This window comes from Lepidochelys kempii, chromosome 10 (genome assembly GCF_965140285.1).
Source record: "Lepidochelys kempii isolate rLepKem1 chromosome 10, rLepKem1.hap1, whole genome shotgun sequence".
NCBI classification, from domain to species: domain Eukaryota; kingdom Metazoa; phylum Chordata; order Testudines; family Cheloniidae; genus Lepidochelys; species Lepidochelys kempii.
Window position 1 is genome coordinate 22,998,653 of NC_136389.1, and position 144,179 is coordinate 23,142,831.

At 42.5% G+C, this 144,179-nt stretch overlaps 1 protein-coding gene and 2 long non-coding RNA genes across 3 annotated transcripts; 1 reads left to right on the forward strand and 2 right to left on the reverse strand.

The window, feature by feature from the left end:
- Positions 1 to 26,073: 26,073 nt before the first annotated feature.
- LOC140917879 (uncharacterized) lies at positions 26,074 to 31,574 on the reverse strand. The gene is made up of 4 exons (XR_012161029.2): positions 31,416 to 31,574; positions 30,075 to 30,178; positions 28,383 to 28,492; positions 26,074 to 28,237 (listed from the first exon to the last, which is right to left on the reverse strand). It is a non-coding gene; the product is annotated as an uncharacterized LOC140917879 (long non-coding RNA).
- A 10,010-nt stretch (positions 31,575 to 41,584) lies between these two features.
- LOC140917880 (uncharacterized) lies at positions 41,585 to 83,821 on the forward strand. The gene is made up of 4 exons (XR_012161031.1): positions 41,585 to 41,644; positions 44,554 to 44,600; positions 45,096 to 45,177; positions 83,775 to 83,821. It is a non-coding gene; the product is annotated as an uncharacterized LOC140917880 (long non-coding RNA).
- Positions 83,822 to 101,337: 17,516 nt separating this feature from the next.
- LOC140918332 (uncharacterized) lies at positions 101,338 to 104,441 on the reverse strand. Its single transcript, XM_073362432.2, has 2 exons — positions 102,536 to 104,441; positions 101,338 to 101,947 (listed from the first exon to the last, which is right to left on the reverse strand). The coding sequence occupies exons 1-2, from the start codon at positions 103,143 to 103,145 to the stop codon at positions 101,865 to 101,867; spliced, it is 693 nt and encodes a 230-aa protein (XP_073218533.1). The 5' UTR covers positions 103,146 to 104,441; the 3' UTR covers positions 101,338 to 101,864.
- Between the last annotated feature and the right edge of the window lie 39,738 nt (positions 104,442 to 144,179).

A 144,179-nucleotide genomic window follows, 5' to 3' on the forward strand; every position in this document is an offset into this window, starting at 1 on the left:
AATGTGATATGAAGATATCTATGTTTTGCACCCTCTGATATGGGTGACGAAAGGGACGAGGTACATGCGTATCCTTCAAGATGCAGTATTATGCGGGGCACAGAGTTTTTATTACAAAGGATATTGTCAGCAGTGAGGTGGCATATGAGAGGATTCTAATGCTTTAATGATGGTTAAATGAAAGTGTGGGTTGAGATGGTGTCCTGTGAGTAATGGTACAACTACATTTGAGCTGAGATTCCTAGCTTGATGTATCTACTCTGTGACGTTGCACTCCATATGTTTATGGAAATATGCTTATGAGTGTAAATATAATGTAACTGGAATATGCTTTATGCAAAAGGTCTCTTGTAAGGTATCATTACAAAGCTTATAATCTACTGAATGTGTTCATCCTATTTGTGTGAATGTATCATTCTTGTATCTAAAACTAGAAATATGAAGTATAACTCTGAGGTCCTATTGTAATTATGCAAAATGTGGGCCATTAATGGTGGCTTAAGATCTTGATGGCTCCCATTAACTAGAACAATTGGTTGTAAATGTCTCTGTTTACTTGTAAGCCTTCCTGTGTTCGTATGAGTCAGGTCAGAAAGAATGGTATCCCGAGAACCATCACTTCATTCCCAGAGGCCAAAAACTTAGGTGCCTAGGGAATTTTTACTCTGAAAAACTTGGGTGCTGAGTGAATTTAGGTACCTACAGGAGCAGGACTTTTGTGGATTGCAGTAGAGGATTTAGGTAGGTGCCTAAATCCTCTACTGCAATCCACAAAAGTCCTGCTCCTGTAGGCACTCAGCACTCAAGTTTTTAAGGGCCTATGTAGCTTTATGGATTCCACCCCTTTAACATTTCAGCAACTGTGGGGTTGGCAGAGTAAAGATCTGTGTGTTAATGGGTGTACTGGGACATGGTTGGCAGAGGTAAGATTGCATGGGCAACCTTAACTGTGCATTTCCTGGTTTTCAGAAGTGTGAGTGTTGCTCAGCTTAGCATCTGCAAAGGGATGACATACCACCAAACAACCATAACTCTGTGTTAATGTAGGGTTCCCCACCCCATTGAAATTCTAGGTTTTTGAACAGGAAAATACGTTCTCTGTAGCCATTTAGGCAGTTGTACACATCATGTCCTACAATTAGCATACTGAACCAGTCACCCTCATCCCCACCATCAGCTGTGCTCCATCCACCCTGCTTTGGCCAACCTCCCCAGCCATGCCCTGACCCAATAAAAGCGTTCCCCTGCTCCAACCTGGCCACTCCCCACTACTGTATCCAGGCCTCCCGATTGCTATCAGGGAACACAACTCCCTAGTCTTCACTCCCTCATATACCAATGTTTCTATTGCCATTACTTTCTTCTTCCTATAATCCAACTCACAGGGAGTGTCTGGAATGGACAACTGTATTAGAGTGGAAGTGTGTTCCTGGTTGTGTTTCACAGTGATTGGAGGATGGAGATTGTGCCAGCCAGCAAGAGAGATTACAGACCAGGTTTCTGTTTCAAAATACTGGCAGTTTTGTGTCTGAGAGAAAGATCCTCTGACCCCTGTCCAATAGGCATAACCCATCTCTGGGAAACACCAAAGTGAAAGTACACATTTTCTGGTCAGCCAATTTCATGTTCTTCCAACATATATTAATAGCTTTCATGCAGTGATAGGTGCACTGGCAGAGTTGTGGGGTGCAGGCAGGTTGGAGTGGAGAGTGGTTGTGGTGTACGGTCAGAGCTGGCGGATGTACAGGGTTTTGGGTGTCCTGGCAGAACTGTGGGGTGCAGAGAGTTGGGGTCACTGGCAGAGATAAAGGGAGCTATGGCTCCCTCACTTGAGCCCCCAACTAGGGTTACCATACATCTGGGTTTTCCCAGACAGTTCCTCTTTTTTGAGCCTCCTTTCATTGTCTGTGTAGATTTTTCAAATAACCAGAAATGCCTGGTTGCAGAGCAGACAAGCTGCAGTTCAGAAAGAGCCCTGATTGGTTCACTTCCTGATTTGGTCCCTCCCCTACAAGCCACAGCTGCCAGATACCTGGGCTGGGTGGTCTCGCAGGGAGGCGCTGATTGATGGCTGCCACTGCATCCTAGGATTCTGCCAGTCGCCCTGTCACCATGACAGGGAGGGACATTGCTCCCTATCTCTAGTGAGTATCCACACCACAGGTACCCCATCCTAGATTCCTCCTCCAGCTCCCTCCCTTCCCTCCAGCTATGTCCTCTTTTTGGAAACCTGCAATATGGTAACCCTAGCCCCAAACTCTCTTGCCTCCTCTACCATCCATTCCCATTTGTCCACCTCCCCATAACATGCCTCCCCTCACTGGAAGCACCTCTCTGGAAGCATTCACACATCCAATTCTCCTTGTGATGGGTTCCCCGCAGGGTGCCACATGGAACTTGGGTACCACTGAGCCCTCTGACCCACCAGCCTAGGCTCCCTCTCACACTGTGCAGCTGTGACAAGTTTCAAAGCCCTCCAAACTTGCACTTTCACCAGCATTCATACAGGTAGAGACATACCCAGCTGAAGTTACATGCAGGCTCTCTAACCACCAGCATCTCAGCCTAGGACCCCAGAGCAGTACTGTCCTGCCCTTGTCAAATCTGGCCAGTATATGGGTTTAACACCCGGTCCGCCTCTCCCTTAATGTGGAGAGGGCCATGGCCACTTGTGGTAACCAAGCAGAGATTTTCCCCAGACACCTTAGTCAAATGTACACTAGTTTGGATTAAAACATAAAATAAGTTTATTAACAACAAAAGGATAGATTTTAAGTGATAGTGAACAGATCAAAGCAGATTACCTAGCAAATAAAACATGCAAACTAAGCTTAATATACTAAAGAGATTGGAAACGAATAGCAAATTCTCACCCTAAATAATGATACCAGCAGGCTGTGGATTCTTAGTGGGCCAGCTGCACTTGCTTACAGCTTGGAATCCCCAGGTGTTTCATTCACAGTCTAAAAATCCCTTTAGCTTGGGTCCAGCACTTCCCCCAGTTCAGTCTTTGTTCCTTAGGTGTTTTCAGCAGTCTCTTTGGGTGGGGAGTCAGTGAGGAACCACAGTGATGTTACTCCCCGGCCTTATATAGCTTTTGCATATGGTGGGAACGCTTTGTTTCAAACCTTGGTTCCCACGTCAGTCAGTGGAAAAACACTGGTATCCCAAGATGGAGTCCAGCACCAGGTGACCTGATCGCATCCCTGTAGTATCACAGTGACCATAACTCAGAGGCTATCTGTAGTGTCTTCAGGAAGGCTTGTCAGTGGGAGATAAGCTTCTTCTAAGGCCTATTGTTTTCTCCTAATGGCTCATTAACCTGAATGGGCCCTTCCCAGCCAGCCAGCTAGGCTGAGAGTCTTTTGCCCAGTGTGTGTTCCCCAGGTGTAAACACATTTGTAATACAGATATATAATCAATATTCCTAATTTCAGATACAAAAATGATACATGCATACAAGTAGGATAATCCTATTCAGGAAAATCATAACCTTTCCAATGACAGCTCACGTGACTTATCTTGCATAAAATACATTATGATTACATCATAATCATATCAGAATAATATCTCTATGAAGAATATGCAGTTACACTCTCCTATCCCAAATACATGGATTACCTTCTCCCCAAAGTACAATTGCCACCCATGTATGACTCACAAATTATATCAACTTCCAGCACTCAGTCCAAACCTCCTTTTGTCTTAAGTGGGGGCTTGTGATTAATTTATCTTTATTGATGTTAATTAAAGGATAAGTTCTTAACTATCAATAGGTCTGTGATTCATCCAGTCATTAGTACCTTTCAGTTTAACAGTAAGACTGCAGAAGGAAACAGTTTTTTGCGGGAGGCTGTGACTTAGGAATCCCTTAGCCAAATGACTCCAAATTTGGATCACTAATACTACCCTATGCTGCACACCAAATTTCAAAGCAATCTGACTAACTATATGAATTTTAGAGCACTTATGAGAGTCGAGCTGAAATATATAAAATGGCAGGAATGGAAACCCTCTAGATGTTTTTGTATTGGAGTGTGCTTGGTGTAAAAATGTACATTTTCTTAAATACCCTTCTCAAACAAATACTGTTACCCAGAGATTTAGCAGGTGTCATACACTACCTTGCATAAAACCCAGCAGACCATTTTGACCTACATCACATCAATAGTTTGATCTCTAGGCAAAAGAACCAAAAAACCTCCTTAAAACCTTTTTTTTAAATGGTTATTTTTTTCAGGGCTCAAATGACCCAAAATTTGATTGGTCAGCTCTATCCTGCATCCTCCTGACGCACACCAAATGTCAAAGAAATCGGACTAAGTATGTCGATTTTAGGGTACTTAGAAGGTCCACCTTTAAACCAATGTCAGGATGCCACCTTGGTTGTAACGGCACTAACACATTATTAGAATATGGGAGGCACTAGGTTCCTGATAGGGACTCCGTGAAAGGGGTCACACATTTGTCTAGATAGAACTATACAAATAAATACCTGTTCCTGTTACAGTAATAGACCCCAATCCTGCAACTGACTGTGTGGGTGCAGCTGCAGTCAATTGGTAGATAAGGCCTTTAGGCTAATAGCAGGAGTGCTCCCTAAATTGTACCCTGGATTAACATACATCAGCTCTGGAGACTAGTTTGGCTCCAGCCTCTTGTGGTGTCAGCCAATAAACCCTTTCACTTTTCCATGCTAGATTTTTCCTTACAATTTTTGTATTTTTGGGGTTTTTTTTCAACCACAATAAATTGCTTGCCACAAAACACCTACTTAAACAGACAACAAACAAGAATGAGAACAAAGCAACTAATTTAAAACCACAACTACTTGGCAGTTTCCTACTACACAGTAGGAAGCAGTTGTACTGCATTCCTATCTATTGGTAGTTCTCTGTGGGGGTATAAATAACAGATTTCATGTGAACCCAAATTGTGTCTTACAGTTGCCATGCAAACTGTAAGAGGCTAATTAAATAAGATGAGCTATTACCAGCAGGAGAAAAAAAAAACTTTTGTAGTGATTATCAAGATGGCCCATTTAGACAGTTGACAAGAAGGTGTGAGGTTACTTAACATAGGGAAATAGATTAAATATGTGTAATGACCCAGCCGCTCCCAGTGTCTATTCAAACCCAAGTTAATGGTATCTAGTTTGCATATTAATTCAAGCTCAGCAGTTTCTCCTTGGAGTCTGTTTTTGAAGATTTCTGTTGCAAAACTGGCCACTCAGTGAAAGATTTAAGGGTGGCAGTTTTGCAACTGACAAGTTTCAAAAACAGACTCCAAGGAGAAACTGCTGAGCTTGAATTAATATGCAAACTAGATACCATTAACTTGGGTTTGAATAGACACTGGGAGCGGCTGGGTCATTACACATTTTGAATCTATTTCCCTATGTTAAGTATCCTCACACCTTGTTGTCAACTGTCTAAATGGGCCATCTTGATTATCACTACAAAAGTTTTTTTTCTCCTGCTGATAAAAGCTCATCTTATTTAATTAGCCTCTTACAGTTTGTATGGCAACTTCCAAATTCTCTGTGTGTGTATATATATATATGTCATACAAACGTATCTTCTTACTATATGTTCCATTCTATGCATCCGATGAAATGGGCTGTAGCCCATGAAAGCTTATGCTCTAATAAATTTGTTAGTCTCTAAGATGCCACAAGTACTCCTTTCAGAGTAACAGCCGTGTTAGTCTGTATTCGCAAAAAGAAAAGGAGTACTTGTGGCACCTTCATAAAGTGAGCGGTAGCTCACGAAAGCTTATGCTCAAATAAATTGGTTAGTCTCTAAGGTGCCACAAGTACTCCTTTTCTTTTCACAAGTACTCCTGTTCTTTTTGCGGATACAGATTAACATGGCTGCTACTCTGAAACCTATTCCAGCTGTATGTGTTCTGTAATTTGTGTTGCTAACCAACACAACCAGCTGTGACCTATTGTATCTATCTAGATACAGTTGGTGTGCTAGTTTTTCCCCTGCTAAAGATGACTCATGCAGTTTGTCAAGTGTAACAAATTTACTGGGACATTTAACCCTGTAATAAATCTACCATCTGATACAGCACAACTAATAGTCTCAGCTCTATAAGGCAAAAATTAGAAAGGTTCAGGAATGAGGTTGGTAAAGACACAGCCTGTACTTTGTGTGGATCTTTACAGTGCGCTCATTTTGTCATTAACAAATACTAGAATTGAATCAAAACTTAAATATCTTCCTACAGAGTGTTGCCAGCTATTTGCCTTGATAATAATCTACCAAACATCTATCCTATAACAGAAAAACTTCAAACAATTAGACCTGTATTGGCAGAATTTGTTGTTTATGCAAAACTTATAAACTGTATAACATACCCTATGTTTGATGCCACGATGATCTGGGGTCCACAAGTCTAAGGTGAGAGAGCTTTATAAAGGCAATATGCAAATATAATAGTGTTTGTGTGTATTTTATTATGTACGAGATCCTGATGTTGCTGTGAAAAATCTGACCGAAAAATTACCCGTATAAGGCATTTTAAAAATGACTTTGGGCCCTTCACATCTATCTTCCTGCTCTTTTCAAATAAGCATTTTTGAAATTAATACAGTTTGAGTCAGCAAGTTCAAAGCAGTGATGTGGTAGAACTACTAGAAAAACGTGTTTACAAGGCAGAGTGTCAAATTACAAATGCTGGTGAGATATGCTTTAAAATGTTTTTTTCAAGGGCATAAACTGAAGGAAATGTTGAAGTTTTTGTCTGAACAAACATGCTATAGAATAGAGGTTCTCAAACTGGGGGTCCACACCCCCTGCCTGGGGGGCCCATAATGCATTCTGGGGCACCATGAGACACTCTAGGAACCCCTGCCCGCCCTCAAAAGAAAACAAACAAACCAAAACCACCACCCACAAAACTTACTGTGCACATTTTACCCCAGCAACAAGTAAGTAGCGATGCTGATTCCTCCGTACATATCAGGTCTTCAGATGGCGCTGTGCATTTTGATGGATTTCTGTTAAGCTTGCCTAGCATTAAACAAAGTCACTGCCATCTGTATGTTAATCGGTTTGCTATGATGTGGAATGCACATTTAATTGTAAGCATTGACCACAAGTTTTGACATTGGCTCATTCGTGCAATTTGTATTGCTCTGCTCCAAAAAAACATCTATTACACAAGTAGTAACAACAGTGTGATGCCAGTAAGCAGTATCTCCCTTAAAATTTACATTACTATATATTTAAATGACTCTGTTTGAATCAATGCCTTGCTGTTTTTAATATTTAGTGAGAGTTGCATGTTGATTTGTTTTAATCGGCATAGGTACTTGTAAAAAGAAAAGGAGTACTTGTGGCACCTTAGAGACTAACCAATTTATTTGAGCATAAGCTTTCGTGAGCTACAGCTCACTTCATCGGATGCATACCGTGGAAAGTTTAGAAGATCTTATTATATACACACAAAGCATGAAAAAATACCTCCTCCCACCCCACTCTCCTGCTGGTAATAGCTTATCTAAAGTGATCACTCTCCTTACAATGTGTATGGTAATCAAGTTGGACCATTTGTTGGTACTTGTGTGGCAGAAGGGGTGCGCATAAACTACTACAGACACAACTAAGGGGGGCACGATCAAATAAGTTTGAGAAACGCTTGTGTAGAACACTGATTAGAGCAGTTACAAGGAATCTTTTGTAAACAACATAGGTATACTCTCTGACATGACCATTCACTCTAGCAGATGTACTTACCTAACATTAAAATTTCCTCTTTGCAGAATCTCTGCAAAGATACTTCACTATTGTAGACAATAGGTAAAAGAATGCAGTAGTTAAAATTGTTTTTTTGTACAAGTTCACAAAAAGAAAAGGAGTACTTGTGGCACCTTAGAGACTAACCAATTTATTTGAGCATGAGCTTTCGTGAGCTACAGCTCACTTCATCAGATGTTTACCGTGGAAACTGCAGCAGACTTTATATACATATGTATATAAATATGTATATAAAGTCTGCTGCAGTTTCCACGGTAAACATCTGATGAAGTGAGCTGTAGCTCACGAAAGCTCATGCTCAAATAAATTGGTTAGTCTCTAAGGTGCCACAAGTACTCCTTTTCTTTTTGCGAATACAGACTAACACGGCTGTTCCTCTGAAACCTGTACAAGTTCAGTACACCTAGCCTTTTTTCACAGCTGAAGTATTTTAATCTGTCCCTTTAACAGTCTCCATTGTTTTATGACCATATTTTAGACTAGTGATAATTTAATCTTCAGTTTCTTCCTTTTTTGAGTCAGTTTTCAATTTTAGTGAATAGGAAATGCATTCGTTTAGCTGATTTCTTTGATAGCAAATGGAAGTAGTGTCTGTCTCCTATAGTGAACATTGAGTAAATGTTTGCCTTTTGTTCAATTACCCATAACTTTCCCAAATCCTTTCAGTCTTAATCTTCCAAGTTTGGTATTTACATGAAGGTGAACTATTTTTGGAAAGCTTGAGCAAAGACAGTTCAGCTGTTCATTGCAAATGATAGTAGGAAAAAAACCACTTCACCCATTGTAGTCTTGTAACTGTTCAATGAGCAGTTCTCTATCTTAAATGGCTGGCACTGGGAAGCTGAAAATTGATGGGGGAAATACCTCCCACTAAGCACCTTTGAGTAGGTGTGGGGAAAATATTCAAGTATGCCTAAGTGACTTAGGCATTTAGCACTTTATAAAACGTTACCTCAGAGGAAAATTGTCTTTGATTTGACCAAGTCAATCTCAGTTATGGAAAGCCAAGCCACACACTTGTGTAGAGCTAATTTAGCTGTGCATTGAAAATTTAACCAAAGGCCTTAGTCAGTAAAATGTAGACAGGCAGCCAGTGGAGCATTTGCAAATGAAATGAAAAGAATGGCAAGATTCCTCTTTCACTTACATTTACTCTGACCTTTTACCAGGAAGCTAGACTTCTTTAGTGAACATAATTGATATGCTTAGTTCAGAGATGTGGTAGTAACAGTGGGGAAAACACTACCAAGGAGTTTCCATGAATGTTCTTCTGAATTTTGTGAGTATACTTATTTTAACCTTGTTGGTGTTTTGTTTCTACCATGGTAGTGCATAAGAGCCCCAGCCATGGTCCAGGACTAGGTTCTGTACAAACAGGGAAAAAAATGACAATCTCTGCCCGAACAATATATCATCTAAGTAATGCCATACTTGTGTTCCCTTTCCACAGACATCTAGCGAGCCATTTCATTGGCACAAGAGTTTGCAGAAACAACTAACTTAGAAAACGTTATAGAATCATACCTGGAACCAGGGGTGCTGGAACAATATGTGTGTGTGTGGGGGGGTGTGTGCTGAGAGCCACTGAACCAAACTGTAAACCTGTATATGATGGAAACCACTTCAAGCCAGCACCTATGGCTGGAACTGAATTTTGAAGCGGTAAATGTGATTCACAGCAGAAACCTGAGTCTGTTATTTTCATCCATTCAAGAAACAGACACATACTATCTAACGTATGTGTCCAGACAAAACAGCTTGAATTTTGAAAATTGAATGCTCACACTCATCTGTTCATGAACAACTTACAGACTAAGAATTATTCATATATTTGGCAAATAATTTTGATGTATGAATAAGATAGAGAAAATGACAGACAGCTTGCTAACATGATTTTAAGTTGGTTTGCCTGACCAGTATAAACCAAGCATAGCTGTTTCAAAGCATGAATACAATGCAGTCTAGAACAAGGTCTTTGCCTTTATTACAGAATACTATAGTATTTTTATTAATAGCCACAAACACTCTGCTTACAATAGTTAATGCCTATTTGTATTTATAAAGGTAAACATGATTTATAAAGAGTTATTCCTGGCCTAAACTGGCCAGTGAATATTTAAGCCATATCATCACTATATAAGTTGTTTAAAAATTGTAGTGCTAACACACTTTACCAATGTAGATGGGAGTTTAGCAGGTTTTTAACCAGAGATGAAAGTTTGGGCAAGGAGCTAATTGCTTCTGAACTTCAAAAGAGTAGGACGAGCCAATTAGATTATTCACTTATTTTCAGGTTTCAGAGTAGCAGCCCTGTTAGTCTGTATCCGCAAAAAGAAAAGGAGTATTTGTGGCACCTTAGAGACTAACAAATTTATTTGAGCATAAGATTTCATGAGCTACAGCTCACTTCAGTGGATGCATTCAGTGGAAAATACAGTGGGGAGATTTATATACACAGAGAACATGAAACAATGGGTGTTACCATACACACTGTAACAAGAATGATCAGGTGAGCTATGACCAGCAGGAGAACGGGGCGGGGCGGGGGGGGGAACCTTTTGTAGTGATAATCAAGGTGGGCTATTTCCAGCAGTTGACAAGAACGTGTGAGGAACAGTGCGGGAGGCGGGGGGAAATAAACATGGAGAAATTGTTTTACTTTGTGTAATGACACATCCACTCCCAGTCTTTATTCAAGCCTAAGTTAATTGTATCCAGTTTGCAAATTAATTCAAATTCAGCAGTAAGTGATGGTCACATAAACACCACCCTATACCGGAAACCTACTGACCGCTATGCTTACCTACATGCCTCCAGCTTTCATCCAGACCACACCACACGATCCATTGTCTACAGCTAAGCTCTACGATACAACCGCATTTGCTCCAACCCCTCAGACAGAGACAAACACCTACAAGATCTCTATCGAGCATTCTTACAACTACAATACCCACCTGCTGAAGTGAAGAAACAGATTGACAGAGCCAGAAGAGTATCCAGAAGTTACCTACTGCAGGACAAGGCCAACAAAGAGAATAACAGAACGCCACTAGCCATCACCTTCAGCCCCCAACTAAAACCTCTCCAACGCATCATCAAGGATCTACAACCTATCCTAAAGAAAAGGAGTACTTGTGGCACCTTAGAGACTAACCAATTTATTTGAGCATGAGCTTTCGTGAGCTACAGCTCACTTCATCGGATTGTTTCATGGTCTCTGTGTGTATATAATGTCTACTGCAGTTTCCACGGTATGCATCCGATGAAGTGAGCTGTAGCTCACGAAAGCTTATGCTCAAATAAATTGGTTAGTCTCTAAGGTGCCACAAGTACTCCTTTTCTTTTTGCAAAGACAGACTAACACGGCTGTTACTCTGAAACCTATCCTAAAGGACGACCCATCACTCTCACAGATCTTGGGAGACGGGCCAGTCCTTGCTTACAGACAGCCCCCCAACCTGAAGCAAATACTCACCAGCAACCACACAACAAAACCACTAACCCAGGAACCTATCCTTGCAACAAAGCCCGTTGCCAACTGTGTCCACATATCTATTCAAGGGACACCATCATAGGGCCTAATCACATCAGCCACACCATCAGAGGCTTGTTCACCTGCACATCTACCAATGTGATATATGCCATCATGTGCCAGCAATGCCCCTCTGCCATGTAAATTGGCCAAACTGGACAGTCTCTACGTAGAAGAATAAATGGACACAAATCAGACGTCAAGAATTATAACATTCAAAAACCAGTCGGAGAACACTTCAATCTCTTTGGTCACTTGATTACAGATCTAAAAGTGGCAATTCTTCAACAAAAAACTTCAAAAACAGACTCCAGCAAGAGACTGCTGAATTGGAATTAATTTGCAAACTGGATACAATTAACTTAGGCTTGAATAAAGACTGGGAGTGGATGTGTCATTGCACAAAGTAAAACTATTTTTAAAACCATGTTTATTTCCCTCCGCTTCCCCCACTGTTCCTCACATGTTCTTGTCAACTGCTGGAAATGGCCCACCTTGATTATCACTACAGAAGGTTCCCCCCACCCCCGGCTCTCCTGCTGGTAATAATTCACCTTACCTGATCACTCTTGTTTCGGTGTGTATGGTAACACCCATTGTTTCATGTTCTCTGTGTATATAAATCTCCCCACTGTATTTTCCACTACATGCATCCGCTGAAATGAGTGAAAGCTTATGCTCAAATAAATTTGTCAGTCTCTAAGGTGCCACAAGTACTCCTTTTCTTTTTTTCACTTATTTTCAGTGTCTGTCTTTAGATGAGCCTTGACAAAAGAACATTGGCCTCATACTGTTTGGCCTCCTTAGTCATGGATTCAAAAAGATTGTTTCATTTCAGTTTAAATGTATAATTAACACACTCAATATGTAGCTTTCATCAGACAATGAAAAGTAATGGCCAAATGTTCTCAGAGCCCTACTTGGTATACTTTCTGGAATTCCTTAGAGTGTTATTTGTAAGAGGAAACATAACTATCAAGGATGTCCAGTGAAATAAAAATAACCACTGTGTGCACAATTCACTTACACTGATAAAATTATACTTGGGGGTCTTGAGGTTTGGCAAACAAATTGCTGTTGAATAGGTGTCAGGCTTTCTAGAGGCAGTTTTCCAACTGGGGCTATGCTCGAGGATAACACTATGTCCCAGGGACCTCTTCCTGCTAACTGGAAGAGAGCCCAGCAGGTGAGTTTTACAAGGATCCGCAGGCCCAGATATATGCATAATAATTCACTAACGGGTGTCACGTGAGGTCTATACCAAGAGCCAGTAGCCCACCTGAAAGAATAGTGAGAGTTCCTCCCACTGGTGTAGGACGTATCTACAGTGCTACAGTGGCGCACGTGTGCCACTGTAGCGTTTTAAGTGTCAACAAGCCCATAGTCAAGTTCCTGCTACAAAACTAATGCTCAAAGTCATAGTAAGGGTTACATTCAAAATGGAGGTTAAAATACAACATGGTGTCCACAAAACAGAAATGGAATTCAGTCAGAGGCTACACAAACATATTCCCCAAACTGTTAGACCCCCTTTCCCAAGCCTTTAAGACATGAAAGACATGAGCTGGCTCCAGTGTCCCTCACTGACACCTCTTCAACTTGGTTTGGTTCTGCAATACTCTTTCAGTCTCTCATTCATGTTCAATTAGTAATATCTGAGATAAGAAAGAAGTGCTGATCTGCAGTATGGGTGAAGGTAGGGCATCAGGCACATGCCTCTTGGGATTCTGTTTAGTTTACAGGTGGGCTTCTTTTAAGGGCTTAGGCCAGGGATCGGCACTCTTTGGCACATGGCCCATCCAGGAGATCCATTGAAGGGCTGGGACAGTTTGTTTACCTGCAGCATCCGCAGGTTCGGCCGATCGATGGAACAGCGAACTGCGACCAGTGGGAGCTGCCATTGGCCAAATCTGCAGACACTGCATGTAAACAAACCATCCTGGCCCGCCAGCGGATTACCCTGATGGGCCGCAAGCCAAAGGCTGCTGACCCCTGGCTTAGGCTATTGTTTGAGGACCAAAATAATTCAAATTGCTTAGACTTACAAAGATTCTGGTAAGTATGTGTGTTCTTTTCAGAGAGTGGTGTGATGCAGGGAGATGTTCTGCTGTGCAGTGATAAGCAGTCATTGTGACTTACTGTCACAGTGTAATATCTGCTACAGAAACAAAATGACAGGTTTAAAAAGAGCTCTGTGTCGAGAGCTTGGTCTGAAAAGAGTGGATCTGTTTCAGATGAAGAAAGCAGCAGAGCAATAGGATAATTTATAAATGTCAGCTGTAGTTTGCACTCTTCTTCAAAAATCAACTCAGATTTCTCATCTCTACTGCAGATTGACCATACAATGAGGTAACTCTAAGTGCACTACTTAGTCCCTGGGTAGTAGAGGGTTAATTGCAGCTTGGCCTAACTGTGGTAAGGTGTCAGTGGGGGAAAAAAGGGTTGCTTAGAAGGCAGAAAGTGGAGGATACCCTTTGGTAGGCTAGGGCTGTACATCTAGGGGGTTCAGTAGGTTTTATGGTTGCTTTCTGATTATTTTACTTCCTTGTAACAAACACTAACCTTTGAGGAAAAGATCTTGCTGACTGCACCTGTCATTCCATCCATCATGTCACAGTAACATAGCCTGCTTGTCAGTTGTCTCTAAGGAAGGAGGAACTATCTATTGCATAAAGCACTTCTATGTGGCCAGAAATAAAGCCAGGTAGTAGACTAGTTGTGAGGCTGAAGTCTAAAATGGCTAGTTATTAATTGCCCTTCAAACAGGTTTATGCAATATAGATTGTTTCTCAGGAGCCACAGGTGGTTTGCAGATTCCCCAGTTGGAGAAGGCCCTGTATTCAGGGCCATGTGCAAGGGGGCGGGGGCAAAGAGGGGCATGGCCCCCACAAGGGCCCCCACATGGCCCCCAGCAAGCTCCTCCAGCTCTGGGTCAGGGCAAGCAAACTCCACCTGCCCCAGGGCCAAGGGGGGAGGGATAGCCAGCTCCTCTGGCGGGCAGTGGCAGTGGGGAGCCAGCTCCTCTGGCTGCAGGGGGCACGAAAAGTGCCTTCCCAAAAGTAGCTAAATTTTTATTCCTGTGCATGAGAATGGCTGGGAGCTGAGAGGGTACACGAGACTCAGTTAAACTCTGCAAGCATTAGAAGCTCAGAACCTCAACATATTTCACTAGAATAAAAAGGATTCTTTCACTGTGTTATACGCAATATAAAACATTTACCCTTTTACCTGTGCAGATAATACTTGCCTACCGCACAGGGTTATTGTGAGGATTGTTTAGTCAACACAGATAAAGCACTCTGGAGAGGGAAAGCACTATACAAACTTCAACATGTTGTTCTCTTTTTTTTCTTACTGTCTATTCATTTTCCATCCCAGTCTCCTATTACACACTTCACTTTCTTTCCTACCCTTTCTCTGTTCCTTGTATCTGAGGGCTGCAGGCAGGCACCCTCAGATACTCTGAGGAGAACTTTCTGATGGGAAACCTTGGCATTTGTAAAAAGAAAAGGAGGACTTGTGGCACCTTAGAGACTAACCAATTTATTAGAGCATAAGCTTTCGTGAGCTACAGCTCACTTCCTCAGATGCATATCGTGGAAACTGCAGCAGGCTTTATATATACACAGAGAATATGAAACATTTGTATAGTTTATAATAGAATGCTGAATGATGCTACAGCATCATGCTGCCAGATTGCCAAGGATGTGACTTCTCTGTTCCTCCTCCTTATTCAATGAAATGGTGACTGCCAGAGTATGTGAAATATTTTGTAAAACAGTCTTGCTATTGGAAGATGGAAAATGTTTGAAGGAAAATATTTTAAAAATAGAAACTGATTCTGAGTGTTACCCTTTATTTCAAATATTAATTAAATAGAGGGACATACACCTTGTTTCTGTTGGCCAAGTGCATTACATATACCAAGGGCCCCTTACATTCCTCTTTTTTCCCCTTTACCACTCCCGCCAACCCTGGCTTCAGATATAACCCCTTTCACCCCCTCTACTTCAGTGACTCCTTGCAACTCCCCCATCCTCTCTCTCATACCAGGGGTCTGTGTGTCCCCTATTGTCAACTTCTACCTGCTTTATTCCCGTATCAGATGAAGAGAGAGGAAAGATTGTTTGGAAATGTGACTGTTAACAGGAGTATTTTTATACCAATATTCTGGGGTGAAAAGGAGGTGAAATGGCCAAATCCATATGTTGCCTTACTCCCACAAACTTCTGACTTCAAATACATTTCAACAAACTCACTCTGCTTTTGTTCATAGTTCTCTCTGTTTATGACTTTAGCGGAACTGCTTCAGAGACTTAATCTTGTATTTCATCACAGGCTAAATGCATATTCTGATCTGTAGTTGGCCCAATGCTTGCAACATTCCTTTGTGGTAACAATGTGGTAAGCAACTTAGTTATCCTCTTCATTTTAAATAGCAATCTAGATGTAAGTGGTTTCACCTGGGGCCTCTGCAATACGAAGGTCTCATGAGTTACTGCAGATTGTTACTTTGGTACCCAGTTTATAGCAAAAATGCTTGTTGATTGTCCCTAAGTGCATGACCTTGCACTTTGCACTATTGAATTTCATCCCATTTCTATTGCTCCAGTTTTCAAGGTCATCCAAATCTTCTGGTATGATGTTCCAGTCCTCCTTTGTATTGAAAATATCTCTCAACTTTGTGTCATCCACAAATTTTATTAGCACTCTCATACTTTTATACTGTGGTCATTAATGAAAATATTGAATAAGATTGGTCTCTAGACCAGTGGTTCCCAAACTTGTTCTTCCGCTTGTGCAGAAGGTCCCTTGCCCTGCGCCGCTTCCAGCTGCTCCCATTGGCCTGAAGCAGAGAACCGCGGCCACTGGGAGCAGCAACCGGCTGAACTTGCAGATGTGGCAGGTAAACAAACCGGCCAGGCCCGCCAGGAGCTTTCCCTGCACAAGCAGTGGAACAAGTTTGGGAACCACTGCTCTAGCCCAATCCTTGAGGAACTCCATTAGTAACCTCCCTCCAGTCTGACAATTGACCTTTCATTATGACCTGTTGTAGTCTCCCATTTAACCAGTTTCTTACCCACCTTTCAATTCTCATATTAATCCCCATCTTCTCCAGTTTAACAATTCTAGTCTAGGCCCAAAGCTACATTCTAGTTCTTGGCACTTCTGAGCCTGCCAGCAATGATACACTCATATTAAAAGTATCATTTTTACTCATGTATTTGTACAATAAAACTCTCATCCTTGCTGTGAGTGTTGGAGTTACCAAAGACTGAATGATGAAGAGTGAACTAGAGATGGTTTGTTAAGGGAAGGTTACACTGCCACTTGAAATACTGTGCTTGTTCTCTGGCTAAACAGAGGCACTTAGTCTCTGGGGCTCTCAGCCTTGTGACACTTTTCATGAGCAATAAAATCACCCACATTGGCATGGGGAGGGCGTCCCCCAAAGTGTAATTGAATTACAGTATGTATATTGTGATAAGGTAGGAAAGAATCCTCTTAAATGACCCACCAGCATGGTGCTATACAGGCTCAAGATTAGGGTGACCAGATGTCCTGATATTTAGTTTTTTGTTCCGCATCTCGACTGATGTACGGTCGAGACGCCGTTTGTCCCGATATTTTGCTTCGGCGGCACTCCAGCTCCCCCCCCCCAACCCCTTGGGGTGGCAAAAAACCTAGAGCCGGCCCTGGGGGGGGGGGGAAGGGGATGAGCCTGTGGTGGCCCCCCCCACATGTCCAGATATTTTGTTTTGTCATCTGGTCACCCTATTCACATTTTTAAAATCATCATATGAGAACAAATTTCTGTTGCAGCAAGAATAGTTTGCCTTACAGAACATAAAATGCTCTCAAAGGTGAAGGTAACTCTGGCACTGCTTGTTTGGGATGAGAAGAGATTCTGCTTTGTAGAAGAAAGAAATGACTAATGTGGCAATGCAAAATGCAATGGTTTGCAGTCTAGCCAACTGCAGTTTCTTCTGTTTCAAGAGGAATTTTGCTCTGTGTTTTGCTGACACTTGGTTTTTCTTCCTGAGGTGGATGTGCAGCTCAGGATGGGCTGGAATTGTTAATTTACACAAGCGTGTAGGTATTAGATATGGTGTTCTACGTGACTAGCCTAGCATGATTTTAACTTTGTTTTATGAAAATGATCGAGGTCGGTTATTACTACAGTATCCTGAATACAAAGGGTGGAACCACTAATAGTTTAATACACAGCTAACTGTAACATTATGGCCCCCAGTGAGATTTATAAAGTATTCAAATAATTAATTTTTGATGATGGGGCTGTTCATCCTAAGAGTTAAATACACTTAATGCAAATAAGTCAAAACTTTAGGATCTATTCCTGCAAACACCATCAAGGATAGTGTATACTAATTATGAGTTATTTTATTACAATATTGCTCAAAGGTCTTAATCAGGATCAGAGCCCTGTTGTTCTGTGCACTCTATCAACACAGAGGAAGACATGGCCTCTTGTTACCAAAGTTTTGTCCAACTACACAGCATAACCATTCTCACTCCCTATAAATGTACGGAAAAGCACCTTTGAAATGACACGTCCGGATTTGTGTGTGCATGTATAAAACCAAGATAGGCTATGTGATGGAGTGATGTGGCTATAAACTTTTGACATGGTTGCATTATTCACAAGTGGAGAAGACATGGTTGATTTCTTCAGGTGATCTGAAGTGCGTCAATAAATCTTCATCTCTCATGGTCATGTATTCTGTATATGCAACATTTAATTAAAAATATTTCTAAAATTGATTTTTCAAGTGGCTTTTTAATATTTTACTTTCCAATTGTCTGCCTTCTCTTTCCTGGGTCTCCTATTTTGTGATTGCATTTTCATGGGCACAAGTATTTATGGATGCATCCTGTGCCATTTTTATGTCTCTGTACCTGATGATGCTCCCACAGATCAAGAAATGAGAACTTATTTGCCATGATGGACGCAAAACTGGGTTTAAAATTTGCCTCCAAAAATGGCAGGAGTAAAAACACCAGTCACTGTTTCAGAAATCTGGCAATTGATACTGCTTGTGTTTGTATCTTTACTTCTGAAATTCCAGGCTGCTTAGTACGGAATCCAAGTGTACAGGCAGTACCGGGTTTACAATGGTGCCAGTGGCTCCATGAAGTCGAGCCCATGCTCAGAAGGAACCCCGGCCTGCTCCACTTGCACTGCGCCCTGAAACCCTGCTGGCTCCCTATGCCCACTGCTTGCTCCTCTCAGCCTGCCTGCTGGCTGGCTGAGGGCTCCTCTCTGCCCCCTGGCCCCACCCCCTGCTCATCTCTGCCCCTTGGCCAGACCCCAGTGCACCTCCAGCTCTGGGCAATCTCTGCTTTCCACCACCTGTGGGGTCCTGCCTGTCTCCCTGGAGCTGAGCCGCCTGGGATTGGTGCAGAAGCCTGGCCAGTCTCAGCCAGCTGGGGAGGAGAGATGAGGGGGAGCAGTGTGGGAGGCTTGGCTGGGCCCCTCCAGGCAAGTGCCTTTTGAGGGAGCCCGGCCAGGGCAGGCCCTGGCCTGGCTGATCACGCCACTGCCGAGGGGCTGGAGCAATTCCCCACCCCGGGACCAGCCCTGGCTGTGCTGCCGTCTCAGCCCGGCAGACACAGTCACCTCCCAGCAGGGCTGGTGAATGTGGCCGGGAGGCAGGGTGCAGGGGAGTAGGTCTCTGCAGGACCTGGGGGGGTGCTGGGCTGTGAGGGGGCAGGGAAGATATGTGTGTTGAGGCACTAGGGAGTGGGGATTCTGTGGGGGGTGATGGGCATAGGAGTGCTGGGCAGGGGTGGTGTTGTGCAGGGCGCTGTGCAGTTGTGCAGGGAGGTTGGGGGAGGCTCTGGGCATAGTGGATCCGGGGGGCCTGTGTGGCATGGCATGGGCCTGCCCATGAGGGGAAGGGACGTGCTGGCAGCACAGGGCCAGGCAGGCCACTGTATGTCTGGTAACAACTGGTTTGTAAATAGTGCCCTCGCACTGGGCTGGGCAGAGCGGGGCCACCCCTACCATGCCATGTCCCATTGCCCTTGGATGGCCCCTGACTCTGGGGACTGACCTCTTCATGCCATGCTCCATTGACCCAAGAGGGCCCACAAATATGTTTGGTGCTGGGCCCACAAAAGGTTAATCCAGCCCTGTGTAGAGGCCTCACAGGAGCAGAGATTATAACTAAAGTTTAGCAACCTGTGAAGTATAGTAGGTTTCCATACATAATGGTGTAATGTCTGATACACTGGGGTTTTCTAGGGCTAAAATCAAGTGGTGTGTTCTGTTGGAAAACTGGAAATATCCCCTTTCCAGTGGGAAGGCTGCCATTGCTAGCGCTCATTGGTCACAAAAGATCAACTGCTAGTCCAGGACAGAATGAGGGAGATACCTTTGTACTGTGAGTGAGCTAAGATCCAGTGATGCTTTGACTTGCTCACAGGAATAGTTACACCGAAGTCGATGAGAATATGCATCTGAGTCCAGAGAATGGGATTTGACAGTCTTCTCGTTGTTTTTAATGAACCTGGTTATATTATCAAAAGATTGGAGATACTGTTCATGAAGGCTTCTTGTACAGGGAAATAAAGGAAATCATGTTGGAAATTTCACTTACTTGTAAGTGAATGGTTTAAAGCATTCTTAAGACAATTCTGGGCTCTGTTTCTGAATTTCACTTTCATTTTTTTTGTGACAGAATTTGCTCTGGGACTAGCAAACCTGATGGAGGCTGAGTTGCATTCTATTCTAATTATCTATCTGACAAGCCCATTTGTTGTTTATCCTGTTAGCAGCAATAAGCTCTTAATATAGTGCTCTTTGTGATTTTTTTTTTAAAAGCAATTACTAGTGCAATGTGGCTGCCTTCACAGGTTCTGCCTGGTTCATACAGAAGGACTTGATGTTTTTTAGGTTAAGGAATCTTTTTTGGATAGAAATGTATGAAATATTCAAAATGTTATTGGAACCACTCTGATATGGTCTGAAAAGTAAAGCTTCCACAGATTTTTCACTAAAAAAACCCAAACCAACAAATAAAATACCCAAAACTTTTGTACAGATTCATTTGTAGTTTGTGGTATTAGAAGTCTTATAAAGACCTTAGAGTTAATTCACTTAATTATCAGTAGCTCAGTAGTATTTTGCATGAATTGATCCTTGTCTAATATTCCAGTCACTTTCATTCGGCAGTGAAGCATCCAGGGTTAGTTTATGCTGTTGCTTCTCTCATCTATTATGCACCTTGTTAAAGATTTATTTCATTCTTTTCTCACTGATGAGCAGGATCGCCCAGGGTAGGGCAAGACAAAGTGGCAGTTTGCCCTAAGCCCCTGATTCCTGTGGGAAGGGCAATGACCCCACAGCCCTAGGTCGTCTCTGACCCCCCATCAGTTTCCCAGCCCCCTCATCCTTGGAAGAAGGGCAGTGCCTCCACAGGCCTGAGTCCTCTCTGACTCCACCCTCACCATACTCTCCCATTTTAAACTGTTTTGTCTCCACGGTTATTTTATTTTTGAAGGTGGAGAGCCTCAGTTTCAAACTTAGTCAAGGCCCCCCTGAAAACCTCTCTGCAGCCCTACTCCTGCAAGAAAAAATAATGCCTCTCTGTTTCTCTAGAAATAATGACATCCATTAATAATGACTCATCACTACTAAACCCCGGGGCAGCTAGCATTCTTTCTTAATAGAGGGATCTGCAGGATGATGAACAAGTACAATTTTGTTTTTTTGTACAAAAAGTTACCTTTCCTTTAGCTTGCCTATCCATCTCACTATTCCTAATAAGAAATCCAAAGGCCATTAAAATCTTACTGTCAGTGTTGTGTTCACTAGCCCATGACTGAAACACAATGCAAAAATTTTAAGTCTTGCTTCATGTTTGTGCACATAGGTGTTCCCTGCATTATGTGTATACGAGCAATTGGACACACTCCCATAATCTGTTCTAACTTGTCTCTAGGTTTTGCTTGCTGGATTTTACTTGTTCACATTAAATCTGTCAGATATTAACAGCAAAGAAGTCTATTATTTGTAACAGATGCATTGTTACACACAGATCTACTCTATATATGACAGAGAACCAGTTAGAACTAGGTTGATTCTTTTGCTCTCCTTTAGTTTTGTTCAGATGAGTATTATCGGAAAATGAATTAAAACAGTGGTCCCAATGCATTTCTGGTGTCATTCCATTGAGTCCGTGGGATTGCACCACAGATGAACGTGGCTCTGTTTGAGAGTCAGATCTTCAAAACATAAGTTTAACCATCTCCATCTCCCACAATGATTATAGAAAGCACTTTAGGGTGCACTACTGATTAAATATCTCCTATAAGTGGTTGAGATGATCTGGCCCACAAAGGAGCTTAATCTGTTGAAAGTGTAGTTGCGGTTCTGTGCTGTGTCTAATACTTTCAGGGCATCTCATGTCCCTATGAATAAATAAAATCAATCTTCTCCTAGAAAACAGGTGCCTAGTATCTAAAACTTATCGCAGCTTCTAGACAGTGTCCTGGGTACACTTTTCTTTCAGTGAGTGTTCAGGTGTGAGTTCTCCTTTATTCTGAAAATGAATAATTGCTCTCTAGCTGCTTGAAGAAAGGCTTCTGCTTTAAGAAAAATTAAATCCTTATTTGGCAGCTTCATTCTGTTCTGTTTCTTGCTGCAAGCAAACTTTTATGTTGTCTGTTCAATTGCAGCATGACACACAGGGTGCTGATTTCAGCAAATGACTCTGACTCATTCTTCCTCATCTGCATTGACCAAACTAAGAGCAAGATAAACAGGGAGGGGTGTGTGCATGCATATATGTGTGTGGCGGCAACAACAACAGAAAAATCGAATGGGGGTTTACAAATTCTGTATCTCCTTTGCCACTGATCTTGCATGGCTTTGATCTTAATGGGAGAATGTGATCTGGATTCTTGGCACCTTCTTTTATCCTGTTATTTCAAAGGCAGCCTCTCTTTTCTTATCTCACTGCCTCAGTATCATTACATCCCTATTGAAATCAGCTTTCCCCCCCTTGTCCGTCTCCCTAAAATACAGCCTTTGTACTGCTTGTTCAGTTAGTCTGTGGTGGGTTTTTTTTATGCTTGGCACTCGGCTGTATTAATTTCTCTGGCTGTGTCATTCTTCGATTAGTTGAATTAGCATCACTTTTAATTCAGACACATGTCCTGAATCTTGCTGAGTATGCCAAAAATGAAGTGGAGCTTTACAGCAAGTGCAGCTTCTTTTAACAGAATGCCTAATAAAAAATTAAAATGAGGCTTGAAAACAGAAAAGTTTGTACAGATGTGTATGAATAGATGTTAGAAGTGATCATTAATGGACTTCCTCTGCAACAGAATATATAAAAATACTTTGACAACTGAGGACCTAATCATGGTACAGTGCCTTCTTTCTCTTCAATCACTGGCTAATTTGATTCATACTTTTGGAACCAAATAATTAGTATGTGTCCACAGTTCATTAAGGAGGTGCAAAGCCTCAGGGTTCTACCAGATCCATCAATAATCTTGGTAGCAGCAGTAGTGAGAAACAAATTCTTCTCCCTCTGGCTTGCTGGGAAATTATGCCTCTTCCTTCTGGCCATAGTGATCTGGTCTTTCATCAGTTCCATAGTGGACTAGTGCAACTCACAGTATCTGAAATTGAAAGTAGAGGCAACACCTACTTTGGGTTGTGCAGAATGAGGCAGACCTACCCCTTAGCAGGACTGGCCACAGAGAATCTGGCACACAGGTGCTCCATGTCGGGGTCTATTTAAGATTCTGACAGGTGTGTGCTCAGATATGTCAGAGACCAGTTATGACCTGATGAGGCAGCTGCCAGCTGCAAATCTATGGGACCATTCAAGCAAGTGTCTAGGATGAAGGTCTTGAGAGCCAGACATAAAGGTGACTCGCATTCACTCTGAATCCGTTAACAGTGCTCTTGATTGTGGAAGCGGCTTTCCTGTCCTCTCAGACAGAAAGTCCTGAGGCCACAGCTGAGACAGTATGTACATTAAAGGAAACTGCAGTTGTCTGTGTACATCTGGACTGGCTTTTGGCGTTAAAGGTAGTAAAGGAAGAGTCCACAGCCCAGTACTGACAGTTTGGTGGAACAATAAATAAATGAATAAAACCACCTGTCCTAGCAATCTCCATGCAGATAGGTGTGGCCACTATTCCCAGTTTTACTAACATGGGTAAATAGGTCACTTAAGCAGCATCTCAAAATCAGATGACATCCTGTTGTGAAGCTTTAATAAAAGTGTCCTGTGCTTTGGAGGTAAAGGTTCTAAGTTGCTTTGCCTGTGCTTGATAATGAATGTGCATGGTTACTACTTTTATATACTCTTGTCAGCTCTAGTTTATTATACATTGGGGTGGAAGATGGGAAGTGGCGTGAGGCAATATAAAGAGTCTAATATTTGCCAATAAAATACATACACAACTCAGCTAATGTTTAGCCAAGATTCCAATTTTGACCTCTGTTCCATGAAAGGGAAGAAAACTGATTCTCATTTTCTCTCTCCCTCCCCCACTGAGGTCATTGGTGCATTATTAACTTGGGTATCTTTTTATGTCAGCAATTAAAGGGTTAGACTAGAATAAAACAAAGAAGCATCTGTCAAGATAACAATTGCAGTAACTGTTGTTTGAAATGAATGACTAGCTTTTTGAAGCTTAATGAGGCCATAATTGCGCACTGTACTGCATACTCATGACATCTTATAAAAAGATTTGACAAAATTAAACATGCAGCTTCTGGAGACAGGCAGCTGCTTTGGGAGAATGTAGCATACAGTAAGGTGTATAACAGAGGAGATGCTGAATTAAAATACTTACTATAACAGGGAGTAGTAGAACAAAACAAAGAAATTTTCTTAGCAACTTGAGAAAATATTATTTTTGTTGGTTTTAATTTCAGTAGCACATTTTCCAAGCAGAAAGCATGATCCCTGCCTTGCGGAGCTCATAATCTTGGTGTAATCTCCTTTTACTGACAATGTATAAAAACAAGAACCTTAATAGTTTTCCTCAATAGTCTGATTCCACTTCTTAGGAGTGGATGTTGAATACAGTATGTGAAACAAACAGAATTCAAAATACTGATGTATTTGCAAATCTCATTCATTACAGTCCATGCCATCTTTACAAACCATCCATCTTTGCTACCATCATACTGTATCAAGACGAACTAGCAAGCCTTTATCATGTTCTGTTAGCTATAGGGTTAAGAAGCTACATGAATCTTGTGGCACATAAATGTCCTAAAGAGACTAGAAAGAGTTCAGGGAAATCTGAATTTTCTTTTAATGACATATTATGGAAATAAAAAATCCAAGCAATTGCAAGACTTATGTTTTCTTCCTATTACTAGAGGAAAGAAAAAAAGTTGCTCAAGTTATACAACCCATATCAGAACACAAGTAGGTATTTTGGCCCTCAAGAGAGATGTGAAAAAAGAACTAAGAGAAAGGTTGAAACTGCATACAAATAAAACAATGGAGAGAAGAGAGGGAAAAAGTCCCATTAGGCTTCATTAAGCTATAAACAGGGATACTTATGGATTAGGGGGTCAGATCCTTCCCCCTGCATTAGGGCAGTTTCTTGTCACTCCACTGGTACAAAGCTATCTTAAATGTGGGTTAGCTAACCTGTGGAGGACCTCTCCCATGCAGGGGGCTTTCTGAGTGAGTGGTGTAGTGCTTCTTTGACACTTTTCCATCTGGCGCAGAGTATATGGTTGGGGGGAAGGGGTATGACGGGCATTCTGGTGATCCAGTGATCAATCTATTTGTGATAAATCTTTTACAGCCATCTCTTATGTAAACACAAATTCAATTATTTCTCTGTGCTGATTACTTTCAGATCTACCTGCCTACTCTGGACCTGTCTGTACAAATTAAAATCTTGGCCTGTCTTTCTGACAGATTTCTGAATACCCAGCCATCAGTTTAAGATCAACATGGGCAATATCACCATCCTCCCTGTCAGTTAGGCCTATAATCTGGACATCCCTGTCAATTTTTGACTTTTCTCTAGATCCTCACTCATACTGTGTCTGTGGGTAAGTCTACACCGCAGATGAAGGTGTAGCTTTAATCTCACTGGTGCTGAAAATGGTGCTAGTGAGATCATGATTTTATGAGCATTGGTGTTGTCTAGCCACCCCAGCACTGCACATCAAGGACTCTGGGTAGTAATTGGGTTGTTTGTTCCTCCACCATTCACAGTACATTTCAAAGAGAGGTGAATACTGAGATATCCCATGTTTACAATTCATTTACATGATAGAATGTTCTTTTGACCTCTGAATCATCAGAATACAGCATAGACAGGGACTGTTGACTACATTGTCCACCCTACTCATACATATGTAAGTACACAAAAACACAAACATTATCTCCCCACATGTCTTCTGTGGGTTATTCATTTTGCTGGATGTTTAACCCTTTCTAGCCATGTGTCACACAAGGAAACACTTGAAGGACACAGATATAACCTTCCAGTAAAGTGATTGACACAGGCAATATGCTTTCCAAAACAAAGTATCTTTTTATTGATGTAACTAATAATCCCTACTACATTGTAATCTAAAAATAGAAATCAGACACAAATCCCTTATTACAAGTTACAACAGCATACAAGTTAAATGATTCTAAGTGATGTGCTCTATTGCAGATGGCCAGTGTGCAATAGATCACTGACAGCAGTTTTTAAATTATACTTTAAGTTTTACACAGGTAAAATACAATTAACACACACACACGCACATGCACATACTAATACTACACTATACTTATGCTAAACTAGAATTAAAATTAGCAAGCTTACACTATGATAGCGCTCTGTTGTTTACTGTTGTTGCTGGTTGCTGCTGCTACTGTTGCAGCTCACTCTCGGTCAGCTCCCTTCTTAATTATTACTGTTGCCGCTTGGACTCATGGTTTCTCCCGCTTTGCTACTGTTGCAGCTTTGTGTCTGTTCTCTCTTCTTCAGCAGCTGCTCTTCTAACTTCTTTCCAGCAGCTGTTCTTTCTCCTAATTGTCTAACTTCCTGCTGACTGTCTGCCTTTTATACTGTTCTAGCTGTCAGGTTTTTGTCTGCTGCTACCAGAAAAAGCAGCTCCAAATCAGCCAGGATGGAGCTGTTTAACTGTTCCCTACTTGGCTTTCTGCCAACACCCTTTCACCTAATTTTGTACTGCATGTGCTCATTGTTGAGCATTATCTTATTTTACTTATGCTCACTGGTGTTTGTTTACTTCAGAGCCATGATTACCTCATCCAACCTTACTGCCCAAGCTCCAGATTTAATTTACTTTGTGACCATTCTTCATTTTACTTTCTATTCTACTGGGCATGCTTAATCCAGGAATCGCTCAGCTCTGGTCATGTGACCTACATTGTCCAATGATAAGTGACTTGCAGCTTACAGTTGGTGAAGTGACTCTTGTTTATTGAGGAGGGAAGCCAGAGACACAAAATGGAGGTTGGGAATACAACATGGAGTCCAGGGAATTTCTTCGCTATCATCTTGTTGCATTGTCCATGTCACCTCTCTCATTGTGTCCCTCCACTGGCTCCCCCTTCTTCATTGCATCAAACACAAACTCTTTTTCTTCACTTTCAAGGCCCTTTTCAGTCTAATCCTACCTGACATCTCTCATGCTATCACTGTGTCGACTCCCACATCTGACCTGCCAATGCTACCAGCCTTCTCTGATCTTTTGTTATACTTTCAAACAAGCACCACTGTGCTTTCTCCAATACTACTCTTCACATGTGGGAAGAGCTCACCTCATTATTCTCCTTCAAATTCGTCTTTAAAACTCTTAGTTGTGATGCCTACAAAAAACCTTGACAAGGTAGGTGAGGTAGTATCTTTTATTGGACCAACTTCTGTTGGTTAAAGAGACAAGTTTTCAAGTTACACAGAGCTCTTTTGATAACTGATAGGCAGCTGAGGTGCTGAGACCACTACCTGCCATGCTAACCAATATTATCTCATTGTTTACTTGTGCTCCTCCCATTGATTGTATCCCCCTATTGCCTCTTGTGTATTTTAGAGTGTAAGGTCTTGGGGAGGTGGACTGTCTTTTTGTTGTTGTACAGTGCTTAGCACAACTGGGCCTTGATCTGACTGGGGCTCTGAAGTTCCTACAGAATATAAATACATTGTTCACATTACAGCACCATGAAGGGACCAAACCAGGCCGGACCAATCCAGGATTGATAGGGGATAAGGTGATCCATGGGCCATTTTTTCCCTCAAATTACTTTAGATTTTTTTCCCTGATGTTAGGCAAGAATAGAATTTGGCCAGTGCTTAATTTATAATGAAAGAGGTTCCAGGACTCAATCAATTTTTTTACTTTCATAACTGACTCAGCAAGCCCACGGGGTGCCAGGGCTATGAACTGCCAAGATGCTGGGGGCTCAGCCCCAGCAAGCCCTGGCACAAATTAAGCACTGAATTTGGCCTCTTGTTGAAAAAGCTGCCTGCTAGTTTTTCCTATAGTGTTTTTATTTCCTATAGTGTTTATCCACGACCAGGCAGGCCGTTTTATATAATCTTGTGTGTGGTAAAATAGGTTCAGTAAAACACCTAACCTAAGTAGCAAATGCTAGCTTTTATTTTGTAAGAATCCTCCTTGATGTCTGGGTGACTCATCAATTTTCCCATATTTTTTTAATCCAATGATTTGCATGCTGTAAGGCTGTTAGTTATTTCCATTTCAGATTTTAAATCCATCTTATACTTTTCAGATGGTTTTAGTGAAGTCATGGAGCATGGTTCTGATGTTTGAGTATAACATCTGAGACAAAACACTTGTTGCTTGCTGCCAGAGCCCGCTTGATTGCATGACAAGATCATAATGCATGGATTTTGTCTTATTCAAACACTCAACAATGCCAGCAAGGGGCTTCAAGGGACAATCCTGTTTGAAGACAGTCTGATTAGGATCCAAAGAAAACTGATTTATTTAAATAGCAGAAATTGAAGGTTTGATTTTTCCAGCAGAGACTGACGATAAGACTCTTGATAAGACAAAGGTTAGCTTGGCAATACTGTTATAATCTCACCTTTCTGTGCATGGCCTTACAAGAGACGGTAGTGCAGAATCTTAATGTTTATCTTTCATATTTGTTAGCAGCCAACTAAGCCATGTCACGTACAGAGCTTGGTGCGACACCTGAGAATAAAAAGTGCACAGACACTGTTAATGGCATTTGGGGGTCCTTGGTTACATTTCACTGAATAACTATACATTTTCCCTTTAAGGATATTGAATAAGAAAATTAGCTACTCTAAAACGAGATAGGGTGTAGATATTTATTGCCACAGGTATCTGAAATTAGCATCCATTCCTTCTGTCATCACTAAAATTCTTAAATATGGGTTACATCAATAAATTAGAAATGGCCACAGTGATTTTTTCCAGGGATTATGATAAATATTTTACAGTTACCTGATATGGGAAAAACTGGAGAGATTGATGTTATATTTGGTCAGAAGGTAGAAAAGCTAATCAAGAACATACAGATTACAGTGAGATTAGATACATAATCTCTATAGTTTATGAATTAAAGTAGGATTAAAATCCTGGCCGCCTTGTTATACATAGTCTTTCTTCTCTGATTTTTCTCTTAAAGCATGGTTGCTTGTAGGCAAAAAATTTGCAACGTAAAGCTAACATTGTTTCAGAAAGACACTTGCATTCTGATGGATTGCAAGGGCATATACACAAAAGAGAGAGATGCCTTTGTAAGAGTTAGATAATAACTATGCACTGAATAATTGTGGGGGCAGTCTAGCTAAAATGAGCCTTGTACATCCAAGTTCAAGTGCGTTATAGATTAAAAAAAATGGTGTGGTTTCTCTGGAAGTGTAGAGGAGACGTATAAACCAGCTTAATTGACTGGGTTTGTGTGCACACTATTGTAAGACACATCTTTTTGCAGAGTAAATCCTGCAGCATCACACACTTCAGGTGAAATCCAGACTTCACTGTGGCCTAGTTTTCATCCCTGCTATTTCTGCGAATAGCAATGAATTGCTAGACTGTTTTAGAAAGATTCTATAAGTTTAGATGCTTTGCAAAATTAGACAGAGGTTCTACCTGTTGTCTATTTAACTATGACTGGGGCTGGAACTTAATGACATGCATGTGCCAGGAACATAAAATGTATGTCTAGAGAGCTCTCTGATCATAACTATGTGGAATATATTTAGCGCAATGTTTCTTTTAAAGAAGATAAAATGCAGCCATTCAAAGTGAGTGATAAAGCTTAGGAAGTACCTTGGTTTGCAGTGTGCTACTTCATGCCTCATGATGTGGCTTAAAGTTATGTGATACACATTTACTATTGTCTAGAGATGGAGGCAACGTACATGCAGCGTACATTCTATTAACAGCAGCACATCTCTATAAATAACCTCTCAATAAGTATGTTTGACTTGAGGTAATTATGGGTATTTATTAATCATGAGTGCTAATAGCACTACATAACTTCTCATAGTCTAAAGCTGTTTATATGTCACAGCAGTTTCTTACAGATGCCTTAGTGTCCTTTGTCAAACATGAACTAAATTTCAACTTCGAGTCTTGGTGCCTTATAGAAAATCTATTTACCTTGTAGGAATTCCCTGTTTAAAAAGGACCTTAGGAACTGGCATAGCTGTGACAGAAGACAAAGTTAATTCTCCTTAGTTCTTTTGAGTTCTGAGAGTTTGAAGGGTTTTTCTCCTGTATATGCTTCACTTATGAGACATACCTTATCCCTGTGGATATGGGCTCTGAGTCTCTTTGGATCCAGGTCTGTGAAATTTCAGTCCTGTTGCAGAGCTCACCACTCTTGCCATTTACAAATAGTCTTTCCTGTAATGAAATGTCCTTTGTTTAATGAAATGTCCATTGCGTGACATAGAAGCACTGCCAAATCTCTTTCTGGAGTGCAGTGTAAGCAGTTTTACTGACATTAATAACAAATTATTGCTTTTTGTGGGAACTTGATTTCTGAGCTTTACCTTTCTTCTTTCTTATACACTAGAAAAGGCTGAACTACATTAAATTTCCATGTTAAGTTTCACAAATGAGTGCCTCTAGCCAATGCTGTTTTACTCAGGTATGAAGCACACCTGGAAGTAACTGCACTTACAGGAAAAAAATATTTTCTAATAAAAAAACCCTACTTTTCTGATAGCAGACCAGGGACCCTTTATACTTTCTTGATCCTTCACTACATGTTGTATCCTTTTTAGTTAGCTCCAGTTGGGTTAACCTGATGGCAGAAAGATTTTTAGGATTTCAGTACTATGACCAACTGCAGTGTAACATTTTAAACTCAGGTGAAGCAAATCTCACCTTGTAGTTCACCTGGAGAAGGCAGAGGGTCAAATACAGTGCTCAGGGCTGGATTAACCTTTTGTGGGCCTGGCGCCAAAGATACTTGTGGGCCCTCATGGGGGCAATGGAGCATGGCACAGGGAGGTCAGTCCCCGGAGTGAGGAGCAGGCCAGGGGCAATGGGGCATGGTATGGCAGGGGCGGCCCCGCCGCACCCAGCCCAGTGCAAGGGCACTGTTTACAAACTGGCAGTCGCCAGACACACAGTGGCCTATCCAACCCTGTGCTGCCAGTGTGCCCCTTCCCCTTGGGGGTGGAACTGTGACACACCACACAGCCCCCCTACCCAACATCCCCCTGATTCCCTATGCCCAGTGCTCCCCAGACCTGCCATACCCAGCACCCCCCACAGATCCTCCCCACAAATACAGCGCTCTGCACACCATCACACCTGCCCAGTGTCCCATGAAGATGCCCTGGTAGCGCCCCAACACACACAGATCTCCCCCACTACCCAGTGCTCTTCCCCACAGCCCCACCACCACAACTACAGAGAGCCCCACACAGACCCCCACTGCTCAGCACCCTAACACACACAGATGTCCCCCACAACTCTGCACCCCCTCAACAGACCCCCATACTGCCTAGCACCCCAAAACAAACCTCCCCTACTAACCAATGTCCCCCGCCCCTTCACAGCCCAGCATCCCCCCACCCACATAGACCCCAAAGATCCACTCCTCCACACCCTGCCCCCCAGCCACACTCACTGGACCTGCTGAGCCAGCACAGAGCAAGGATTCCCACTCCCAGCACTGTGCAAAAGGGACAGGACAGCTGAAGCTCAGGAGCACAGAGTGGCCACGGCTCCATCCCCCAGGACCCCACCCAGCCCTGCCCGCCTGGTGCTGGTGGTGCCTGTGGCAGAGAGGAGGCGTTTCCTTGCTGGGGTGGGGAGGAGCTGCTGACTTCCCTTGCCCGTCACTTCTGCACAGTGGCCCCCTGCCCCCGGGGAGCCTGAAGCAGACAGTCACTGGCCCAGAGGCTTGGAGCCGCAGTGGCTGAAGCCTCCTCTCCACCCTGCGACTGCCTGCCAGTGACAGGGGTGGAGAGGAGCTAGGGTTGCCAACTTTTTAATTGCACAAAACCGAACACCCTAGCCCCGCCCCTTCCCTGAGGCCCCGCCCCTGCTCACTACATTCCCCCTCTCTTGATGGCTTGCTCTCCCCCACTCTCACTCACTCTCACTGGGCTGGTGCGGAAGGGAGTGAGGGCTCTGGGGTGGGGCTGGGGCCGAGGGATTTGGGGTGCAGGAGGGGGCTCCAGGCTTGGGGGTGGGGCCGAGGGATTTGGGGTGCAGGAGGGGGCTCCAGGCTTGGGGGTGGGGCCGAGGGATTTGGAATGTGGGAGGGAGCTGTGTGTTGAGGCAGGAGGTTGGGGTGTGGGAAGAGGTGAGGTCTCTGGGCTGGGGACGCAGGCTCTGGGGTGGGGCTGGGGATGAGGGGTTCATAGAATCATAGAATCATAGAATCATAGAATATCAGGGTTGGAAGGGACCCCAGAAGGTCATCTAGTCCAACCCCCTGCTCAAAGCAGGACCAATTCCCAGTTAAATCATCCCAGCCAGGGCTTTGTCAAGCCTGACCTTAAAAACCTCTAAGGAAGGAGATTCTACCACCTCCCTAGGTAACGCATTCCAGTGTTTCACCACCCTCTTAGTGAAAAAGTTTTTCCTAATATCCAATCTAAACCTCCCCCACTGCAACTTGAGACCATTACTCCTCGTTCTGTCATCTGCTACCATTGAGAACAGTCTAGAGCCATCCTCTTTGGAACCCCCTTTCAGGTAGTTGAAAGCAGCTATCAAATCCCCCCTCATTCTTCTCTTCTGCAGGCTAAACAATCCCAGCTCCCTCAGCCTCTCCTCATAACTCATGTGTTCCAGTCCCCTAATCATTTTTGTTGCCCTTCGCTGGACTCTCTCCAATTTATCCACATCCTTCTTGAAGTGTGGGGCCCAAAACTGGACACAGTACTCCAGATGAGGCCTCACCAGTGTCGAATAGAGGGGAACGATCACGTCCCTCGATCTGCTCGCTATGCCCCTACTTATACATCCCAAAATGCCATTGGCCTTCTTGGCAACAAGGGCACACTGCTGACTCATATCCAGCTTCTCGTCCACTGTCACCCCTAGGTCCTTTTCCGCAGAACTGCTGCCTAGCCATTCGGTCCCTAGTCTGTAGCTGTGCATTGGGTTCTTCCGTCCTAAGTGCAGGACCCTGCACTTATCCTTATTGAACCTCATCAGATTCCTTTTGGCCCAATCTTCCAATTGGTCTAGGTCCTTCTGTATCCTATCCCTCCCCTCCAGCGTATCTACCACTCCTCCCAGTTTAGTATCATCTGCAAATTTGCTGAGAGTGCAATCCACACCATCCTCCAGATCATTTATGAAGATATTGAATAAAACCGGCCCCAGGACCGACCCTTGGGGCACTCCACTTGATACCGGCTGCCAACTAGACATGGAGCCATTGATCACTACCCGTTGAGCCCGACAATCTAGCCAGCTTTCTACCCACCTTATAGTGCATTCATCCAGCCCATACTTCCTTAACTTGGTGACAAGAATACTATGGGAGACCGTGTCAAAAGCTTTGCTAAAGTCAAGAAACAATACATCCACTGCTTTCCCTTCATCCACAGAACCAGTAATCTCATCATAAAAGGTGATTAGATTAGTCAGGCATGACCTTCCCTTGGTGAATCCATGCTGGCTGTTCCTGATCACTTTCCTCTCATGCAAGTGCTTCAGGATTGATTCTTTGAGGACCTGCTCCATGATTTTTCCAGGAACTGAGGTGAGGCTGACTGGCCTGTAGTTCCCAGGATCTTCCTTCTTCCCTTTTTTAAAGATTGGCACTACATTAGCCTTTTTCCAGTCATCCGGGACTTCCCCGGTTCGCCACGAGTTTTCAAAGATAATGGCCAGTGGCTCTGCAATCACAGCCGCCAATTCCTTCAGCACTCTCGGATGCAACTCGTCCGGCCCCATGGACTTGTGCATGTCCAGCTTTTCTAAATAGTCCCTAACCGCCTCTATCTCCACAGAGGGCTGGCCATCTCTTCCGCATTTTGTGATGCCCAGCGCAGCAGTCTGAGAGCTGACCTTGTTAGTGAAAACAGAGGCAAAAAAAGCATTGAGTACATTAGCTTTTTCCACATCCTCTGTCACTAGGTTGCCTCCCTCATTCAGTAAGGGGCCCACACATTCCTTGGCTTTCTTCTTGTTGCCAACATACCTGAAGAAACCCTTCTTGTTACTCTTGACATCTCTGGCTAGCTGCAGCTCCAGGTGCGATTTGGCCCTCCTGATAACATTCCTACATGCCCGAGCAATATTTTTATACTCTTCCCTGGTCATATGTCCAACCTTCCACTTCTTGTAAGCTTCTTTTTTATGTTTAAGATCCGCTAGGATTTCACCATTAAGCCAAGTTGGTCGCCTGCCATATTTACTATTCTTTCGACTCATCGGGATGGTTTGTCCCTGTAACCTCAACAGGGATTCCTTGAAATACAGCCAGCTCTCCTGGACTCCTTCAGGATGTGGGAAGGGGCTCTGGGCTGGGGTAGGGGGTTGGGATGCAGGGGGGTGAGGGCTCTGGGATGGGGGTGCAGGTTCTGGAATGGGGCTGGGGATGAAGGGTCTGGGGAGCAGGAGGGGACTCTGGGTTTGGGGGGGGTCAGGGCTGGGGCGGGGGATTGGGGCACAGGGTTGGGGCATGGGTTTACCTCTGGCGGCTCCCGTTCAGTAGCGCAGCGCGGGTGCCAAGGCAAGCTTCCTGCCTCTCCTGGCACCGCAGACGGTGCTGTGCCCTGGAAGGCCAGCAGGAGGTCCAGCTCCTAGGCAGTTGGGTTCAATAGATAAAGTGTTGAACTGGATTTGGAAGATAAATTCTGTTGTAAGAACAAATCCATCACCTAAGAGAACAATTTTAATGGACACCACTAAAAGAAACTTTCCTCTAGCCCAATTACTTTCAAAGGGAGTTATCTACTAGTCTATCAGCAAGGTGTAGTAATAATTTACCAGGATGTAATTAACCAAGCTTCAGATGTCATAGTCAGTGAAACTTCACCAGCTTTATGCGGGATCTTAACACCTGCTAACTGAACTGGATGGGTCAGTCAATAAAATTCTGCCACCTTCTATCATGATTATTAACTCTGCCAGTAGAATGCTGTGGTTATAGTGTATTATTTGAAAACATTTTTCTATCTTTTTGCATGCACAGCATACAAAATAACGTGACTTTGTCTTAATGTTCATGAAGGTTAAATAATGTATAGCTGTGGCTACCGCCAGACAGAGCAGATGGGGACATTGCAAACACTATCGGATGGCTTTGCATATGCACCTGCATTATTCTTCCTGTCCAGGCCTGGGCATGTCCTGGCCAAATTGGCAAATTTAGCTATAACATATTGTGTGATGTGAACAAATAACTAGGAAATGGGTGAGACCAGGAAACCAGTGGCGGTTACACTAGCCTTTTATTCTGGGAGAAAGAATATTAAATTTGGTATAGACATTTGTGTCTAAGCCAAACTTAAAATTCTTTCTCCCAGAATAAAAGGCTAGTGTAACCCCAACTGCAACATCTTTCCTTTCCCATCCATATCTGGGGATAACCAATTACTGTTTAGTAGAGCATATGTTTTCTCATGGATCATAGGGTTAAGAGAAACTTTCATAAGATCAGTTAGTAATTATATTTACTGTAAACTTTTGTGCTTAGGATTTGAATGTTAAGCATGTATGTTGATTGTGCTGAGGAATACAATGGAGCCTTTGCCTATTCAGCAATGTCATTAATTGGAGTGGGAGGTAATGGCAATTTGCCAGTTTTATGAAGAATGAAGCATAAATAATTTAAATATTAGACTGACCATTAATCAGTTCAAAAATGAATGCTCCTGAAATACAAAGGCACCAAAAATTCAGAAACTGCTCTGCAAAATTGGACTTTTAAGTAGTGCACAGAACTTAAAGACAAATCTGTATGGGTTTTTAATCTTTAATAAACTTTAAGTAACCACTCTTGCTCCAGGTTTTTCAAAAGTGACTAATGATTTTTGGGTGCTAAACCTGAGCTGCCTTAAAGGGGCAGACTTTCAGAAAGTGCCTCCTTCTGCAAATGAGACCATTTAAACTAATCTCAGGTTGGGCATCCAAAGTCACAGGGCACTTCAGAAAACCTTGGCCGTATTTTCTATCTTCTCTGCCATTGGCATGTACAAATCTATAATCTTTGGAAACTCCGTCTAGCTTCCTTAATTCTTACTGGGTAACTGTTACTTATTTTTAGCTTTTCATTTTATTTGACTGCAAGGGCAGAAAGATACAGAGCAAAAATATGATAGGAGTACATTAGTCCCTCAATACCTAGGGAATAAGTTTACTCTTGTGGGTCTTGGCTGCTATCCATCTGGTAGAGCTCTCCTTAAGAGGTTCCCTCCTGAGTTTTGATGTAGTCCTAAAATACTGTCCAATGATCCAATGTCCTTTTCCTTTCCCTGGGAGTTGGCAGTAGGTTTCTCCAAACTTCAGCGTCTGAGTTAGTGAATCTATTGGGATTGGCCCAATTCATCCTAGTGCAACTCCATTTGATTTTTGAAATTGCAGTCAATGGAGTTGCAGTGGGCATGAATTTGGGCCATTATCTCAGAACAGAGCAGTTCTGTCTCTGTCAGCGTTGTAAGTGGTGAATTCTCTTTTTATATTTAAATGAACTCTCTGTTCTGTGCATTAGCACAGCAGTAAAACCTTTGTTTTACCTTCAGTTATCACTGTACTGATCTTTACAACGTGGTCCCCAAATCTGGAATTGCAATGGCAGTGTAACTGCATACCTATGTGCTCTCCTGCGCACACAGCCAGCACTCTGCTGGTTAGTCTGTCTTCCTGGAAGCCCTCTGCTCCAGCACAAGGGATTAGCAGCTCCCTCCTCCTATGTGCAGAATAAAAACCTGAGCATGCTTAGGACAGTTTCTCTTCATCCCTGCAGGCACCTCTCAGCTAGGGTTCATTGCTGGTGGTTGACATAACCAGCCCATTACGCCTGGATATTTGGGATGGACAGTGGTTACTGTCAGTTCAAGAAACTTACAGTTGTAAGCCTGATGTAAAGAAAATGTGCGCATGCTTCAGTTTTAATGAGTTGTCAGGGAAAAAGTGTCTGAATTAATCTCAGACCTACAGGTCCGTGCACTCCTTGGCACAGGATATTTAAAAAAAAAAAAAAAAAATCCATTCCCGGAAATCCAGGTGGGGCAACACTGCCACCAAATACTTATTCTTCTGGAAGAAGAATAACTTGAATTACTATACGTTTCAGTGCTTGTCAGCTATAATATCAGGGTACATCCCTGTGAGTAGGTCAGCAGAACTTTATATAATAACAAAGTTATATAGTAAAAGCTAGACAATGTCGGCAGATGTTTTGATTTGTAAGGGAGGAAGAAAATCAATTTGAGAAAATCAAATTGAGAGGGTCCCTTGTTCACTGTTGTATGACATGAGATTGGTGAGTTCTATTTATGAAGACATTTTCTTGGCTATATCCTTCATACCCTTTACATTGATAGACTGTCAAACCTGCTGACAGATGTCTCTTTTTAGTAATTCTTTTTATAGGCACAAACTTGTCAGTTGCTTATCCATTAAAATACTGATGCTAGACTATTTTAAGTCAGTTATGAAAAATGTCTAATCTGTCTTCACCTCCACAAAGCTAAACTACTTACAGGCTATTTTTTACAATGTTCTAGTCTTTTGTAAAAAAGAGCAATGCACTTTTCCCATCATTGTGGCAGATGTCAGCCCTGATATTCTGCTCCTGCTCTCTGCATAGATCTCCCACAATGTATAGGATGAGGACAGTGGGTTACAGTCAGCCCTGCAGTAAAACAGAGCACTTCTACTGACTTTACTGAAGTTACACTATCTTACAACAGGGCTCAGTTTTCCCTGTTTCTTTATCTTAAAAGACCAGACTTGAAAAATGTCTATTTCTGACCACTTGGGAAAACATTAAAACTCACTGTTTTAAATCACCCATCTTATGCTGCTAAAAATTAATTTCCTGTTTAAAAAAAAAAGTTAATTGCAAGACAGGTTAGGATAAAACCTAGTGAGGAAGTTTCTGAAGTCTCCTCTCAGATTGCCCTCTTAACAGGAAAGGTTTATTCTTTTTTCCTTCAGAATATTTTTAGTGGTCAGCGTAGCAGATATTTCTCTGCTAAGAGAGACATAGAGCTCTTCCTGCAGGAGACCAGGTGGTATAACTAAGGTGATATGTTTCTGAGGAGTTCACTGCATTGCACAATACTGACCAAGTGATGGATTGGCACTACTAAGGGGAATGTGCATAATGTCAGCATCTAGAAAGGATGATTAGGGAAAGGCAATGTGCTACTAGTGTGTTCCTCTCCCTCCACTGAATAATGGAGTTCAGAATGCACTCTGATGCTTGGAAAGGGAGCCTTATTAGTAAAACGAGAATTAAAAGCCTTCCAGTGTCCACACGCTCGAATATATGGGAGCATAGGTATTGACAAAGCCCAGTGCTTGGGTGTAACTGTGGAGTGTAACTGGAGTATCCATTTTCTAGACACTGGAACATATGTCCCATGGTTGGTTTGGGTGCAATCCTCAATTACGCTCATATTCCCCAACTTGACAAAAGTTTTCAGAGTACTGTTTTGAATATAATTGTTGCTATTTTATTCCACAGCACTCTGCCTTTTCTCAACATCATTTATTCCAAAGTAGGTTTTAAATTAGAGCATCATTCACCTCTCTCTGCCTTTTGGATGGGAACACAAGTTCCTGCAGCATTAGACAGACTTCCATTTGGAGACTGGGTCAGTTCTGGGGTCTTCTAGACCAATAGGCTGCCTGAGAAATTTACCAGTCTTTACTAGACAGTTTTGTCATAGTCTTTGTCCTAAGGAACTCATGTAAATTCACTTAAGACTAAGGGACTAACTTCTCATCTCACACGTGTGAATCAGGAATAACTCCAGTGAATTCATGTCTGTAGAAGTGAGGAAAAATCAGACCCAAAGTATTAAAAAACAAACAAACCCAACATCCTTCATGACCGTAGATCTAAATGTAATCCATAGTTCAGAATAAAAGCTTGAGAAAGGAGAGGAATGTAACTCTAGATTCATTTTAAGCCATGTCTACACTAGCACTTATGTTGGCAAAACTTTTGTCACTCAGGGGTGTGAAAAAAAAACCACACACGCCAAGCGACATAAGTTTTGCTGGCATAAGTGCTCATGTGCACAATGCTATGTTGGCAGGAGACCTTCTCCCACCGACATAGCAACCGCCGCTCGTTGCCCTGGTGTTATTATGTCAACGGGAGAGCTCTCTCCTACCAGCATAACGCAGCTACATGAGCACTCTTACAGCAGCACAGCTGTATCGCTGTAAGCTTGTAAGCGTAGAGAAATTGTTAGTGCACAGATCTTTCTAAATGCAGCTCAGATAGAAATCCCACAGAGTCTGTTCTTTAGTGTGGACCTGCATTAGCTGTTAGTTTGTAAATAGGGCCTTGAGCATATTACATGAAAGTAAAATGTATTGAATGAAAAAGAGCCTATATTTCTTTTGTCTTTTCTCTCTGCCTGCACTACCATTAATCAACCAACTTTACAGAGATATGGACACAACATGTTGTAAATGTTAGTACATGCAGCTTGGAGCTCCTGGAGACCAAATCTGTCTGGCATTTTGTGTGGATTGGACATACCATACCAGGAGGTAACCCCAAAGGAAATAGCACATTAAGAGGAATGAATATTTATTTTTAAAGCAGCATGGTGTCCTACAAAGCTTAAAGGTATTAGGCCTCTGCCCCAGAGGAACACTGAGTACAAGTATAGAACATCACAACAGCAACATTACAGGGAACTGTTCCTGTGATGGTGGTGGTGGTTCAGACTTAAAACTGATATAGTGCCTTTCATCTCTTCAGTTCAGGTTCTTATACAGTCCTCATCACCGTGGTATCTGAGTATCATCCAGAAGTGCTTTGAGCATTAGCAGCATTGGAATAAATTGCCTATGGAGTTTGTGGAATCTCCATCATTGGAGGTTTTTAAGAGCAGGTTAGACAAATACCTGTCAGGGATGGTCTAGTTAATACTTAGTCCTGCCTTGAGTGCAGGGGGCTGGTTTAGAAGACCTCCTGAGGTCGCTTCCAGTCCTAAGATTCTATGATTCTATGTGGTTCATTCTTTCTTCCCTCTCCTTTCCATTGGGAAATTGTAGGGGATTTTATTCAGCACATGTGCATACGGTGTTGTGTTATGTTAGCAAAGGCAGGGTTGAAGTGTGCCTTGCACTTGAAAGAGCTGAGATGCTCAAAGTGATTCATAACTACCAATGCGGGTGGGTGGTATTCCTCTTTTATAGATTGGAACAGGGAGGCCCAGAAATTTGACTTACCCAAGGTCACAGTGATTCAGTGTCAAGGAGGAAATGACATTTAGATCTCCTGACAGCAGTGCTGGTCTATCCACTAATCAGTGTTGCCTAATGAATTTCCGCAAAGAAGTTGCTGTAAGAGCTCTCCATTGTTGCTAAGGAAAAGCAGTTTGGACCAATGAATAGGTTTTTCAGCAGTTAGTGCCCACGCTTCAAAATTTCTGTACAGTTGAGCATACTTAGCAGTAAAACCTGGGCCCAGGAGACTCTTATTGGCAATCGCACAAAAGGGTGTTTCAGAGCAGAGCTCAACTCCACGGGCAGAGCTGTGCGAGAGTAATGGATTACAGGCTGTTAGTTTCTCACTTTTGACAATAAAATATGGTGGGGTGTCTTCTGTGTGTAAATTGAGTAGGTCTACAAATGATTTTGAGGAATTAAGGGGGATGCTTAAGAGCAAGACCTTGATGGTACTGCACCCAAATACTGCAGGTAAAATATTTAAGGTTAGGAGAAGATGGTGAGCAAGAAGACAGGAAACATGGCTGAGTTGGTGTGGGGGAAGTGTTTAGTAGAAAGGAGTTCTTAAACAATTGAGCGTTTATTTGTAACATATGGGACAGGATACATTTGAACAGAGTTTAAATTACTCTAGTGTGTGGGGGGGAGGAGGGGATGCAAACAGAGATCTGATATAAGCTCCATGTAATTAAGTTGCATTTGCTTATACCAAGTTTTAAATTTGGCCCAGGATGTGGGAAGAGTTTAATGACAGGCATCCGGGTTGTGGAAAGGACAAGCATATTGGAGTGCCTGTAGAGAGGCCTTTGGAGAGAGAAGAAAAAGCAGGTAAAATGAAGTGTATTTCAAGCAAGGCCAGGAAAATTTCATTGTGGAATGATTCCATAAACTCTAGGGGGAAGAAATAGATTTAAGGAAAAAATTAGGAAATAATCCAGGAAAGATCCAGCAAGTAATTAGACCACCACATAGGGGAAGCTTCAAATGTGCCTGTATGCAAGAGGCATGACCAAAAAAACCCAGCCAAAAACCAGGGAGAAATGGAAACATATGCACAGAGGGGATTTCAGTGTGAAGGGTTTAACTGGAAGACTTAAATAAAGAGTCAAATAATCTGAAAACAAATCTAGAATAGAGGAGTTTTAGAAACCACAATAGCAATGAAATAATTACTACAAGCAATTTTAAAAATGAAATCGCTTGCACAGAACAAAATCTATGTGTGCAACTCAATCCAGAGAAAACAACTTAGAACTGGAGGGTGGTCGAAACTCTACAAATTTCCCTAAATCTCATTGATCAATTTTAGTCATTAGTCTGACAGAAAACATTATACGTCTTGTTACAGAAATTAAAGGCTGGACTGGAACTTGGTCTACATTGCTCATGTGAAGAACTAAGGGGGATGAAGGGGACTCCACTTGCATTTCTGCTTGGACTACTTACATGTCAGGCCCATGGCATGTAGGTGTAAGTATGCTGCAAGCTGTGTGTTGGCTTACTTTCCAGCCACCTAGAAATGGTTGGGTGGGGAACAGGCTGAGCCTTGACTCAATCCTTTTTACTCACAGCTGATCCACCATAGTGAGGGGTAGCTGTGACAGACTTCCCTGAGGTGCAACCTGGAACTGGGGTACTACGTAGCCCTCTGGGCCCCCTCTCAAGCTGTGTGACTATGACAAGCTACAGTCCTCTCTAGGACTTGCACGGGTACAGCCATACACAAACAGGGACACTCCCAGCTGCAGTTACATGAATGCTTTCATTAGCCAATCACTCATAAACCAACAATAAAGAGGCTTCAGCCAGCCCCCCACCCCAGCTCCCCACCTAGGACCCCAGACCTGTATCATCTTGCCCTGGTCAAAAGCCTGACCAGGGTAAATTTATTTTCCAGTCCACCCTTCCCTCAATGTGGAGAGAACAATGCACCAGCCCCCGTTCCTGAGCAGATTTCCCTTTGCACTTCAAACAGCACACTGTTTTAAGTAAAAAAATATAAAACAAATTTACTAACTACAGAAAGATTTTAAGTGATTATAAGTAATAGCGTACAGATCAAAGTTGATTACCTAAGAAATAAACCAAGTTGCAATTTAAGTTCTATACTACTCCTGGGGAAATTCTGTGCCCCTGCGGGGGTGAAGAATTCATACCTTCCACAGATTTCTTGGCTTCCCTGCAGAAAAATGGGGGAGCAAAGAAATCTGTGGGGAATACACTCCTTTTCCCCATCACCTTGGGCGTGTCTTCTGGGAGCAGCCAGCAGCAGAGAGCAGATCGCTGGGGGGAGGAGGGAGGCTGGGTGTGTGTGCATGGAGAGACGTTAAGGGGGTGAGGCTGGGCACCTGCCTGTATGGGAACAAGTGAGAGAGAATCACGATGTCCCGCTCAGTTGCTGTTGTTGCATCCCGGGCTTGGAGGCATAGGGCTGTGTGAAGCAGGCTCTGTCCCTAAGGCAGAGCAGAAACGTAACAACTAAGGAGGCAGGCTGCTAATGTTCCCATTGTTAGTTAATTGTTCCCATTCTTAGTCAATTTAAGGCTCCTTTACCTTGCCAGAGTGGTGTAAAGGGGCCTTATTGTAAATGACAGTAACGGAGTCCTCAGCTAGGAAGGTCTACATGCTTTCTCCCATTTTTCCCTGTGCCAGACAGGCACAATGGTGTTAGATTACAGCTCAGGATCTCTTTTACTTATCCATTTAAAAAAATGCAGGACAATGACTAGCAAAACTGTATCACTTTCATGTGTGAAAGTCTGAGCAATTTAAAGCGACATTCTACTTTACAGAACACCAAACACCAAAATAAAAGTAATGTAATTTAAATGAAAATCCAGGATTATTACTGGAATGCAGTGTATTGGTTACCCAGTATTTGTAACTTAACTTTCATGTGTTTCGGACATGCTGAACATTTATTGTGAATTTTTTTCTATATGGTAGTTTAAATAAATTACCAAAATAAGTGAAACTGGTGTGATTTATATTGCATTATTTTGACAAATAAAATATGCAGATTTTTTTTAGAATTTTGGCTCTTTTGGTGCAGAATTTTGGATTTTTTGGCATAGAATTCCAGCAGGAGTACTATAAACTAGACATAATTTGAAATAAACAGTGTCTTACCATGATGGTACAAACAGTCCACCAATTTTCCATACACAGGCTCGGATTCTGTCTTTCCCTGCTGGGAGCCCCTTCCCCAGTTCAGTCTTTGTTCCTAAGGTGTTTCCAGGTGTTGAGTTGTATGGGGAGTGAAGCCAAGTGGTGAAGTCACTTCTCCCTTTTATAGCTTCTTCCATGAGGAGGGAACGTCATTGTTCCAAGCAAAGTCCCCAGCACAGTTTGTGAAAAAATACAGGCACAAGTTGGAATCCAGTATCACATGCCCTTGCCTGCTTCAGTGAGTCATGGGAGGGGCCATTACCCATATTTTGGCTAGAACATTCACAGGAAAGATCATTAGGTGAGAATAAGCTGTTCCCATGGACCATTGTTTTAGCTGATGGGCCATTACCTTGAATAGTCCATTCACAATGTGCTGGCTAGACTGGATGTAAATTAACTTGTGGGAGTTACCCAGGAGCACATTTGAAATGCAGATACATAGTTAATATTCATAACTCCAGATACAAAAATGATACATGCATACAAATAGGATAATCATATTCAGCAAACCAAACTTTTCCATTGACACCTCACATGACATATGTTGTACAAGATGCATCATAATCCTAGCATAATCATATCTCTATGGTGAATGAGGTGCAAAGTGTCACAGTAGCGTGTGTGTGTGTGTGTGTGTGGTAACTCGCCGCTGATAATGGACCAGGAACAAATAACTACTCCACTCCTCTCTGAGCAAGGAAATACTGGGGAAAGAATTTCGACAGAGGTGTGTATCATGTTGCCTAGCCACTGCTCCTAGAGTGGAGCACAGAGGATCTATCTAAAGTCACAATCTAGCCTTAAAGTGCTGTGGTGCACACCATGGACTGGAGAGGGAAGAAGAAACCTATCAGGTTTATAAACAATAGTGCAGGCCAATTGATTTTACAAGTATCAAAATAAGCTACTTCTAACAAAAACAAGCACTATCCTGATAGAAAATTCTTTCAAGCTAAAATTTTTTCCTGTGGATTTTATATTCCTGGATGCCTTATTTTGTGCTGAGCCTACTGGATTTTATTTATCATGATCAAAGTTTCTGGTGAAAAGGAGAATGGAAAATTAATAATAATAATAATAATAAAAAAATATGCTCCTTTCCACAAAACTATTCTATCCTTCTCTTTTTAAAAAAAGTACCCTCAAATAGTCCTTATCACATATAATTGTTGTCTTCACATCTGAATTTTTTTATTTCTCCTTTGTAGATTTCACTACTCTGAGGGATTTTGCTCCCGCTGAAGCTCAAGCAAAGGTAAAAATTAGAATTAAAAAAAAAAATCGGAGTTCAGGTACAGCTACTTTGCCTAAGGAAAAGCAAGAAGTTTTGCAACTCACAGGTGGCTGTCAGCAGAGTTCGTGTGAGAAATTATACAAGGTGCAGAATCTTGGAGGGGGAAGGATGGTGTTGGGACTCGAGCATTGGGCTCTATTCCTGGTTTCCCCATTGATTCCTGTGACCTTTGTCAAGTCAATATTGCTTTGTGCCACAGTTTTCCTATCTCAAAAAGTGGTGGTGTGAGGTGTTACTCTATTGTGTAAGGCATTCTGAGGCTGGCATTTGCTTTAGGAATAGAAAGTATTCTTAAGATTGGGGCTAGATGAGCTAGTTTTAGAAAAAAAAATTTAACCTACCCCAGACCTTTGCCCAGAACTGAGTTGAAAGTTGTATGGAGGTTCAAAAGTATGGTTAACACTTCAGCTAACTTTCTCCTGTTTTCATGGTGGCATCTACGTGCCTGCTGAGAAGAAATGGAAGGGACAAACTACCAAAAGAAGCAATGATCTCTGTATTTCTGCACTCACCAGAAGGAGGAAATACTTGAAATCTAGTAAGTGTCTGTTCTTATCCAAATCAAACAGAAGCTTTGAATTTTGTGTGGTTCAGTAATTGCTTTGTGTGAACCAACAGGAGTATCCAACACTTCACATCTATCCTCTTTTTAAAAGGTTACTTGTGAATTCAGTTAAATGAGAAAAAAAATTAATCCCTGGTGTAGCTTCACTAATTCATCAACTTCACACTATGGATGGATTTGTCCTCATTTAAGAGGGCTTCTTAGAATACTCTGTCCATAGCAGCTAAGGCTGGGTGTTTTGAATCAGGTTTAGGGCCATTAATTCCCTTAAACTCCTTAGAAAATCCCAGTCTAAACCTTTACATATGTAGAAACCTTAATTGTAGTAATAATTAATGGAAGGGCTAAAAATGTATGGGTTGACATTTCCAGGAATGTAACGGAATGGACAACTGTTGTGTATCTTAGTGTGGTTGAGTTGTAATACATTTTCAAAAGTTGGAGGTGAACATCAATACTTATATTGCAATAAAACTAGAGGTCCCAAGAGAGATAGGGCTCACATTGTGCTAGTCACTGTTTAAACTCGCAGGAACTGTCCCCTGTCCCAAAGAGCTTTGGTCAAGATTTTTTAAGGTATTGAGGCATTGCTTTGCTTGACATTGCAATGTCTAGTTGACTTAGGCACCTAAGTGTCTAAATCACTTTTGAAAATGAGACTTGGTCTCCTAAGTCAGTTAGTGCTGAAGAGAGCCATTTTGGAAAACCTGGGGCTTTGTCTACATAAACAACATTAAGGGTCAGATGTAGGAAGTACGTTTGACAGATGGGGAACTGAGGCACAACAGACACTGTGATGCGCCCAGGGTTGTGCGAGGAAGTCTGTGGTGGAGCAAGGAACTAAATGCAGATCTAAGTCCCAGACTAGTGCCACAACCCCAATACCATTTTTCCTTTCGGTGTATGCACATGGTGATAGTGATATGGCTAAATGTCACTGTAAGTTAGACTGAAAATGTTTTGGGTCTGGCAGATTCCCTCCACCACCCTCTTAGTTTTATACTCTAGAGTTCGGTTTTGGATCTGTGAGTCATGACCTTTTGAGACTGTATAATGCTTGAATTCAGCTGAACAGGCACGGCAATATTAATGGAGATGAAGTACAGCTGCCCTTAGCATTCCGTTGCTAGAGCATTACAAATCCTATCTTAGGGCCTAAAATAAATTCTAAACTAGGTCACTTCTCTTCATTTGAGTGGTGTGTTTTAAAAGTACTTTTATTGCACACTAGCCAATCAAATGACCTTTTTTTTTATTTCCAGGAAAATGTGACCTAATTTAGGATCGTTCACAAATAACGGTCAAAAATGGCTCTTGATATGTCAATGAAGTTTTGAATGTGTTCCTTTACAGTGTATAACTTCAAACAAATAAACAGCTACATTACATACATCACAGTGTGCACCAAAGGCTGGCAGGACTCCTGGATCCTATGCCTGACTTGCTATGTGACCCTAGGCAAGTCACTTAACCCTGTTTCCCGACCTGAGCCCACCCGCTATGGGGGTGTTTTGAGATTTCATTAACTAACGTATTTATCTCTACAGTGTAAAAATGTGCATGGTGCTTTCCAGGCATATACAATACGGTGTCTGAGATCACACTAAAATAATTTTGAAATTCTCAGATGAAAGGTGCTGTTTAAGTGCAAAGTATTATTCTGGTGCTGTTGACTTGTCAATCAAATTGCATAGCTACTATAAAGCAAATACAAACTGGCTTTCCTAAAGACACTTCTAAATAATGTTTTGTCTGCTGCCTGATGTGGATAGCACATATTAGCTCTATCTATCTATCTATCTTTAAAATGAAATGCTGGCTTTATAGTAGTTATAAAAGAGCATGTTGTTATAGGATAAATCGAGTTACGTGACTTGCCTAAGGTCACTTAGCAAGTCATGTGAGTCAGGAATAGGCTTCAGGAGTCCTGATTTAGTGCTCTGCTTTAGCCTTTGGAGCATACTCTTTTGGATGTAAAATTGCTGTTTTTCTTGCTGTTTGCTCTAAGTTATTTATTGTAAGGGAGAAAATTCAAAACCTCACTGACATCAACAATAATTTTTGACTGTTATTTGTGAGCAATCCTAAAGTAGGTCAAATCTCTGGAAATAAAAACATAAAAGCATTATATTGATCTTTTCATTATTACAGGCCTGCTTGCACTGGTGGTAACTGTCATATGTATGTGAAGGTTATAGGTGTGAATCTCAATGGAGTGGATTTAGGATTTAAAAATGTTTATTCCCCTGTATACATCATTAAATTTGTTTTTAAACCATTATATTAAAAGGATTTAACAGGGGAAGGGAAAAAATCATGTCACTTCCTGTTTTGCTTGACTACTCATGAGTAAGGGTTGCTGGACTGGCTTTGATGTGAAATATGAATGTTACTGGTTCGATGATCTGTTTGGTTGCACACCATCTGTTTAACATTTATATATATAAATACACACACACACACACACACAAAGAGAGACTTTATAAGAGAACATATATATAGACAGAATGTTAAATAGATGGTGTGCAACCAAACAGACCATCAAACCAGTAACATTCATATTTATTATATTTTATATAATATATATATACACACACCCACACATTTTCTCTCTCTCTCTCTCTCTCTCTCACACACACACAGACTGTAAGTGAAAACATCTTGTTTTGTAGCAGTACACTGCACACACTTAAATCAATGGAGAGAGATTTTTAATTAACCCACTCTTACAGTGATTCATAGGCCTTTGGAAACTTATACATTATTGGAGATTAACCAATAATAACTAGTGTGGATTCAAGCACAGCTTTGAAATTCCATTAACAGTTTTATAGGAGAAGAAAACTTATAATCCCATTTTCCAGCTAAAACTGTGCAGTTCCTGAATTACTGACTTGTGAATTAAATCTTGTGAATTAATTGGCTTTCATCCTCCCCCAGTATTTTCATGTTCAAGTTTTAATTCAGAGTGCAAAGTAGTTGTATAAAAATTTTAGGCAGATAGTCTAATTCTGCAGCTGCTAGAGAGGAGTTACTTAACATAACCTCTGTAGATCCTGTAGTCCTTCAGTTATAAAGGTTCATTCTATCTGGATCAGGTCCTAGCAGGATGGAGCCTGATCCTCCAACACATACACCTCTAAGTAATCCTTACCTGTGCAAATAGTCCCAATAGATTTTGGTGTTTTCCCACCACATAATATTTTATTTGCTTGTGTAGGGAGCAGCTACACCTAAGAACAATCTGTAGTCTGACACATTTGGGCAGGGAACAGTCCTTACTTGTGATAAGCCCAGCATCTAAAATACTGTACCACAGCTGACAAGCACTTCCCCAAGATTTAAACTCCTACACATTCTGATCAGCAGAACTAGCAATAGTACTTGCCTAAACTGGTGGGAGAGGTGGGGGGTAGATGTGAGGTATTGCCAATGGGTCTATGAGTAGGCAGACTGACCACTTTCGCCATCTTGATGACGTCCGTGTACAGTGTGTCACAGTATCTTTGCAGTATCTTTGGAAAAACCTTATGGTAGTAGTTTATGTGTTATTGTGGGCTGGGGTGGTATGTAACCTCTCGGGGATGTGTGTGTAATTTGAGGCCTGGGAGTTTGAAGGACTATATTGAAAATGTGCCAGACCAGAATGGATTTTTGAGACAATAAGTGTTAAATGGATTTCCTAGTGGGAGGTGCAAATTTCCCCTCCTCTGGTTATGCAAAAACCAGCTTTTGAAAGCTATATCCTGAGGAGTGGGTCATTATCCTCGATTACCTGTGCCCAAAGATGAGAACAAAGGACTGAGATGTATCAAAAAACAGCGGAACTGCCCAATTTGGGTTCTAGTTCTGAATCTGAGACAGTAATGAATTTGTAAGCATGGGGAAAACCCTGTTGTGGGTTTTGAAGGTCTGACACCTACCAGAGCCCAAGGCTAGAGTTGGTGTGACCTCTGGCAAGTTCGTTAGCATGCGTGTTGGTTCTTTTATTGTTTTTAATATTTTATTGGTAATGCTTTCCCCTTTTGAATAAATGTGCTTGCTTAGAAAAAGCTGTTTGGTAACTTGTAACAATTACATTGGAAATAGGCTCTGGAGAGGAAGCAAAGTGTAGATGCTGGCCTGTTTAGGCAGTCTGTCTTGTTGGAAATATCACAGTGTAGGCAGGGAATTGTGCAGCCTGGAAAAATTCAGGTCAGGAGAAAGAGAGATGCAGATCTCTGCCCAAGAGAGGTGATGACTGGGAACTGGAAAAGCTTTAAGTGGGTGTGCTTGGTGGACCACAGAGCAGGAATACAGGTACAGTTGCCCTCCACTGTAACACAGAGCATAGAATCCACTGCATATATGTTGCCCCTCTGTGGCAGGAAAGAGAGACCTGCCTTTTCTTCCCTTCTCATGAACCCCATGGAACTCCCCAGCCCAAATCCCAACTGGCCTCTATGAGTCTAAAGGATATATGGCTTTGCTATGAACTGCACAATTTTCCAGACTAATGTACATCTTAAAATACTGTGGGGAAAGAAAAAAGCAGCAGGTGCTCTCCTTAGAAACACTTACCTAAATTATAGGTGCCAAGAAGCAAAAGTTTTAGTTTTCTCAATTTCAGATACAGAACGTTTTCAGGGCTGTTGTGTGTCACTTTAGCCTTTCAAGGACCACGATAAAAAACCTATTTTCACTCTCCTCTTCCTCCTCCTCACCCACTGCTTAAAATATCCTAGTTAATAGAATGGGCTTACATTTTATATTAAGTGGATCTTGATAAATAAGGGCCCAATGCTGTGAGGGTGCACAGCACCTTAACTCCCACTGACATTAAATACAATTAAGAAAGCTCAGCACCTCACAGGTTAAGATCCTAGAATCTATATATATTATCTACCATCCATTTTTGTTCTGTTATGTAGGAGCCTATAAGCCTTTAAACTAAAATACTGGAATACATTTCTGGTGTTTATCACAGTTTTGTTTTCCTGCTATAAAAATAATTTCAACTTTGAGTTCTATTTATTATCAAATCAGTTCAGGACCTTAAGGGATGATGCCTTGATTTGTTAGTTGAAATATATGATGTGACTGAGGAAAAGTAACTCTGATAAGCAACTTTCTAATTTTGTAACTAAGCCTGGTCTATACCTAAAAATTAGATTGACCTAGCTACATTGCTCAGGGCTGTGAAAAATTTTGCGCTCTGTATTACATAATTAAGTCAGCCAAAACTCCATTGTAGACACACTAGGTTGATGAAAGAATTCTTCCATCAACCTAGCTACTGTCTCTGAGAGAGGTGGATTACCTACCCCTTCCGTTGATGTAGGAAGTGTCAGCTGCAAAGCCATAGCTGTGCTGCTGTGGCCACTGTAGTGTACACATACCCTAAAGGTCACAAAGGTTCTGCTAAGCCTATTGAAGGTTCATTTATGAGGTCTATTTTTTCCAGATGTTGAAGGAAAATTGAAACTATTATATGCTTAGCGCAGCGACTCTCAAACTGTGGGTCGGGACCCCAAAGTGGGTCGCGACCCTGTTCTAATGGGGTTGCCAGGGTGCGCATTAGACTTGCTGGGACCTGGGGCTGAAGCAAATGCCCGAGCCCAACAGCCAAGGGCTGAAGCTGAAGCCCAAGAGTTCAGCCCTAGGGAGTGGGGGTCAGGTTACAGGCCCCCTGTCTGGGGCTGAAGCCCTTGGGCTTGGGCAGGCTCAGGCTTTGGTCCCTCCCCCGGGGTTGTGTAGTAATTTTTGTTGTCAGAGGAGGTTGTAGAGCAATGAGGTTTGAGAACCCCTGGCTTAGTTCTATGTAACTTCTGTCTAGACGTTCCAAATAACCAAAGACATGGATCACTTAGAAAACTATTTGCATTTCATTCTCATTCTGTCAACATAACTTAAAATTTCATTTTAAATTAAATTAAGTCTGGATTTTTTAAAAGGTGTACATAGGCCCTTAAGTATGATTCACTCTCTAACCAGTTACGTTTACAGAACATAAGACCCCCTGAAGGACTTCTAGCATAACAAGGGTGTTCATTGCAAGATGCTTCCAAGATTGCACTTTGAATTGCAAACCATGAGCCTGAGATATTTAGAGTACCCTGAAGATGGTCAGTGGGCATATGCTTTGTATAGCTGTCTGAAACATTATGCAAAACTTACAGATAGGTGCTTTTTTATTATAGAGGCCCTCCTAGACTTAGCTCTAGTCAGACTGCAACCAATATTACAATATATTGCTTTACATATGGGTAAGATTCTGCTTTACTAGAGCACTGCATCCAGAACTGCCCCAGTGTACATCTGTTCTGAGCAGCAGTCACAGTCTGGGAAAATTACGCGATCTGTGATCTCAGATCTAACCATCCCAAATCAGTGTGCAAAGCCATGTTTAATAGTTTTAGATTTCAAACAATATTTGTTGGGTAGGTATTAAATCTTTTTGGTGTGCATTGCTGTCATGACCTGACTGATATTAGCAAGGATTTTGACTAGAGCTGTGATAGTTAGGTTTTCATTCATAAAGCGCAAATACTGCAATATTTACTCATCTTAGTGGGCAATTTTGTCAGAGCTGTAGATTCCCATGCTTACCTGTTAATTATGAATTGCTGTATATGAAACACTTTGCTAAGTATTTTGATGCCAATTTTTGTCTATAAGCAGAACTAGCCTTGCACTTTTGGGGCCAGACCCCCTGTGTAGTTCCACTGAAGTTGCACATTCAACATAGTTGTGAAAGATGGCTAATTTTCTAACAAAAACAAGATCTGATCTTGTCTTGCATTCAAATAAGGGATTGTTAACACAAGCAAAGCATTGTTGACAGGCTGGTAATTGTGGGTGGGATAATGAATATTGGGTTTTGTGTTGCTTCAAGATGGGAATAGCATTACATCATCCTCTGGGAGAGGACAGATTCTACTATGTGAATCATCTTAAAGCAGGTAAATTTAAACCATCAGCAAGATCCTCACCTGGCATAAACCAGCATAACTCCCTTTGGCTTTATCTTAATGAAACTAATGTTGTCTTATTTTGATCCTTGAGAAGCATTTAACTTTAATGTGTTGGGAAACAGATACAGTGTTTTCTCACAGAGAATGATGGAAGTGCTTGTTCCATCTTGAGCAGAACAACATTTGCTCTCCAGCCTAGAATTACCAGCTTTTCAGTATCGCATTGCTAGCATGGATAATCCCTTGTTGGAATGCAGCAGCAGATCAGATCATCTTGGCAGATTCTCTCTCCAACATTTTTCACAGCTATCTTGAATATATTTTAACTAATAAGTACTCTCCTGTTGAGCATATGTATCCCCTATAATTGAATGGGTCCATGTGTATACACACTGATGGGATAACAAATCCGATATTGTAAATATCATATTGTGCAATGGATGTTTCCTATTCTTTTCCCCCCAAATAACACCTAAATATTCTAAATTCTCACTATAGCCATAGTAAAGCAGCAGCTGTGTTTAACCAGTGACAGTTCAGCCATCTTGTACTGATGGCAAAGACACTTAGTTATTCACTGCTTTTGACTGTTTTGCAGATAAACATGCTGAGCTGTGTTCAGTGTTTGCCTTTGAAAGAAATATGTATGCTCGGCATTAGCTGCATTTAGAAAACATGATTTCAAATTGGGGGAAACAATTGCTTTCAATGTTATTGCCTAAAATAGTTTTCTCTTAATATCTTGGCCTGACTACAGCATTTTTCTTTTGAATTGTAACTATTTTTCTCCCATTCTTTTCTAATGTCCCTGTACTGAATTGCATAGAGCCACTTAGCATATATTTAAAAAGCTTAAGAGAGCTACGGTAAAAATCTGACTTTCCAACAAAATGCTTTTCTGTGCACTACTTGTAGTTGAATAACTAGTTCAGTACAATCCACCATAACTTGTCCAAACCCTGTATTAACCTTAAAGCACATGTTCTCCTCCTGTTTGCACTTCACCCTCTATGCAACTTAGTGTTACCTGCCTAGTTACCAGTTTGATCCTTTGCTCTTCTCTCGTGCTTTAAGCATTTATTTGAGAGACAAGGTGGGTGAGGTAATATCTTTTATTGGACCAACTTCTGTTGGTGAGAGAGACAAGCTTTCGAGCCACAAAGAGCTCTTCTTGAAAAGATAAAGGATATTACCTCACCCACCTTGTTCCTTTAATATCCTGGGACCAACACCACAACAACTACAGAGCATTCATTTGTCATCTAGTTCTTTTTTTCACTTCTCTGTACAACAGCACAAGCCATGTTACACTACAAAATGCAGGAAATAAAAACGTCTAAATATGCTGGGGCTCCAGACACCAAGTTGTTGGCTCTCTGAAAGCTTTTTGCCCTCCATGCATGTGCGACATTCTCCCCTCGTTCCCCCCCGACTTCCACAAATACTGAAGGAGATATTTCAGAGTTGTAGGAAACAGCAATAGCTGCCTCCTCAGCACAGGACAGATCATACAGCCAGAAAGCCCATGAACTAGGGAATTGTTTGCCAATCTTCACAGCAGTTCCTTAACGTATCAAGCATAGAAACAGAGGAATGGCTAAACTTCCAAGAATAATATCCTTGTTTGGCAGAAATTAAATGGGTATGTTGCAGAAGGATGATCTTCCATGTGAATTATACAAAACTCTACCAATGTGTAACATGCTTAGTCCAAACAGAGCTAAAGCTTTTTTTTCCTTTGGGGTGATAACTATAGTACTGAACAGATCTGCAGTAGTCATTTGCATTAAGGGATATATACCTTGAACTGTGCAAATTGCAATTTGTTACTGAAGTTGATTTCTATAATGTGTACAGTTAATGGTGTGATGCACTGGGGAACCTTGCAAAATGAAAAGCACGAAGCATGTAATCTGTTAACAGCCCAGCCTCAATGCCCAGCAACCTGATAAATGGGATGGTCAAATCAACTTAACAGTCATTAAAATGCTTATTCCTCCCTCATTCAATACATTTTATTTAGACACTTATTTCATGGATTAAAATATAAGTAATTCAATTCAAGATGAGCAAACACATACTGATCAAATGGTTAAGCACCCAAAAATTTAGTGCTAAGAGGCCAGGTTGGGAGTGGATAGTTTCTGATTTCCTGAGTCCTCTGCCACGTTTGACCAAATAATATCAAACCTATTTGTGTGGTTACTTCAGCTGTATAATAGAGATAATGCTCAACATAACTCCCAAAGGGGTGGTGAGGGTTAATCTCCATAACATATATAGCCAAACTTGAACGTACATTGCCAAACACTTTGCAGCTGTTGATTTCAATGGAGTTATGCCAGCAGAAAAATCTGGCCCATGAAATGTAGTGTAAGTGCTTACTACTTTTAAAACAAGTGAAATGTTTGTAATAATGCTGCACCCCCAAATAGCTTTCCATATACTGTACAAGTGTTCTCTTCTTAAGCTTGTTTAACAAAGTCATTATTCAGAAAAACTGATAATATCCCACTTATATACCTTTAATACAACTACATGGAATGAGTATCCTGTGATCAGTTTTACATTTCTATTTAAAATACCCAGGATAAACAGACCATTTGGAAACAGTTCAGTGCTTCCCCATATCAACTTCAGTTAGCTGCTAGGCAGGGTTAGTGGCTCTAGTGCTGAACTGGATAAGAACCAAGAACCTTCTGAGGAGAAAGATATCCCTTAATGTAATCAAGATGGATTTGGTGGCTGGTGTGCTTCCCTAATAAACCTGAGAAATCGGGCACAGACATCAAAGGTACTTTATAATTTTAACTGCCTGCTTGTCCACAAAATTCTTGGAATAGTCATGGATGCTGATGCTGTTGTAGTGGAGGTTGTTGATGCAGATGATGGTGAGCCTGTAATGGAGCTCTCATAATCTGTAGGAAAAAGTATGAGTGATAGCAGGTTTGACACAGAAAAAACCTCCACTTGCTGTGAGAACATAGGTGTGACTCATGGATTAGGCTGACTTTGAAAACTCAGTTCAAGGAGGCTGAGCAATGTTTACCAGGCCTTTAAGTTTGACTGCATTCAGAACTTGTCATACTTGCCTATCTGGATTTGTATCTCTCTCTTGGGTTTGTGAGCTAGTATATCCTGTTCATGCAAAACAATTATTGGGTTTCAGAGTAGCAGCTGTGTTAGTCTGTATTCACAATTATTGGGTTGGATCACAAAGCATAGGACTTTGACCTGTTTGGGAAACATTTTTATACTGACCACTGTGAAAATGACTTGAAAAGGATATCTAATCCCTTTGCACTGGAATAGGATGAAAAGATTAAGTTTACCAGGGATTCCTTGTTGATCTTCTGGAACAGAGTTTATAGCAAGTTTCCCAATATCCTCTATGTTTTTTCAGGCATCAGCCAATTATAGGGAGTCAACATGGAAAAAAAAATTGAGGAGGAGGAAGAGACAATTGAGTCTTGTGTTCTGGGGAAAGAAAACCTTTGAAATATCAGGTGGAATTTAGTACATTTTAGCAGATTCTAAATGGTTCAGCAGATCACTCTTAATATCTATGTTCCAATCTGTGGAAAATCTAGCTCAACACAGGTTTTTAAAAACTGCCTTTTTTGAAGCTGAGTAAACTCAAACAAAAAACTCCCCACCCCACTCCCGAAAAATCTCCTTCTGGGAGAACACATGGCAGCATGTTGATGCTGCTCTGAAGTCAGACCATATCTCACAGCAGGAGTTAAACACCGCAAACTTTGTGGTCTGTCTCAGAGACTGTCATGTTCTAACTCCATTAATACCAAGAATTTGATTAATGTTCTAGTTCAAGCTTTCTTTTTCAGATGCAGAATGAAATGAAAGCCTCAGTCCAGTTGCTTAGGTTAATAATAGCTGATGTCTTTACTTTCTGACTGTTAAAATTAAACCAATCTGAAATCCTAATGGCCTGCCTTAGTACAGCTTTCAGTGGTAAACCATTCAAATATAAAATCATAACATGTAATATGGAACAGTTTAACACGACTGAAATTTTTACCCCATGAGAGAGAGCTTTGATTGCAGTGCCTCTTATCCTAGGTGATGCAAAGTTCTGGCTAACCTGATGCCCTGAGGAAGATGTTGGAAAAACAAACAAACTTTTTGTGCAGTTACAAAAAGACCTGGTAGCATTCTTTCATAACTCCTATTATTGCATTAATGACAACTTTTCTTATATCAAAAGAAGAAAGAAACTTTGTAATTCTTGGAATAAACATCCATATTCTGCATTCCTTCAACAAAGATGCACAAAAGTAAATGACATATTCATCCCAATAGATTGTGAACAGTTGATAAGTCTATGGTAAAATGTTATGTAGTTGTTAAATTTAGCTGAACTGTGGCTTGTACCCTGAATTTTGATTCCTAAGTGAGGACCAGTCACTGACTGGAACTGAAATATAAGATAAATGTATAACTTTGACTAGAGGGGAGATGGGTCATTTGATTAATTTAATACATGCAAGATTAATATTTTATCCCCATGTTTGTTTTAATCCATGTTTTGTGAAAGGAAAAAGGTATACCTATCACTTAACTAGTTCAGGCTTCAGGACTAGTTCAGGAATTATGCTCCATGTTTGTTCATTTCTTAACCAGAATATCACACCAATTTCACTTTATTTTTTTGCCCCTTTTGGCTGATTATGCAGGTGATAGGTTGCCAAACTAATCTAACATGAACCGACATGGCCTAACACTGGTTCTAGCATAAGCAGAAATTGGTATAAAAGTGGGTGCAAATGAAGACACATAAGTTGTCACAAATGTCATCTGCACATACTTCTACTTGCTTATTTTACACAGTCTTTTTGAAGCTTAATTAATGTAAGTTCACTGTGATACAGTTAGATGGAAGGTGTTATGTACTACAAATGAAAAAATATTGTTATGTCGAAATGGCTAGTTTGTGTTTTGCTAAGGGGTTGAATGCAGCTTTCAAGAAGTGCTGGAACGCAAATACTCGACGGGCTGCAAGATGCCATTCTGGCTTAAAAAAACCAATGTTGCCGGAACAGCATCTCAGAGTGTTCCAGCAGGATTTGAGCACTGGTTTTACAGCCCTCCACTGCATGGAATCAGCACTCAGGTGTCAGACCATGCATTACTAACAGCTAATGACGATTCTCCTGTAACTCAAGTGGTAGGAATATATGCTTTTGGTGCAAGATCTGGGTTCTATCCCAGCTATTGCTGTAAAGTTATAAATGACCTTTGTGGGAAGCATAGTAAAAAACATGAAATGTTAATGTCAGTAGGTTGTGACAATGTAGTCAATAGGGCATATACTATCCGTTATGTGGCTATGCTGAGGACCTGACGTGAATGTTTGTCATTTGTTCAAAGTTGCTTTCTAGTCAATGTTACAACACAGCCCAGTGAACTCTCCCATACATCCCTTTCATCCATTATAAACCCCAAACTTTCTTTAAGTCATTTTAACAATAGTGGGCAGTAGAAATAGCTGAAAGCTTTTATTTATATAAAGCTGTGTCAGGTGACAAATGATTCATTGCTAGGGACAAAATGAAAAACAGCGACTTTCGCTTGCTGTGTTTTTTGACTGCCCGATTCTGATCAGTTCTGCTTTTCTGAAATGAACACTGTACAGTTTGTTGGGGTGAGATCTTAATCACTTAATCCTACTCTTTTTGGAGAAAGTTTCCAAAGGAGTTCATCTTCCTCTTTTCCAGTTTTTCAGTGGGCAAAGTTCTTGGAAAAAGCAAAACCAGTCATTACCAGAATGTTCAGGCACTATTTACTCCTCCAGTGACGAATGACCCCCTGCCAAATGCTGAATTTCTACCCCGATGTTTCAGTGCTAGAGCTATTCAAAATAAGGGTGCACAGTTGTTAATAATAAATGCCATTTTCACTCACCATCTACTGAAAAATGGCTTCATTGCTTTTGTTCAGCATTTTTAAAGAATTCACCTTCAGGCAGAAACCAAGCCTGGAGGAGGCCATTTTGTTTCTGTATGTGGCCCATGAAGGTGCAGCCAAACTATGCATGGAGCCAATATCACTAAAATGTTTGGACCACCCAATGCTAAGTAAAAGAGCAATACTATTAGAAAGTGCGCAAAGTGTCTGTGTGTATTAGATGCTTTATACTTACCACATGCCTCCTGAGAGAGTTAAACACTAACCCAGCAGAATCACGCCTTGCAGTGGAGTTCTGTGAGAGGGTGTGTTTAAGCTATGGGGAGTCTGAAGAGCCAGCACTGAAATGAGTGTTAGGCAGTTGGATAATGGGTTCCAGCTCTCAGAGGGTGCTAGTTTGAAGGTCTGTATCTTGAGACAGTGCCCAGGTATCCCAAGCCTGTAGCAGTGGCTGGGATACGTTCAGGCTCTGGAGGAGGATAACACCCAGGGACCCAACAGCTGAGTCCATTCACAGCAGCCAGGTGGGCAGGTACAATTAAGGAACAATCAGTTGCATACATACAAAATGGAAAATGCCTAGGAAGGAGTACTGTGGAAAGGGATCTGGGGGTCATAATGAATCACAAGCTAAATATGAGTCAACAGTGTAATACTGTTGCAAAAACAGCAAATACCATTCTGGGATGTATTAGCTGGAGTGTTGTAAGCAAGACACAACTGGAATATTGTGTCCAGTTCTGGGCGCCACGTTTCAGGAAAGATGTGGACGAATTAGAAAGAGTTCAGAGAAGAGCAACAAAAATGATTAAAGGGCTAGACCTATGAGGGAAGATTGACCTATGAGGGAAGATTGAAAAAATTGGGTTTGTTTAGTCTGGAGAAGAGAAGACTGAGGGGGGACATGATAACAGTTTTCAAGTACAAGGTGGAAGGAGAAAAATTGTTCTCATTAACCTCTGAGGATAGGACAAGAAGCAATGGGCTTAATTTGTGGCAAGGGTGGTTTTGGTTGGACATTAGGAAAAACTTCCTAACTGTCAGGATGGTGAAGCATAAATAAATTGCCTAGGGAGGTTGTGGAATCTCCATAATTGTAGATTTTTAAGAGCCGGTTAAACAAACACCTGTCAGGGAAGGTCTAGTGCAGGTTGAGTGCAGGGGACTGAACTAGAAAACCTCTTGAGGTCCCTTCCAGTTCTACAATTCTATGATAATCAAATGTATTCCCTTGGCTGCCCAAACTGACAGCCCCAAAAGTGACTTGTCCTTGAGTACAGTGGACTATGTTGGTGCAGGATAGAGTGTTTATCATCTTCCTGAACCAAAGAAGCTGAAGTTAATCCATTGTATCTTTCATAGCTGCTAACATACTATGTCCCAGACATGATATCCCAATTTTATGGTCTAATGACATGAGCACATTTTTCAACAAGGGATACTCAGTTTACAAGAGGTTTGCCAGCGAGATTCACTATTTGCCGTATAAAAGTTAACCTACTGAAATTAGTATGTGAAAAGCTACAAAATATGAATAATGAACTCCCATTAGGGCTCATGTGATTTCCTCAAGAATTAATTATGTGACTCACTAATGAAGAGAAAACAATAGAGTTGAAACTCCATTAAATGATTATGGGTCTTCAGACACTTTTCCAAAGCCAATTTAAGAGTAATGCTAAACTGATCATCATTTAAAGGTGGTGGGGATGGGTGTGTTCAATCAAAGAGTAGGAAGAAGAAAGCTTCAACAGCGCTTTTGGGAGTGTAACACATTCAATCAGAACATCTCATCTCAGCGGAACCTACAGCTTGTTAGCAGTACAGCTTTAACTGTGGTAGTAATAACAGAAGCTGTAGAGTAGACACTCAGCCTATTGTAACCCTGACCAGACTAAATGGTCACAAAAATACATAAGCACTGTTTGCACTGATAGGAAAATTAGGACCTGTAACCTAATATAGACAAGGCTGTAAAGTTACTGCTCTGTAGTACCACTTCCTCCCCCCAAAACTTTGTAGAACGGCAATCCCAGCAGGCTGCGAAGGTTAGGTATATGGGATAGTTGTTTCCCTCCTTCCACTATGTCTGGACAGTTTTTGCTGGAGCAATATGCACTTGCTCCTGCTTCATAATGCAGAATTTGGTCCCAGGGAAAGTAAAGTAATATCATTTTCACCTTGAAAATCCAGTATTTTCCAATTCTGTTCTATATACTCAGTCTAACTCTATGCATTAATTATAATCATGCAAAAGACCACTTCCATTAAACATCTGAACAGGTTTCAGTGGCAGAATGTACTTCTACCCAATGTTCTTTATTTTTTATTCCCTCTTGTGCCTGTCTTATTTGCCTGCCACACTCTGATCATGACACAGGTTGAAATTGACTGAAAGTGCAGGGAAGCTCATTTCCAGTGGGATGACAAAGGTGTCATTTCAAGCACAAGTCTAATACTCTCTTCAGTCTGAAAAACAGCTGTGTGCACTTCCTTGCATTTTCTACAAAGCTTGAGACTGAACTGGTGAGAACTCAATCTATATCATGACCTAGAGGAGACTAGTCCTACTGCCTTCTTGCTTAGATTCCTCTCTTTCTAACATGATTTTATGGCTCCATGGCATACACCACAGTAAAGTCTAGGTATATCAGAGCACAGGGCTTAGTACTAGACTCATGTCTAGACTAATTAAGGCCAGTTATTTAGAGCGCCATAAATACCCAGTCTCAACATATATGTATGACCAACTTGTAAAGTTCTTACTTGTGCAAAACTCCCACCGAGGTCAATGAGAGTTTCCCCCGCGGGGCTTCTGCACTGGGCCCTGTAAAAAAACAAAACAAAAAATCCGAAAACCCCTTGTTCTTTATCAGCTTTTTGTCTTCAAAACACTTTGCAAGTAGGAATGTGTAAAAAATAACATGAAAAATAAAATGCCCTACAATCTGTGGCCAGTAAAGTGGTATAAATCTACAATACGTAGCCAAGAATATACACTGTACCTACAAGCGTAAGCAGCATTTTTGTTCACAAAAATTTGAGAGAGATCTAGGCCAAAACGTTCAATCTTAAGTACCGTAGGTTGGACTTCTAAATCCATAGTTTAAAGCACCTAAATAAAGTTGATCTATTTTTTAGAAGTGCTGAAGAACCACAGATCCCACTAAAGTTAGTGCTTTGAAGCTTTTTTAAAAAAAACCTAAGACTTTAGGATCCTAACATTAGACATGTTGGTTTGATGACTTTGGCCCTCATGTGACTCTTGCACATGCTTAAGTCCCATTGAGTCCAATGGAATTTAAGCATGAGCTTAAGTGCTTTGCTAAATTGGGGACTTAGTGTCTAGCTGCTACTCGAATATCAAAAACCAAGATGTTCTGAAGTTTGGAAATTTATCAGTCATACCAAAATACTGAACAAGAGGTTCATTTGGCAGTGCACACTCTGGGGTTGAGCCTGCAGCGTTGGTACATCTGAGCAGTCCTGATGAGTTCAGGAGGACTGCTCAAGTGAATGAGCAACAGGACTAGGCCTTCTAACTAGCCTTAAATATCTACCCAAAAAGTCTGGATATGTTCACTGCACTCTCTCTGCCAAGAGTCACTGCTGGTAAAGCAAATTTCCAAGTCTCTAACTTTGGTAGAAGTTTAAAGTAATTCTGACTACATTACAGGCTCAGTTTAGAATTCTCATCCTTCAGAGTTGGTTGATTCTATGTTCAATCCTGTAGCTACACTTGTTTTTTAATCAGTGTTTAGGTCCATGTCTTCACACACTACTGACAGGACAGTACACTTGGCACAATATACTTAGGCAAAAAAGTACTACCCCATCTCATCTGTATCATATTTCCATTTCATTTCAACACAGCTAAAATATGTCCCATTATCTTTTAATTTATTGCTATGCACAAACAGGAGCCAACACTCTGTTTAACAGTCTTCAAATAATCAGTAGATTCAAATGTAAGTAGAACGTAGCAGTCAAGAGATGATCTGTCTGATAATTCAGGCAGCTTGCCTAGAGGTAAAATAGGTCACATGTGCTTATTGCAGGGCTCAAAGAAATAAATCCTGCAATAAGCATGTATAACATAATATTCTATGGAATATAGTGAGAAGCAGAATCTGATCTGAAGTCCAAGATTTAAAAACTGCTCCCATGTACTGCTTTCCATCAGACAGACATAAGGCTGTGATCTGAACTTAATGTGGTACAAGTGAAAAGAACATTCCTAGCTAGACCTCTACAGAACCAACTGAATTAGGCAAAATGCTCTTCCCAGGGCACAACAGCAGCATCTGAATTGGGTATTGGAGTGCTCCCTAGGGAGGAGAATGTAGGATTCCCTCCTTCTCCCTAAGCTGCAGTGTGTCAGGGAAGTAGCTCTGCAGCCTAGTGGCTGGCACAGCAGGGAGCCCTTGGAGAGCTGAGCTCTGCCACACCCAGAGGGTGCATAACCCTGTGACATATCCCCATACACACATCCCTTCTGCCACAGTCATGCCTCTGCAAGAGAGAGGCAGGATTTACCTCTGATTGTATATTGCCCTGAAGAGCAGATTTCCCCTTTGCTCCAACCTGAAGTTCAATCAGATGCAGAGGCTCTTGAGTGATTAACTGGTTCAAAGCAAAGACTCCCAAGCTCCGGGGAACAACTGATATTTCAGTGGTCTTTGGGTGCTGTTTTAAGCATATAAGCATCAGGTGGTGCAGCAAGGGGAATGAGTTTCCAGAGAGCGTAAACCATAGTAAACAAGGAAAATGAAACTTTGCAGCACAGCAAGGAAGGTTGTAGAGACAAAGTGTAGGGCTGCCTCAGGCACCACTTAATAAAGACAGTACCTATATTGCACTTTCCATGTTCAGAGTACTTCCCAGACCTTAATCCTCCCAACACCTCCCTGCAAGGTATTAACCCCAATTTACAGGTGGAGAAACTCAGACCCAGAGGGGTAGAGTGATTTGCTCAAGGCCACACACCGCCTAAGCATAAGAGCCAAATCTCTAACCCAAGCTCATGATCAACCCAGCAGATCACACAGTGTAATATAGATATCCTGGGTTGTGTGCAGTTATGGACTTTAACCATATCCAGGCTGAGGAAACTACTTTAAAAAGAAAATAATTCATCTGAAGACCTTTGTTGCTTTTGAATCAGTTTACTATATTTCCTAGAAATAGATAGAACAGAAGATGTGGGTATGCATAGAAACCAGCTAAACATGTGAGGGGAGTGTTTAAATCCTAAAGCCAACAAATTAGTGTCCCCATCAAGAGAGACAGTAGGAAAACAGCATCTACTTCAGATCCAGCTGTCTAAACTTGAACATGGCAGCAGAGTCTGTCAAATGAAAATGAAAGGCCGAATCCTCTTAAGATCTGCTTTCCAAAAAAAAATAAAAAATAAAAAAAAGAGGAGAGCTTTTTGGGTGGAAATATTGCCCAGAGTGTGATCTTCAAAGGGACTTCACTCCTGGGTGGGAGGGCTTTACCATTGGGCCCAAGTTCTATACAGAAGCTGTCAGAATCCATGTCAGAGACAAATATTGTTCAGCTATAAGTCCATGGGCCTTCATGTGAGGGGCTTGAGAAGAAAGTTTTAGGGAATTTTCAGAAGTCCCTTTGTAAATCCATTGGACATAGAGGACCCCCCATCAGCAGGAAATATATGTTGTGTATGCACACAATCCTCTGTGTCAACTATGCTGTTGACTAGCAATGTACTGTCATTAATCTTATTGAAGAGATCGCTAGACAGGGTCACTGATTAAAGAACTGCCAGGTTGGAGGGGGAGGGACTAATTCTTAAAAGGTTATCTGAATGTCACCCACAGAAGATTTCACAAAGGGAAGAGTCTCCCTCTCGGTGCGGAACGCTGCAAAATTCTGCCCAAACTTTTAGAAGTTAATAAAACTGAATATTTTCTACTCCAAATCCTTTCCAAGGATCCTGATCGGAAAAAAAAAAAAAAGAAAAGACATCTACAACCTATGAACTGTGGTAGTACAGGCAATTTGTCTAGCAGGCACTGTTCATTGGATATTAACGTAAGAGAGAGACAGTTAATTCCCATTTCTTCACTCAAAATCTGTCCCTGCCTGTGGACTTGTTGCTAATTAGTCAGACAGGGAATTGATTTCCAGCACCACTGTCTACTGTTGGAGTGTTGTTTAATCTCAGTTTCAGAGCAGAGCAATAGTTAATTACTTTTCAGGTTCCATAAAAAGACTTGTGTAACTTGCCTCACCAGCACGGTGAGATACCCTAAGTCGGTAGAAAATCATTTTGCAGGAAGATATATTAAAGAACAAAAGTAAATTCATTTAGATTGCTTTTTCAGAAAATCTTTGAGAACATGAGCCACTAACTGTATGGGCTGTTTCAAAAATGCTCTAACATGTAATGAGTTTGCCCCGTTGTTTATCTTTTAAAGGCACCCTGGGGCATGTAGGCACTAGGTCTATTGGCTAGAACTGAGGACTTGGAGTGTGGATGCCTGATGATGAGCAAGTCTCAACCTCCCTGTCCCTCATATTTAAAATGTGATATGCACATCCATAGTGGTATTTGGAAGTTCCTAAGTGCATAAAGCATTTAGAGATCCTCAAGTGAACATCACTATATATAGTAACATCTATGTGCAATTGTTAGGTGGTCATAGCAAGACCTGGAGTCTATGATGATTAGAACTATGCAAACATGGCTATTCTGGTTTGCAGCAATGGGAATCTTTAATTGGGTTTGAGTGGACTTGTACCTCATAAATATCACTGAGTTTTGAGACCAAGCGAATGCAGATACTCTACATCAGGGGTCTCAAATTCAAATGACCACGAGGGCCACATGAGGACTAGTACATTGGCCTGAGGGCCGCATCACTGACCCTACCCCCCCGCTGCCCTGGACCCACCCCCACCCCACCCATTCCATGAGGCCCTGCCCCTGCCCCACCTCTTCCCTGCTCCCATTCTAACCCCTTCCCCGAAATCCCCACCCCAATTCCGCCCCCAGGGGGTGCAGGAGGGGTGCAGGGTGCAGCAGGGGGCTCAGAGCAGGGGGTTGGGGTGCAGGAGGGGTGCAGCAGGGGGCTCAGGCAGGGGGTTGGGGTGCAGGAGGGGTGTGGGGTGCAGCAGGTGGTTGGGGTGCAGGAGGGGTTTGGGGTGTGACAGGGGGCTCAGGGCAGGGTGTCGGTGTGCAGGAGGGGTGTGGGGTGTGGCAGGGGGTTGGGGTGCAGGAAGGATTCGGGGGGCGGGCTCCGGCCCGGCGCGCACCGGGGGCAGGGCAGGCTCTTCGCCTGCCAGCCCCACCCCTGAGCCACTCCGGGAACTGGCTGGAACCTCTCTGTGTGGGGGGAGGGGGCACAGGGGTCTATGTGTTTCCCTGGCCGCGCCTCCAGGCACCGCCCCCCACAGCTCCCATTGGCTGGGAATGGGGCCTGCCGGAGCCGCTCTAGGTAAATGCTGGGGGGGCTGCGGGGAGCTGGCGGGCCGCAGAAAATAACCTGCGTGTTTGAGACCCCTGGTATAGAATGTGGAGGAGTCTTGTTCCAATAGCCGAGTTCTGTTAAATCAAGCTATTTGGCTGGGGTATGCCAGCCTGAGGTAGTCCCCTAGTGATGAAAAGTCTACTTGGAAGAGAAGTACAGCTGTACAAGGCAGGTGGTGCTGTTTGGTTAGGGTGTGTGCTCAGGATTTCTGGAGAATGTGCTAATTCAGCTCATCCCTTGGACAGCTTTTGTCTGTGAAATTCCTATAAACTCTGGGTTATAATTTAAAGCCAAAGCAGAGAACTCAGGAGAGAGATGCCTTGCAAATACAACCAACACTCACCTAGGTTTAATCTCCCTGGGCTACATAGGTCCTCACTAGTGTATAAGGTTCAGTTTGCAACTCCTGCACTGGAGAGGTTGACAGAAGGCAAATGTACTGTTCATCAGTGTAGTTAAGGATATATCATGGGTCTGTGCCTGGCTGTCTGCTTAATCGTTACAGAACTGCTCAAGTAGTTTTGAAAGTATGTGAAACTGCAACATTAGCAGCTGCAGTTTAATAGCATTTGTATCTGAAAAATTTTGCTTATACATCTAGGATTAAATTAGCATCTTGTACTGCTTTTTTGGTGGTTTTATTGTCTGAGTCAAGTTTTCTTTCTGACAGGCACTAAAAATATTTAGTCAAAATTAAACTGGAATGAAAAGAGGGAGATGTGAAGAGGGATGCTATCAATTTCTGCAGGCGTTGGTAAGAAGCTTGAGAATTTGAGCGTGGCAGTCAGCCAGTGAGAAAATATTGAGAGAAGGGTAGAGTGGAATCTAATTCCTCCAGACAGAGAGGTGTTAGGGGAGCATGGTACGTGGTGGGAGAGCTTTGAGGGGGATTTGTGAGGAAGGCTGACTCCAGCACCATGCTCCTCACTAATCTACTTCATTATAGCATCACAACAGTGAACACTTGGGCCAGATCCTGCAATTGCTTGTGTCAAGGTTCCTTCCCCACTCTGAACTCTAGGGTACAGATGTGGGGACCTACATGAAAAACTCCCTAAGCTTATTTTTACCAGCTTAGGTTAAAACTTCCCCAAGGTACAAACTATTTTACCGTTTGTCCCTGGACTTTATTGCTGCCACCACCAAGTGCCTAACAAATATATAACAGGGAAAGAGCCCACTTGGAAACGTCTTTCCCCCCAAAATCCCCCCAAGCCCTACACCCCCTTTCCTGGGGAAGTCTTGATAAAATTCCTCACCAGTTTGCATAGGTGAACACAGACCCAGACCCTTGGATCCTAAGAACAATGAAAAAGCAATCAGGTTCTTAAAAGAAGAATTTTAATTAAAGAAAAAGTAAAAGAATCACCTCTGTAAAATCAGGATGGTAAATACCATACAGGGTAATCAGATTCAAAACATAGAGAATCCCTCTCGGCAAAACCTTAAGTTACAAAAGGACCAAAAAAACAGGAATATACATTCCATTCAGCACAACTTATTTATCAGTCATTTAAACAAAACAGAATCTAACGCATATGTAACTGGATTGCTTATTAACCCTTTACAGGAGTTCTGACCTGCATTCCTGCTCTGGTCCCAGCAAAAACAACACACAGACAGAGAGAGAGAACCCTTTGTTTCCCCCCACCCCTCCAGCTTTGATAGTATCTTGTCTCCGCATTGGTCATTTTGGTCAGGTGCCAGCGAGGTTATCTTAGCTTCTTAACCCTTTATAGGTGAAAGGGTTTTTCCTCTGGCCAGGAGGGTTTTAAAGGTGTTTACCCTTCCCTTTATTTTTATGACAGCTTGCTTACAGAAAAATGCACAAAGTCAGTGGGTGGTGTCATGAGCCAGCTGGGCGAGCACTGGCTAAATCCTGTTCTCTTTACTTGAGCAAAGTTATGGCTAAGATTTGAAATTAATGAAACTGGGGAAGAAGCGGTGGTGTCCACAGCTTCCTCCACAATAAAGCAGCTGGTAGCTTTGATAGCTGAAAAAGAAATCTTAAGACCTTCCTCTTCCTGTGGGAATGCCATCACTGGAATATTTGTAGCTAGCATTAGCAGTGCCTCTTCCTCACCCACATCTCCCATGAATAGTGAAGATGAGGAGTCTAATCTAGTGCCCCAGTTCTGCTGCCACTGAAGTGAGTGGCCACTTTATCATTGATTTCTGTGGGAGCAAGCTGGTTCAAATTCTGCCCTCAGTTACAACTATGCAACCCCAGCAATGGGTACTGAATAGGTGCAACTGAGGACAGTGCTTGAATATGGGAATGAATGCTATATTTGCAATAATTAGGAGCAAAAAATATTTCTAGTTAGTCTTTGGACTGTCAAGATCTTGATGGTGAAGCTGTCAAGATCTTGACAGTACAATGACTAACTAGAAATACTAACTAGAAGCTGTGTTTATAAACAACCTCTGATTTGCTCAGAAGTTTGAATGCAAGAGACAAATAAATATGCTGATGTTAATGATTGTGGAGAAATCCCTAAATTCACATTCATTCCAGGAGACTGGCCATTACAAATGTACATTCAAATGGTGAACTACTACTGAAAGCTGAATTGGAAAGACAGTAAGGTAAAAAAATATTCCACTAATGGAATAGAGTCTTTCTGTATATGTCCAGTCAGAATGTAAAAATTCCCTTTGAGTGAATAAAATGGTGGGGCACATAAAGTTGACTTTTTCTACAAGCCTTTGATATTGTTCCATGACTAGTTTCTTCTCCCACTACACAGTATGATGAGAGAGGGGAGGGAATATGAATAGACAGGGTCCTGATTATAAATACTTGTAGGAAGATGTGTTATTGTTTCAACTATCAAAAGATTTTGGTGTAGATAGAAAGCTCATGCCACACTGTTATTGGACCAAGAACATAAAAGGAATATATTAACGGAAGACCTGAGGAAGAGAATTGCAATAAGCTGATCTGAATTTAGCCTGTTTCTGCACACAGTGTGTGATTTCCTTTATATTTGTATTTATTCAAAAATTCTCAATGGATTTACCACTTTCTCCAAATTTGAGCTATGTTGCTTAATTGTGATTGATCAGGTGAGTCTCATGGCATTTGTTCCATAATTCAATGAATGTGCACGCATTTCCAACATATTGAAGCTTGGTTTGAAATTTCCTTTCTATGGATGTTGTGCTAGTAAATTGGACTGTTCGCCTTGTGCAAATATTCAGTGGGGCATAGATACGACTACAGTGAATTAATTTAATATTTCAAGTGAACATTCACAGAGCATTTTTAAATTATTCACCCAGCTCATAGTATTGTGGAGCAAAGTCTAGGATCAGGAAGTGAATTTTAAAGTTCCCCAGTGTCCATAAAGCCCTGTCCAACAACATGTAGAGACTCTGACAGCAACACTTTGCAACTGTGACTAATTTTAAATTACAATTTTATTAATCTGAAAAACTTAGGGAATGAACTGTATCATATATATTTTCCAGCAGGGTTTTGATACTAGCAAGGCCTATGATTTAATGCTAATACAAGTAATTTTTTGTTTTGCTGGATAAACAATTTGATAAAAAATGAGAACTTTTTAAAATGTAGTATCAGAGCTGCCCATCTTCAAAATAACCCTGAGAAGGTTTAACAGCTTCAGGGCTGATAGTTCTACTGCAACTAGACTTGTAGAACACCAGGGAAAATGCGAGTGTAGTGTAAAGAGGAAAGTGGCAGATTTGAGATGTACATTTCTATTTTAGGCTTTATCTACTGTAAACACTGATGTAATGCAACATCTGTGGTCTGTTACTGTTGCCTAGCATTGGTAGGGAGATAAGACGTTGTGTCTCTCCTTGATCACTGAAGAATGCTGAAGATTTTTGTAAAGCTCTAAGAACATGTGAATGTGAATGCCAAGTTCACAAGAGTTTTTTTCGTTCAGGACTATCCAGATGAGGAGCATGCAATAAATTGAGGGAGGTGAGAATTCTTTATCTCACTCAGCTAATATAGCCATTGATTTTTTTAGGGTCAATCTGTATTCTAGATCTTTCCTAGCACAAAGGAATGCTACCTAGAGCCCATTGACATCCGTGGAAGCAGGCCCTTATTTAAGATACGCAATAGGGTTATTTTAAACTCTGCTCACATATACAAAAATGTTCTTCTGACCAGAAAGGATCAGCCACATCACCAAGTCAGTATAGGTTTGGATTTACCCAAAATATCCCGCCGCCAGCCAATCCTTTAGTGCCTAAAACTAAAGGTTTATTATAAAGAAAAAAGAAAGAACAAGAAGAGAGATGTTAAATGGTAAAACAGTCACATACATACAAAGACTTCAAAGTCCATATATCAGGTTCCTAGCAGTACTGGTGAGTTTGTTGGCTTGAAAGTCCCTCTGGAATACACCCACAGCTTGGATGGGTCATTCAGTCCTTTGTTCAGAGCTTCAGTTAGTAGCAAAGTTCCTCCAGAGGTAAGAAGCAGGACTGAAGACAAAATCGAGAAGATGCAGCTGCCTTTTATAGTCTTTTGCCAGGTAGCTTGTGCTTCCTTTGTTTCAAACACAAGATGCCTAGCACATGGCTTGGAAGCCTTTTCTGTCCACAGGCATGTCCATGCATGCCTTGCTGAGTCATGAGGTGTATCCTCTGCCTTCTCTCAATGGGTCAGGTGCATAGCTGATGGTCCTTAATGAGCCATCAAGCAGGCTAGGCCATTCTGATGCCAAACTGTCTGGGGGTGTCACTCAGAAGCATAGCTCAAGTTTGAAATATAGACATACATACATATCTATAACGCATAATACAAAAGTGATACAAACATATACATGAGATTATCATATTTGGCAAATCATAACATTTTTGCAGATATCTTACATGGCATATCTGGCATAACTCATTGCAATTTTACAATATTAATATTCATAATATCCTCAAGTGTCCCCCAGATTCCCTACAGCGTCACAATAGGCTCTCTGTTTTATTAGCAATCCTGTATACAAGGAAGCTTTTAGAAAAGGTAGTACAGAAGCATAACCTCTTATACATAACTCCTGTGGATTTTGCTTCTTGACTCAGCTTCATTTGAAGTTTTATATGGTCCTTGAATGGTGTGTCCCATAAGGAATGGATGCTACCAGGAAAGTGACAGATCTTAAGTTTTCCTACAGAGTTTAATTAAAGTAGCAAATAAGTAAGAGTGTGTGCGTGCGCGTGCATAAGACTTCTGGTTACCATTTTACACATGAAATGTTTCCACAGTCCCATGAACTAATAAAGGGAGCATCATGTACTCTTTCTAAATCCAAGTTTTAGATCACTGCTGTCCAATAGTCTAGATTTTATCTTCAGTGTCAGAGACCCTGAGCTTTGTCTTGTTCCTGAAATCCTGCTTTGTTTTGTTTCTGGGTGAAACTAGTTTATTTTTCCAGCTGGGATGAATGGTGTCTTGTGCAGTTGGTGTGAGGATGTCTAATCCTTTTTTGTATGTGCTTCTGCAATTCTGACTGTCTCTCTTGTGAATGACACAATGCTTCTTTTTACTGTTCACACCAGCGTGCTCTAAGCTTCTTGGCTGCTGGTGTAGCTCAGGCAATGATGCTGCTATTGTTGGCAGACCAAACTTAGCCTTACATCTCTCCCTGCCCATATTATTTTATATGGGAAAATGTTAGCTTCTCATTCAATAAATTGGGAATGCAGCTCATTAGGATTTTGGCAGCACCTCCTTACAAACATCATTTGCTTGTCTTTTCTCAGAGATGAAGCACAACAGACCCAACAGAAAATTTAATTTGTAAAATGAAGATAGGACAAGGAGTACAATATGGATTGGGTCACCATTTCTTCCTATACTTTAAAATGTTTGGTTAGAAAGTGGGGGAGGAGTTTAAAACCATTTTGTTGCATTACAGTTCTTTGCTTAGCTTCAAATTGCTGAAGTGTTCTTGACATTTGTCCCAGTTCTTTGCGGTCTCCTGCTTTGTAGCTCTGTCCCCTTTCTTCATGCTTTCTTGCTGCCAAAGAGTCTAATGGCTGTTAGGGGAATTAAACACAGTGGATGTGATGTGAGATTTAATGAATAGCAAAGCCATTAACAAGGATAATGACTTACATTTATATATTGCCCTTCAATTCCAAAGGCTCGCCAGACAACAGAAAGCATTTCACCCATCGCTGAAATACAGCCAAGTCTGGGGTGAAATTCTGCAAGTGTTAAGCAGTGTTGCTATGGACTGGTAAACACTTCTGAGGTGCGCAATTTACACAATTCCTAGTTTATTGTATCAGTTAGGAATGAGATTGTGGTTGGCAAGCATAAGATATTTTGATCTTTTGTGAATAAACCTCACTTAACATTACAATATCAGATCATTTTTCACACCTCTGTATGGTGATGCTTTTACTCCATTATGTCTGTTTCCTTTAGTCACAACTGTTTTTTTTTTCTGGCTCTGTTTTTGCAAAGCTAAGTAATTTCTGTACAAATACTTGAATTAAAAAAACCATTTGAATCAATGCTGAATCCTGCTACTCTTTAACCTTTTCAGGCCTGTAGTGCAGGTAAGAGAGTGAAATTGAGATCTGGTTCTCGTCTCCCCCAACTCCTACCCTTATTTATTATTTGTATTACCATAATGCTGGACCTTAGTCATGGACCAGCATCCAATTGTGCTAGGTGCTGCACAAATGCAGAACTAAAAAACAGCCCCTTCCCTAAGGAGCTTACCCTTAAGGAGACTTGCAAAGATGTTCTTGGCATCAGGTTTTGCTGGAGGTTCTATTATCATGTCTTTAGATGTAATGACAAAAAATACTCATACAAAAGCTGAGCACCCTTGACAGTCAGACTTCCAGTAACATTAGTGTATTTCACTTTGGAAAAGGAGTACAACATTTTTAAAGTCTGGATTGGAGGTGAATGATTTTGGGAACACTGTGTGAGAATACTGGAATGACAGACTAGCTGCATAGTTAGCTCTCCTGATTTAGCCTCCAAACACTAGGGTACAGAGTTAAGTGAAGGAATAGGCAAAAGAGCAAAGGGAGAGGGTGATTAGTGAGGATATTCGCCCACATCTCGGGGTCCACCTCCATGCTGCACTTGTTGGAGTTCAGAAGGGATCTTTGCAAAGGTGGCTTTAAGCCACTTTACATCTCACATGATTCAGGGGCCATTTAGCTGCTGGCCGAGCCCCAGTGTAAAGTAGGCCAGCCTCAGGGCTGCTCTGCTTTTCACCTGGTTGCCCCTGGAACCAGCCAGGGCCATTCCAGCAACTAGGGATCACTGGGGTATAGACATCTTGGCCATGCCAGCCCCTTTCCCCCCCCCCCCAGATACACAGCTACATCACAGGCTGAGTGGGGTGGAGGTAGCATAGGAGTCACAGTGGTGGCCCAATTCCGCTGTGCAAAGGGAATCCGCCACTGCCACCTGTTTAAGGTTATGCTGCCAGAGAAGTGGAGGGGAGCTGGCTTTCTGGATTGATCTGATTCATCATAGTCAACTAGAATGGAAGTAAAGGACACACAAAAGGAGCCTGAATGTTCTACTCTGCTTGGCTACATGGTGGTCACATCATGCACTAACATCTCAAAATACAAAGGGGGGTAGCCTGCTGCAACACAACTGTCTAGGGTTACTGATATTACGCCACACTCAATCCACCAAATGCACCTTCTGTGCTCCCTATTTAGGTGGCACCTGCTACGCAATCGACGCTCCATACAACTGGAGTCAGTCTGGCTTTAATCTCGAATCACTGTTTCAATTCACTCGAATAGAACTGTTTGCGGGAAGGCAATAGATTTGAAGAATGGACTAGATACATATTAAAACAAATCAGTGAGTCAATTCAATCAGCAAAAATGTATTTAAAAATCAGAGAAATTGATAGGTTTTTATGGTTTGTCAGATCTCATATGCTAGTTTTTTTGCAACTAACGCTATTTAATGAAAATGCAGTTCAGTCAGTTAAGTAGCCGTAAGAAGGTGGCACAAGCCAACTATGACAAGGATATGAAATTATACCTCATGTTCAGTGTTTAATTCCCTGGCAGTCTGTCCTCCCTGCTCCGGTGATCATCGGCTGTACAGTTGCTGCAGTCTGCACTGATATCATACTCCTGCAATCAGAGGTGAAAGTAAGCCAGTACGGTCCGGTATGGCATACCGCCAAGAGCTGGTATGCCGTACCGGACTGGCTTCCCCAGGCCAGCAATTTAAAGGGCCTGGGGCCCTTTAAATATCCACCAGAGCCCCACTTCCAGAGCCCCACTTCCAGAGCCCCTGGGTGGCAGAGGTGGCTCGGACGGTGATTTAAAGGGCCCAGGCTCCGGCCGCTGCGGGGAGCCCCAGGCCCTTTAAATCTCTACCAGAGCCCTGAGCCCCGGGGTAGCAGTGGCAGCCAAGAGCCCCCAGGGCTCTGTCAGCGTTTTAAAGGGCCCGGGCCTCCGCTGTGCTAGAGGCAGCCGGAGCTCCAGGTCCTTTAAATCGCCCTCAAGCCTCCCAGCCGCCTCTGCAGCTGGTAGCTCTGAGGGTGATTTAAAGGGCCCAGGGCTCCCAGCTGCCACCGCAACTGGAGCCCCGGGCCCTTTAAATCTTGATTTAAAGGGCCCGGGGATTTAAAGGGCCCGGGGATTTAAAGGCCCTCCCTCTTCTGGTTGAGGCCCCACCCCCTGCTCAGGACTCTGGTGTACTGGTAAGTCCTTTAAGTTACTTTCACCCCTGCCTGCAGTCCTTATCATAATGATGAAAGGGACATGGAGGGAGGGACGTAACTTAACAGCCGTTTCAGGCTTCATATGGAATTGCCTTGCTCTTGTTAGCCTGGGTCATACAGCCTTTACTGTAGGTTTTAGTTCCAGGGCTAGATTCTGTTTTTGTAAGCAGCTCACATGGACTTCAGCTGAGAGCCCTGCCTATGCATCCAAGAGTGAGGGTACTATGGCCCTCCATTTTCATGGAATAAATACTCTAGCAGAAGCCATTTACAAGGCTGAGGCATTTTTAGGCTCACACAACAAGCCACCCTATAAGCTAGGTTAGAACAGGCACTTTGTAGTTGTTAGATTCCGGGACTACTTTACAACACTCTTGGGGTGGGCTGTGAATGATAAAGTTGCTATGAATAAAAGCATGGGAACGCGAGAGCAGGGAGAGAGGATTTGAGGCCAAACTTTGTTTTGCAATGCTACTGTAAGCCTGGAGTAATCCCATTGACTTTAGTGGAGCTATTCCTGATTTACACTGATGTAACCAAGAAGAATTTGGCACTTAGTTCCCACATCTGTATTCAAGTGATGTAGAATTTGTTCAAACCCTGGCTTCTAATTGAAGGAATGAGACTACGCAAAGGAGGGGAGGGAAAACTCTTGAACTTCATATGCTATTATTACTACAAAGACATCAATAAATGAAGGAATTTTGTTAATACTCTTAGCCCATTGTTTTCCAGTATTACACAAGAACATCTGTTGGCTCCAGACTATACCTCTATGAAAGAACAGTGAGGAAAGTAAAAAAGAAAAACATGTTAAAAGGCCAACTAAATAAGAGACAGGCTACAGACCTGCAGAGAAAAAAGAGAAGGAAATGCTTCCATCATCACTGCAGAAAATAACATCAGAATGAGAGAGAGGGCAATGGCCCTGGAACCTGTTACAGAAGCAGGAGGGAGCCAAGGCCAAAGTGGCAGGGGAATTAAAATACTACTTAAATATCCCACAGAGTACAACTGTAATATAAATAACCGGAATACAACATGTAGCCATGTTATAATATTTAAGATATAATTATAGTATGAACAAACAAAAAACCCAAGACTTTAGTCTAAACATCAAGACTGCATTTCATTTTTGCACTTCATATATTGTACTTCACTTGCATTTACTGCATATACTCCACTATTTATTAATATTGCACTCTTCATTATTGAACTGTAACTTGCAGTTTTGTAACATTACAATCGAATCATCCTTGTTTATATACAATGCATATTTTAACAATTGTAACCCTAAATTGTAAATCTCCTTGAAAAAAGGCATCAATATGTCAAAAATAAATAATAAACAACTTTGAAGGGAGGTAAATGTGTCCCCAGATAAGAGCTACTATATAAAATGATTTTTTCTAATGTTTCATATAAAATAAATTAAATAAAAATATATTTTTAGGAAACCTAACAAACACCATCAACAGGCTGTAGCAGATAAATGCAATACGATATCTATTAAACAAAAATGTAAACTTAATGCAATTTTGATCACACGATTACACAATTATCTAGGATTGCAGTGGATATTTAGGAATGCATCCGATCTGATCTCAGAGTGCATCTTTGCCTTTAACGTACGATTGTGTTTTTCCCACAGTGCATGTGTTTCTTTTGTTAAAAAGGTGGGGGGGTATGGCCCCCTGGCAGCCCTGGTTCTGGTGCCAGTGAGAGAAGGGAATCTGTGGTGAAGAAAACAGGAGGATTTAAATTGTGAGATTTCAGCCTGGATCAATGTGAACAACTGCTGCTAAAATTAGAAGGGTAGAAGTGTTTATAAAGTTTTTATGTGTATTAGCAGAAGCGGTTTTGCTCCTCCAGAATGAGGAATCTATGACGTTTGGAGGAATGTAAAGCATCAGACCCATGTGTTGCATGCAGCACTAGATACCAGTCCTGAACCATCTCCCCAAACTCTGGGGGAATTGATTTTTTGGTTTTAGTCGAAATTTCACAGTAAATGAGGTATGGCCTGACCAGACTCATGAAAAGAGAGCTACAATGATTTGTCATAAGAACAAAATTGGAAGAGAGAACCTCCTGTTCCATTTATGTAAGGTACCCCAGATGACAATTCAAGTGGGTTGGTTGCACTAGTTTAACTTGTAATTTTAAATATTTAGAGCAGTGCAAGAGATTGAGTGGACACTTATTTTGGCTTAGCTTAGACTAAGTAAAATTTTCAAAGCTGCCCAAGTCACTTAAGAACAAATCACTTTTGAAAATGGGACTTGGGCAACTTTGAAACTATTACCTTAGAAATCAGTTTAAACTGAACTGAATGAAGCCATTCTTAAACTGAAATGCACACCTCCACACTGAGATTTGCACTGATTTAATTAGATCAGGTGTGATTTTAAACTGAAGTTAAAGCTGTGCAACTTTCTTGTGTTGGTGAGACCTCAAGCTGAGGTGTGCTTTCTCTCCAGCCTATCCCACTCTGACATTTGGAATGTTGCTTGTTTTCAAAGCCAGTCTTTTTTCAGAAGAAAAAGCAGATCTAGATAACATGCCAAATAACAGCACCAAATGTCTGCTTAACTCATCACTGATGCCTTAACAGTAGCAAAATTGGCAATGCTAGGGTAGATGGATGAGAAGACATCTGTCTTCCCTGTTTTGTTTCCAAACAGAGAAAACACAGTTCTGATTGCTCCAGAAGCTTCTCATAAGCAGAATAGGCAGAGACCTGAGTCATAGCCTATTTGAACTTAGGTTTGGGTATGTTTTCTTCAGGGCAATGACTCCTTGTTCTTTCCATTGGATGTCATTCAAAGTTGTATTCCACCCTGGTCATTTTCAATAATGCTGGTATCCCACTGGTTGTAATTCATTATGACCATGTGTAATCAAAGAAAGAACAATCACCATCCTTAACTGACTATACTATTAAGTACAGTAATCTATGTTAAAAGAAAATGTAGATTGCAAAGTCAAGCCCTTGAGTTAGGAAATGCCAAGTTTACAGTAGTATTGCATGTCTATCCTGTGCACTGAATGAGGAAGGGGTCCTGTGGGAAGAAAACAGTATGTGATGATATAACTGAAAACTGTCAGTGCATATATACAAAAGGGCAGAATTAAAGTTGAATAGGCAGCTATGAAATCTGGTATTTCTTAATTTGAGTGCTTGTCTTTGCAACGTAAATCATTTTAGTTTTTGTATGTAATTTCCTAAAATGATTTTTGTTTTGTTTTATCTCTTTAGCTGTGCCAGCTAGGGTGACCAGATAGCAAGTGTGAAAAATCAGGATGGTGGGGGAGGGCAGGGGCAGGGTACTATGCAAGACAAAGCCCCTAATATTGGGATGGTCCTGATAATATTAGAGGCTTTGTCTTATAAAGGACCCTATTACCCCCAGCTTCAGACATCAGTTATATTTGAACTCTAAACCTTCAGCATTGCAGCACATGCTTCTACCACTTGCATCACGTGCATCCGACGAAGTGGGTGTTCACCCATGAAAGTTTATGCTCCAATATGTCTGTTAGTCTATAAGGTGCCACAGGACTCGTTGCTGCTTTTACAGATCCAGACTAACATGGCTACCCCTCTGATACGTTCTACCACTTGGAGCTACAGGACTAAATACATTTGCTAGCAGCAGGAAAAGGCAGTTATCCTAGGATGTGGGATGGGATGCCTGGCCATGTGTTGGGTCCCAGGGGTTGTCTGGAGTATCTGGTTCACATAATTTCCCTCCCTCCCTACTCCCCACCCCCCAGAAGCTGGGGGAGGTTTTGCCCCATGTGGTGCACGCAGGGGATAGATGGCTCCCCAGGACCATGTGCTGCATACAGGGAGCTCAACTGATTTCCCTCCCATGCCCCACGGCTACAGCTAATCTGTTGGTTTCTGGTGCAGCATCCATGGCTGAAGCTGCTTTGGGCTAGCCGTAGCTTGGTCTATTTCTGTTATTTTGGCATGCTACCAAAGTTTTCCTGAGGAATAGAAGTTACAGCAGGAAATGGTGACTTTTATTTTCTGTTTATATCTCAGCCAAACCTGAATTGAATTTTCATGGACAGGAAAGGCATTTCTTGAGCCAAAGTGCTTTCCCTCTGCTGAATTTCAAAGGCTTGCTGCAAATAAAGAAGGTGTTAGAGGGATAGATTATTCACTGTAGGAACTCTTCCAAAACATTTACTGATGACACTTGATCAGGAAATCAATGGGGCAGAGAAAATTGCTCTGGATGATTTCCTAGTGTTCTTGGGTAGTTACATAGTGAATCATTTAATCAGTAATACAAAATACTGTGTGTAGTGTTGTAAACTGTTCCTCTGAGCTTTTTAGAGATCAGTAATCATTCTACATTCATGGGTAAGCTCTGCTTTGGTTTGAATATCTGTCAAAGAAGATCATAACGCAGGCCAGCTGCAGTCATGAAAGCGATAACGTAGTTTAGGGACAGCGAAACATGGAACGTTAGCAGCCTACGGTAACAACTCTGATTTGTCCTTATTCCATACAATTTGCAAGCGAAGTGGGTTGACGCAGTGTATCGACTTTTCACCCAGTCAATCTGTTGCTTTAGTTCTAGTATGCATTGCAGAGCTGGAGATTTTTTAACGGGTTTGTTCCATCTGTATGGGCAGATGAAAGCAGAATCCAAGCCTGGTGGTCTGAAAGGCCTAACACAGTAGCGAGTCAGTGAGAAATTATGATGGATTGTGAAAAGCCATATATGTGCTGAGTAGGGGAGAAGGTGGGAGTATGTATGTGACCTACGTGTTACCTCAAACTCCAGTTTTGTGTCATGAAAATGTTTTTGGGTACTGGTGGACTAAACTGTCTCCAATGTCAGTTGGATCTTGTTTCAGAGTAGCAGCTGAAGTGAGCTGTAGCTCACGAAAGCTTATGCTCAAATAAATTTGTTAGTCTCTAAGGTGCCACAAGTCCTCCTTTTCTTTTTTTAGTTGGATCTTGGGAATTGTTCACCCCTAGAATCTCTCAATCTACAATTGTTAAATTTTCTGCAGTTTGCCAAGACTGGTTTTAAGAAAAAATGTCTTTGTCACGTTATAGATAGAGTGAGGGAGGGCTTAGAAAATGTGCAGAGTTAGCCAGTGTAGTCCAGCTACAGAATCTGACAGAGGAGTAGTTTTACTTTACAAAACTTTAAACAGAATTTACATCAACAAGTGAAGAGGAAGGAGTCACTCAAAGTGAAAAAGACCCACTCAAGCTGAAAATGTTTCCAGACTGGAACAGAATTCTTCTTTTTACAGACTTCCTAGCTAACTCATTTACTGCTAACATCTGTTCTCACCCACTGATCGCTAAGGAGCTATTTTTATAAAGCAAAGAATAAATATGAAAATGCCGTGTATGTTCATATAAGTACCATATATTCTGCAGATTTGATTAGACATTATGTATTCAAATTTGAACTATGGCAAGTGGCCTCCTTCATATTAGTCCATATAAATATATTATTGTATTATTTTGGAAAAAGTATGTGATCATGTAACTAGACTGAATGTACAATGCAGAAAAACAGGAGGGTCCTGCCACATCACTACATACTTTTACTTTTGGGTATAGGCAGAATTTAAGCTAACTACCTGACTTGTATGACTTTTGCAGCTAATTATATAAAAGAATGTAACAAAGCCCAAAGTCTATAGTATAATGTACATATGAAATGTTTTAAATATCATTTAAACTTTCTGGATGAAGAAAAGATGAGATTTATATATCGAAACCAGTGCTTAGGGCCCAATCCAGTGCCTATCAAAGTCAATGGGACTCTCTCCACTAATTTCAGTTGGCATTGTAACATAACTTCAGATCCACTGGCAGGTGCTATATAAAAATCTAAGCTAGTTAGCTGTCATTGATATTCATCTCTGTGGAGGGAAATTTTAACGGTTAGCCTTAACCAAACAGGCACTTGAACTGCATGTGAGATCTAAGCAGAGACATGCCATTACTATTAAACATTGTGAAGATATAAACAATGAATCCATAATGACAGTACTTTGTACAGAAGTGATGTAAGTGAACAATGGGGCACTCCATTAGAAGGGCTTCAGTCTGGTCTATGAAAAGCCACAGAGTAATTTTCTCTAAACTAAGAAAGCAGCCAGTTCAATAGTATTTTAATAATTGTATCGACATGATTTTATGACAGCTGGTGCTTGCTGGCTATATTTGGTAGAACAAAGAAGGGCTTTGGGTCATAAATGAAAAGCACGTTGGTGGGAAATAATGTGACATGGAATTTCTGTGAGCCTGACGTTAGTCCGTCTGCTCTCTGCTCTCCCCAAAGTTCTGCCTCTAATCCTCTTCTCATCACTCTGCTCTTTACTCCAAAAGGCTTACTGTTAATTTCCTCCAGTGAGTAGGGACTTGGTGTGGATGGTGGGAAGATCTTCTTTTAGCTAATTACATTTGGGTGGGGGTGGATGGAAATATAGACTGCTGTCCACCAAGTGCCATGGCATTCAGCCTTTCCTTTCCCCCTCCAAAAATAAAATAACAAAACAAACAGACAAGCTGATATGCTCTAAACTTCTTTCATTTCCCCTTTTTTTTCAAACTTTTTTAGTATGTTTCATTAAATCACCAATAAATTCCATGATTCAATCTACTGAAGGCTGAGAATAAGACTGCGTAAAGGAGGCTTTTAGTTTTACAGTGAAATATCTGATAGGAGAAAAAAATCTGATAGAAAAATATGGATGCTCCAAACTCAGGGTGCATGGTCAGTTTACTCAGATTTACAGTGTAATACCTTCCATGAATCAGCCACTGGTGTTTATTGCTTTTGTATTTGAGAACAAGAATGATCTGATTGCTTCATTCATTTGGGTATAATGTAGGGGTATACACCTGTATGGAACCTCATGGAGATGAGATCTGTCTGGTATTTTGCACAGACTCATGAAATGCGTGCAGTCCATGCTTCCAAGACAAAATATTGCAGTGCTGTGTAGCTGTTATGCATGAATTTAACAAGAGAAGCTCTCTGTAACCAGTCCTGCATGGTGGAAAAGTTGGTATTTCTACTATATTTCCTAGCCAATACATCTATTTTTTGCTGCCACTTGTTGGTGAGATCACAGATCCCTTGTAATGCAACATTACTTTTACTATTTAACATGTTTTTACAGTAGTGCTTAAGGGCCAACAAAGAGTGCGTTCCCGTTGTGCAAGGCACTGTACAAACACAAAGTAGCAGATAGTTCCTGCCCTGCACAGCTTACAATTTAATGGGATAAAATGTGGAAATACACCAAAAAATTTTTTGCCAACCTTAGATGACATTCAATACCCAGCAAGTGGACTGAGTAGGAACTGCAAAAACCCAGGGGATCTGACCTCTAAGGTGTAAAACCAAATAGAAGACCTATAAATATACTCCACTACCCTACTCCAGCACTGATCTATAGCAGGAATACAAAAAAGTAGCCGGAGAAGCATGCCACCATGTTCAATAAACCTTGTAATTGAGATGGAGAATTTCCAGTAAAGGTATATGGATGGATGCCAGAAAAAACTGTTTAGTTCCCACCTTTAAGAGCTTAAGGAGATCCTCTGAAACTGTTAGTATGGCCAGGTTGCCACAGAGCATTGTGCTATTATTTCCTATTTTTGATGCTGTGATAAAGGAAGGGAGGGAGGGGTAGCTTCCTTTTATGGACACCCAGCCAGCCAGTTAGCTATAAAGTCCCTCTTGGTGGCTGCTCTCTGCTTGCTTTACCTGTAATGGGTTAAAAAGTTTCTTGGTAAAGGAAAGGGAGTGGGCACCTGACCAAAAGAGCCAATGAGAAGCCTAGAACTTTTAAAATTGGGGGAACAAAAGCATTTCCTTTGTCTGTTGTTCTCTCTGGGCTGAAGAGACAGGGGCAGCGGTAATGCTGTAAAAAGTTTGGACCAGGTATGAAAAATCATCTTCCATACCTAGAATGATTCATTGGGACAGGGAATGTTTAGATAGATGCGATCAGGTTTATTTCTTTATTTTGGCTTGTGGATTCCTCTGTGCTAAGCTTGGGTATTTTTGTTTTCTTTTGTAACGTTAAGCTGGACCCCAGGGAGCCATTCCTGGTGTTTAACCCTTTTCAGTTGCTCTATTTAAAATCTAGCAGAAGCCTAAGTTCCAGACGTATTTTCTTTCTTTTGTTTTTAATAAAATTTACCTTTTTTTTTTTTTAGGAACAGGATTGGATTTTTGGTGTCCTAAGAGGTTGTGTGTATGTTTTTCAATTAGCTGGTGGCAACATCTGGGTTTCCCTTTTGTTTGTTTTCTTTCTTGGCTTCCCCGGTGTGTGTGTGTGTGTGTGTGTGTGTGTGTGTAAAAGCTGAGGGGCCTCAGGGAAAACTTCCCAAGTGAGTTTTTTCCAGGATATGCAAGAGGCAGTTTTTCACTTGGGTGGTGGCAGCATTTACCAAGCCAAGATCAGAGAAAAGCTGTAACCTTGCGAGTTTACTACAAGCCTGGAGTGGCAAGTATTAATTTTTAAAATCTTTGCAGTCCCCCACCTTCTGCACTCGAAGTGCCAGAGTGAGGAATCAGCCTTGACAGATGCTGACAATGTCTCTCCTGGAGTCACCAACAAAACTGGAAAAATTGAATTCTGCTACAATGTAATTGGCAGTAAACTCTCACTGAAGCACCACTTCCATTTCTATTTTGACTAGGATGACTCAATTCTGTGGTTTGTTCAATTAAACAGGCACAGTGGCATGGCTCTGGATGTCAGTTATCCATTCAAAATCAGCAAATCTGGCATTGGAGTATAGGATAATCTATGTTCTCCGGAAATAGTGCAAACCCGTGTTTTTATTGCTTAGTTTACTATCATTTTCTCTACTTATGCGTTGCCTCCATTCTCCAGAGGGTCAAACTGTGTGCCTTTCATTACACCTGAACCATCCCTGCCCTGATCTGTCGCCAGTCCACACCTTGTAGGGTGTCATGCATCATGTCCCTGGAGCATGGTTATATTCTTAAACATGTAGGACCAAATCCACTTGCTATTGTAACTCCTTGGAAGGAAATGGTGATACGGCTGTGATGAGATTAACCTGTAGAATATTATTTGAGAACAGAAAGCAGAAAAATGTTGCACACATTTTATTGCAGTATTTATTTATTAGGCACAGGTGTCATGAACTGGAATGAAATGCCATTGATAAATAATAAATTAGGAAAGTGGGGTAAGAAAAATAACTACAAATAAAAAAAAAGTCATCATTCTAGTTGTTGGAAAAATAAGGATCCAATTCTGATCATCTCTTCATTGGCCTACCTTATTTGAAATCAGAGGAGTCACTGACCCAACAGGAATTTGTTTTTGTTTGCAGTGTGCAAAGCTTCCTCTTTCCATTCTGCTGTGCAACATTTCCCCTCTAATTGTTTAGATTATTTCCATTTGAAATATTGTGTTCTTATATCATTGTATAAATCTATGTCACATTATGCATTGCTCTGCAGGAAAGCCACTGCATACGAATACATGGAGAGCACAGCTGTTGTCACAGGGGAGACAATAGCACTCTAAATTTAGAGGTAGGTGATATTTTTCAACCAGGTTCACTGACTAAAAGGATAGCTTTTCATATTACTGATGATTCATAATGATTTTCTATGTGGTGTAGAAAGTACAGGTCCTTACAAGCTCTTATAATAGGTAGCAAGCCTGTTAAGTAAAAAGAAAAGGGGTACTTGTGGCACCTGAGAGACTAACATATTTATTAGAGCATAAGCTTTTGTGAGCTACAGCTCACCTCATCGATGCATACAGTGGAAAATATAGAGGAGAGATTTTATATACACAGAGAACATGAAACAATGGATGTTACCATACAGACTGCAACAAGAGTGATCAGGAAAGGTGAGCTATTACCGGCAGGAGAGTGGGGGGGGATGGACGGGGAGACCTTTTGTAGTGATAATCAAGGTGGGCCATTTCCAGCACTTTACAAGAACAGTAGGAGGGGAAATAAACAAGGGGACATAGTTTTACTTTGTGTAATGACACATCCACTCCCAGTCTTTATTCAAGCCTCAGTTAATTGTATCCAGTTTGCAAATTAATTCCAATTCAGCAGTCTCTCGTTGGAATCTGTTTTTGAAGTTTTTTTGTTGAAGAATTGCCACTTTTAGGTCTGTAATCGAGTGACTAAAGAGATTGAAATGTTCTCCGACTGGTTTTTGAATGTTATAATTCTTGACGTCTGATTTGTGTCCATTTATTCTTTTACATAGAGACTGTCCAGTTTGGCCAATGTACGGCAGAGGGGCATTGCTGGCACATGATGGCCTATATCACATTGGTAGATGTGCAGGTGAACGAGCCTCTGATAGTGTGGCTGATGTGATTAGGCCCTATGATGGTGTCCCCTGAATAGATATGTGGACACAGTTGGCAACGGGCTTTGTTGCAAGGATAGGTTCCTGGGTTAGTGTTTTTATTGTGTGGTGTGTGGTTGCTGGTGAGTACTTGCTTCAGGTTGGGGGGCTGTCTGTAAGCAAGGACTGGCCTGTCTGCCAAGATCTGTGAGAGTGATGGGTTGTCCTTCAGGATAAGTTGTAGCTCCTTGATGATGCGTTGGAGAGGTTTTAGTTGGGGGCTGAAGGTGATGGCTAGTGGCTTTCTGTTATTTTCTTTGTTGGGCCTGACTGTAGTAGGTAACTTCTGGGTACTCTTCTGGCTCTGTCAATCTGTTTCTTCACTTCAGCAGGTGGGTATTGTAGTTGTAAGAACGCTTGATACAGATCTTGTAGGTGTTTATCTCTGTCTGAGGGGTTGGAGCAAATGCGGTTGCATCTTAGCGCTTGGCTTTAGACAATGGATCGTGTGGTGTGGTCTGGATGGAACCTGGAGGCATGTATAATGGTCAGTAGGTTTCTGGTATAAGGTGGTGTTTATGTGACCATCACTTATTAGCACCATAGTGTCCAGGAAGTGGATCTCTTGTGTGGACTGGTCCAGGCTGAGGTTGATGATGGGATGGAAATTGTTGAAATCATGGTGGAATTCCTCAAGGGCTTCTTTTCCATGGGTCCAGATGATGAAGATGTCATCAATGTAGCGCAAGTAGAGTAGGGGCATTAGGGGCGAGAGCTGAGGAAGTGTTGTTCTAAGTCAGCCATAAAAATGTTGGCATACTGTGGGGCCATGGGGGTACCCAGGGCAGTGCCGCTGTCTTGAAAGTATACATTGTCCCCAAATGTGCAATAGTTATGGGTGAGGACAAAGTCACAAAATTCAGCTACCAGGTTTGCCATGACATTATCAGGAATACTGTTCCTGATGGCTTGTAGTCCATCTTTGTGTGGAATGTTGGTGTAGAGGGCTTCTACATCCATAGTGGCTAGGATGGTGTTTTCAGGAGGATCACTGATGGATTGTAGTTTCCTCAGGAAGTCAGTGGTGTCTCGAAGATAGCTGGGAGTGCTGGTTGCGTAGGGCCTGAGGAGGGAGTCTACATAGCCAGACAAACCTGCTGTTAGGGTGCCAATGCCTGAGATGATGGGGCGTCCAGGATTTCCAGGTTTATGGATCTTGGGTAGCAGATAGAATACCCCTGGTCGGGGCTCTAGGGGTGTGTCTGTGCGGATTTGTTCTTGTGCTTTTTCAGGGAGTTTCTTGAGCAGATGGTATAGTTTTTTTTGGTAACCCTCAGTGGGATCAGAGGGTAATGGCTTGTAGAAAGTGGTGTTGGAGAGCTGCCTAGCAGCCTCTTGTTCATATTCCGACCTATTCATGATGACGACAGCACCTCCTTTGTCAGCCTTTTTGATTATGATGTCAGAGTTGCTTCTGAGGCTGTGGATGGCATTGTGTTCTGCATGGCTGAGGTTATGGGGCACATGATGTTACTTTTCCACAATTTCAGCCTGTGCACATCGGCGGAAGCACTCTATGTAGAAGTCCAGTCTGTTGTTTCGACCTTCAGGAGGAGTCAACCCAGAATCCTTCTTTTTGTAGTGTTGGTAGGAAGGTCTCTGTGGGTTAGTATGTTGTTCAGAGGTGTGTTGGAAATATTCCTTGAGTCGGAGATGTCGAAAATAGGATTCTAGGTCACCACAGAACTGTATCATGTTCGTGGGGGTGGAGGGGCAGAAGGAGAGGCCCCGAGATAGGACAGATTCTTCTGCTGGGCTAAGAGTATAGTTGGATAGATTAACAATATTGCTGGGTGGGTTCAGGGAACCACTGTTGTGGCCCCTTGTGGCATGTAGTAGTTTAGATAGTTTAGTGTCCTTTTTCTTTTGTAGAGAAGCAAAGTGTGCGTTGTAAATGGCTTGTCTAGTTTTTGTAAAGTCCAGCCACGAGGAAGCTTGTGTGGAAGGTTGTTTTTTTATGAGAGTATCCATTTTTGAGAGCTCATTCTTAATCTTTCCCTGTTTGCTGTAGAGGATGTTGATCACGTGGTTCCGCAGTTTCTTTGAGAGTGTGTGGCACAAGCTGTCAGCATAATCTGTGTGGTATGTCGGTTGTAACGGATTTTTTACCTTCAGTCCTTTTGGTATGATGTCCATCTGTATGCATCTGATGAAGTGAGCTGTAGCTCAAGAAAGCTTATGCTCTAATAAATTTGTTAGTCTCTAAGGTGCCAGAAGTACTCCTTTTCTTTTTACGGATACAGACTAACACGGATGCTACTCTGAAGCCTGTTAAGTGTCACTTTTCTAGAGAGGGGATTAAATAGTTTTCAGGGCTCTTTACTCGTGTTCTGCATAAAGTTTACTTCACAGGATGAGTGACTTAATCCTGTTATCAGCAGGACTTCCTGCAAATATAAATCTGTCTGCTGGTAACTGTTGTATTAATTCAGATGGCTATATGAGCCCAACAAATCAAAAATCTTAACAAGAATTGTCACTGTCCCACATTAAACAGTGTTAAACAAGGTTTGGGGTTTGGTATACAGAGACCTCAGCCTGTTTTGTACCCCAGCAAACACTCCATTAAACATAATTTAAATCTGTTGATAAAGACACAGAAAAGGAAAACAGTTAAACCATTTGAAATGTAAAGTATTAAAGATGGCTTCTATTTTAACAACCTCCTTTGTTCACTCTCCCTGTAGCCAGAGAGAGTTTCTGGGCACGTCTACACTGGAAAAGTTGCAGTTCCGGCGTTGCTCAGAGAGCGCAGAAGGGAAACCGCTGTTGTGTGTTCACACTGACTGCTGCCTGCGCAATAGCGTGTTCACACTTGCGGCACTTGCAGTGCTATTTGGAGCGGTGCACTCTGGGCACCTATCCCACAGAGCATCACTTTCTCATTTGCTGCTAAGATTTGTGGGAAGGTGGAGGGGGTCCCGGGGCATCCTGGGTCCAGTCCCAATGCCCCGTGATGCATTGCTTCGTATCCCAGCAATCCCTGTGCTTCCATCCACATTTGGCACCATCTTTCAATGGTTTGTGTACTGCGTGCCCTGCCTCTTTCAGGCTGCAGGAATGGACCCCAAACTGTTGACGAATATGCTACTCGCTCTGACCAACACGTCATGACTGGCAGTGGAGTTTATTCCTTAAACTACAAAGTCAAGAGGAGTGTAACATTGATCTCGCCACGTGTACTAGCTACGACACGAGATTGCTTGTGGCTTTCACGGAGTGCTGACCACAGTGGAACACTGCTTTTGGGCTCGGGAAACAAGCACTGAGTGGTGGGATCACATCGTCATGCACATCTGGAATGACGAGCAATGGCTGCAGAACTTTCGCATGAGTAAAGCCACATTCATGGGACTGTGTGATGTGCGAATCTAGAGGGACTTGAGGGACAGTGTGTTTGGTCTGTTTCTGTGAGAGTCATGTGTCTGGGCTGTAGGCCCCAGAACAGAGTAAGCGAGACAGGTCTGTTTGTGCCTTGATGAGGGCCATGTGGCTCTGGGTCATAGGTCTCTGATCAGCCCTGGTGTTTGAAGTCTGAGTGGTTTATCACTCATCTGGTAGTGAGGGGATGGATCCAACACCCAACAGTCATTGTGCACTTGCTCAGCCTGTTGTTGAACCGCTCCTTGCTTCTGTCAAGTTGCCCCATGTATGGCTTCATAAGCCACAGCATTAAGGGGTAGGCGGCGTCTCCAAGGATCACAATGGGCATTTCGACTTCCCCTACAGTGATCTTCTGGTCCAGGAAGAAAGTCCCTGCTTTCAGCCTCTTGAACAGGCCAGTTACAAAAGATGCTTGCATCATGCACCTTTCCAGACCAGCCTGCATTAATGTCCGTGAAACATCCACGGTGATCCACATGCGCCTGGAGAACCATTCAGAAATACCTCTTGTGATTAATGTACTTGGTGGCTAGGTGGTCTGGTGCCAGAATTGGAATGTGCGTGCCATATAACTTCCCCTCTACAGTTAAGGAAGCCCATTTGTGCAAAGCCATCCACAATGTCACACACTTTGCCCAGAGTCACAGTCTTTTGGAGCAGGATGTGATTAATGGCCCTGCACACTTCCATCAACACAAGTCCAACAGTCGACTTTCCCACTCTGAACTGGTTAGCAACCGATTGGTAGCGGTCTGGAGTAGCCAGCTTCCACAGTGCAATCGCCACATGCTTCTCCAACGACAGGGCAGCTCTCATTGTCATGAGAGAATCACACAGAGGCCTCTGGAAATTTTCACTACATGCATCTGACCAAGTGGGTATTCACTCACGAAAGCTTATGCTCCAATAGGTCTGTTAGTCCATAAGGTGCCACAGGACTCTTTGCCAAAGTTTATAGTGTTGATGTAGTATACCTACATGTTGGTAAGGCATTTAACTTGGTACTGCATGACATTTTGATTAAGAAACTAGAATATGAGTTTTAATACAGCCAGATGTAAAGTCCTACATTTAGGAACAAAGAATGCAGACCATATTTACAGGACCATACTTCCTATTCTAGGAAGCAGTGCCTCTGAAAAAGACTTGGAAAGGCTTGGTGGATAATTAGCTAAACATTGGCTCTCAGTGAGGTGCTGTGGGCAAAAGGGGTACAACAATGTATAACAGGGAATATTGAGTAGGAGTAAAGAAGTTATATTACCTTTGTACAACTGCTACTGGAATGCTGTGTCCAGTACTGATGTTTGCAATTCAAGAAGGATGTTGCAAAGTAGGAGAAGGTTCAGAGAAGAGTCATGAAAATAATTAAAGGATTGGAAAATATAGTGAAAGACTTAAGGAGCTCAATCTATGTAGCTTATCAAAGAGAAGGTTAAAGAGTGATTTTATCAGTTTATAAGTACCCACATGTGGAACAAAACTGATAATAGAAGATTCTTCTATCAGACAAAGGTATAACAAGATCCAATGGCTGGAAGTTGAAGCTAGACTAGAAACAAAGCACATTTTTTAACAGTGAGGGTAGTTAACCATTGGAACAGCTTATCTAGGGATGCAGTGGATTTTCCATCACTGGAAATTTGTAAAGCAAGCTTTTCTAGAGAAAGAGACATTAGTTCAAAGAGGTGTTAATTCAGGAAATCATATGACTTGGGTTATGCATTAGGTTTAACAGATGATCACAATGGTCCCTTCTGGCCTTGTTTGTAGAAATACATAGCAATGAAAAACATGATAAAAGGTCATTTGGTAACAAACTTAGAAAAGAGGGACCAAATATAGAGCATTTGGGCTAGACTGTGCACATACTCCTGCGTTTGGTCCATATTGTCCGAGGCTGAATATTGGAAGCATTATTTGTGGTGTGCTCCCTAAAGTGCACCCTTTGTGGAGCCCCTACCCCTTATAGCCAATCAGATCTTCAGTGCAGAACTGGGATGGAACCGTGGTTCCTACTACTGCCTTTCCCTGTCCTAACTCCTTGGAGCACTGCATGCCCCTGGCAGCATAGTTAGGGAGAAGTCCCGGTGCTTTCCTGATCACAGGGACTACAGTTCTGCCCAGCCTTTATGTAGCTGCACAAGGGGCATAGGTGCCTTACTCCCTCTTCCACCACTGTGCATCTGAATAAGAAGACCCAGGAGCAATGTAAGGCACAGATTAGAAGAAGTAGAGGATTAGTCATATCAGGAGACAGGCTTAGAGTTTGGGACAAAATCTTTGTTTAAAATGGAGCATAGCTTTCTGAATCCCTTAATCTTAATGGGACCTGGGAGAGAACTGTGGAAGGCAGCTGCATACACAGCTGGTGATTGCCTTTTGTTCAATTTAAAAACAAGCTTGTTACCTGTGTACTCCTATTTTACCCAGTATAAGAAAGCTATATTCTGGCATGGGTATAGGACAGATAACTGTTTTTTAAATAGTGTACCTGGAAGTCCCATTTGTGCTTTGTGCTTTGTTTGAAGAGCAGTCTGCCAATGCAGATTAAATAGGTGCATAACTTACTTGTAGAAGAGGATTCAAAAGATATACTTAGTTCGAGGTGTTTGAAGGGCTGCGGTATTAGTTGACTCTTGCCCCTTTTTCCAACATGAGTACCACCCTTCGGCCAAGCAGTAGCAGAATTCTGGGACTTGTTCCCAGGATTGTTCCATCAGGGGAGGAATTGGGCCTTGAAGAAAGAGGAGGTAGCATGAGCTCCCCCATTGCAGATATCCATCAGGATAATCTTGAAGATACTGTGAATTTGGAGGGGTTAGTAGTGTGGGTTCTATATACCCACAGGACAGAACCCCCCACTCAGAGGGCTTCCATGGAGCTAGAGGAAGGATGCCTCCTAAATTCATCCTCCCTCATTCCAACAAGTTGCTTTTTTGAGACTTAAGTTTTTATGTTGCAATAGCACCTGAAGGCCTCAGCCAGGTTATCCTGCGCAAACTTTAATTTATTAGGTGGTCAGACCATATGGGCAGAGAAGAAAGTTCAGATCTTAGAGATGTTGTGCAGGAAGAATTGGTAAGATCTGGATGCATGGGTCATAGGAGAGGGCTGATTAGTCAAGATTGGTCTTGAGTGACATGGTGGCAGTGAACAGTGATAGAGGAAGGGGGCTTCAGGGCAAGATCAGGAGCTCTGTTTTGGCCATGTTCAGCTTCAGTTGAGGATGGGAGATGGAAATGTTAAAACTGGACAAGATTTTAAGCTTGGCTGGAGGGAGACAGAACCAGAGAAGAGAGAGCAATTGAGACATCAGTACAAAAATGCTCGTCTGCAAATGAAGTCACACAGCGATAGGGAGTAGAAGGGTAAGGGGGGTACAGAGATGGAGCTACAAGGGATCCCCACCAAGAGAGAAGCAGAGGAGGCCCACCAAAATGAGCCTGTGAAGGAGCAGTCTGAAAGGTAACCAGGAGAGGATGGAGTTATGAAAGCCCAGGCATGACAGGATTTAGAGAATTGCAGCTCTTGTCCCATCCTTCCCAGTTATTTATATAGAGCATGATTTAGCCCTTGAGAACAGATTTATTACAAATAGGTCAGAACAGCTCCTTTGAGATGATCTTGTCAGGGCATAGTCTGTGGGCTCTAATGAGGAAATCTGACACAGTGGGTGCCTTGAGTTCCCATCTAGAATAGAACTGTTACGTAGTCTTGTCATATGGCTTCAGGTCAAAATATATATTTAAAATGTAGCTAAAGCTCATGGGCTTTGTTTAGTTTCTTGCATGTTGAACTCCTAGGAATATGCTCCATGTTATCATGGTTTTATTGCTGTTAAACTGCATTTTTTTAACCTTAAGTCATAGGTTAGCATTTTGTCTTTTCAGTTTCCTGAATGGTGCATAAGAGGTCATTAATATGTGCATGAAGGACATTAAGCCGTATTGTGTATTGCTTCCAAGTTAATGCCTGGTACCATACTTTAATCAGTACAAAATTCACTGTTATCTTAAGAACAATTGTGCATGCAGCCATAGTGTCCCAGGGCCTAGGGTAGAGAGCCTAGGACTGAGGGTAGAGATCATGAATCTTGAGTCTATTCCCAGTTTTGCCACTTATACAGCTTAGTTTCCCCATCGAAAGGAGGGTGACTTACTCACCTTTGTGAAGTGCTTTATTTATGGATGAGTGCTATGTATTATGTTGCGTGTATGATTTTATACTACAGCTCTTACTTATGTGAGTGGTCTTTACCCATAAGCAGTCCAATTGACTTCAATGACCTACTCCCACAAGGGCTGCAGAAGCAAGCTCTTTAATTTCAAACTCATTTTTGGTATTTAAGGCTATACCAAATGTGATTATGTACATAGATCCATATGCTCTGCTTCTCCAGTCATAAGTAACATACTCACTCCACACTCATGCTAATAATCATTGTACCACAAGTGCCTCATCCTGTAATCTCTTGCTCTGTTTGTATATTAGACAGCAAACTGGCTGGCTGGCATATTTAGTACTCTGAGTTGAACCATAGAGAACAAAGTTTCATTACGCTTTCCCAGCATAGCCAAATGGTAAGTGCACTTTTCCTGTCCTAACAGGAGACAGTGGAAGTTTAAGAATACCAGGCAAGTCATGTTCGATTCATGAGCAGAGCTTGGAATGGCATAGCCATTGTGACAAAGTTCCTTCTCTGCCTTGGTGGGTCCTGCGCTTATTGGTGGATTTGCTCGCCTCAGAGGTTCACGGCAGCCCTCAGTTTGGCCACATTCATGGCTCAAATCTGCCGTTCACTCGGTTAGCTCATCACTTGCCAGCATGGGGAAAAGGAAGAAGAACAATCCCCACAGTCTCTGCTGATCCACCTACTGGATCAGGGAACAGTCCAGAGACCTTTCCCTCTGGTGGAACCCACAGTCCAGGTCAACTCCTCCGGTATCAAGTAGGAAGTTGGGGGGATGAGGGATGGGGGGAACCTGGGCTCGCCCTCTACTCCGGGTTCCAGCCGAGGGCACTGTGGATTGCAGCTGTCTACAGTGGCTCCTGTAACAGCTGCGTGACAGCTACAGCTCCCTGGGCTACTTCCTCATGGCCTCCTCCCAACACCTTCTTTATTCTCACCACAGGACCTTCCTCCTGATGTCTGATAATGCTTGTAACTTCTCAGTCTTCCAGTAGTATGCCTTCTCACTCTCCGCTTCTTGTGCCTCTTGCTCCCAGCTCCTTGCACGCACACCACAAACTGAAGTGAGCTCCTTTTTTAAAAACCCAGGTGCCCTGATTAGCCTGCCTATCTTAATTGATTCTGGCAGCTTCTTGATTGGCTGCAGGTGTTCTTATCAGCCTGTCTGCCTTAATTGTTTCCAGAAAGTTCCTGACTGTTCTGGAACCTTCCCTGTTACGCTATCCAGGGAAAAGGGACTTACTTAACCTGGGGCTAATATATCTGCCTTCTAGCACTCTCTTGTAGCCATCTGGCCTGATCCTTTCACACCATATATAAGAAAAAAGTTCACTGAAAACTTCAGGATTATTGCTCAGGAAACTCAGAGTTCCACTGGCATAATCCAACGAAAGATTTAATTTGTCGGCTACATGGCACGTTTATTCATTTGTCATGACAACTTTCAGTAAACAGACATGTTGCAATGGGATGAAAGGGTTCCATTACTACAAAATACCATCTTGAGTAGGGATGAGTAAACTAGTTTTGCTTTTTCTCAAATATTTTCCAGTACTGTGATCTGAAAGTTTGATGTGAATTTATGTATTGGGATCTCATTCTCCTTTAGGGGGAGACTCAAGAAGGCAGAGGACAAAAAAAATCTAATGAATCTCTTGAGTGGAAAATGGAGCAGAGTTAAAAACAAGTGGGTTGTCTTGCAGGAACTGTTTTCTCCGTCTGCAAGAAAGGGAAGAAATTCTAGTGAAGAAATATAGAATGTAGAGCACTCAGGTGTGTGTGGGAGGTCCATCCCTGAAAAAATAGCATTGTTTTCCCTTCAGCTAGGGTAAATTGATCTGTTTAAATTGAATAAGTCTTGGAAATATGTTCAATATGAGAGAGGGGGAGAGAGAAAGAGGTGTGTTGGGGGAGGGAGTGGAGTTAATTAACTCCAACTAATTTTTCAATCCAGAATCCCGGTTCATCCATCCTGATTGCAGTCCTGTGCAGAGTTAAAGTATTTATCAGGAGCATGACCTGGCACAGAGACTCTTCTCTACTGAACTACATTGCAGACTGCAAGAAGAGTTCACCAGTTCTGTTAAGACTCACAACTGGAGACACAAGATGCATGCTGGCATACAGATTGGGCTCTAATGAGAGGATTAAAGAGCAAGCAATCCAGCCTCTGGAGAAAGAGCAGAGTTTGCATTTTCTGAGAAGCAAACAAAGTAACTTCAGAATTATTCAGTTTTCCTGCACTACTATGGTCTCCTGTCATTTTTACAGAAGCAGGTCCTTCTGTTATTTATCTTGCAGTCTGACACCCCTGTTACTAACTCTCAATAACAGCATGTTACAGCCCTTCAGAAATGTTCTGAGACACATGTCACAAAAGATAACAAATGGTTCTTTGTCTATTTATACAACAGCAGAAAAGCAATGACCAGAAACAAAATGAACATTTGGTAAGAGCATTTCTGGGCCCCCTCTGAAGTTGAGCTGGAATCAAAGCACTCTTGTTTCAGGAGACTACATAGGTAAAGTAGGTTACTCACTGTTTGGAGTCTCAGGAGCTCCCCTGCTGCGGCCAGCGTGCAGGCATGACATCCTGGTTAGTCTTAATGGCTGTAACATCTGAGATGCACCTACCAGAAGGAGGCTTATCTCTTATGATATGTTGTAAGTCCCTGGATTTCAATGGAATTATTCATTTCCACTATGTATATGAGAAGCAGATCCAATGTGTCCAGCCATTGGAAGGAGGATCCTCTTATTGGGTCATTGTTCTTATACTGAGGTAAATCTGCAGAAACACCATTGAAATCTCTTGAAGAGAGTTGAGTGAAGAAGGAGGAGCGATCATACTCTGATGCAGCAAGAACTATTTTCCTTAATATAACCCATAACCTAGACTGCCTCTATATTCTGTTAATAAATTTTCCTGTACTTCCTCCATTTGTGGAAGAAAATAACTTTCACCATCAACAAGCCTGTTTGCCTTTGATAAAAGAGGCACCTAAATACTGTGGCAGAGGAATGAGGAGACTGTGGGTCAGGTTCCCCTTCCATACCAGTATGACCCATAGACTTCAGAGTACTCAGGATTGATATACTAAATAAGGCCCCATTGGGTTTTTGGTTAGAGGTAATTAGACAGTATACTAGGAGATTAAGGAAATCACAGCATCCCCTGTACTATGTCACTTGCATGAATTTCTCAGACTACGTGGCTAGTCTTGTGACTGATTTCTCTAACCTCACAGGATGTTCACTCTTTGGCTGTTACCACATTCCTGTTGTAGATGCTGAGATTACATGGAAAGCTTCCACTAGACTGAGTTACATGGAGAGTCAGACTGGGTGAGACAAAAAGAGACTGAGTCAGAGAGGGAGGATGGTTCGTTCCCCATCTCCCAACAGTGTAAGAGAGATTGAGAAGGAAGCTAGTGCTTACATGCACAGTACACCACGGAAAAGGAAGAGGGATGCATGCATGCACAGAAAGGGGCCTGGTGGCTTCTCAAGGGTCTGGGCTCTTTAACCATTCCTTTTAGTACTGGGATTTCATATGCCTGTATCAGTCTTATTAGTGCTCTGGGGCTTTAGCTGGAAAGTGAGTTGTGATTCTTCCTTTCAAAGAGAAAACACTCTTTTGCAAAACAAATAACTCGTAGAAGAAAAAGCAGATGCTTGGTACCTGTTTTAGAAGGGGCTCTTGTGGAATGTCCTGATTTTAAGTGTCCTGGAGCTGTATATTTTTATACTGTCATTTTTCCATCATCGGGAATTATTTTTATGTAGTTTAACTAAAAGACTTAGGGCTCATCTACGTGTAAAAGGCTGCAGTGGCGCAGCTCCATTGTTGGCATAGGTAATCCACCTCCCCAAGAGGTGGTTGCTACATCAATGGGAAAAGACCTCCTGTCGACATAGTGCTGCTAAACTGAGAGTTAAGTTGGTATAACTGCAATGCTCAGGGGTGTGGATTTCGCCATCCTCGAGTGACAGAGTTATACCAGCAGAAGTTGCTAGTGTAGACCAAGCCATAGTCAGATACCTTCTGACTGTTACCGATGAGATCCATTTACACTCTTTTGGAAGTCAAATAGGGTCGCTTAAACCGATATCTCCTGCAGTTTGCAATTAATTATTTTGTGTTTTACAGCCTGTTTTCTGAAAGGATATTTTCCATAGCTCAGAAATAGGGCAGAATTTCAACTGAAAGAATTGTCAGTTACATCCCTGAAAGAGCTGATATCACCTATCTAGCAAATCCAGTGTTTACTGTATAACTGACAATTTGATGTCGCCTTCACTAAAGAGAGGAAAATGCCTTTTGGTGATGCACCACAGCTAAAAGCACCCAGAGTGGTGATACTGAAGCATAGAGAAGCACGTTTTTCAGGTCAATGGTTTCTGAATAATGTTTGGATGAACATGTAGCCTCATTTTCAAGAGTAGGAGACTGCAGCTTAAATATTTAACACTAAGGCCATGACAATTAGGTTTTGTAATGACCCAAACCACTCCCAATCTTTAATCAGGCCTAATTTGATGGTGTCCAGTTTGCAAATTAATCCCATTTCTGCAGTTTCACATTCGAGTCTGTTTTTGAAGTTTTTTTGTTGAAGAATTGCCACTTTTAGGTCTGTTATTGAGTGTCCAGGGAGATTGAAGTGTTCTCCTACTGGTTTTTGAATGTTATAATTCCTGATGTCAGAATTGTGTCCATTTATTCTTTTGCATAGAGATTGTTCAGTTTGGCCAATGTACATGGCAGAGGGACATTGCTGGCACATGATGGCATAGATCACATTGGTAGATGTGCAGGTGAATGAGCCCCTGATGGTGTGGCTGATGTGGTTAGGTCCTATGAAGGTGTTCCTTGAATAGATATGTGGACAGAGTTGGCACCAGGTTTGTTGCAGGGTTTGGTTCTTGGGTTGGTGTTTTTGTTGTGTGGTGTGAAGTTGCTGGTGAATATTTGCTTCAGGTTGGGGGTTGTCTGTAAGCGAGGACTGACCTGTCTCCCAAGGTCTGTGAGAGTGAGGGATTGTCCTTCAGGATAGGTTGTAGATCCTTGATGATGTGCTGGAGAGGTTTTAGTTGGGGGCTGTAGGTGACGGCTAGTGGCATTCTGTTACTTCCTTTGTTGGGCCTGTCCTGTAGTAGGTGACTTCTGGGTACCCTTCTGGCTCTGTCAATTAATTTGCAAACTGGACATCATCAAATTAGGCCTGAATAAAGACTGGGAGTGGTTGGGTCATTACAAAACCTAAACCTAATTTCCCCCATACTAATTTCCCCCTACTGTTGCTCACACCTTCTTGCCAACTGTTTGAAATGGGCCACTCTCATTATCACTAGAAAAGTGACTTTTCTTCCCTTGGTATCCTACTGTTAATTGAATTGTCTCATTAGTCTGACCTCTCACTTGGTAAGGCAACTCCCATTTTTTCATGTGCTGTGTATTTATACCTGCTACTGTATTTTCCACTCTGTGCATCTGATGAAGTGGGTTCTAGCCCACGAAAGCTTATGCCCAAACAAATTTGTTAGTCTCTAAGGTGCCGCAAGGACTCCTCATTGTTTTTGCTGATACAGACCAACACGGCTACCACTCTGAAATCTAAAGCTGTAAGGTGCTTCGGGTCTGCATACGTGTTCTTGTATCTGATATGTTTGCTATGGAGTGATGTGCTCAATGCACATATATTTCTTCATACCAGTTAAGTGTCTCCATTCCCTCTCAAAGTAATCTTTACCTTCTAAGGGTCTGGTCCTGTAAAGTGCTGAGCACTATGGAAGTGGATGGTGTTGAGCACCCCACAGGATTAGGTTCTTAATCTGCCTTAATCTCACTAAGAATCTGAATCTGAGAAGGCAGCTAGAGTCTTTGGGCCAAATTGACTCCTGTTCATAAGTGGATGCAATTCCATGCATAAATTAATTTTGGCCCTTTGGGTTAACATTGAAGTTTTCAGCACAGAAAGTTGTCTGTTTACTTACAGTGTATGTTCCACTACCTTGGTAGGACTATTCAAAAATAAAAATGTGCGGGGTGTGTGTTTGGGGACCTTTGGGGGGGCGGCATCCATCTAAGATATCTAGATTAAACCTTTGTAGTATAAATCTCTAGCTTCCAATCTTGCTGTACACAACACCAGGTCCCTGGAAACCAAGGTACCCCTAGTTCTCTTCCACTGAAGAACTTCAGTGTTTTGATAAGATTCTCTTGCAGTTGTGTTTTTCATTCATATATGGTAGCACAATACAATCAGACTGTATCTTTTGCTCAGCATTTTTTGTGTGCTGCTAGCTGTTTTCCATGCACTTTGGAACTTTGCTTCCCTATTCAATCTGCTAGAAACCAGAATTGGTAGCTTTCTAAGGGTATGTCTACACTACAAAATTAGGTCGAATTTATAGAAGTCGGTTTTTTAGAAATTGTTTTTATGTATTCGAGTGTGTGTGTCCCCACAGAAAATGCTCTAAGTGCATTAAGTGCATTAACTCGGCGGAGTGCTTCCACAGTATCGAGGCTAGAGTCGACTTCCGGAGCGTTGTACTGTGGGTAGCTATCCCACAGTTCCCGCAGTCTCCGCTGCCCATTGGAATTCTGGGTTGAGATCCCAATGCCTGATGGGGCGAAAACATTGTCGCGGATGGTTCTGGGTACATATCTTCAGGCCCCCGTTCCCTCTCTCCCTCCATGAAAGCAGCAGCAATTGTTTCGTGCCTTTTTTCTTGAGTTACCTGTGCAGATGCCATACCACGGCAAGCATGGAGCCCACTCAGGTAACCGTCACCGTATGTCTCCTGGGTGCTGGCAGACGTGGTACTGCATTGCTACACAACAGCATCAACCCATTGCCTTGTGGCAGCAGATGGTACAGTAGGACTGGTAGCCGTCATCGTCATGTCCGAGGTGCTCCTGGTCGCCTCTGTGAGGTCGATCAGGAGCGCCTGGGCAGACATGGGCGCAGGGACTAAATTTGGAGTGACTTGACCAGGTCATTCTCTTTAGTCCTGCAGTCAGTCCTATTGAAGCATCTTATGGTGAGCAGGCAGGTGATACGGATTGCTAGCAGTCCTACTGTACCATCTTCTGCCAGGCAGGCAAGAGATGAGGATGGCTAGCAGTCGTACTGCACCATCTTCTGCCGAGCAGCCATGAGATGTGGATGGCTTGCAGTCCTTCTGCACCGTCTGCTGCCAGCCAAAGATGTAAAAGATAGATGGAGTGGATCAAAACAAGAAATAGACCAGATTTGTTTTGTACTCATTTGCTTCCCCCTCTCCCCCATCTAGGGGACTCATTCCTCTAGGTCACACTGCAGTCACTCACAGAGAAGGTGCAGCGAGGTAAATCTAGCCATGTATCAATCAGAGGCCAGACCAACCTGCTTGTTCCAATAAGAACAATTGCTTAGGTGCACTATTTCTTATTGGAACCCTCCGTGAAGTCCTGCATGAAATACTCATTGATGTAAAGCCACCCTCTTTGTTGATTTTAATTCCCTGTAAGCCAACCCTGTAAGCCATGTTGTCAGTCACCCCTCCCTCCATCAGAGCAACGGCAGACAATCATTCCGCGCCTTTTTTCTGTGCAGACGCCATACCAAGGCAAGGATGGAGGCCGCTCAGCTCACTTTGGCAATTAGGAGCACATTAAACACCACACGCATTATCCAGCAGTATATGCAGCACCAGAACCTGGCAGAGCGATACCGGGCGAGGAGGCGACGTCAGCGCAGTCACGTGAGTGATCAGGACATTGACACAGATTTCTCTGAAAGCATGGGCCCTGCCAATGCATGCATCATGGTGCTAATGGGGCAGGTTCATGCTGTGGAACGCCGATTCTGGGGCTCGGGAAACAAGCACAGACTGGTGGGACCGCATAGTGTTGCAGGTCTGGGACAATTCCCAGTGGCTGCGAAACTTTCGCATGCGTAAGGGCACTTTCATGGAACTTTGTGACTTGATTTCCCCTGCCCTGAAGCGCATGAATACCAAGATGAGAGCAGCCCTCACAGTTGAGAAGCGAGTGGCGATAGCCCTGTGGAAGCTTGCAACACCAGACAGCTACCGGTCAGTCGATAATCAATTTGGAGTGGGCAAATCTAGTGTGGGGCCTGCTGTGATGCAAGTAGCCCATGCAGTCCAAGATCTGCTGATATCAAGGGTAGTGACCCTGCGAAATGTGCAGGTCATAGTGGATGGCTTTGCTGCAATGGGATTCCCTAACTGTGGTGGGGCCATAGACGGAACCCATATCCCTATCTTGGCACCGGAGCACCAAGCCGGCGAGTACATAAACCGCAAGAGGTACTTTTCAGTAGTGCTGTAAGCTCTGATGGATCACAAGGGACATTTCACCAACATCAACGTAGGATGGCCGGGAAAGGTACATGATGCTCGCATCTTCAGGAACTCTGGTCTGTTTCAAAAGCTGCAGGAAGGGACTTTATTCCCAGACCAGAAAATAACTGTTGGGGATGTTGAAATGCCTATAGTTATCCTTGGGGACCCAGCCTACCCCTTAATGCCCTGGCTCAATAAGCTGTACACAGGCAGCCTGGACAGTAGTCAGGAGCTGTTCAACTACAGGCTGAGCAAGTGCAGAATGGTGGTAGAATGTGCATTTGGATGTTTAAAGGCACGCTGGCGCAGTTTACTGACTCGCTTAGACCTCAGCGAAACCAATATTCCCACTGTTATTACTGCTTGCTGTGCGCTCCACAATATCTGTGAGAGTAAGGGGGAGACGTTTATGGCGGGGTGGGAGGTTGAGGCAAATCGCCTGGCTGCTGGTTACGCGCAGCCAGACACCAGGGCGGTTAGAAGAGCACCAGAGGGCACGGTACGCATCAGAGAAGCTTTGAAAACCAGTTTCATGACTGGCCAGGCTACGGTGTGAAAGTTCTGTTTGTTTCTCCTTGATGAAACCCCCCCACCCCTTGGTTCACTCTACTTCCCTGTAAGCTAACCACCCTCCCCTCCTCCCTTCGATCACTGCTTGCAGAGGCAATAAAGTCATTGTTGCTTCACATTCATGCATTCTTTATTCATTCATCACACAAATAGGGAGATGACTACCAAGGTAGCCCAGGAGGGGTGGTGGAGGAGGGAAGGAAAATGCCACACAGCACTTTAAAAGTTTACAACTTTAAAATTTATTGAATGCCAGCCTTCTGTTTTTTGGGTAATCCTCTGTGGTGGAGTGTCTGGTTGGCCGGAGGCCCCCCCGCCATGTTCTTGGGCGTCTGGGTGTGGAGGCTATGGAACTTGGGGAGGAGGGTGGTGGGTTACACAGGGGCTGTAGTGGCAGTCTGTGCTCCAGCTGCCTTTGCTGCAGCTCAACCATACACTGGAGCATACTGGTTTGATCCTCCAGCAGCCTCAGCATTGAATCCTGCCTCCTCTCATCACGCTGCCGCCACATTTGAGCTTCAGCCCTGTCTTCAGTCCGCCACTTACTCTCTTCAGCCCGCCACCTCTCCTCCCGGTCATTTTGTGCTTTCCTGCAGTCTGACATTATTTGCCTCCACGCATTCATCTGTGCTCTGTCAGTGTGGGAGGACAGCATGAGCTCAGAGAACATTTCATCACAAGTGCGTTTTTTTTTTCTTTCTAATCTTCATTAGCCTCTGGGAAGGAGAAGATCCTGTGATCATTGAAACACATGCAGCTGATGGACAAAAAAAAAGGGATAGCGGTATTTAAAAAGGCACATTTTATAAAACAGTGGCTACACTCTTTCAGGGTAAACCTTGCTGTTAACATTACATACATAGCACATGTGCTTTCGTTACAAGGTCGCATTTTGCCTCCCCACACCGCGTGGCTACCCCCTCAACCCTCCCCCCTCCCCGTGGCTAACAGCGGGGAACATTTCTGTTCAGCCACAGGCAAACAGCCCAGCAGGAATGGGCTCCTCTGAGTGTCCCCTGAAGAAAAGCACTCTATTTCAACCAGGTGACCATGAATGATATCTCACTCTCCTGAGGATAACACAGAGAGATAAAGAACGGATGTTGTTTGAACGCCAGCAAACATACACTGCAATACTTTGTCGTACAATGATTCCCGAGTACATGTTACTGGCCTGGAGTGGTAAAGTGTCCTACCATGGAGGACGCAATAAGGCTGCCCTCCCCAGAAACCTTTTGCAAAGGCTTTGGGAGTACATCCAGGAGAGCCGCGAATGCCAGGGCAAATTAATCCTTTCACATGCTTGCTTTTAAACCATGTATAGCATTTTAAAAGGTACACTCACCGGAGGTCCCTTCTTCGCCCGCCGGGTCCAGGAGGCAGCCTTGGGTGGGTTCGGGGGGTACTGGCTCCAGGTCCAGGGTGAGAAATAGTTCCTGGCTGTCGGGAAAACCGGTTTCTCCGCTTGCTTGCTGTGAGCTATCTACAACCTCCTCTTCATCATCATCTTCTTCGTCCCCAAAACCTGCTTCCGTGTTGCCTCCATCTCCATTGAAGGAGTCAAACAATACGGCTGGGGTAGTGGTGGCTGAACCCCCTAAAATGGCATGCAGCTTATCATAGAAGCGGCATGTTTGGGGCTCTGACCTGGAGTGGCCATTCGCCTCTCTGGTTTTCTGGTAGGCTTGCCTCAGCTCCTTAAGTTTCATGCAGCACTGCTTCGGGTCCCTATTATGGCCTCTGTTCTTCATGCCCTGGGAGATTTTGACAAAGGTTTTGGCATTTCGAAAACTGGAACGGAGTTCTGATAGCACGGATTCCTCTCCCCATAAAGCGATCAGATCCCGTACCTCCCCTTCAGTCCATGCTAGAGCTCTTTTGCGATACTGGGACTCCATCATGGTCATCTCTGCTGATGAGCTCTGCATGGTCACCTCTGCTGATGAGCTCTGCATGGTCACCTGCAGCTTGCCACGCTGGCCAAACAGGAAATGAGATTCAAAAGTTCGTGGTTCTTTTCCTGTCTACCTGGCCAGTGCATCTGAGTTGAGAGTGCTGTCCAGAGCGGTCACAATGAGCACTCTGGGATAGCTCCCGGAGGCCAATACCGTCGAATTGTGTCCACAGTACCCCAAATTTGACCCAGCAAGGCCGATTTAAGCGCTAATCCACTTGTCAGGGGTGGAGTAAGGAAATCGATTTTAAGATCCCTTTAAGTCGAAATAAAGAGTTTCATCGTGTGGACGGGTGCAGGTTTACATCGATTTAACGTTGCTAAATTCGACCTAAAGTCCTAGTGTAGACCAGGGCTAAGTAAGTTGCAAAATCAATAGGACTGCAAGGGAAGGTAGGTTAATGAGATGGGATATGAAGGAAACTTTTGGAAGGTAATTATTAAAGAGATTGGCTAATTTTGTGCATGGTATTGTTAGTCCATTATAAATTTTATTTGTATTGCATTGGCAATTAGCATGACAAGGTAGGGGAGAAGTATGATCAATTTAAAGTCAGATGGCTAAATAGGTAAATATTGCACAACTTTTTGTTCCTGAAGGTACCAACTTTAATACAAAATAGCTGATTGAATATTCAAGCAGACTCTATTTAAAACAGGCAGTCTGCTTGAATTGTTGGAGAGCTCAGAACTTGGGCTGGTAGCAAAACTAAGAGTTTAATGTCTGCCCCCATTCTGCAATCACAGGAAACTGATTTATAAAGTATATGCGCATCAGATCCTAATGGAGTCTTCCTGCTGAGAAAGCATTTTTACAGGAATCCAGAATTCCATTCGGTAGTGCATATTACTTATAAATCGTATTGTCCCAGGAGGTTCTCGGTGACTAGCAACTGTGTCAGTCTGCTGTCATTCCTGAGATGTTGAAAAATACCCCATTTTACTGTCGCAAAAACCAGCTGTTTAGTTTTCTTTTCCTCTTTAAACCAGTGTGTGTGAACAAGATTGTGTATGTTGCTATTAATACATTCTCTCCTCATTCGTTGCTCACTTGGAATATGCTTGCATTGTTCCAATATGCCCAAGTTGTTCAGTGTTCAGCCATACTTGATTAGTTCCGACACTGGGCTTGGATATCTAGAGGAAAGACAAATGTGAGCTATGAGAGAAAACTGGAGGAGGAATGCTAAGTCAGTGTGAAATCAGCATTTAATTTCCCATGGAATAGAGTGCTGGCAACATCACATATTTTAGGTTTCAGAATAGCAGCCGTGTTAGTCTGTATTCACAAAAAGAAAAGGAGTACTAGTGGCATCTTTAAAAGGAGTACTTGTGGCAGTCTCTAAGATGCCACTAGTACTCCTTTTCTTATCATAGAATCATAGAATCATAGAATATCAGGGTTGGAAGGGACCCCAGAAGGTCATCTAGTCCAACCCCCTGCTCAAAGCAGGACCAATTCCCAGTTAAATCATCCCAGCCAGGGCTTTGTCAAGCCTGACCTTAAAAACCTCTAAGGAAGGAGATTCTACCACCTCCCTAGGTAACGCATTCCAGTGTTTCACCACCCTCTTAGTGAAAAAGTTTTTCCTAATATCCAATCTAAACCTCCCCCACTGCAACTTGAGACCATTACTCCTCGTTCTGTCATCTGCTACCATTGAGAACAGTCTAGAGCCATCCTCTTTGGAACCCCCTTTCAGGTAGTTGAAAGCAGCTATCAAATCCCCCCTCATTCTTCTCTTCTGCAGGCTAAACAATCCCAGCTCCCTCAGCCTCTCCTCATAACTCATGTGTTCCAGTCCCCTAATCATTTTTGTTGCCCTTCGCTGGACTCTCTCCAATTTATCCACATCCTTCTTGAAGTGTGGGGCCCAAAACTGGACACAGTACTCCAGATGAGGCCTCACCAATGTCGAATAGAGGGGAACGATCACGTCCCTCGATCTGCTCGCTATGCCCCTACTTATACATCCCAAAATGCCATTGGCCTTCTTGGCAACAAGGGCACACTGCTGACTCATATCCAGCTTCTCGTCCACTGTCACCCCTAGGTCCTTTTCCGCAGAACTGCTGCCTAGCCATTCGGTCCCTAGTCTGTAGCTGTGCATTGGGTTCTTCCGTCCTAAGTGCAGGACCCTGCACTTATCCTTATTGAACCTCATCAGATTCCTTTTGGCCCAATCTTCCAATTGGTCTAGGTCCTTCTGTATCCTATCCCTCCCCTCCAGCGTATCTACCACTCCTCCCAGTTTAGTATCATCCGCAAATTTGCTGAGAGTGCAATCCACACCATCCTCCAGATCATTTATGAAGATATTGAATAAAACCGGCCCCAGGACCGACCCTTGGGGCACTCCACTTGATACCGGCTGCCAACTAGACATGGAGCCATTGATCACTACCCGTTGAGCCCGACAATCTAGCCAGCTTTCTACCCACCTTATAGTGCATTCATCCAGCCCATACTTCCTTAACTTGGTGACAAGAATACTATGGGAGACCGTGTCAAAAGCTTTGCTAAAGTCAAGAAACAATACATCCACTGCTTTCCCTTCATCCACAGAACCAGTAATCTCATCATAAAAGGTGATTAGATTAGTCAGGCATGACCTTCCCTTGGTGAATCCATGCTGGCTGTTCCTGATCACTTTCCTCTCATGCAAGTGCTTCAGGATTGATTCTTTGAGGACCTGCTCCATGATTTTTCCAGGAACTGAGGTGAGGCTGACTGGCCTGTAGTTCCCAGGATCTTCCTTCTTCCCTTTTTTAAAGATTGGCACTACATTAGCCTTTTTCCAGTCATCCGGGACTTCCCCGGTTCGCCACGAGTTTTCAAAGATAATGGCCAGTGGCTCTGCAATCACAGCCGCCAATTCCTTCAGCACTCTCGGATGCAACTCGTCCAGCCCCATGGACTTGTGCATGTCCAGCTTTTCTAAATAGTCCCTAACCGCCTCTATCTCCACAGAGGGCTGGCCATCTCTTCCGCATTTTGTGATGCCCAGCGCAGCAGTCTGAGAGCTGACCTTGTTAGTGAAAACAGAGGCAAAAAAAGCATTGAGTACATTAGCTTTTTCCACATCCTCTGTCACTAGGTTGCCTCCCTCATTCAGTAAGGGGCCCACACATTCCTTGGCTTTCTTCTTGTTGCCAACATACCTGAAGAAACCCTTCTTGTTACTCTTGACATCTCTGGCTAGCTGCAGCTCCAGGTGCGATTTGGCCCTCCTGATAACATTCCTACATGCCCGAGCAATATTTTTATACTCTTCCCTGGTCATATGTCCAACCTTCCACTTCTTGTAAGCTTCTTTTTTATGTTTAAGATCCGCTAGGATTTCACCATTAAGCCAAGTTGGTCGCCTGCCATATTTACTATTCTTTCGACTCATCGGGATGGTTTGTCCCTGTAACCTCAACAGGGATTCCTTGAAATACAGCCAGCTCTCCTGGACTCCTTTCCCCTTCAAGTTAGTCCCCCAGGGGATCCTGGCCATCCGTTCCCTGAGGGAGTCGAAGTCTGCTTTCCTGAAGTCCAGGGTCCGTATCCTGCTGCTTACCTTTCTTCCCTGCGTCAGGATCCTGAACTCAACCAACTCATGGTCACTGCCTCCCAGATTCCCATCCACTTTTGCTTCCCCCACTAATTCTACCCGGTTTGTGAGCAGCAGGTCAAGAAAAGCACCCCCCCTAGTTGGCTCCTCTAGCACTTGCGCCAGGAAATTGTCCCCTACGCTTTCCAAAAACTTCCTGGATTGTCTATGCACCGCTGTATTGCTCTCCCAGCAGATATCAGGAAAATTAAAGTCACCCATGAGAATCAGGGCATGTGATCTAGTAGCTTCCGTGAGCTGCCGGAAGAAAGCCTCATCCACCTCATCCCCCTGGTCCGGTGGTCTATAGCAGACTCCCACCACTACATCACTCTTGTTGCACACACTTCTAAACTTAATCCAGAGACACTCAGGTTTTTCTGCAGTTTCGTACCGGAGCTCTGAGCAGTCATACTGCTCCCTTACATACAGTGCTACTCCCCCACCTTTTCTGCCCTGCCTGTCCTTCCTGAACAGTTTATAACCATCCATGACAGTACTCCAGTCATATGAGTTATCCCACCAAGTCTCTGTTATTCCGATCACGTCATAGTTCCTTGACATCACCAGGACCTCCAGTTCTCCCTGCTTGTTTCCAAGGCTTTGTGCATTTGTATATAAGCACTTGAGATAACCTGTTGATCGCCCCTCATTGCCAGTATGAGGCAGGAGCCCTCCCCTCACAGACATTGCTGCCTGTGCTTCCTCCCGGTATCCCGCTTTCCCACTTACCTCAGGGCTTTGGTCTCCTTCCCCCGGTGAACCTAGTTTAAAGCCCTCCTCACTAGGTTAGCCAGCCTGCTGGCAAAGATGCTCTTCCCTCTCTTCGTAAGATGGAGCCCGTCTCTACCCAGCACTCCTCCTTCATGGAACACCATCCCATGGTCAAAGAAACCAAAGCCTTCTCTCCGACACCATCTGCGTAGCCATTCGTTGACTTCCACGATTCGACGCTCCCTACCTAGGCCTTTTCCTTCCACGGGGAGGATGGACGAGAACACCACTTGCGCCTCCAACTCCTTTATTCTTCTTCCTAGAGCCACATAGTCCGCAGTGATCCGCTCAAGGTCATTCTTGGCAGTATCATTGGTGCCCACGTGGAGAAGCAGGAAGGGGTAGCGATCCGAGGGCTTGATGAGTCTCGGCAGTCTCTCCGTCACATCACGAATCTTAGCCCCTGGCAAGCAGCAGACTTCTCGGTTTTCCCGGTCAGGGCGGCAGATAGATGACTCAGTCCCCCGGAGGAGAGAGTCCCCGACCACCACCACCCGCCTTCTCCTCTTGGGGGTGTTGGTCGTGGAACCCCCAACCTCAGGACAGCGCATCTCATGCCTTCCAACCAGCGGAGTCTCCTTCTGCTTTCTCGCCCCAGACATATCATCTGGTCCACTCTCCGCAACGATACCTGTGGAGAGAACATGAAAGCGGTTAGTTACCTGTGTCTGTGTTACTGGAACCCGGACATTCCGCTTACCTCTTCTGGAGGTCACATGTTGCCAAGCTTCTTCACTGGTCTCTTGGCTCCTCTGTGCAACCTGCTCTATATCTGTAGAGCTTTGTGCCCCTAGAAGCCTATCCTGAGTTTCGTCCAGGAAATCCTCAGTTTCCCGTATGCAACGCAGGGTTGTTATCTGTTGCTCCAGACCTTCAATCTTCTCTTCCAATATGGAGACCAGCTTGCACTTTGTACAGACAAAGTCGCTTCTGTCCTGTGGAAGAAAGACAAACATGGCACATCCAGTGCAGGTCACAACAGCTGAACCCCCCCCTTCCATATCACCTTCCTACTATGAGCTTCCTCAGAGCAGTTTGCAAGACGTAAGCCTCACTGGGCTCCCTCCAGGCGAACTCCCAGGCAAACTCCTGCTGTGTGCTGCTCTGCTGTCCCCGCTGCTCAGCTGGTTCTCCGCCGCTCAGCTGGTTCGCGAAGCTCTGGCTATTTTTAAACAGCCAGGCTTCCCTGTCGCAAACAAACAGACACCCTACTGCCCGCCCCCTGCAGGCTAGCTATCACATATTGTAATGAAACTTGGTCGGTCAGTATTTTTCAGAGACTAGTTAATGATGTGAAGATCAAAAGAAATGGGAAGAAACAGCTTCAAATTGAAATGAAACTTCTGCAGACAAAATGTTTGACTACACTTCATTTCCATTCAGTCTGTCCTGTTATGCTCACTCCACTGTGTCCTACCAAGAAGATTCTAAGAAACAGCATCTTATAGCAATAGATCAGCTTTTAACCAGAGAGTCCTAATTTAAGGTATAGAGGAAGTTGATTTGTTTATTCCTGGTTTCTCTCAAGGCTATGTGTGTAGGGAAAAGTGTCATTTAAGATCAGTTGCTCTCCGGATATGCTTATGAAGCCAAAATAGACAAAAGAGCTCCATCTGGTATTCAGAGGTCCATTCAGAGATGGTGTTATGTAGTACAGTGTGTTTCTAGACTTTATTACAGATTCAATTGTTTTGTGGCTCCTGGAGGTAGTGGAATGCATCAAATTGTGCTGAATGTGCTAGCTCCTTGTGGGGAACAAGGACAACTGTTTCAAATAAAAATCCAGTTTTAAGTTTAAACCAAACTTAGGACTTAAGCATTTCTCCAGAGGTTTGTCATTTCCTATCACTATGTCTTGTGTCTGCCTCTGTCAATAGGAACTGTATGGCAAATTAGGATTGGCAATTCACTGCTACCTCTATGATAGCTTCTGATACAAACAGGCTTCAGTATTGCTAAAGCAGGGATAAAATTTGACCTGTATCTTTTTCAGTTTAGCATAGGCTGCATACAAAAACTTAATATGTAGTGACCAAATATTCACTAAAAATGGGTTGGAGTTATTACTGTCATAAAAATTGTTTGAAGCTAGTAACAAAGCTTTGTATTTAGTGCTTCTCATCCAAGAATCTCTAAGGCAGGGGTGAGCAAACTATGGCCCGCGGGCTGGATCTGGCCCATCAGGGCTTTGGATCTGGCTCATGGGATTGCCACCTCCGTGGCGCTGCGGGCCCCACGCCACTGCTGGAAGCGGCTGGCACCAAGTCTAAGGTGCCACAAGTACTCATGCGGCCCCTGAAGGGATGTGGGGGGCAGAGGGCTTTGTGTGCTGCCCTTGCCGGCAGGCACCACCCCCCGCAGCTCCCATTGGCTGGGAACGGTGAACCGCTGCCAATGGGAGCTTTGTGGGAGGTACCCACAGCCCTGGAGTACCCACATCCAAAGCCCTGACTATCTACATTTGTCCTGGGTACTAACAACTAACTCGGGTTAACATTAACTCTGATTAATGTATATGTTGAGTAGAGTGTGGGAGAGGGAACAGATCTTCTTGTTTAAGAGATTGGTAATCTTACCCTGCCTTGGCAGTCAGAACATGCATTCCATCTACAAGATGTCTCTTTTCAAGGTTTAAAGGACATTGTACACAGGAAACAATACATATTTTCATATGGTAATTGTTACCCTGCATGCTCATTTATTAACATGCCTCTCTCACTTCTGGTCTCTTCTATGTAGTAACAGTGCAGTCACTTTCACGCTAATAGAAATCTGACCTCCTCATTAGAATTAGGTCTTTTCCTGTGGAAGTAGTAATGTACTAAACTATATTAGATTTATTCTAATTGGTGGATTTATAATTCTATATTTTATTTAGTAATATAACGTACCTAGAAGGTGCCAGATAGACAGTCCTAAAAAGTAAAATTGTTTACTGTCAGAACAGGTAAGCCAGGGCCATGCAGGTTTACCCACACTTGGAGAACTTTTATTCTTACAAGTAGTGCTTTGAAATCTCAGGCTGGTTTCCATTGTTGGACAGTCTACAAATACAAGTAACAGACAGACAGTTTCTACTCCAAAGACCTCAGTCACAAATCTAATGGCAAGAGGTTCAGTCCTCCCTGTCAAATCTATCAGTGGCATTTGAGACTGCAATTAAGGGTGGCTGTTTGTGGTTTTGTGATTTGTTTGGCAATCTGCCCACTTGTAGACTCAGACAAAATTAAAGTCACAGTCCCCTGACCAGCCATTAAATCTATACTCATTAAGCTAGACTTCCTCCCTCCCATGCACCCTAAACCCATGCTGTTCTGAGCACAGTTAGCTGGATCAGAGAATCTGGTCCTGAGATTGCTTTACTTCAGTCTAGCCCAATGCCAGTTCGCAATCACAACAATCTGCGGGAAAATCTATTGAAGTCACTGCACATACTCTGAATTTCCATTGCCAGGAGTGAGCAGAATTTGCCCTTTTGTTGAGAGTACTGGGTAGGCAGGGTGGCAGCTTATTGCAGAAATGGGATGACTACATTACTCATAGGTGGTAGGAAATGGATTAGTAGGAAGGAAAGATGGTCCAAAGTACATTTTATTTTCATATACTGTGTATAGATAAAATAAATTTCATGTTAGAAGTATTGTTGGTTTAGATTGGATAGTTACTTTATATTGAAAACCAGTTTTATGATAAAATCTTTGTTGTATGTACTAGGAAAAAGTAATGCTTTAGAAAGAGTGAGATAATCCTGATAATAGGATTCGTTTCTATATGAAAACCTACCTGGTCGGGTTTGGTATTTTCACCCATGTCACTTCATGGTAAGTTGAAGTTGAGTGTGGGTGTATGCCGGACTGTAGAGTGTGATCAGAAAAATACCTAATCAGTGCAGCTGTTGAATTAGATAAACCTCCCCTTCTGAACACCAAGTCAGAAAGATCAGTGAGCATGCTCCTATTTAAACTTAGAGTTTTGTCTTGGTTTCAGTGGCCCTTAACTTGGAAGTTCACTGTCCAACAATGGTCAGAAATGAATGAGATGTTTGCTCCAGTCATATTAAGAACATCATTCCATACTTTCTGCAGCCTTATAGCTAAATGGAAGACTTCAGCTTCTAGGTTTCTGAATCCAATACTTTTCACTAGTGTCCAACATTCTTAATGGTATGTGGAAATACTAGCAATTTCTGAATAAGACTGAGAGTGTGTTGTAAGGCGTAGCTTTGCTAATCACTTAATCTTAAGAGGTAAGAGGAAAATAGTAATTATAAAAATGGAAAATTTCCAAGCACTGATTGTTTTGGCTATTTATGATGTATCAAGTTTAAGTCTGAGAGCATTTTTAGTTTAGCCGCTAGATGCCAGTGTTCATGAACACAGCCCATAAGTTCCTTTGATTGTTTGTTAGTAACAACTCTGCGGTTATAGTAAAGCCAGACAGATAGCACCCAGCTCTCTCCTTTGTCTGTTAACTACATGCGTTTACATGGATAAACAGCAATCCCCTTTGTAACCCTTCTAGCCCAAGTATTTGCCTTGGAGGGGCCCCAAAATACAGCTGAACTGAAGGGTCCAGAAACATACAGTGCAATTTAACTCTGGAAGCTCAGGAGGCAAGATATGGATAGGACTAGATGTATTTAAAGTTTCTCTTTTCTATCACTCTAGCTTTTATTTATTTATTTTTAATTTGATCAGGTTTACTCAGTGTTCCAAGCCGTCAGGAACAGTATCCTCGATAATGTCATGGCAAACCTGGTGGCTGAACTTTGTGACTTTGTCCTCACCCACAACTATTTCACATTTGGGGACAATGTATACCTTCAAGTCAGCAGCACTGCTATGGGTACCTGCATGGCCCCACAGTATGCCAACATTTTTATGGCTGACTTAGAACAACGCTTCCTTAGCTCTCGTCCCCTAACACCCCTACTCTACTTGCGCTATGTTGATGACATCTTCATCATCTGGACCTTTGAGGAATTCCACCATGATTTCAACAATTTCCATCCCACCATCAGCCTCAGCCTGGACCAGTCCACATAAGAGATCCACTTCCTGGACACTACAGTGCTAATATGCAACTGTATACCGGAAACCTACTGACCACTATACTTACCTACATGCCTCCAGCTTTCATCCAGACCACACCACACGATCCATTGTCTACAGCCAAGCTCTAAGATGGAACCGCATTTGCTCCAACCCCTCAGACAGAGACAAACGCCTACAAGATCTCTATCAAGCGTTCTTACAACTACAATACCCACCTGCTAAAGTGAAGAAACAGATTGACAGAGCCAGAAGAGTACCCAGAAGTCACCTACTACAAGACAGGCCCAACAAAGGAAATAACATAACGCCACTAGCCGTCACCTTCAGCCCCCAACTAAAACCTCTCCAACGCATCATCAAAGATTTCCAACCTATCCTGAAGGACGATCACTCACTCTCACAGATCTTGGGAGACAGGCCAGTCCTTGCTTACAGACAGCCCCCCAACCTGAAGCAAATACTCACCAGCAACCACACACCACACAACAAAACCACTAACCCACGAACCTATCCTTGCAACAAAGCCCATTGCCAACTCTGTCCACATATCTGTTCAAGGGACACCATCATATCACATCAGCCACACTATCAGAGGCTCATTCACCTGCACATCTACCAAGCCATCATGTGCCAGCAATGCCCCTCTGCCATGTACATTGGCTAAACTGGACCGTCTCTATGCAAAAGAATAAATGGACACAAATCAGATGTCAAGAATTATAATATTCAAAACCAGTAGGAGAACACTTCAACCTCTCTGGACACTCAGTTACAGACCTAAAAGTGGCAATTCTTCAACAAAAAAACTTCAAAAACAGACTGCAATGAGAAACAGCAGAACTGGAATTAATCTGCAAACTGGACACCGTTAAATTAGTCTTGAATAAAGACTGGGAGTGGACTAACTAAAAACTATTTCCCCATGATAATTTCCTCCCTACTGTTACTCACACCTTCTTGTCAACTGTTTGAAATGGGCCATCCTGATTATCACTACAAAAGTTTTTTTTTCTCCTGCTGATAATAACCCACCTTAATCGATTGGTCTGGTTAAGAGTTGGTATGGCAACCCCCATTCTATCTATCTATCTATCTATCTATCTATCTATCTATCTATCTATCTATCTATCTATCTATCTATCGTATTTTCTACTGCGTGCATCTGATGAAGTGGGCTTTAGCCCACGAAAACTTATGCTCAGATAAATGTGTTAGTCTCTGAGGTGCCACAAGTACTCCTCGTTCTTTCTGCTGATACAGATTAACACAGCTACCACTCTGAATCTTGTTGTTGTGGTGTTATCCCAGGGTGTTAGAGAGACAAGATGGGTGAAATAATATCTCTTATGGGACCACCTTCTGTGGTGAAGGAGAGAAGCTTTTGAGCTACGCAGAGTTCCTCTTAAGGTACTCAGAGCATCGGTACAACACAAAGGTACCGTACAATATGAAGGTACTCAGAACTAAATACAAAATGTAACAGATGGTTTAGCATAAGTAGTTACATATTGTAAGAGACCACCATTCAAAGTGAAGTTCTTGTTAACACCATTGAAGGCATAGGACAAAAAAAAAGGGGGTAACATATTGTTGTAATAAGCCACAGATTCAGTGTCTTTATTAAGACCATGATTTTAGTGTCTAGCAAAGTTGTGAAGTTGAGCTCCCAGGGTCCTCTTTGAAGGTGTTCTGCAGGTATCCTTTGAGGATGAGGACTGAGCAGTCAGATGAGCAGTGATCATTTTGTGGAAGTGTTTGCCCCATGGGTGATACAGTGTTTTTATCTTTTATCATTTTTCTGTGTGAGTTCATTCGAGAGCATAGTGATTGTGCTCCTCGGCTCCTTCAACTTTTTTTTTTGTAAATAAAACCCAGATTACAGGGAGAAACTAAAAGTATCAGAAAGACTTGGCTCACTGATTCAATTACAGGATATAGCCATTCAATCATTACTGGTTCTAATTCAGTCCAGGTGAGCAGAGTGACGGCTCTTAGTGGGCCCATAACATTTACCCAAGAGTATGTACAGATATGCTGCAGGAAAATTCAGAGCTCTGGTTCAGCAGCAGACAGATCTGTCCTTACCGTAGGAGTGCAGACTTGTGGAACTGAGGGCAAGTGTGGCTTGCTCAGATGGAACTAGTTATTCCCCATTAGTCAAGGGAACCAAGGATTATAAGAAATCTTTCTCTAATACAGAACCCCTTAAATCCCCCTAAGAATAGATTTATACAAGTCTCCTGTGTTTGACTCAAGACACTTTACCGTTTGAACTCTGATTACAGGAAGCTAGTTTAGTTTGCTGTTTAGCCTCCAACTAAGGAAGCTGAGGGGTTCATTATCTCCAGTCAGTAACTTGTTATGAAACTTTGGTGGGTACCATGCAGTCTTTGTTGCTTCTGTCTATGCTATGACCATTGGATAAATATGTAGATTAACTGCATCTATCCTAGGCTTCAGTTTCATAGCACAAATTAGACACAATTTAATACATTAGGGCCCCCAGATCATGACATTCTTCTGGCATCTGAAGAATCACAAGCACTCACTTTCTAACAGAATGCTTCACCTTTATTTCCAAGGGGCTCAATACAGCCATCTACAGCAGCTCCAGCATCAACTACTCTTCAGAGTACAGCATGGCTCTGTCTCCAGAAAGCCATATATTCAAGCCACAGAAATGTGCCATATCTTGTTTGTGCTCAGATACTTATGTCCAACAGAATAAGTACATGGTATTTTAATTACCAGTATGCAAGTAACTTGGATAAACCCTTTAGTGCACTAAAATTTAATAGGCAAAGCACATGTCTAACAACTTTCCTGTCCTGTGGTTGCTTTCACCTAGTGGAAATAATGTTAGACAAGTCACAGTTCATCCTTGTGACCATGTTGCAGCTGAGGTCGGAGACTTTAGCATAAGACAGGAATGGAAGCTAGCCTCCTGGGCTAAGCCTATGGAGGAACAGGTTGGAATAACTGCATTTAGTATTGTGAGTCAGTGTGGTTAGTTTGTATCAATTCTCCCCCATGCTTTTCCTCTCCCATCTTCTTGAATTCTTGTGCCCCTTAGGCCAAACTCCATCAGTGTCCATAGTTAGAGACAAAAAGAAAAGGAGTACTTGTGGCACCTTAGAGACTAACCAATTTATTTGAGCATGAGCTTTCGTGAGCTACAGCTCACTTCATCGGATGCATACCGTGGAAACTGCAGCAGACATTATATACACATAGAGATCATGAAACAATACCTCCTCCCACCCCACTGTCCTGCTGGTAATAGCTTATCTAAAGTGATCATCAAGTTGGGCCATTTCCAGCACAAATCCAGGTTTTCTCACCCTCCAACCCCCACCCCCCACAAACTCACTCTCCTGCTGGTAATAGCCCATCCAAAGTGACAACTCTCTTCACAATGTGCATGATAATCAAGGTGGGTCATTTCCTGCACAAATCCAGGTTCTCTCACCCCCTCACCCCCTCGGTGAGTTGCATATACGTTCATCGTGTTGTACTGGGTATAGGGCCTGTGTTACTTTAACCCATGCAGATGAAAATATTTTACTTCCATTATCTCCTAATTTCCTGTAAACCCCATTCTGTTCTCTCTGCAGTAGAATTCAACATGGGAAGTACTATATATATAAACCACTAGCCATTAAAGAAACATTAGCAGAATTGATAATCTTCCATAAGGATGCCTTCAAAGCTCAGTGTTTATTGCTGCAATTGTAACAATTGTTTTCAGCAGCAATCTACCTTTTCTACCTCTGTTAGATCATAATACATATTAACTATCCCCCATATGATTTCATTCTCTCACACTGAACTGTTTAGAAAAGTCTCACTTGTTTATCATTTTTGTTAAAACCAGAGCCCTGCAGCTCCCACATGAATGGAAAGTGCCATGGAGTACAGCTGTATGAAAGCCACCTGTTATGAAATATAGGGGAAGGAGATTGCTAGAAAATAAGCAGTATTTTTTTGTGTTTTGGATAGTCTGAGTCATTAAAACCAAATCAAACTTCAGTAACACTTTGCTGTTGTAGTCTCATCAGATCTTGAAGTGCTTTACAAAGGAGATAAGCATCATCTCCGTTTTACAGCTGGGGAAGTGACCAGGCTAGTAGCCAAGCTGGGAACATATAAAGCTTTCAAAGCTGGCCCTAGAGAACATGCTGAAGGAGGTGGTGCAGGCAATTCAGTCAGGGGTGCTCTTCCCTCAGTATCAGCACTGAACCAGTGCCATAGCCTGGTGTTAGATCATTGGGTCTGAGGGAAATAAACCTTCTGATGAGTTGTACATCAAAGGTTCTGCTCACCCAAGTTATAGATGCCATAGCACTTCTTGGAAGAGTTGGGGGATTTAGTTCTGGTCTACTAGCAGATTTCCACTAATTACTTCTGGCTTACTTAAAATTCCTACTACAGTGGGACAGAGGTTGCTTCTGAGTTCACACGCTCTAGATTTAGGAAAAGATGGGGACCTGTATCACCCTGAGACAAGAGAAAAATGTTAGATCTCGTTCCTTTACTTTTACCATTTAAATAGCAAAGGAAACACTTCCTGTGGCCAGTGTTCAGAATCTAGAGACTGGAAGCCACCTCCTTCTGGGTTTCAGGGTTTGAGAGTCTTTTCTCTGGTGATGGATAATAAAATAAGTCAATTTTCCTGCTGTTTGAACAGCTGTATGGATTTTATAATGGACAGCTGTCTACCTTGGTTTGGCCCACCTCCCAGTTGTCAGAGTTGGTTTTGGTTAAGTGATCTGATTATTCAGTCTGTTTTCCTTTCTATCTTAGGGAATTTTCATTCCAGGTTTAAAGAAGTCAGAGGTGAAGAGAATAATAGGATGGAAGGTTGCTGTGTAAGTTAGCAACAACTGAAGTCTCTACTGCAAGTAGACTGGAAGCTTGCCAACTTATGATTTCATCTTTTATAAGTTTTAAAGTTTCCTGTTTTGATTTCTCAAACAGCACACAAGTTAATACATCGTAACTTAACCTCTGTCCTGTGAAAGATTTTAAAGCAAAGGTGAACCATCAGCCAAAGGGACTGGACTTGGAAACTGGATTGCCTTTCAGCTCCTTTGGGCTAAGTGCCTGAATCAATGAACTCCTCACTTTTAGGCCTGGTGTACACTACGAGTTTATGTCCAATTTAGCAGTGTTAAATCGAATTAACCCTGCACCCATCCACACAACGAAGCCATTTTTGTCGACATAAAGGGCTCTTAAAATCGATTTCTGTACTCCTCCCAAATGAGGGGACTGGTGCTGAAAAAAAAAATCGCTGTTTTGAATTAGTGTGGACGCAATTTGACGGTATTGGCCTCCGGGAGCTATCCCACAGTGCACCATTGTGATCGCTCTGGACAGCACTCTGAACTAAGATTCGCTGGCCAGGAGTACAGGAAAAGTCCCGGGAACTTTTGAATCTCATTTCCTGTTTGGCCAGGCGAGCTCATCAACACAGGTGACCATGCAGAGCTCATCAGCACAGGTAACCATGCAGTCCGAGAATCAAAAAAGAGCTCCAGCATGGACCAAACGGGAAGTACTAGATCTGATCGCTGTATGGGGAGATGAAGCCGTGCTATCAGAACTATGTTCCAAAAGACAAAATGTCCAAAAACATTTAAAAAAATCTCCAAGGCCATGATGGACAGAGGCTATAGCAGGAACGCAACACAGTGCCGCGTGAAACTTAAGGAGCTCAGACAAGCATACCAGAAAACTAAAGAATCAAACAGATGCTCCAGGACAGAGCCCCAGACATGCTGCTTCTACACTGAGCTGCATGCAAATCTAGGGGGTGCTGCCACCACCTCCCCACCCCTGTCCATGGACTCTGATGATGGGATACTCTCCGCCATGGCTGAGGATTTTGCAGAGGGGAAGATGAGGAGGAGGAGAAGGAGGATGAGCTTGAGGAAAGCACACAGCACACCGTTCTCCCCGACAGCCAGGATCTTTTTATCACCCTGACTGAAATACCCTCCCAAACCAACCAAGGCAGAGAAGGGACCTCTGGTGAGTGTACCTTTTAAAATATAATACATGCTTTAAAAGCAAGCATTTTTTAATGATTAATTTGCCCTGAGGACTTGGGATGCATTCATGGCCAGTACAGCTACTGGAAAAGTCTGTTCATGTGTCTGGGGATGGAACGGAAATCCTCCAGGGACATCTCCATAAAGCTCTCCTGGAGGTACTCTAAAAGCCTTTGCAGACGGTTTCTGGGGAGAGCAGCCTTGTTCTGTCCTCCATGGTGGGACACTTTACCATGCCATGCTAGTAGCAAGTAATGTGGTATCATTGCATGACAAAGCCTGGCAGCGTATGGTCCCAGTGTTTGCTGGCATTCAAGCAACATGCGTTCTTTATCTCTCTGTGTTATCCTCAGAAGAGTGATATCGTTCATGGTAACCTGGTTGAAATATGGGAATTTAATTAAGGGGACATTCAGAGGTGGCCGTTCCTACTGGGCTGTTTGGCTGTGGCTGAAAAGAAATCCTCCCTGCAGTTAGCCAAGTGGTGGTGGGGGCCATCGGTGCTGAGCTGTTCGCGTTTGGCTAGCAGGAATCTTCCCTGATACGAGCCATGCGGTGCGGGGAGGGGTAAAGCGATCATCCCAGAGAATTGGATGGGGACGGGGTTAGTTTGGTTTCTGCTGCTGCACATTAATACGAAAACTGCAGCACTAAATGGCCAACTCAATGGGCTTTGCTTGGTGTGGGAGAGGAGGGCGCTGCTGTTATGAAGGTTGCGGAAGCCGAAAGACTATGGCTTACCATGGCCACCTACAAGCCGAATTCTGTTGCCCAGCACTGCATGTGTGATCTCTAACACCAAAGCCGCAGGCACTCAATATAAGATGCAAAATGTGACCTTGTACTAAAATCACATGTGCTATGTAATGTGAATAGTGTTCACCGTGAAAGAGTATAGCCATTGTTCTGTAAAATGTATCTTTTTAAATACTTCACTCCCTTTTTTTCCTTCCGCAGCTGCAAATGTTTCAAGCCTCCATCCTCCATCCCAAAGGCTATCTCAGATAAGGTGAAAAAAATGCATGCGCAATGAAATGTTCTCTGAGCTCATGCAGTTGTCCGGTACTGACAGAGCTCAGCAGAATGTGTGGAGGGATACAGTAGCACAGTACAGGAAAGCAGCCAATGAACATGAGGACAGGAGGGATGATCAAGATGAGAAGTGGCGACAGGAAGATCAGAGGAGGCAGGATGCAATGCTGGGGCTACTGTGGGATCAAATAGACATGCTCCGGCATCTGATGGACATTCAGGAATGGCAGCAGGATCACAGACTGCCGCTGCAGCCCCTGTTTAACCACCTTCCCTCCTCCCCAAGTTCCATAGCCTCCTCACCCAGATGCCCAAGAACACGTTGAGGCGGGGAGGCTCTGGGCACCCAACCACTCCACCCCACTGGACAGCCCAAGCAACAGAAGGCTGTCATTCAACAAGTTTTGAAGTGGCCTTTTCCTTCCCTCCTACCCTCCTCCCACACCCCACCCGGGCTACCTTGTGAGTTATCTCCCTATTTTTATAATTAATTAATAAAGAATACATGTTTTTTAAACAATAGTGACTTTATTTCCTTTGCAAGCAAGCTGTGATCGAAGGGGGAAGGGCAGGTGGCTTACAGGGAATTTAGAGTCAACCAAGGGGGCGGGTTTTCATCAAGGAGAAACAAACAGAAGTGTCACACGGTACCCTGGCCAGTCATGAAACTGGTTTTCAGAGCTTCTCTGATGCACAGCGCTTCCTGCTGTGCTCTTCTAATCGCCTTGGTATCTTCTAATCGTATTCAGCGGTATTCTAATCTAATCGTATTCAGCGGCCAGGCGATTTGCATCAACCTCCCACCCCACCATAAATGTCTCCCCCTTACTCTCACAGAGATTGTGGAGCACACAGCAAGCAGCAATAACAATGGGAATATTGGTTTCGCTTAGGTCTAAGCGAGTCAGTAAACTGCACCAGCGACCCTTTAAACGTCCAAATGCACACTCTACCACCATTCTGAACTTGCTCAGCCTATAGTTGAACAGCTCCTTCCTACTGTCCAAGGTGCCTGTGTACGGCTTCATGAGCCAGGGCATTAAGGGGTAGGCTGGGTCCCCAAGGATAACTATAGGCATTTCAACATCCCCAACAGTTATTTTCTGGTCTGGGAAGTAAATCCCTTCCTGCAGCCGTTTAAACAGACCAGAGTTCCTGAAGATGTGAGCATCATGAACCTTTCCCGGCTATTCCATGTTGATGTTGGTGAAACGTCCCTTGTGATCCACCAGTGCTTGCAGCACCATTGAAAAGTACCCCTTGTGGTTTATGTACTCGCCGGCTTGGTGCTCCGGTGCCAAGATAGGGATATGGGTTCCGTCTGTGGCCCCACCACAGTTAGGGAATCCCATTGCAGCAAAGCTATCTGCTATGACCTGCACATTTCCCAGAGTCAGTACCTTTGATATTAGCCGCTGAATGATTGCATTGGCTACTTGCATCACAGCAACCCCCACAGTAGATTTGCCCACTCCAAATTGATTATCGACTGACCGGTAGCTGTCTGGTGTTGCAAGCTTCCACAGGGCTATAGCCGCTCGCTTCTCAACTGTGAGGGCTGCTCTCATCTTGGTATTCTTGTGCTTCAGGGCAGGGGAAAGCAAGTCACAAAGTTCCATGAAAGTGCCCTTATGCATGCGAAAGTTTCGGAGCCACTGGGAATCATCCCAAAACTGCAACACTATGCGGTCCCACCACTCTGTGCTTGTTTCCCGGGCCCAGAATCGGCATTCCATGGCATGAGCCTGCCCCATTAACACCATGATCTCCAAACTGCCGGGGACCGCGGTTTTAGAGAAATGTGTGTCCATGTCCTCATCACTCTCGTCACTGCGCTGCCGTTGCCTCCTTGCCTAGTTTTTCAGGTTCTGGTTTTGCATAAACTACATGATAATGCGCGAGGTGTTTACAATGGTCATAACTGCTTCGGTGAGCTGAACGGGCTCCATGCTTGCTGTGCTATGGCGTCTGCTCAGGCAATCCAGAGAAAAGGGCGCGAAATGATTGTCTGCTGTTGCTTTCACAGCAGGAGGATTGACTGACGACATTTACCCATAACTACCCGCGACAAATTTTTGGCCCCATCAGGCATTGGGACCTCAGCCCAGAATTCCAATGGGCAGCGGGGACTGCGGGAACTGTGGGATAGCTACCCGCAGTGCACCACTCAGAATGTTGATGCTTGCCACGGTACTGTGGAAGCACACTGCTGAATTAATGTGCTTAGTGTGGACGCATGCACTCGACTTTATACAATCTGTTCCCAAAAATCGACTTCTGAAAATCGGAGTAATTTCATAGTGTAGACAAAGCCTTAGAGATTTTCAGTGTAATGTGCTATCAGCTAAGACAGCCAGTACCTAATTCTCCCACTCCTCTTCTGTGCAAAAGAGGGTAGTCTGATCAGGCTTAAGGTCAGGGAGGGAATCCCTGGCTATCTCCCTTCCCAATGGAATGACCTCTGCAGGTGCAACTTAGCTGGAACATCTTCCTAGGCCCAAGTAAAGTGAATGGAAGTAGTCCAGCCTGGAGGGGATGAATGCATTAGCTACTGTTGCAAGGTTTGTCTGAGAAGAAGATAGTCTTTGTTAGGCAGAGAGAGGTGGTGTTTTTGATGACTGGAACTCTCTGATTAGCCCATGTCTGAGTCAAACAAGGACCCAAAACCTACAGTAAGGTTCTCACAACTCAATTTGAGCTGGACAGAACATTTCAGATGAATGGGTTCGTCACCAAAAACTGGAGTCTGAGTGACCAGAAACTATTTGTGAATTTGCCAAATAGTTCTGGCTCAGATTTTCATTCAGATTTGGTTCACAAAATGGCAGCAGGAGGAGATGGTTACATCCCCTTATACCTTTCAGCTGAGAAGTCAGGGCACACACCTGGGATGTGAGACACCCAAGTTTAAATCATAGATTCGAACCCAGGTCTCCCCCACCCAGGAGAGTGCCTTAACCACTGGGCTAACGGTTACAAGGGGGCACCCTCCCCCTGTTTTGTGAATATAGCCCTTCATTGCCTTTGGTTTTATTTCTAAAAAAGGGTTTAAAATGCACAGAAACTAAACTTTCATTTCAGGTCAAATTAAATATTTTGTTCAACCTGAAACAAAATTTGTCAATTTTTGAGTTGCTGAAAATTTAAAAAAAACCTCGATTTCAAGGCTTTTCAATTCAACCCAGACACATATTTTTCAGAGCTACAGCAAAAATGTACTTGCCCCGCTCTATTTACAATATCAGCTGAATACCACATCTCTTCCTGAAGGGCTGTTAAATGGATGTTGATACAAAAGATGACAGAGAGAGGCTTAAAAGTTTGGAGTTTTAGAACACAGTGGAGCTTGCTGGCCCTGTACCTACAACTGCAAGTACTCTTAGTAAATTGAACTATTGGTATTTCATTTTCTCTGCCTGGGAACCTTCTCTTACTAGAGTGAATTTACAATGAAATTCTTTTTCTGGATTGATTCAGTCCAATGACTCAACTTAGTTTAAGGCATTCAGTTAACTGATGAGCAAAAGTAATGCTGCAAGTGAAAAAAATATGAATGTGGTCTCTGCTTACCTCTATGCCAAGCCAAAGGCCCACAGTAGAAAAAATAGGTAAAATAAATGAGCAACCAAAACAGTAAGTAGTCACCATCAGATTTCTTTTCAAGCTCTTTTTCTATGGGAAGTAATGGTAAAAAGAGTTACTACATTAATTAGTAGTTGTGTGTGTCTCACAGGTGGTACAGAGCATTTTGCAAGATCAGGCACCTTAGGACATGACCACAGCATATTTCATCTCTTGGTCAAGTCACATCACCGAATTCTTCAGACAAATATTGGAACAAAATCAATCTTTTCTCATGAAAATGGACAACAGTACGAAATTAAGTTCTTGAGCCAGAAGCTCTTGAGGTACTAGTCACTTTTAGAGGAGAATGACCTCTTGTGTTTAAAACTGGTTTGCTCTGTCGCTCTTCTCTGAGCATAGATATGTGTGACAAGATGAGGACTTGTGATTCAGTACCTATTGTGTACATTTAGGTACTGTTTGTTCAATTGTCTCATGTAAAGTTACTTGATATCAATGTATTAATTAGCCTTAAGCCAATGATCCTAGAAGTCTATTTATCTGGAACAATCAGAAGTAATCCTCAGAAATGTCTGTTAGAACAGCACAACCACTAAATGCCCATTCTAATGAGAAAAATCCTTTTAGAAATTTCTTTGCCTCAAGAACTGAAAAAAGAAAAACCCTTCTTACTGGAAGTGTAAATAATTTGTCATTACAAATATAATTTGTTGCCAGTCGTTAATACCTGTATTTTTGATTAACTGGGCTGTGAATGTTTCATGCTGGAAAGCAAAAGAAAATGAAATCCAGTCACAATGACAAAGCTTCTTTCCCAAAGCATTAAGGAGTCTGCTCTGTAGTCAAGTTCATTAAAGAGCCAGCATTCATCATAGTCTCACTCAGTGATGCTGAGATTATCATTTCCCTCATACATATCTTAGAAAATCATTGTGAGGTAGTGGTAAGCAAACTGAGGCTTGGTCTAACCACACCTTTAGCGACATAGTTATAGTCACATAACCCCTGGTGTAGACAGTGCTATGTTGATGGGAGGGCTTCTCCTGTTGACATAGCTACCTCCTCTTGGGGAGGTGGAGTATATACATTGCTCTCCTATTGGTGTAGGTAGTGTCTTCACTATGATTTCACTGTGACATGCAGAGGCATTGGCGGAAACCCCAGATGAATGAATCTTGACTGGTCATCAGTAAGTTGCCCGCTCAATTTAAGTAACCCCACCTATACCCTACCGAGGGCTCAAGGCATGATCTGGTCAATTTAGGCACCTCCACACTTTTCCTTCCAAGGGCTCAGGGTGTAAGACACCTATCCTTACCCATGGGGCTTAGGAGGAAACCTGGTCAATTTAAGTACCCGCCCTTTCCCTCGGGACTCAGGGCTCTACAAGTCTGCGGAAACTTTTCCCAGTGAAAGAACCTTACACAGTTTGCTGTAAATATCTATTTATTAGCAACACAAACAGAATACATATACCAAGCAAATCTCTTATGCTCACCACTCCCAATAGACAGACAAATTTCACCCGATGGCCTGTCAGGATTCATTCATCTGGGGGTTCCTGCTATGCCTCTGCACATCACGGTCATGCAGAGGGGTCAGAGTTCCAGCAGGTTGATGTTGAACTGCAGTCTGGAAATGGTTCCCAAAGAGCAGTGTTTTTCATTTACATTATATAGGTAAAACTAGCTCCCTTCTTCAAATTTACTAAACCTATCACATTATCCCACCACTCCTAAATAACAAAAATGTTAACCAGTTACACACTGGCACCTGTGTGTCCTCCTTGCTGCCCAAGTTCTTAACATTTTATCTTTCATGCCCAAATTGTAACTTAATTGTCACCTTCTCCATTTGTGCAGATGGTCAGCATAAAACGCTGGTCAGAGCTTTTTTTCACCATTTGTTGAGTCTCTTTCTGTATCCCCCCTAATTTCCCAGCATCTTTGCAACCTTGGTGGTTATAACTCTCGATAGGGACATTCCTGAGGTGGGGGAGCTTTATTAGCAGAAGAACATTCCTTTTTTCAGTTTTAGTGGTGAACTCCCTGAGTTTCACCCAAGGTTGGTTTAATACGGTGGGGGTTGATGAGGTCTCAGGCCTACAATTCCCCTCCATGATGACGCTTTCATCAAAGCAGTCATCATTACCGTGGGATACCCATGCTACATTACTAGTGTATGCTTCCCGGTTATGGTCAGCAATGATATTAGTTGATCTCGCATGTTGGCCATCTGTATCTTCTGAATGTTTCTTCTTACCCACACTGCCAATATCACCTAAATATCACCGCCAATATGCCTAAAAGCAAAGCCAATTGGATTCCAGTTATCACCCACAATGGGATGAATCATTATATTAAAATCTCCAGTCACCGTAGGCGACCATCCCAGCAACATTTCCCACCAAGAGTGATATCCAATTTCCGCAATCGTTTTTAAAACCTTTGTTACTTCTAGTTTGTTTTGCTGCACTTTAATGCGAATTTGGTTCTCAATGTGTTTTATGTATTGCAAATGGTCTTGCAGCATAAGGTGGATTAGCAATCATCGAACCAAATTCATATTCATACTAACATTAACAGGTCTTATATCACTAAATACGTAGAACCTTACTAACATTACAAAAACATCAATAAATCAAATATGTCATAACAGACATTTCATTATTATTTACAATTTCCAGACAATAAATTCTAACACATACACAGCCTTTCTCTGCATAGATTACAGCTAATTTTTGTTCTATAAACGCATTAAACATACCTTTAAATGCCCTTTGTTTTAGTGTCCCTTATTTATTAATTTTGATCCTTTTAAAATCTTTATAAACTATACACTGGGATACATCTATGGTTTTCCATTGTTCATGTTTTTGATATGCCCATGCATTGTGATCCCCCAAATGCATTACCAAAATTTTGGTTATCTGAGTTCTTATGGGTAATATTAGGTATATATTAATGGTGTGGCTAGGGTAGACAATTACATATGCTTGGTCATACATATGGTCATTTGATCCTTATAAAAGGTAAAGTTTACCGATTTCTACCAAAACACCATTGCCTTTTTTTTTCCTCAGTGACATTTTATTCCACAACAGTTTTTTTTATTTCCAAAGGCAATTTTTTTTTTTGCATGCCTTCATGGATCATTTGGATGACTATTTGCTGACTTATTTCCTAGGCATGTGTACAGGCTAATGCTAAGGACACACTTCCTGGTATTGTTTCCATAGCCCCCGCTAAAAGTAATAAATTCTTTTCACCTTTCTGTTGCCATACTAGCAGTATTTTAGAAAATAATTGTTGCCCCATTTTTAACAAGGATGGGCTTTTCCAATTCTTGTATTTCAGCTGTAACATAGAATCATAAAAGATTAGGGTTGGAAGAGACCTCAGGAGGTCATCTAGTCCAACCCCCTGCTCCAAGCAGGACCAACCCCAACTAAATCATCCCAGCCAGGGCTTTGTCAAGCTGGGCCTTAAAAACCTCTAAGGATGGAGGTTTTTTGGACACTACTTCTATGTTAGTAGCATTTAGTATTTTAACTCCTAATTCAGTTCTCCCCATAGCAGTTTCCAATATACCCATTGGGGTTCTTCCTTATGGATTTTTTTTTTACATACCATAACTTTAACTATGCTGCCCACCCCTTATGGAGAGTTTGTATATATGGGGCACGTTGAGGTACGACCTTGGATACATTTAAGTTGGTGAGGTCAAAGTCAGAGTGTTTTAGAGATTGTAATGGTGTTACAATAACTTGTTCCCTATAATTCAATTTTACAACATGTCATCCATTCAATGGGTGTCTCCTTGTGTGTTTTTTTTTATATCAGAGCCAGTTGCAAGTACCTGAAAGTTTAATTGTACCCAAGTGCTTAGCCATGTATATTTACCTAATTGTGTAGGGACAGTATGAAGAAGTGGTCAGACACTAATATTGTAAGTGAACTTTAGACTACTTCTTAATACATTTACTGCCCTGGGTTTCTTTGATTCATTCTGGGGGTTCCTTTTTTCCTATATCCCTAGTATGCACTTGCCAAGATTCATTGGTACAATTCCCTAATACTCAAAATACTCCCAGATTTGAACCAAACTTATGTTCACTGATTTCCATTAATACCCCTGTTGGCTGCCAAGCAAATTCAATAATATCCAGTATTTCACATTGGAGTTGTATTGGGGCAGCTATACCTTCAATGTACCTTTATTGTACTGCCCCCCCCCCACGCCTTTAAATACCCATCAAAGCAATGCTAGCAACAAGACAAACAATACAAAACACAAAACCACAATCTTTGTTGTGACAGTAGACCCATGGTATTCTGGGTTGCTCTTCAGTGGGTGCCAGTGTTTCCTAAAATTCTGTAAGACAAAAACAACATTTTCCCACCCCCTCAGGGAGGGGACAGCAAATTATTTCTTAAAATACCTCTTCCTTTTTCGAATGCCCTTGCTGATTGCAGGCAAAACAGAGGAATTACCTCTGTACTTTTCTGTGTTTTTGTTCCATAGGCAGGCCAGGTTTTAATGGTTTCTACTCTTAAGGGCTTTAAGGGAAAGCATGAATTATTTCACTGCTCATTTATGAAATTCATGAGGTGGTGTACTTCAGTTTCCCTTCTATACAACATATCAGGTTTGTAATGGTTTCTTCTGCCATGCCAAGCTTTAAATTTGTTCACAGGTACTAGCTGAGAGGCAGCATCACCATAAGCCTTCTTAACATGAAATTTTGTTTTCAATTACCATTTCTAGGATGCTGAAAGATTTTCCCCTAAAATCATACACATTACACATTGTTACAGAGTAACTTACTAATATTAAATTTATCCCAGGGTTTAATATTAACAACATTAACATCAACTCTATTACAAGTAGGTGTTCATAAGTATCTTATTATACCACACCTTTTTTTTTTTTTTTAGACAATTTGTCTCTGAGGACAGTGTGTTCAGTACCCTCTTGGAATCTTTGCAGGGGCTATTAATTTAATTTTATACTTTTAGTTTTGGTGACTTAAAGAGGTAGGGGTGTCATCCATATGAGCCTTTTGTATCTGTTTTTAGATTTCAGCACTATGCATACACACACACACAAAACCTCTTTTCCCTACTTAGAGTTAACCTGTTCCTGTTATTCTCAGGCTTAACTGCTTTTACCACATCCCTCTTTCTGGAGGGTTGAAATCTTAGCATTTTGGTTTCAAGTAGTTTCTCTGATCAGGTATGTCCATTATCTGCAACGCCTTTGTGCTACCATATATGGGCAGATCTTTTCCTCCCCTGTCACCTAAGTAATTTGCATCAACACAGATGTTTGCTTATTGGATCCAAAGCAATTACCAGCTCAGAGACTCTGTCTTACAAGGGTAATTTCCACCAGCAAGTTAGAACTAGAGTTCTGATTATTTTCCACTTCCAACTTCTGTTCCAGAATACCCAGCGATCTGAAAAAGAGAACATAACCTAATGTGGCTCCTTTTGGAGCCCTAATAGGATTTTAATTAAGTAATGTGTTTTATTTACATTTTTCTTACCCCTTCTACAATATATGCTGCATATTTCGTGGGAGTGGAGGGGGATTCACATTCCCTCCATAGTTAACTTTTGCAATATTATATTAGCCATATTAATTTTACATAAAGTGTAACTGTTTATTTTGTGCCTACAGAGTATTAAAGTATCCTTATTTAAGTGACAGTCTGATTACTCAGAGCCACGTTAAGACTTAGTGTTTCTAATATTGCTTCCTTTGTACGTTCCACCCATGCCCTTGTTTTCAGAGATGCACTCTCTTTTAACTTTTTATTCTTCTCCTGCAGTTCTCAGCTGCTATTTATTACCAGAAAAGGATGCAGAATTTCTCCCCATTTTCCTGGTTCTGGCTGCCCTGGCCACATCTTCTGGTCCTTATAAAAATAAATGACTAAACTTTATAAAAACATGTACCCAGAGACTAAATGCTGAATACCAAAGTCAAACCCTGGTATCCAGCACAAGGGTCTGTCAGTGTTGCAACTTTCAATAAAAGATTCAAATGGATTTTCAGTGGCAATACTGAAAAAAAAAAATCATCTTAAACCTACAAAACAGGCTTTTACAAACCAGAAGGGTTGGTTTAGGTCCTTAAAACCTTACATAATTACACAATATATTTACACACACACAGAAATTCTGTTTTGCTTAACATCCCTTGCACTGCTTTAATTATTTTTACATAGCTGTACACAGACTACATTCTTTTTTATATACTTGGAGGCAGTTAAGTTGGAAATGGAAACCTCTTATGGTGGTTTTTTTAGTGATTTTGACTAAATTGTCCATCGTCAAAAGACTTGAATCCAGATCGTTTCTCTGCCTGCTGCCTACAACAGTCCTTTATAATTTATTATTTACAGACCATTCCTTTGGGGAAAAGGGCCCATTTTCCTTCCGAATAGCCGTAAAAACTCCTGGGAACAAAAATATCTACCTGGCCCCCTTGTATAATTTGTTTAAAGATCAGGGTTTTACCCAATATGACTGTACCGAGTTGCACATATTTACATTTGCACATATTTCCATATACATATTTACATGTCTGGGTTTATTATTAAACCCAGAATTCTTTTCTTATAACACCACAACTGTCACTCTTTAACATTTTCACAATTCCCAACTGTCTACTTTCTTCTAAACTCCATAGTATTAATTTCTGCAAAAGCTACGGTTATCTCTTTACTCTCTCTTTAAATCACTTACTTCTGCATCCAGTTTATTATATCTTAGCTTTATTATATTATTCTCTGCTGCCGTGGCTTTTAAAGTTTTACTGGCAACATAGTTTTGTGATCTTAAACCTGGGGTGGGCAAACTTTTTGGACCGAGGGCCACATCTGAATATAGAAATTGTATGGCGGGCCATGAATGCTCATGAAATTGGGGTTGGGTCATGGGTGGAGTGGGTTGGGGTGTGGCTTGGGGTGCAGGCTCTTGGCAGTGTTTACCTCAAGTGGCTCCTGGAAGCAGAGACATGTCCCCCCTCCGGCTCCTATGTGGAGATGCAGCTGGGTGGCTCGGCTACGCGTTGTCCCGTCCGCAGGCACCACCCCTGCAGCTCCCATTGGCCATGGTTCCCAGCCAATGGGAGCTGCGGGGGTGGTGCTTGGGGCAGGGGCAGCATGCGGAGCGGAGCCCCTTGCCTGTCCCTATGCAAAGGAGGGGGGCCATGCTGCTGCTTCCGGGAGCCGCATGGAGCGGCCCCCGACCCTGCTCCCCACCTGGAGCACCAGAGCAGGGCAAGCCCCAGACCTCGCTCCCCAACAGGAGCTTGGGGGCTGGATTAAAATGGCTGGTTGGTTGCATCCGGCCAGCGGGCTGTAGTTTGCTCACCCCGCCTTAAATCGTCCATGCTTTCACTCAAAGTGCTGTGTTTATCAGTTATGCTGATTCTTATGTGTTTTGTATTTGTTTATTCAGGTGGTGCATTTTGCCTGTAATGACTTATCCCCTAAGTACCATCCGTGCAACACAGCTGCCTTAGTTTGCTCTTGCAAACCCCAGATTTGTTCCCGCAGTGTCTGTTGCCTTTGTTTGCATACCAAATGGATGGCAGGATTGCCCTTCTTTGCTGCAATTAATTGTTCCTGGGCAACCCCATGGGTTAATGCATTAACTCTAGATGTTAACCCGTCACTCTCCATTTTTCACCTAGAGGGGGAATTTTTTTTTTTAATTCTGTCCCTTGGGATCGAGTCACAGTTCCTGTCTTCTAAGGTGGTCTGTTAATTCTGCTACCATCCACGATTCCTACTGTTCCCTTCTCAAGGGGGTATATGTGCCTTTGGGGAAGGCATGGGGTGGGGGGTATGACAGTCCAGGATCTGTCCCCTCAGGAACAGTCCCAATATCCCTCCCTAAGTAAGTATCATCTCTGAGGTCTGAAGTATCCTATGTATCTACACCTACTCCTCCTCTGGGCTCCCAGTTTATATTTCAATTCTTAATCTGTTGCATGCAGGTGGAATGATCGCCGCTTGCCTGGGACCAATCCTGTTTTTCCTGCAGGATTGTTCTGACAGCTGCCTAAGCGTCCCTCAATTTCAAGCGTAATACCTCCTCACTTCTAGAGGCTTTATACTGATTCAAGGTATTTTCTACCATACCCAATTCCAATTCACAGTCTTCTAACTGGTTCTTCTGAGTTATTATTAACCTTGAGAGATTATAAAACATAAATGCCCATAGTGCCCACTCAGCCGCAGTCTTTACCGCCCGTTTATTCAATTTAGACTGCATATTATTGCAGTTTGCTTCAAACCCTTTACACACCTGTTTTGATGCTTTTTTCCCCTTGAAAAGAATCATCTTCCCATGGCATACCCACTTGGCAAGGAGGGTCAGTTCCTCTGCCAGTTTGCTCCTGGCTTTTCAGTGTAAGTTTCCCACTCTCCCTATTCCCTGGAGTGTTCATTCTATCAAGCAGGCTGCAGTCCTTGTTGATAGAAGGGCACAAATATTCTGTCCAACTGCTGTATAAGGCTCAATCAGTTCAGTCCAAATGACCTAGGTTGCTGCATTGTCCACCAGTATGTTACCTGCTCAATTTAGGGCACCCTGCCTATACCCTACCGAGGCTCAAAGTGTGACCAAATCAATTTAGGCACCCCCACCCTTTCTCTTCCAAGGGCTCAGGGTGTCCTTACCCATGGGGCTTAGGAAGAAACCTGGTCAATTTAAGTACCTGCCCTTTCCCTTGGGGCTCAGGGCTCTACGTGTCTGCGGAATCTTTTCCCAGTGAAAGAACCTTACACAGTTTGCTGTAAATATCTATTTATTAGCAACACACACAGAATACATATACCAAGCAAATCTCTTATGCTCACCACTCCCAATAAACAGACAAATTTCATCCGATGGCCAGTCAGTATTCATTCATCTGGGGGTTCCTGGTGATGCCTCTGCACATCACAGTAGTGCAGAGGGGTCAGAGTTCCAGCAGGTTGATGTTGAACTGCAGTCTGGAAATGGTTCCCAAAGAGCAGTGTTTTTCATTTACATTATATAGGTAAAACTAGCTCCCTTCTTCAAATTTACTAAACCTATCACATTATCCCACCACTCCTAAATAACAAAAATGTTAACCAGTTACACACTGGCACCTGTGTGTTCTCCTTGCTGCCCAAGTTCTTAACATTTCATCTTTCATGCCCAAATTGTAACTTAATTGTCACCTTCTCCATTTGTGCAGATGGTCAGCATAAAATGCTGGTCAGAGCTTATTTTACCATTTGTTGAGTCTCTTTCTGTATCCCCCCTAATTTCCCAGCATCTTTGCAACCTTGGTGGTTATAACTCTCGATAGGGACATTCCTGAGGTGGGGGAGCTTTATCAGCAGCAGAACATTCCTTTTTTCAGTTCTAGTGGTGAACTCCCAGAGTTTCACTCAAGGCTGATTTAATATAGGGGTGGAGGGGGAGGGTTGATGAGGTGTCAGGCCTACAATTAGGCCCTTCTAAAGTTTGCCAAGGACATACTAGAGATATTTCTCTCTGGTTCTCATTTGTATTTGCAAGTTACTTTGCTTTTAACTGATCAAATCTAGGATGTAGCAGTTATAGCACAAGCCTTGTGTTCTAGTCTTCATGGTGACTGCAGCTGATAAAATGTGGGATTTTTGTTTATTTTAAGCTCATCTTTTAGTTCAGTAAAGAGAATACTCTTGTCACTTTCCCCTATGCTAGGGAATGACTGATTTTGTATAAAGCTTACCAAAAATAGGTAAACTACTTCCTGATGTGAACACCTGCAGATTCCTTTGGCTTCCATACAAGTTGCAATTGCTGAGAATTTAAAGGATCTAAGGTCTATATTAACTTTGCTAAGTTAAAGTTTCTTGTACTAAGATGGGCTGAATACGTAGAGAAAAGCTCCTTAAGAGCAAATCAGAGCATTGAAAGTTAAAATTGCATTTAGATTTACTTTTCACTTGATGGCTCGTCTGCATATGAGTTAGCTCATGCTGAAAGATCTATTGTGCACATTAGTACTTACCAGGGTTGACTGGAAAACAATTCTGTTCCATGGAAAGTGCTGTGGTTATGAATTTTTTTTTTGTTCTGCATTGGAATGAAGTAAAGCTTTTTGACTTTTTTTTTTTGCAAAAAATAGCCAGTATCCCAGTGGTTAGAGTGCTCATCTAGAATGTGGGAGATGCAGTGTCAAGTCTTGACTCCAAATCATATGGACCAGGGAGCTGAACCCAAGGAATGTCTCCCACATTCCAGGTGAGTGCCCTATCCATTGGTATTCTGGGACACTGTCTCTTGTTTTGACCAGAAATTCCATTCTGGAATTGAGAAACCCTCCTGACAAAAATGATCTAAATTAATGTTTCAGTGAAAAGTTTGTTTAGACTAATTCACATTTGCCAACAAACAACATTTTTGTTGAAGGATTTCCGACCAGATTTAGTACTTACACAGTACCCCTGAGAGCATATATGTCAGGATGCTTCATACGTGGTACTCACATAATGGTTTTCTACTAAGATGTACGGTGACAAAGGATGCTATGTTACAAATTCAGGACCACCATATAACAGTGCAAGTCACTTGGGAAAGCTCACAACTGAGACAGATTTTAATGTGCTACTAAACGTGAATAAGGTTCTTGCTCTAGGTATAGTTCCAATGACTATGGGTTTACTTGTTGAGAATGACTAAGTTACTTGCATCAGTACCATCTTTTCCATGACACCAAAAATGTGTTTGACATCTGCACTGCTCAAGGTATGAATGTAGTATGTTGAGCAACCTAAGATATTTTGTACATTCAGTACTGGGTAGGTAGGATGAGAAAAGGACAAATTTCTCTTTGCTGACCCTTGGAGGCCTCTTCACTAAAGCCCTTTCTAAGCAAACAAGGGTTCATCTCTGTCAATAGCAATTTCCTTAGAACCATCACATCTTAGACTTATTGTCTTCAGGTTTAGGCATAGAGAGATCTTGAACTGTAGATTCCCTAAGGATAATTTTCCAGCTTCAGTACGCTAACAATTACCTTAAAATAGATCGCTGCCTTCTGGCACAAGATCTTCAGCTGGAGGGAGGTTGGATATGTGCGTAAGGTTCAATGGGTGATCAAAAGGGCTTTTTTAAAAAAACCCTCAAACAATAGAACTCCAGTTCTCGTCTGTGCCATAACACTAAAAATACAGTTCAATTACATTTGTAGTATCTATCTCCAGTATACAAAAAGGACTTCTGCAGAAGTGCCCAAGACACATGAACTGTTCAAAAACAGAGGGCTACTTCAGTTCTTTCTTTTCAGGAATTATTTCAACTGAAAGAAAAACACTTTACATGACATGAGCCAGGACCACAACTAAGAACTGAACACCTCCAATTTTCCCTCAAAGAACTAAGGACTTCATTTGCCCAATTATTAAAAAAGCAATGTTAATTTAAGGCCCTTATTCAGCAGAATGCTTAAGTGCATACTTAAAGTTAAATAAATGCTTAATTCTGTCTTAATTCGGCAGCACACGTAAGCTCATATGTAAGTCCCATTGAAACAAAGTTAAAGGCAAGCACATACTTAAGTGCTTTGCTGAATTAGGATCCAAAATCTAGATCCATACTTTGTCTTTTATTTTTTATTTTTAGATCAGTCTCAATTTTTCCAACTTAAGTTTCAATAGCAGAGTTAATGTGATCTGTAGCTCATGAAAGCTTATGTTCAGATAAAATTTTTAGTCTCTAAGATGCCACAAGTCCTCCTTTTCTTTTTTTTAGAATTTAAGGGACTTTCATTTAAAGTTTAAACAAAGTAAAAAAATCCCCACAACACCATATTATGGCTGACACCATGCCAGCAGTAAGTGTTTAAACAGTTTCCCTGCTGGCGTGGAGAGATTCCTGTATAACACTGTCATCAGACTATGCTATAGGCTACCAAGGAGGTTACCTATAGTAGCATTTGATAATACACTGATAAGTTATAAGAAAAAAGATTCATGTCCTTACGGGTGATGGAAAGTGTACTAACGCTCTGATAACAAGAACTATGCTTAACCAGCTGATGCTGTCACATTTTCATTGTCACTTTGGACAGAACTTTAGTTATAAATGTCAAGGGTTTTTTCCAATGTTTACATTCTTTAATGTCTGAAACTGCAAAAGTTTTAAAAGCAAAATTCAGACAGTGATAATGCTGGCATGGAACTCATTTTATTGCTAGTCTTTGAATGTGAACTCTGAGTGCCATGCCTGCTTTCAGTATTTTAATATATATGGCAATTACAGCCACCATGGCTTTTTGGCTTTGTTCCATCAAAGTAGCTATTCTATTGCAATGTGAGGACTGATTTTTTTTTCTACTGCATTCCTTCCAATTTAATTCTACAGGATTGGGCAGTAAGGGCCTAATTTAGCTACAACTGGTAGACCATGGGAGTTGGACTGAGTCTTATATGTACTGTTTATGGGCCTCAATATAAAGGCACCAGAGGAATAAATCTTTCTGTAGTCTGTTTTCACTGTCCTTGTTTATGAACCTTGGTCCTTTCAATACAGAATATAATGCTCTGTCACCTGTTAATAATCCCCAAGTTGCCTCACCTTCACATTATGGAGATAGTTGTACCAACATGGTTGCTCCTTGATTGCATGGGGGGCAGAAGAGATGGGGGTCATTGTCCTTCTTTCCACAATCATGGGATCCTTTAAGGTGTCCAGGAAACTACACTATTCCCTCTTCCCGTTACAGAGGGTAGTAGGAGAAGAAAGAGGTTTGAGAGTGGTTTAAAATCCCCTTTCAGGCCTGACATACTAGCATATTTTAATATTTCTCCACCATTGCATTGTCACTGGTTGTGTCACGTGTAGAGAAGCTGTCAGCATTTTTGCCACCCCATTGTCATGTAACCCTGAGCAGCATTAAATGAGTGGTAAGTGCTGGTGCCTACTGTAGACTAGCAGTCCTACAATTTCTGCCATCAGTGGAAATGCACCAGTGCCGGTGCAATGGTGGGAGAGGATGAAATACTGGTGTAGACAAGTTCAAAGTTGACTTACGTATAAAATACCAAGAGGTCCTAGAAGCAATTCTTGGCTTGCATCAGAACAAAGAATACTAGGGAATCTTAGGAATGCAAAATGAAAGCACTGGAAAGGGTCCTGGCATTTTAAGAAAATGTTTTCAAAGAGCTGTTGGTGCCACATGAAAGTTTTTAGGGGGGAACCACACACTTCTAGAAACCATTTCTCATTTTCTTTCCGTGTCGTTCTTCTACTGTTCATGAATATGCAGAGCCATAAAATCAAGAAAGAGGGCTCACCAGTTTGCAGACAACCTCAAATTCAGCATGTGGTTATTCAGCTTGCTGGGAACACTGTGCCACTAGCTATGACTTGTATTAGACTACAACTTGTATAATTTATATGTATATATATATATAATTTAATTGTGTAAGACTTTTGGTGAAGGGGAAGGAGATTAGAGCCCCTCCAAGAAAATTCTCATTGGATACCTGTGAATTCCAACAGTGGGCTCTGTTAATAGAGATTTGTATGTTCAAGTTAGTCTTCTGTTGCCTAGCTCCCAACTGAAGCCGTTAGAATCCTGACATCAGTCAGTTGCTGGGTAAAGGATTAGCTCATCAGAATTGTACATGAGTGAATACTATATTATAGAGCTTTGTGCATTTTAGATGCACTGAGCTGGAAAAAAGCAGGTCATTAAAATAACTCAGGCTGCTGCCTAATGTTAAAGAGCAGAAAACCAAGTATTATGTTTAGATGCAGTACCGGGTTTACAATGGCGCCCCATTGGTGCCATGGAGCCGGGCCCATGCTCAGAAGGGACCTTGGCCTACTCCGCTTGCACTGTGCCCCGAGACCCTGCCAGCCCGTTGGCTCCCCCCCACCCATCACTTGCTTCTCTCAGCTTGCCCGCCGGCTGGCCCAGGGCTCCTCTCTGCCCCCTGGCTGGACCCTAGTGCACCTATGGCTCTGGGCAGTCTCTGCTTCCCACCATCTGTGTGGCCCCGCCTGTGTCCCCAGAGCTGAGCCGCCTGGGACTGGTGCAGAAGCCTGGCCAGTCTCAGGCAGTTGGGGGGGGGGAAGCAGTGTGGGGGGCTTGGCTGGGCCCCTCCAGGCAAGTGGGTCCTGAGGAAGCTCGGCCAGGGCAGGCTCTGGCCTGGCTGATCGCGCCACTCCCAAAGGGCTCCCTGTCCCGGGACCAGCCCTGGCTGCACTGCCAGTTCACTCTGGCAGACAGTCGCCTCCCAGTCGCTCCGGTGAGTGGGTCTCTGGGGGTGGGAGCAGTGCTGGGCTGTGACAGGATGGGGAAGATCTGTGTGTGTTGGGGCACTAGGGAGTGGGGGTTCTGTGTGGGGTTCTGGGTAGGGGTTGTGTTGTGCAGGGCGCTGTGCATTTGTGGGAAGGTCGGGGGGGTGCTGGGTATAGTGAGTCCAGGGGGGCTCTGGCCATTGGGAGTGTGTGTGTGTGTGTGGGGGGGGGCGTTGAGAGGGGGGGCTGTGTGGCATGGCGTGGGCCCACCCCTAACAGGAAGGGGCATGCTGGCAGCACAGGGCAGGTTTGTAAATAGTGCCCTCGCACTGGGCTGGGCGGAGCAGGGCTGCCCCTGCCATACCATGCTCCTGGCCGGCCCCTTGTTTCGGGGACCGATCTCCCCATGCCATGCTCCATTGCCCTCATGGGGGCCCACAAATATGTTTGGCGCTGGGCCCACAAAAGGTTAATCTGGCCCTGTTTAGATGCCATGGCTTCCGTGATCATAGGCAATATGAGCCAGTCAACAAGATTTACAGGCATGCTGATACCTGCAGTATAGGTTCACAATATGGCAACGATTGTGTCAGACAGGGTTTTGTCATTCTTGCACTATTACATTTCTGGGAATGGTATTACAGCAACTGAAATCCTGCTTCAACTTTATCTGATAGATAAATATTCAAGTTGCTATTTTATAAATTTACCGGACGCCATAGTCTTTCCTGTACTCTGCAGCAGAGGTGAAGAGGAGGAATCAAAGGGCAAAGTGTTGGAGAATTAGAACTTCTTTGTCCTCTGTTAGAATGAGTTGGAGAATTTGTAAAATAGATGCTTTAATCATAACAAGTCTGCTACAGAACCTGAGCCACCTCTATCACAAAGTCATTCTTGGGAATACCTCCGTAAAGCCATTTTCCTTTTGATTGCTTGCATCAGGAGAGCTAGATCTGTCATGAGCAACTTCTCCCCTTTTCTCAACATAAAATTCCAAGTGCCTTGAGAAAAATGGGAATATTGTTACCAATTTACTGCTGCTGTGCTTTGTATTGCTTTCTAGGGGAGTTCATATGCTTTATGTACTCAAATGTTTTATTGCAATGCAAAATAAAGAATTTTATAATTTGGTAGCTTTGCCACAGCAGTTGTTCAGCGCTTATATAGGTGATCTATATACATTGATTAGCTCTGGAATGTAAGTTGGAAGCCAGGAGGCCTAAGGCCTGTAAGGTAGATAGCTTAGCATAACTAATGAAGGCCTAGGTTGCAGCCTGACATGAGGTCATTTGCTCAAGTCCCAAGATACAGTCCAGCAGAACACAAATGTAGCAAGTCAGTTGACTTATGAAGTAATAAGCCATCAGTGTCATTGATATTTTAGGGTATTCTGATTGGAATGTGTGGAAACTTACAAGTACAAACCACAATAATGCTATAGCAACCAATTGCAATGAATGCTGATGATTATGAAGTAAATGAGGAATTAACCTATCAAAAGTGGGGTGTGGTAGTTGAGATAAGGGAAAGGTATGGGTGAGATACGGGTGAACCCAGTATGAATAAGCATGAGACAAGGTGAGCATTAGTGCAACAGTGTAAAGGATGCTTTTTAGCATAGTACTGTGGGAGACACCAGAAGAAGGTCCATCCGCCAACTCTCAAGTATCCCTGCAAGGATGGTGTGAGTAATGCACATGCTGGTTATTTGTTATCTTATCTCTCTTCCTTGCCAGGGGGTATATTGTTTTGCTGACTAATAAAGGTATTTGATTACAGAAAGAACAGTGATTTGTCCCTGTTGTGCACCTTGGAGACCTCATTCCAATGACAGCCTCTCTAATGTAGCCAACCTAGGGGGTTGAACCCTTCTGGACCACGCTTATAATCATTCTTTAACATTGAAAGGTTAACCAATCTGGCTACAGGAATAAGAGGGATAAGCTTATGGGAGATTGTCTTCTCCTATAATCACTGAATCCCAAGAGGGAGGAAGGATGGCAATGGTTGTGGTAGAGACTCCGATCTGGGTTAAATTCCCAGCTGTGCTACAGACGGCAACCTTGGCAAGTCCCTTGCTGTGTGCCACATTTGTATCATAGAATCATAGAAGATTAGGGTCGGAAGAGACAGCAGGAGGTCATCTAGTTCAACCCCCTGCTCAAAGCAGGACCAACCCCAACTAAATCATCCCAGCCAAGGCTTTGTCAAGCTGGGCCTTAAAAACCTCTAAAGATGGAGATTCCACCATCTTCCTAGGTAACCCATTCCAGTGTTTCACCACCCTCCTAGTGTAATAGTGTTTCCTAATATCCAACCTAGCCCTCCCGCACTGCAACCTGAGACCATTGCTCCTTGTTCTGTCATCTGCTATGCCTGAAAACAGCCGAGCTCCATCCTCTTTGGACAGGAATTAACCTCTTTAGAAAGGAATAATACTTCCCTGCCTGACAGGATAGATTCATTAATGTTTGAGGGGCACTCTGATACTGCACTGATGGGATCATATAAAATACCACTAGCAGCTCCTCTCTTCTCTCCTCCATATTTTACCCAACTGTAGAAAAAAGGTATAAATCTTCTTTCCAGAACCACAAAGATTACCTATAACTCTTGGTGTCTTGAGTGGGAATGGGTTTCTCGCATTGCTATAATAGGATGTTCATGTTTTTTACTTTGGCCAAGTTAGTGACATCATGAGAGACAAATGACATATGAGACTCTGACAGCTGGCTGGAGGCATCAGCCTGTTCTTTGTCTGGGAGAAACATGTTTACCCACAAACACATTTTGGTTCCACCTTTTTCATATTTGTGTGGTCCCTTGGGTGTTTACTACACATGCACCGTGCAAGAATATTAATGATCAGTGTGTTAGTTTTCCAGTGATACCTTACCTGACACATCAGATATAGTTTGACATTAATTAATTGGAGCACACTGAACTGGTCAGGCCAGCTGAAACTCACTGCCAGATACCAGTGAGCTCCTTTTCCTCTTGCATTGGGATGTGCTAGGGTCACATCCATACATGCCGTTTAATGGCATTTCTGTTTGTCTGTCATGAACACCACATCTTATCCATACCAAACTTTCAGGGAAAGTTCTAGGCCTCAATGGCCAGAACCCTATTGATTTGGGGGGAAATTGGAACACCAAAAAGGAAAAATGGGGGATGTTGTGAGTCCCTGCCATCCTTTTAGCACAGCCTTAGCTTCAAGCACCTAAGCAATTGTTTATAGATCAAACAGTTGGTTGATAGCACCTATTAAGACCTTCCATCCTAATAGCCCATCTCAACTCTGCCCACCCTCCCCACTAGTTTAACATGTTGACACACCAACGCCCTGACTGGCTAAAGCATTATCTCCTAGACTAATAATTGACAGAAAGGGGAATGGGGATATGCACACAGCCTCTTGCATGGGGGGCACACAGAACCCTTGGCAGGGGAAATGGGGGACCCTGCCATAGGAGGAAGGGAGGCAGAGAGGGTTCTTGTGAGGTGGAATGCAAAGCACTCTTGTTGTGTGCAATGAGCTTGGCCTACGGAAGCTACAAAGTGTGCAGCCTACTAGTGGTTATTAAATCTAATAGTTTCCACTATAATTGTCAACAATCCCCTAAGCACTTGAGTAACCTAATGGGAACTTTCTTAAAAATAAAATGATTCCAACAAATAACCATGTGCACCAGCATAGCTTCTTTATAATCTTAGTGTTTCATTTAATTATGGATGCATTTTTTATGGAGCAGAATTGGTCCTGCTTCGAGCAGGGGGTTGGACTAGATGACCTTCTGGGGTCCCTTCCAACCCTGATATTCTATGATTCTATGATTCTATGCCACAATTTCTTCTCTGATGTTCTGTAATGGGTGTGCTCAGTTTGACCCTGTGCAGCTTTGGATCTATTGGTTAAGCATTTCATTAGATTGCTTGCAGATTTGTCATCAATAGGGCACTTTGAACGTAGGCAACTTCTAATTCTCACACTCCAGTTTCCTACAGAGCTGAAGTCCACCTTTGTGTACCTAGAAACCTGAAAGTAGGCCCTATCAGAGATAGCATTTTCAGAATCCTTCTCTTTTCCTCATGCAGAAAGGGGTATGTAAGTGCAATCTGAAAATCTGGTTACTTGTTTGTTATAGTTAACCTGTTCCCCTGACCCAGGTCCTAGAATCACTTTAAATCATTTAAAGAGAGTCCTTACTTCTAGTTTCTCTCAAATGATTAACAATCTGCCTTTGCCTATACTAGGGTTTTCTAGCACATTTCCCCACTGTTGCTACCTGTAGGGAAGTTCCAGTAATCCTAGTACTTGCATCATGTCGTGTCAGTTACTCTGAGCATGTTTAGACTGTCTGGATCATTGTCCACACTGGAGCTCCCATTTTGTATAATGGAGTAGAATTCATATAGGCTACTTAACTTCTCTTTTGTTAGCTTTGTACCACAGCTACCTGGCACAGCACCAGAATTACATCAAAAGATGAGCCATGTTGTGCATGCATCAATTGACTACTATGTTTATTCCCCGAATAGTGCTGAAAAGACGCTGTAAGAGGTATAACGTGTATTCTAACACACACATCTTTGAGAGGGGAGGACTTGACTTACAAGAAGCCCAGACCAAAAATAAAATCATAATGGACCACTAGCACAATGATGTTAGCTTAAACATAAGAGAATGGGTGGAAAATTATAGAAGCTACAAGTGTGTGATTGTATTGTATTATGAGAAGTATTGTGACCATGTTACTAAAGACTACCATAATACCTATGGAGAAGAAAGTAGCAGATGCTACCGTAAATTTGGTATTTCTCAACTTTTCAGTGCCTTACTGTGCGACCTTCCGGTTCATTTCACGGGGTATTGACATGGATTATTCTACTTCAACTGAAAAACAGTTGCTAATGGTGTCAGCTGGGTACCATCAGTCTGTCCGATTCCATAATAAGCTATTGATTTTTTTCCATGAGCAATACACAATTTTGATGATAAATGAAACTTGTATAGAACGTGTGGGTAGCCATTTTTCAACAAAGCCTTTTTTATTAGCAGAATGTCAGACCTTTTAAACAGCCTGTCATCTCTATGAGAAAAGCTCTACACTTAATGTGATATGCTGCAATTTTAGAGAAGAGGATTTGAATGGAACTCTAATACATTTGAATGAAGCTGTGCATGTAGAGTATGCTTCCTGTAACTGCCAGCCACCCACTGCAGACCAAAGGGCAAAAGTGAGGGAGGATTTAGAAAGAAACAGCTGATTTTAAAAGAATTGTCTGAAACCATCCTCCTTAAGACTCATTTTTGAGAACCCCAAACCACTGAAACAGACTATGACTACCTTGTTTTCTATATCAAACATCTGAAATAACGGATGATATATCAGAAGTTAGAAATGAACAAATTTTAAGCCTTGTAGCCTATCCACTGCCAGTGCAGGATTGTTCTTTACAAACTCACTTTCCAATGATTTGTTCAGACTAATTAGCTTAATACAAATCCAGACATCCCTAAACTTTGAAAAAAACTCAGATCTAGATCTACAAGTTGTGTTCTAGATCTAAATTTGCTTAGATTATTTTATTTTGATGTATATCTTAATTAGTATAAAAGTGTCTGCAGGCTTTACATTTATGGTCAGAACTAACCAAGAGAGGTAAAGGAGAGAAGGTAATGCAAAAACCGGTTAACTTCCACAGACAGCAATGAGCTCTAAGTGACAAATGGCTCTGAAGCTATAATTGAAATGAAATGAGATTTAGCTTTGAGATATTTATGGGAATGGCTGACAAACCACCATTCAATTTTACTAATATTATGTCTAAAACATGCAGTTACTAGTGTCATGTTGAGCATTTCAGAACCAGGTTCAGGTGGCACAGTTTGTAAGCACAGGTGCACCAACTACATTAGTATGAGTCTCAGGAATAGGAGCACAATAGTCAGCTTGACTCCATATACGTTTTTGCTGCCCCAGTTATGCCATTCCTCCTTTCCCAATCCTTAATCAAGGACACCTGCAATCCAAATGCTCCGGTCTATTTAATATTGAAGTCCCAGAATAAATTCACAAGCACTTCCACATTCTGCTTCCTTGTCCTTACTCAAAGACACAGCACAGAGAAACTTGTTAGGATTCATGTAGTGCTTCTAAAAAGGCTTGTTTTCTTATTTACGCAAACAACTTTGAAAAGAAAATTAACAGAATGTATTAAGCCAAGAGATTTTAATACTATAATGGTTTAACTTGGTTCCAAGGGAGAAATTAGTTCTTTTGCGTGCTGCTGATTGAATCGAAATAATTACTATGAATATCATTGCACTCGAAACCCAGTCTGAATCAGTGATTGCCTCGAGTCAGTTATGAGGAGATTGCCCAGGGAGAGCAGAAGACTTCTGTTTCTTGAACTTGGCCCATTGTATACAAACAGGACACATTACAAAGCATTTGAGTACCCAGATAAAGCAATGATCAGCACTCTATTAATACCTATGGTTAATTTTAGGCATTTTGTTAAACTATGGAAGAAGCTTACCTCTGTGGAATCTGTTAAAGTTCTAAATGTAACTAACATGAGGCATTATTTAGTTCCTGTCATTGCTAGAACAGCTTCCCTTTGCCCAGGGACTTGTGTAGCCCATAGGCCTA

Excerpts from the sequence above, each read along its gene's own strand:
- LOC140918332 (XM_073362432.2), bottom strand. The coding sequence starts at position 103,145 with ATGCAGAGCTCATCAGCAGAGGTGACCATGCAGAGCTCATCAGCAGAG. Across the intron at positions 101,948-102,535 it reads GGGCGAAGAAGGGACCTCCG|CTGCATGTGTTTCAATGATC; the intron begins GTGAGTGTACCT and ends TTTGTCCATCAG.